Below are 121,896 nucleotides of genomic sequence, written 5' to 3'. Positions count from 1 at the left end.
GTTCCTCTGTCTTCGGCTGCTTAGGAGGATTCTACTCTTCTCAGGCAGCCTCACGAATTGATGTCCGAGCTGCAGCCAAGGTACAGCTCGCAACGATCGAGCCTCCAACTATCATGTGGATGGTGCCCCGAACTGGCCTCTCTTCCGGGGACTGCCTCTGTGACTGCTCTGTCGGCCTGTTGCTGGACTCGGGAACATCCTTACCATGCTCCCCTTGCTGACCTGCTTTATTATTATTATTATTATTATTATTATTATTTTATTTGTACAAAATTTCTTAGATATCCACGACGAATGAGTTCCTCTATCTCGTCGCGGAGATTCTTACAGTTCCTGGTACTATGATTGTGGTCTCTATGAAAGCTACAATATAAATTTTTATTCCATTCATTAGGATTCCTCCTCAGGCGAGGTGGCCACTTCACATATGGGGCATCCTTGATTGCCATTAGAATTTTGACCCGCTTAGCATTTAGTGGGGTGTAGTCAGTCCGGTCCGCTACAGGGGTTCCGAATGGCTGACTCGGCTTTGCCCCCCGAGCTAAGTCTTTCTTCTTTCGGTTGTCTCCTTGGCTGGAAGGTTCCCCTTCCCTCTTTCTCTTTTTGGGTGCACTTTTGCCCTTTTGGTTGATCTCCTCTTCCGTGGCTATAAACCTGTCTGCAAGCTTAAGGAATTCAGTTATGGTCGCTAGCTGGTTGACAATCATGTGTCGCTTGATGTAGCCCCAGATGGACTCTCCCTCTCTCTGGACTATGTTGAGAAGGCTTTCCTCAGTTCGCGGGCACCGCTTGCTGGTGACAAAGTGGGACGTGAAGGCTTGCGCAAACTGCGCCCAACTTCTTATCAATCCGGGTGCGAGGTTTCGATACCATGTGCGGGCCACTCCTCTGAAAATGGTGGAGAAAGCCACACACATGCAAGACTCACTGGCCCTTGCCAAGTGCATCTGTGACTGAAAAGCGTCTACATGATCATTCGGATCGAACGACCCATCATATTTATCAAGAGGGGGGAGCTTGAAGTCCTTGGGCATTGGAACAGTCAGGAGCTTGGGAGACAGGGGGATGGTATAGAAAGGAAGGGAGCTTTTACTTCACCCGAGCTTACCTCTTCCCTGCCTCTGAGTTCGGGCAAGTTGTGGGTAGTAGTTGGGCGAGCTCGGTGGCGGTGTCTTTGCTTCTTGGCGGGCTCCGCGTTGGTGCTGCTCACCTCCGTACTGTCAGGAATAGTATTCGCAGGAAGCAACTTGGGCTGCTGGTGATGGTTGCGAACAGAGGGGTTTTGCTTAGAGTCTGCAGCCAGGATCTCGAACCGGTTCTCTAGAAGTGGGGCTTCGAACTTTGATTGTTGGGGTGATGTAGACTTGGCAAGTTGGGGTTCTCCCAACCTAACTGCCCGCGGCAAGACCAGAGTGGTTGGTCTTTCCTTTATACCGCGGGAGGAGGCTTGGCTCTTAAGGGGGTTCTGGGGAGCCTCTTCTTGGTGAGAAGGGCGTTCATCCTGGCGGCGAGACCTGGCTTGTCGCGAGGTTGGGTGCCAAGGAGGGAGCTGAGGCTAAGGCAACTGGGGGAATTGCTGCTGATAGTGATACTGAGAGACTTGGTGCAGCACCTGCTGCTGGTAGAGCTGGAACTACTGAAACTGTTGCATCTGGGCTTGCATGGCTCGCATGGACTGCACCAGGCTGTCGAGTTGGCTTTGGCTTGTCGTCGGAGGGACAATAGTTGATTCAGCAAAGGTTGTCTCAATAGAGGGGGGAAGGGGAACACTCATAGGCGCCACTGCTCGTGGCACGTTCAGGCTAGGAACTCTGTCCACCGAAAGGGGAATAGTGAACTACCCAACGCAGACCACAGGGACCTAGAGTTGTTCCCTGACGATGTCCATCTCCATGCTACATTCGGCATTGCTTAAAGAAGCCATGAATGTTGAGTTTTCAGAAAAGAAGGAACTGTGAAAGCTTAGAAGAAGGCTTTTAGAAGCATTTCCCACAGACGGCGCCAAATGATGCGACACGATCCGGGCACTCCTAGTTGGCTGGGGACTGACTCCTTGCTGGCAACGGACGACACTTGAGAAGATGGAAAAGAAGGATTCCCAAGGGTTTACCCAATGGGAATACTCTGAGTGTAGGTCGCACTTTATCACTGTGCTCGAGAGGTTAGCTCGTGAGCAAAAGGTGTACTCAGAGTGTGAGAGTGCAAAAGTATTCAAACGTCTCAAGATCCCTTCCCCTTCTGCCTCAATGGCTTTATAGGGGTGTTCTTGTCAGATCGGGCATAACCACCATTGGGTCCCTGCCGCAACCGTTACCTGCCAGGGCTGCACAGGTGGCCGTTGCGACGTACCCCTTACTTGAATGGGTGACACATCTCCAAAGGGGCAGACACGCCTCCCCTACTGAGAGACATGGGTGCAGACTGTTGATAGGACAGAGACTGCACCGTCAGACAAGGGACGTGGTGCAGTCTGATCGGTACGGTCTATCAAATAGAAGCTTCCTGAGAAACGCTTGCACTGCTCACTTGTGAGCTATTTTGTAGCGAGCTTAGGAATACTTGAGGGTTGCCCTTCCAATGACTTATCTACTTAGGGGCTTGAGCGAGCTGGTTTCCCTAGCTCACGAGCTAAGGAAGCATCGGAATATAGCTCGGGGAACCCGAAGCTCGTGTTGTAGCGAGCTCCTTTTTTGGCGAGCTGTGATATATCAAGCTGCTTTATTGGCCTGTTACTTAGCCATTATCAAGCTATGATGCTGAGCTGCGATTAGTGCTGAGTCAAGTCCACCTGTCATCGTTTTGTAGGTCGGGCCAAATCGTCCTCCATGAGGTATAGTTCTTCCCCCTAAAGAAATGCAACTCTTTTTCCAACTAGAAAGTCTCTTAGCAAAACTCTCCACCACTAGGTCCCAAAAGTTGGCACAACTAGGGTTATGACCAAGAGGGAGACCAAAATATTTAATTGGCCACTATGCTATCTCACACCCCATCATAATTGCAAACTCCTCCAACTCCCTTTCAGCTAGACTAATTCCTCCAATGCAAATGTTGTCAAAATTGACCTTAAGATTTGACACACATTTGAAGAGTTGAACTACAATTTTCAGATTTCTAGCCAAGTTTATAACATCCCCCTCACAAAAAAGAATTATGTCATGTATGAATTGTGCATGAGTGACTGGAACTTTCTCTTTACCTATTCTTCGACCTCTTACTAGATTTCACGAATCAATCCTACTAACTATTATACTTAAAGCTTTAATAATAAGTGTGGACAAAAATGATGACAATGACCTCCTATAAAGGGGTAAAACAAATCCACCACTCTTCCATTGATTAGAATTGAATAATGACAAGTTGATAAACATCCAACCACCCACTTGCGCCCTCTGTCCCCGAAACTACAAATACTCGTAACCTCTAACAAAAATGACCAATCCACTAAACTACCCTTCTTAATCTTCCTTTTCATTTCGTTCATATATTCTTTCACAACTAAAATTTGTTCAATGATTTGTCTATTTTGCACAAAATCCCTTTCATTACGAGATATTAAATGTGGGAAACCTTTCTTAATCCTCAAATAGAGCATTTTAACAATGATCTTATATAAGTTGTGAACCAGACTAATCGGTCTAAAGTCTCTAGGGTGAAGGGGCTTCAACATTTTTGGGAATCAAGCTAAGAATGTAGCATTTAATCCTAGATTGATTACACTTCTCTCAAAAAATTCATTAAAAACTTCCAAAAGGTTTTCTTTCAGAATGTTTCAATAGTAATGATAAAAAGCCAAAGTAAATCCATCAAGCCCTGGTGCTTTGCATCCATCCATGGAAATAGATGCATCCCTAATTTCTTCCAAATCAAATTTTCTCTCCAACCAAACTTTTAGATCCTTTATCAATTTAGGTTCGTTTAACCCTTTTAGCCAAATCCTATCACCAACTTGTCTTTTGAAAATAGATTCGAAATGTTGGGCAAAAGCTTGCGATATTTCATTTTGTTAAGTGAGAGTCACACCATTGACTTCCAATTTTGAAATAAAATTCTTCATTTTTCTTTCACAAGCCAAAGCATGAAGTATTTGCATCGCCTTCTTTAATGTAATTATGCCTTGACTTTTGTCTCCAGGTAATCTCTTCATTAATTAAAATGTCTTCCAACTACGTTCTCAATGATCTCCTTTCCAATTTATCACTTTCCCTAATGATACCTTGACTTTCCTTGAGATATAGCTCTTTAGTCTTTTTCATGACCTCCTACCTTTCTAACATCTAATCTCTCAAACTGTTCAATATTCCACTCTTTGATTTTTCTCTTTCAGTAAATTCAATATCCTAGTAAAACTCAAGCCCTTCTAATTGCTCCTCAAAGGGCATCCAATTGACCAACCTTTGATTTTTATGAATAAAAGTGGGTAGGACAACTAGATGTTCTCAAACCTAAATGGTAAGGATCCCAAACCTCTCAACTCTTCATTTGAAATGGAAATCAGTGAGATGGTCAAAGGTCATTCTTGGTAAAGATTTCATGACTATTTCACTCTAATGCACTCTCCCAATCCACAAAAAAAACAAAACAAGAACCTATCCAGTTTTAGAGCACACAAGTTTGGCTTGCAAATTAGACTAAGTGAATCTGTAATGTGAAAGAGGAAGTTCTTTTAGCTCAAAAGTCTGAATTATCTTGTTAAATTTCCCCATACTCAAGGTGATTTTCTGTCTTGGATCATTGGATTCCTCAGTAAATCTGATGACATTGAAATCCCCTCTTAAGCACCACACGCCCTCCCACAAACCTCTTATGTCACTTAATTCATCATAAAACTCGTTTCTTTCTTTGTATCTATTTGATCCACGAGTATTTATTAAAACCCACTCAAATCCATCTTCAAGAGATCTAAACTTGACAAATAATGTGAATTTGCCCATTAACTTCTCAATTCCTTCCACCCTATCATTTCTCTAAAGAGCTATCAAACCCCATGAGGCATCCCAAGAAGAGTATCAAGCCCAACAGACATTTCTGGCCCTCCACATGCTTCTGGCCCACCTGACATTGAAATCTAAAAGGTTGGATTCTTGAATAATCACTATGTCCAGATCCTCCTTCCTAAAACTTTCCTTTATTAAAGCTCTTGTTCTAGCACTACCCAAATCCCTCACATTCCAACTTATTATCATAACTTTAGTTGCTTATATATAACCCACTAATAGGAGCACCTTTATTTGTATCCCTTTCTTCTATCCCTTCTCTTGTTGAACTCCTTATCACCTTCCATGCTTATTTTCAATCTTTCAACCTCACTAAGTTTCTTTTTTTTTTACCCTCCCCCTAATCTTCCTCTTGTACATCTCTAACTTCTTAGGTTGGCCCATCTTGCAACCCATTTTATCCACAAATTCAGTTAAATGCTTGTTAGGGCTAAAATGATCACTATCGTTCTGTCTTTCTACCTCTTCCCCATTCTCTATTTCAATAGCTTGCAAATCATTACTTCCATCCTCTTTTTTTGTCTCTTCATTAGGATGAAATTCTAGAACCTCTCCTTCTAACTCTAATTTTCAATTCTTCAAACATAATTTCAACCAACTCCATATCATTTCCTCCATGTTCCTTCCTCCAAATTATCAATTTAAGGATCCATCTAGTTTCCATTGTATTCCCCACCCCCATCTTCACAGACTCTCAGTACAACATTTAGATGGAAACTTGAAAAACCAGCCACAAACACACTAAGGGTTTAGTAACCCAAACTGAATCAAGGAACATACCTTTAGCCTAAAGGATGGGGGAATAATCAACACAAAGATCCAAAGCAACTTTCGAGTTGAGATTCTTCCCAATGCAACATACCTTTAGCCTAAGCATTTTCGACTCTAACAACCCTTGAACTTGGTAAAAAAAAAAAAAAACTTTAGACCTTGAAGAATTGTAAGGGCTGTTTTCACCCTTGGACCATTTCAGAAAGGCCATCCTAAGGCAAAAACAAGTGATGTTAGAGATGTTGTTGACAGATCCATTAGACAATGAATAAAATAATAAAAACATGCTTATGTGACATTGCTCATGTTTTAAAAGACCACTTTAGACCCTAAAGTTTAATAATAATTAATTTAATAGTAAATAATTAACAACAATTAAGGGCACATTATTACTTAAAAAACTAAGTTCATTAGCTTAACTAATAGAAAACTAACAATCACTTAATTTACTGAATTAACTTAGTAATTCGATTTGCTTAATTACATTAATTCATTTAATTTGTTTACTTACTTTATTTACTTAATTAACAACAACCTAATTTACTTATTTACTTAACTAGTTTTGATTATTTAGTTACTCAATTTACTTAGCTTAATTTACTTAGTCAATTAGTTAATTCACTTAATTACATGGTTTAAAATTTGTCATTGACTCGGGTGATCAAACCGTTCGATCCAAGAACCGGTTAACTGTTTGACTTGGTTAGCAAACCACTGACCCAAATGGATGACCTACTAAACACTTGGTGAATGGTTTTTTAGGTTTTTTTTTTTTATTTTTATTCTTTAAAATGCCATGGGCTGATCCGTTCGGATTGGACAATCGAATTGCTAAACTCCAAGTGAATGATTTTGGGGGCTCTATTTAATTATTTTTTATTTTACATTTTAAAACATCATGGCCTGGTCTATTTGGATTGGATGATCAAACCACTTACACAAAAGATGATGGCCTTACTTAAGCCAATTATGTAAATTAAGCAACTGAATAAGTAAATTAAATTAATTAATGATACTAAGTTAGTTAAGTAAATTAGATAAACAAAGCTAATTAATCTAAATAAGTAAATTAAGCCAATTAAGCAAGGTTTTAAAAACTAACTAAAAATGGAACCAATTTGGCCACCAATTTTTAGGTTAATGGTTTAATCAATCTAGTTCAAACAGATCAGCCCGTGACATTTTGAAAATAAAAAATATAAAAATAATAAAAAAACCTCAAAAGCCATTCATCAGGAAAGGTCAGCAGTTTGTTTGCTAACCAAGTAAACATTTTTGTTTTTGGAAAATTCTATATCAAGTATAAAACTGTATCAAACAATTGACTAATTCCTATTTTGAATGGTTTGACCGCCTACGTCAATGATGATTTTAGAACCATGTAATGAAGTGAATTAATTAACTATATAAATTAAGTAAATTAACCTAATTAAATAATCAAACTTAATTAAGGTAAATAAGTAAATTAAGTCACTATTAGTTAAGTAAATAAAGTAATTAAAGAAATTAAGTAAATAAATTTAATTAAGCAAATTGAGTTACTAAGTTAACTAAGTTATTTAAATAAATTAAGTGATTGTTAGTTAGTCTTAGTTAAGCTAATTAAGTTAGTGTTTAAGTTATAATTTACCCTTAATTATTGTTAATTATTTATTGTTAAATTAATTATTGATAATTTAATGATTCTAATTAAAAAAAAAAAAACCCTTGAAGTAAGTTACTTCTAAGGTTAATAATATTTATTTTTAACTAATAGAATTTTTATTATCTAAAGTGGCATTTTCAAACTTGATCAGTGCCACATAAGATGCTCTTTTTTATTATTATTTTATCCATTGTTTAAAGGATTTGTCAATGACGTTTTTAATGTTGTCCATTTTTGCTTTATGGTGGCCTTTCCGAAACAGCTGAAAAACCTGTCTTATCTTGATTTCCAATGTTTAATCCAATACATATATGACTATTTTTCATCAATGCCATTGGAATAAGGACATGTTACCAAAGGAGGGTTTGATGCGTTGTTTTGGCTAGAGCTGCTCATATACTCGGCTGTGAATAAGTATAGTTGTAGCCCCACCTTGCAAGGTGCCAACCGGCGGATTGGTAAAGTCTCCTGCGATTTGGTGGGTTGGGGGATGGGCTACCCCTTCAAAAATAAATAAATAAAAACGTCACGAGGAGCCACATCACTAAGTCAAGGGCCATTATTCACATCTTTAGCAATTAGGCTACTGGAAGGGAGAAGCTGATTTTTTAGTGGATCAATCTAGATAGCTTTAGGGGTGCAACTTTGCCCGTTGGTGGGGTCGAAGGTCAATCTAGGTCCAACCCTAAAAGTGCAAACCTTAGGCTCGGGCTCGGCCCAACTTGAGGTTAAGCCTAAGTTTATCAACCTAGGCCCAACTTGAGCTTACCCACCACAACTTGGGCGGTTGAGTTAATTGGGCTTGGGTGGGTAATTTTACATATTCATCTTTTATTGGGTTTTATGACCCAATTTAAAAGTATAATTAATTGAAAATATGTATAATTTTCATTTACAAACATGGTTTTCATTGACTCAAACGGCCAGACATTTCGGCTTGCAAACTAGCTTGAGTACCATTTCCGTTTTAGTGCTAAACCATCATTTTTGGCAAAAACCATTGAATTGGTTAGTGAACTATTGACTTGGGCAATTTGAGCGTTGAACTATTCAACCCAAACAATAGTTTGCAGTTTAATAAAACTTATTTAAAATTTTTAAAAAATAAAATAAATGACAAAAAAAGAGAGGAAAAGAGAGGGAAAAGAAATCGATTTGAGATGTGTGTGTGTGTGAGAGAGAGAGAGAGAGAAAGATCTTATATCCATTGTCATTGTTGCCGTTGCCATCACCACTGTAGGTCACTGTCACCTTTGCCATTGTAGGCAAGGTTGAAAGTATCGACATGTATCAGGAGCACCCCCGAGACACCCCTATAGAGGATGTATCGGGGTTCTGACTGGTTCAGGGGGTGGAGGAGCCTTAACCCGCCCAATGAAATACATGTGCTTTAACTATTGAAATGTTTGAACCATTTGACTTGGGTGTTTAAACTACTTACCCAAAAACTGATGGCCAATGAGGTTCCATTTTTTGGTCGGTTTTTAAAATATTATTTATAAACATACATGTACATGTACATACTTTATACATATACATATCTATATATATATATATATATATATAATTAGAAAAAAGTTATTTTTATATAAATAAAATACATGTATATATTTCTTTTGGGCGGGCCCAGTCGATAGCTTGAAATCATGTTGGATCGGGTCGACTCGGGTTGGATCTGCACATGTTGCACCCTTAAACACTAACAGATTTTGACAGAAAAACTTGGTTGTTGTAAAAACAGTATGGACTGTTTGGGGAGCCTATTATGAATGACATCTCGATCTCATAACGAGTATAGGTAAAATAGTATTTACACTCGATACTTTTTAGGTGAAAAGACAAACGAGTACCTGAATTAGTTAAATGTGATGTGTAGAGTAGAGGCTCTCAAAACTGCCACGACGTTTTTTCCAAACAGCCAAAGTGATGTCGCCATGTCGGTTTTGACCGATGCAACCCGGATGAAAATGACCCTCGGTTGATCTAGACAGGTTTTTTATCCGGTTCGAACCGGATCAGGCGATTCCCGGTCCGGATCACGAAGAACCGGGTGATCCACAGTTCTCACACATTCTTTATATAACACCACCTCCAGGACTGCAACTTCTACCTCTCTTCCCGCCATTTTTTGCCTTCTCTACTTTTTCTACTGTCTTTCCTCAAGAACCCCTCCCTTTTTGTCTCTCAACAGTCAAAGCCCCGACGAGTCTGTTAAGCTTTGAAAATGTTGTGGGTAGACAAATACAGGCCGAAATCCCTCGACAAGATGCTAGTTCACGAAGAGGTTGCCAAGAATCTCAAGAAACTGGTATTTTTTTATTCCCTTTTTGGTCTTTCTTATTCTTCTTCTTCTTTGACATTCTTCTGCTGCGATTTTTCCCCTCATTCTACTGCTTTTCTCTGCTTAATTTTCGTTAATAGGTCACAGAGCAGGACTGCCCTCACCTGCTGTTCTACGGGCCTTCAGGTTCCGGCAAGAAAACCCTAATCATGGCCGTTCTTAGACAGATGTTTGGCGCTGGTGCCGAGAAGGTAACTATCCTTCTTTTTCCTCATAGAGTTTCGGGTGTTGTATGATAACCCAGTCTAGTTCTTTTCTTGTTGATTGATGTTGGTAATATTGATTGATTGCAGGTGAAATTAGAAAACAAGACATGGAAAATCAATGTAAGCCACTACTTCACTTTCCCTCCTGGTTTTAAGGAGAGAGACTTATTGAGTTTTGTCATTTGGTTGACAACCTTTAAGATTTTCATTGAATAATGTGAGTGGGTAGAGTCAGTATACATTGCAATCTAAGACTAGTAAAATGAGAGACTTTCTGAAATCACTCAAATTTTTCATGAGAATCCAGGAAATCATTCAAATATCACAGAAGATTTCACTTAAATTTGAGAAAGCCTATGAAAGTTTATTTCTTTAAACTTATTTTTTATATGATAGCTTGCAGTTAATAGCACCAAAATTGCATTGTTTGAGCAAGGTGACATACATTCAAATGGTTCTTTATAACCTATGTTGCATCTTCTCAAGTATATTGTAATTCTCTTCATTTCAGTAGAATGTAGTTCTTTTCTCTACCTTGTCCATAAACGAAAAAAAGAAAAAAATGGAGTTACTTTTTGACGATTTTTTTTTTTAATTGCAGTCTGGGAGTAGAACTATTGATCTGGAATTGACCATGTTATCAAGCACCCACCACGTGGAACTGAATCCCAGTGATGCAGGTTTCCAGGATAGATATATTGTTCAAGAGATAATCAAGGAAATAGCAAAAAATAGGCCAATTGACACAAAAGGAAAGAAAGGGTACAAAGGTAACCAACTTTTTCTTAAATTCTTTGGTTAGTTTGCATCAGGTTTTCAAATATTTTTGTGTTCATTGATTGGTTTTCAAATATTTATCCTTTGTCAGGCCATGGCATCGGCCAAACAGTTGGTTGATATACGAAGTCAACTGAAAATATTTTCAGTTTGATATCCATAAAAGACCTAAAAACAGTTTGATTCAGGAAAATACCCCTGTTTCTGAAGCCAACAAAAAGATTTCAAAAAAGAAAAAGGCTGACCTTGGCTACTATTTGGTGTTTTGCACATAAATTGAAAATTCATATAGACTATCATACAACTGTTGCTTTAAAGCTCCTATGGATTACACCTATTTGATAATTTTTTATCCAAATAGTGTATACTTCATGAAACATAATATCAGACTACCATAGGAAAACATACTTTTGAAACCAGAAGTTCAAGATGTTTGTGGTTTCATTTTGAAAGACAGAAGAACACTACAATTGAAACGATGTTTTCTGTGGTATTGTTTCTAAGTTATGTTTTCTCCATGGGGCTCAGTTCTCTTGAAAATTGAAATCACAACAAAGGAAACAATTTATGTTGGGGAGCATCCTCTAAACCTTAATTGGCATTATTTCATACTTTGGCGAAAATCATTTTTATACAATGGGTGTAGTATTTTGATCGGAACTATAAAATTACTGAAAAATTGACTGAAAGTTGTGGACGTTTAACCTAAATGATGTGTGGGTAATATTTGCTTTGATTGCCATGGGAAAGGAAGCATGTTGGTGGAATTACTTAAGTTTCAGTGGATGTTTAAAACCTTGGCAACCCCACTGGGTCTGATAGCAAAACTTGCATGCAATTTTAATTAATATGTAATATATAGACTTAGTTTAGTACGGGGACCTTAGGCTGCTTTGAGAGAGTGACATGGGCATAGGTGCTATTGTGGGAAGAGGAAAAAATAACAGAAGGCTATCAAGGCATACATATGAGAGGTATGAAAAAGTGGACTAATCTGCATCAATTAGGAAAGTGAGATTAACCAAATGTCACTTTTGTATTTCCAAGGGGAAGCCAAAGTGATTCTAACATACAGATCGATGTCCCAGCCATTGACCTTTATAACCTTGTGCCACAACCTGTTCTGCTTGTATGATTTTGGCCCTGTTTAATCATATACACATTGTAAATAATACCCTTGAGTGTACGTATAATGTAAATATGTAGTACACATCTTATACACAAATATACAATTTTTCATATACAATAGTTAAATATATTATATTATTATAGAAGGTTGGATGGGCTTGTGTTGGAACAGGTTCAGTTTAAGTTTGGGCCACCAAGCCCTCAACTTAAGTTCAAGCTTAGTTTAGTCAAGTCCTTGTTTTTGAGATCAGGCCCAAATCAGAGTCCTAGAATCTAAACCCAGCCTGTGTAAAAGGTTGAGTGTGGTCAAATTGGGCTTGGCTTGGGCCTGCCCAAGTTGCAGCCTGGTTAGGGTGGTAACCTGGTTAATGGTTTGTACCTGTACTAAGGGCTTGTCAACCAAAACCAATCTTGACTTGGTCCTGAAGAGGTTCATTTCTTATTGGAGTTCTCAAAATTTGGGGGATAAAGGAGGATTTTAGTTGTATTGGGAACAGAAGTAGGAAATAATGGATAGCTTTAGAAATTTATTTTTAGGTTGCAGATTTAGTTTCCATTTTGCCACTCCAAATTCATAAAGTATAACAGTAATATCAATACCTGTTTTTAAAAGTTGAAACTTGACGGTAGATATATATCTAACAATTTCTGCTGTTTCTTTTTTCTATACTGTGTTTTTTTTTTTCTTTTTTCCTTCTTTATTATTATTATATTGTTATTGTCAGCAGTGCATGTTCCTCTGCTGCACACATCAGAGATGTAACTTACATTCATTCCATCATATTAACTGAAGCCAATTTTTCTGTTGAGTATCAAGTGTGAAAAGGTTCTTGTTTAATTATACAAATTTACTTAAAAACTTGTTGGTGGATGAAATGTTGTGTGGGTGTGTTTTTGTTTTGATGTAATGACAGTCCTAGTGCTAAATGAGGTTGACAAGCTCTCAAGAGAAGCACAACACTCACTTCGGAGAACAATGGAGAAATATAGTGCATCGTGTCGGTTAATTCTATGCTGCAATAGTTCCTCAAAAGTTACAGAAGCAGTTCGTTCTCGCTGTTTGAATGTGAGAATAAATGCACCAAAAGAAGATGAGGTTGGTAAAAACTTTTTGCTTAGAATTCTTATGTAATTCTTAGTTTACCATTTTTGATAAATGACTTCAATTTATTATTAAATCATTATAAACAGAATATATACAATGTGGTTGCATCATTTAAGAGAAACAAAGGGTTTCTATACCCATGAAAACTCATTACAATTCAGCCCAGTATAATTGATTTCTAGCCACTAGTCTTGCTAAAGCATGAGCCATAGAGTTAACCATTTGTTGTGTCCATTCATTGCACCTTCACCTGCATCCCTGCCTTTAGCCATTTGAACTTTTTTAATTCTTTCCTATAGATTTACATAGCATCCTCTTTCTGCAGTCATCCCACCACACCTTAGAATCATTTTCAACTACAAGCTTCTTAGTATTCATTTCCTTTGCCTTCTGTATTTCTTGAATCATTGCTATAATTTCAGCTCTTAGTAAACCACCTTCCCCTATTGGCCTAGACAACAAGGCTATTATATTACCTTTCTTATCCCTAAAACCTCCCCCATCCCTGAAGGTCCCAGGTTCTACATGCTACTGTCAAAGTTCAACTTTATAAATTCTTCCTCTGGTGGTGCTCACATTCTATGAAACTTATCTTTCTTTTGTTTTGTACTTGCCACTATTTTCCATTTTCTGACAATATCCTCGGCTTAATAAGGTTGGAAGAGATCTAAGGACTCTAGCCAATGCGCTAACCTAATAGTAGTGTATTCAATGACTGCCTCCTTGGATCTTTCTTTTTCCTTGAAAATTCTAGCATTTCTTTCCTCTCAAATGTTTGCAGGGTTTCTGCTTTTGTCACCCTTCCTCCTTTCTTTTTCCCCTTTGCTTCGCCTTCTCTCTTCCCATCTAATTATTGTTTCTCATTGGTAATGTATTTCCATATATAATATTTGTGTGAGTAATTGACTATTATAGTGTATATCATTGGATTGTCAAAGTTCAACTTTATAAATTCTTCCTCTGGTGGTGCTCACATTCTATGAAACTTATCTTTCTTTTGTTTTGTACTTGCCACTACTTTCCATTTTCTGACAATATCCTCAGCTGAATAAGGTTGGAAGAGATCTAAGGACTCTAGCCAATGCGCTAACCTAATAGTAGTGTATTCAATGACTGCCTCCTTGGATCTTTCTTTTTCCTTGAAAATTCTAGCATTTCTTTCCTCTCAAATGTTTGCAGGGTTTCTGCTTTTGTCACCCTTCCTCCTTTCTTTTTCCCCTTTGCTTCGCCTTCTCTCTTCCCATCTAATTATTGTTTCTCATTGGTAATGTATTTCCATATATAATATTTGTGTGAGTAATTGACTATTATAGTGTATATCATTGGATTTATTTGAAAATGCTTGGTTGTGTTTTTTTTTTTTTTTTTATATGGATAACTTAGGAATTTTATTAAAATTAATAAAAGAATCTGTTTTTACAATGTGCCCAGCTACAAGTATGCCAAAGCTAATCTACACATGATCCTTGGTTGTTACAACCATTCAGCATTTACAAGTCCCCAAAATAATTGCTCCCTTTATACTCCATGTTTAGCTAAAGTATCAGCCAAATCATTGGCTGACCTTCATACCCAAGTGAAGTTAAAGTTCTCTCCCCTGGTTAGGCTCTTGATTTCCTTTTAGAATCTGCTGATACTACCAGTGTTCTTGTCCTTTGTTTCTTAGCCATCTCACCACGACTCTAGAATCACCTTCCACGTGCATGTTGGTGCAGTTTAGTGTTCTTTGCCAGTCTAAAACCTTGTAATGTTGCGGTTAGTTCAGCTGTAACGGAGGTTGTAGCACTATAGGACTAGAAAACATTGCTAGAATGGCTACATATTCATCCCTGGAAACTTCCTTAATTCCTTAAGAGCTTGGATTACCCAAGATACATTCATCAAAATTCAGCTTTATTTGTTTTTTTTTCTTTTTTATCCTGGTGGGTGACACAAGGTTACCCTTCTCTAGTGATGTCATCCACTAGATGTAGATGAGGAAGCTACCTGCTTCCATCCTCTAATGATGTCATCCACTAAAAAGTGAGTATACATATCCAATGTCTTTACCCAACGTGCCACCCTCCACATCATGTTCCCTCTCTTCAAAGGTGGGTTGAACCATGCAGTTTGACATAGGCTTTTAACATTTGACCAGGGGATAGGGATGGCAACAGGGTGGGTTCACAGAGAGTTTTGTAAATTCTAGATCCTCCTAATGTAGGAGCTGAAGAATCAAAATTGGAAATTTCTAAAAGTTTCTGTATTTCTGTATATTTGGACAGTATGGGTATTTTCGTCATTTTAACCAGTCCCATGTGGGCTTGGGCTATAGCATTTTGTTCCTCTAGCTTAGTAGTGTTTCTCTTTCAATTTTTAGTTTATTTGCATTAATAGGTAGAAAGTTATTATGTTTCTTGATGCACAAGACAAGGAGTGGTTTTTTTGTAAATATGATGAACAGTATTCCGGGCCACACAAGTCACTTTATAAATAGATGTATTCTTTTCCTTTTGAAGAAATGAATGAATGAAGATTTTTTTTATCAGCATTAATTAATTACTATTAGTCCACTTCTTAACTTGTGAATGAATGAAAATTTCTTTAGAGCTCTCTTGCAAGTTTGTTGTACGGAGTGATTCTTACAAACCCTAGAGTGATTCTAGGACCCTTGGAATGATTCCTTGGGATTTCTATCTTTTCTCTTTCTCTACTCTTTCTCCTCTTTCTCCTCTTTCTCTCTCTCTCTCTCTTTGTGATGGTTTTTTCCAGCCCTACTGCATCACCTTCCCACCTCCTCAAACCTCCCAACCCGTACCCTACCCAAGACCTGCAGCGGGTTTCCTGCACACAATGCAAAACGCTCCTTGACCCTACCCTCCTCGCATTTGAGGGTGGGGCAGGTCGGGTTGGTAGGTTGGGTCCAGAACCCGCAAAATAACCTGAACAAGCAAAATAATCTAATTTCCTGTTACATATATGCTATAAACAAGCAAAATAACCTGAACAAACATCAAAATTTCCAATTATTTGATTGAAACATGTTGAAAACATGGATTCTTAATTATCCTTCACATAAGATTCAAAGCATTATCAAATTCAAGACATAAATACATAAGTTTATATACCTTACAACAATAATCTAATGGGTATTTTAGTAAATTCAATGTGTCGGTCAAGTTCCATACCCTACTACACTATATGGGTTGTAAAATCCTAAAATCAGTTCCTGCCCCAAACTCTGTTCTTCGAACCAAAAATCCCATTCCATCAGGAAGGGTAGGGGTGGGGTGGGGGCTCCACCTGCAACTAAAGAGAGAGAAAACCCAATCCCAAATACTAGTGACAAATGGATAGGAGATTAGCAAATGATAAGCAGTCTCTCCACTTGCCATACAAAGAGAACAAGTGTGTGGGAATAAGCACCAATAAGTTCTTTTTAGAAAAGCATCGTAGGTATTGATTTTCATATAATATACCTCCCAAGTGAATGCCCTAATCTTGTCACTGTGCTGAGGTGAAAAGTAATCCTGGGATATACCCTACTAACATTGTTATGCCCATGATATTACTGTTACCGATACTCCCAAGTTTCTTTTGCTGTATCCAAAAATATAAGATTGATGCTGATTTTAGGGTCCATGCTGTTCCATAGCCATGTCTTAATCTAAGCATTCACTTAGACCCACTAAGTGAATCTACTAGAATCAACCAACAGCCTAGGATCAATAAGATATTGAAGTTTTCCCTTTGCTGTTAGGAAAATCTCTACGAACTTGGTCCATCACAGTAATGATCATTCAATTTGATTGAAGTCATTTGAAGAGGCAAGCTTGTGGATCTATAATAATGAGAGGAAGGCATTTAAATGTTTGATGCAGAACATGGAGGTGAGAGTACAATGAGTAAAAGGAAGTGTCAACTCCTTTGCTGAAACTCTTGCTAGAGCGGGGGGGAGGGGTAATTGGTTATGTATTTGGGGAGAGATAAGAGGGTTTATTTCTCACAACGTCTTTTTTGTTGTACTTATTTAATTAATTTACAATTTAATGAAAAGTTCCAGTTATTGATAAAAAAAAATTGTGGAAATAAGATGAAAATCCTAGGCAATCACACCAAATTCTGTAGAGAAACTTTATTGTTCATTAACCAAAACTGTTCTTCAAAAGAGCCTTACAAGCTTGCACAACAAGCCACTTACAAAAAAGAAGCTAGATTAGACTAAACCTGCCCCAAACAATTACAAACATAAATCCAAACAAAGAGTAATTACTAGACTAAGACTTGTCTCCAAATATAACCCCTAAACATGCAAAATTACAAAAATAAGTCCTGTCCAACTGAAAACTCAACCACACAGAGCATCTTAAGGTGGATTGAACACTCTAGGGTCTTCCCAAGTTGATCCACTGCAAATCCAGCTCCCATGTGGGCCCCACATCATCATAGTGATGCCAAAGAAGCATAGGAGCAGCTTTGGTTCTCTTTCGATATCTCTTAATTTGATCCTCATCACCAAAACAAGGGCTATACTTGATATGAGGCATAAAAGAAGGCAAAATAGCATGAATGACCTTCCATAGTGCAGCTCTTGTTGCCCTAATCAGCACTACAGTGTCCCAACCATCAGCCGCAAGCCCATGAATACTAATGATTACTTTTGCCAACAACTTATCTCTATCAATTGCAACCTCCAGAGCCACTTAGCAAGCAAACAAACATTCGTTTCCCCTAGTTCACATGAAAAATTCCTCATCATCTTTTCTAGCCCCTTGCTAACCTTTTATGGAATTGGAATTCTAAACATTGACAACAAATAAACTGGTAAGTTGGCTAGAGTAGACCTAATAAGGGTGATCGTCCCTCCCAAAGATAAATAAATTTTTTTCCCAGGAAGCCCAACTTTTTAGTAAACCTCTCTATTACCGGATTCCAAAAGTTGCTACCTCTAGGATAATCCCCCAAAGGCATCCCCAAATAAATTCATCGGCCATTGAGAATCCGTACATCCCAAGATCTCTGTTGCATCTAAAATTCCTCTGTTCTCCATATTCAGCCACACAATACGATTCTCCCAATTGATATTTAGATTCGACATTTCTCTCAAAAATAGATACAATCATCTTCATGTTTTGCACCCATCTAGGATCACCACCATCATAGAACAGAATTGTATCATTAGAAAACTACAGGTGAGTGATAGGAATCTCCTCTCTGCCTACTCTCTAACCCTTTATCAGAGATTTCTAGCATCAGCCCTAGAGATGAGCTTGTCAAGAATGACAGCTATTATTTTAGATTCAACATTCTCTAAAAAATAGATAAATCATCTCCATGTTTTCCATCTATCTAGGATCACCACCATCACAAAACAGAATTGTATCATTAGTGTTAGTGTCGAGTATGTAGGGGTATTTCTGTCTTTATACTTATGTTGAGGTTGCTGATGTGTAATATTATGTTAGAACTAGTGTCCCTCACTTAAGTAGGGGCACATGTATCTTTTCCATTATGTTAGTAATATAAAACATATCTGGCCGAATGGGAGAGGTAACTTTTCTCTCATTCGAACCAGACTTTTCTTCTCTCCTTTTCTCCTCCTTTCTCTCTCTCTCTCTCTCTCTCTCTCTCTCTCTCTCCCTCTCTCTTTCTTCTTTCTTCTTCTCTCTTCTTGGTTGTTATCAGGCTAATAGAACTCAAGGGCAGGCCGAATCATAATATGGTATCAGAGCTCAACTAAGCAATTCGGATCTGCCCAGATTTCTGTTTTCTGTGCACCCAGTCTAGGGTTTTCTCTTGGTTTCTTTGCCATCGGTTGGAGATAAGGGAAAGGGCTGAAAAGGAGTGGTCCCCCTCTTCCCTTGGAGGTCTCTATGCCTCCAGTTGTGCTGTTCGTGGTCGGTTGCTGTGGTTTCTAAGAAGCCCTCCCCTAATCGATGAAGAGGAAATGACTGATTTGTGTGGTGCAGTGGGTGTCTTGTGTAGTTTGAATTTTGGGTGATGAGGTAAGAGATTTCTATGCCTTTTTTTTGTTATGAATCAAATAAGAAGTATGTTTCAGATCATATGGTGGGATTTCAGACTGTAGTGTGCTAGGGTTTATGTTGTTTTCAGTGTGTTTCGAAGGGGGAGTGGTCCTCATGTAGTGTGGTGAGATTTCAGTTAGTTGTGGGCTAGGGTTTGTGGTGTAAAGAGTGCAATCTTCAGCAATAACAAGTGCTGAAACTAGTGTGATCAGTGTGTGGTGTGGTCTAGTGTGCAGTTTGCCGAATTCAGCAATGGGAGATAGCAGTTATAGCAAGTCTAATGTGATGATACCTACTGATTACCTGAATGTTCAAATGACCTCCATTAAACTGAATGGAGAGAATTATGCACCTTGGGCCAAATCTGTAGAAGTTTTTCTAAAAGCAAAGAAGAAGGTGAAACACATAAGGGGGAAAAACCCTCCACTGATTCTCATGAGTATGATGACTGGGAACAAGAGGATGCACAGATTATCACGTGGTTATGGAACAATATGGAACTCAAGATTAGTGTAAATTTCATGTTTCTTGACACTGCTAAAGATGTGTGGGACCATGCTAAGAAGTTGTATTCTGGCCAAGACAATACAACCAGAGTATATCAGTTGTATCATGAATACTTTAATCTGCAACAGGGCAATCAGAGTCTTGAGGAGTACTATGCTAGTATGAGAAACATTCGTAATGAGTTGAATGTTTATCACCCTCTCACTTTTGATGTCAAAATTCAGCAACGACAAAGAAAACAACTTGATGTGACTCGAATTTTAGTGGGGCTGAAATTACCAATGTCAAAATTCGTAATGTTTATCACCCTCTCACTTCTCTGACACCGGACTCACCAAACCCATCCCCACATTGAGCTTAAGAAGCCTCGCCAAAATTACCAATATCCTTCGCCTCATCAATGTTCCCTTTCTCTAATTCTTTGTTCTTCAACTCCTCAAGGAATCTTTCTATCAACTCCGAAATTCCCCTCCCCTTTGTCTCCTTTTCAACAGACAGTACCCTTCCATTATTAACCACCTTCTCTCCATCTAAATTCAACTTGGCTTGCGGCAAGATAGTTTCTTGGGTACCAAGAGAGAGACCTTTAGGCATAGAGCAATGGTTAGTAGGCAAAAATAACTTGAGAATAGTACTTGGATTCAGAGGAGAATGAGGGTTTGGCAACTCTGGATTGGTCAAATTCTTTTCTAGTTCAAGGATTTGAGGTTTACTATTCTATCTAGCTGGTATTTCTTCCGGAGATCTCTCCGAAATGGAATTAACATTATGTGTACTCCCCAAAATCCGTTGCTTATCCCTGCTCGATGTCTCTTTGCTTGGCTTAGAATGACTCTCTACCAATCCCTTATAGACACTCTGCCTAAGTTGAAAATTTGGTTCTAGTAACCCCTTATATGGGCTTTGATTTCCCACTTTAGCCACCTCAACATACAAAACACCTAGTTAGGGCCCCTTCCATCTGCCTCTGGAATTGAAGATGGGATCTCTTTGTAGCCTCAACATCTTTAACAGAGTGTTCATGTTCAAATTGTCTAGAGTTTTCCACAATAGTTTCCCCCTGATAGACACTGTCAACCAATGAACCAATGTCTTGTCCAGATTCAGAATCAGAGTCATCGATATCAACATCTGGTTGATCATAGTGGATTTATTCATTATCAATGGCTTCCATCTCGTCGGACCTGTTCCTAACATGCCTGGGGTTTGGACGATCTAGCTTTACTTCAGAAGGAATATTAGAAGACCCTTCCTTGAAATTGATTGCATCAAACTCTTCAGATGAGAAATAGATTCTAGATGCCTCTTACCATTGATTTGGGATGAAGGCATACGGGAACTAGACCTGATCATGTGTCGGGCGGGCTTAGCTTTTGCCAAAATTTGAATGGGCCTGGCCAGAAGTCCGGCCTGTGAACAGGTCTAACGGGAGTTATTGTCCTTGGTCGAGCTCAGGTTGCGCCTCATGTGACCACTTAACAACAAGGCCCATTCTGTAAGGACTTGCAGGGAATTTTAGTTGAGTCCACAACTCAACCTGATAAACCTCCCAAAGGATCTGAAGTGAATGGGCCCAAGTTTCTGTTACCTTGCAATTTCAAATGGGCTGCCCCCAGGGTCTGTGATAGACTTCCTTTTGACCATTTCAGCGAACGAAGTAGGATCAACACATCCAATGTTTCTTTCAAAAAAAATTTGAGTGACAATTCAACTAAGATATCAATTGATTGGGGGACAATTTCAATCTTCACCCCTGTGATTTTAATCCTCACCGCATGGAGGTTATCAAATTTGATCTCTAATGGAACACCCTCCTAAAGCTGTATCAATTCTCTCAATAGAATCTTTTTTCCCACAATATAAATGGGAGCCCAATCAGTTTCAGATCAAAAGGTCCAGTATTGAGATCCTTACTATTGCAAGATAAAGACCAGTTTTAATCAAAACCACCCCAACTCCATTTCTACCATTCTGAAGTTCACAGTCCTCTCTCTGGTATCCAAATGGCTTTTCTATCATCAAAAGGGAAAACAGAGACCCCAGCACTAGGAGTTTTTTCATGACTGCGTCCAAGATTCCAATCAGATGCCTTCCTACCAGCCTTTTCATTAGTTTACGTTCCCAATCTCCTCTGTCTTTGTACAGAACCAACCTCTGAACTTTGCTAATTCTAACAATCAGGTATCACTCCTCATCTTTTTTCTCGCATACTTATTTCAGCATCATCTTGGGGCTCGACACTGTCAAACAACTTTTCTAGGGATTCTTTTTGATTGTTCTTGTTTGCCTTTGGTCAGATCAACAGCTTTCACCGACAGAAATTCTTGAAGCTTCTAAGCTAACAATCTCCAACCCAATCCCTGTTTTCCTTCTGGAAGACAAACCATTTGTTTTCTATTGTAGCCAAAAGCCTCAGTCACAGCCACAAACCATCCCTTCTGATTGGATTTCAATACCACCTGATATCGTCTTGGAAGTTCCAAAGAACTCTTCCATCCATCATTGTTCACTGAAAATAGTGCTCCATCGACGAACCCTTTTAACCACTGAGTAGCTTCTCCTATTAAGAAAATAGTTGCTCTTTTCTCTTCTCTTAGTTTCAGAACTAATTGGCTTTTGCTTTTTCCTAATTCTAAAACTAGCTTCTTCACCTCAATTGTGGTCTCATTTCTCCATCTTCTCACTGAAACGAAGGACCCCTTTCCATCTTGCTTCTTTGCCTCCATCTTCCTTCTTGCATCCTAATCCTCCTTAATAACAGCTGGTTTAATGGTAAAATCTCCGGATTAATTAAATTGTTTTCATCATGTAATTAAAAATAATGCTGTGTTCAGGCACCTATTGACAGATGGACATATTCTGTAACATTTTGTAACTTTCTCTAGGGAACAACTGATGTTTCACTTTGTGCCAGGTTATTAGTGTATTGGAGTTTATTGGCAAAAAGGAAGGGCTACAACTTCCACCTGGTTTTGCAGCCCGCATAGCTGCTCAATCAAACCGGAGTTTGAGGAGGGCGATCCTGTCGTTTGAGACTTGTCGAGTCCAACAGTGAGCTTTGTAGCACTGCTCTTCTATTATTAGAAGCTTCATACTGTTTTCTTTTTCTTTTGCATCCCAGGTTTCTTGATAACTAAATTCTTTTTGGTTACTTTTAATTTGGCTATAGGTACCCTTTCACAAATAATCAAGTAATACTGCCCATGGATTGGGAACAGTATATTTCTGAAATAGCATCTGACATAATGCAGGAGCAGAGCCCCAAAAGGTTTGAACTGAAAACCTTTTATTATATCTTGTAACTTGTTTCTATTTTGTTTGATTTGATAAGCATTTACTGTCAACTGTTCCAGTACCTGTAAATCTTGAAGTTCAAAAGGAACTTGGTAAATGCTATTAGGATAATTGAATCTTATTTCTTTGATACATGGAGAATACCTTAGGATCTGTTTGTTTGTAGTGCAATTCCATTTGCACTCGTACAAATGCATGATAGTTCAAATGAGAAGAATGCAAGTTCTTGCTTACTTTTGCTTAATGTTTTATTCTACTTTGCTTCAGGTTATGTTTCACGTAATCTACACTACAAACAAACAAAATAAATTAAAAGCCGAAACGAAAGCAAATAAGAATTTCTTGCATAAATTGGCTTGCTATGTTACTTTATTTTTATCTTTTGTTGGTAGGCTGTTAGAATGTTTTCTGTTGAGGTTTTAGTAGTTTATGTTTTATTTTTTAAATTAATGTTATTGGGTCCAAGGCCCATTAGTTTAATGTTTCTTTAAGTGCAGCTTTATGTTATTGACAGCAGCCGCCCTATTAAGGGCATATTAGACATTGTATCTCTTTTTAATTAGTGAATATAAAAGCTAATGAGTGGGACGGCCAGACTGATCACTGGCTTCTCCCAGTCCTTCTCATTCTTTTCTTCTCTTTTCTCCAAGAAACCTTTCTTCTTTTTCCTTTAATTATGTTACAAATCTTTTTCTGAGTTTTCTACTTGGTATCAAAGCCTTTTTCCAAGGATTCTAGGAATTCTCCCATGCAGCCCTAGATCAGCTGATTGCATGGTGAGATAGAGAGCTGATTGTAGACATCAAAAGGGCCCATTTCTTGGATTTTTGGTGGGTCTAGAACCCTATGTATTTGATCTTGGGTTGATCATTGAAATCAAGAAGAATTGGAGAAGGAGAAATAATCTAGATTGTAGTAGGATTCTTTGTTTTTGATTTAGTAAGAAGCATTTAGATTTTTTCTTTCTTTGGATTTCTTGAAGTTTTCTATAGGGGGCGATTCAATTTTCAGGACTTTCTGGGGTCTTTGGAGAGATCGGTAGCTTCTTCTTTTGGTTCTCTCAGTTCTTGGGAAGATAAAAATCTCTCCGAGTAAGGGTTTTTTGTTGTCACTTGTCAGAAGCTTTTGTGAGGTTTCCAAAGGGGATCAATCAGTTTCTAGAGGTGTTTTATTGTTTACAATTGGAGTTTTAAGTTGTTTTGGAAACTTTGGAAGGTAGTGGAGAACACAAATCTACCGATGATTTGGGACTAGGTGTAGATAGTGCTAGTGATTCTTTTGGGGCCAATACCATCACTACTGTTAAATTGGATGGTAAAGATTATTTGGTGGGCCTCACTAACATTCTTGGGTATAGACATAGAATTAAGAGAAGAAAGGAAGGACAATATGAGGGAGATAAGCCACTATAGGAAAGATGATGTGAAATATAATGGGTTGTGCACTTTCTCTTCCTCTTTCAGAGTGCAATAGAATGGTCTAGGTCATATGCATTAGTGTTAGGCATAGGTGTAACATCAATTGGAACAGAAACATTAGTGGGAGCAGGGGGCATACTTGAGTCTATGTCAAATGAACTTGGGATTTCAGATGAGCTGATGGTAAGTGGTGTGGAGTTGCAGAAACCTACTCATAGAGTGAGAATATTGCTATAGCTTATTAGTTAAGAGATCACGTAATTGGCACAAGGTGGGGAAATATTGTAGTTTATTTTTCAGTCCTTAAAATCTTGTGGTAGGAGATCCGACCATTTGGAGACTATGGCTTGGGAGAGTACTAAGGATGTTGCAACTTACTAGAAGCTAGTAGAAAAGAACAAGGTGTTTGAGTTCTTAGTAAGAGTTAATCCTGAATATGAATTGCACGCCAACATATTCCTTCTTGTGATAGTGTAAGTCTCTTTAGGTATATGCTTTTGTGTTTGGAGAGGAGAATGTTATGGTGAAGAATGTTTTGGAGAATGTTATGGTGAAGAATCTAAGCATTGAACAGTCGACTATTATTAGCACTATAAAACCTAAGCCTGGTGGGGATAAGGGTGGTAGTGAAAATAAAGAGGACAAGGACTTGATCTGTGACTATTGTAAGAAGCCTAAGCATACTAGAGGCACTTGTTAGAAGCTTCATCCACTTCTTATACAGTTCAACTTAGAAATAAGAAGGGGAATGCTAATATGCCAGTGGCTGGTGACTCATGTAGATCTCTTACACCAGCCTCCTTAGAGTCCATTGTAGTAGTAGTCAAGGATGAATTGGAGAGATACGGGTATTATGTGAATCAGGGAGATACAACTAGCTCCAGTTCTTCACTGGGTGGACAACAAGGTGCAAGTAGCTTAGCTGGTCATACTTCTTCACTTGCTCATACAGTAGTTCATATGCTATTGCAAATTATGTCTCCACTACAGGTAAGGGGGACCTCCCTAGATTATAGAGTCAGGAGCCTCTGAACATATAACAAACATTTCCACCATTTTTTCTTCATATCGTGTTTTGGTAGAGATAGTTGTTAGTGTGTGGTCCCACACTTAATTTTTGTTTATTTCCTTATGTTATTTCATGACAGTTATGGTAGTTAGGTCATTATTTATTTGTTTTGTTTTCTTATGAAGTTAGTAAGGGTATTAGAGGAATTCTACCCTTGTTTAAATTACAAGTATAAATAAGAATTAGTGGGGTGGCCAGACTGATCTAACCACACCCTTTCTCTCTCTCTCTCTCTCTCTCTCTCTCTCTTCTTCTCTTCAGTTCTGGACTGATCTTACTTTTCTTTTCTCTCTGAAATAATATCAGAAAACAAATCTTTTTGTTTCTTTTTATTCAAGTTTCCCCTTACTAAGAAGGGGTCGGTCAAAGTAATTGGTACCATCACCTTGCCTTTTGTACTACATGTTCCTAGACTGCATATTAATCTTTTATCTGTGAACAGTTTGACTAAAAATTTGAAATGTTTAGTAATATTTCTTCCTAGTCATTGTGTTTTTGTAAGATTTGGAGTCAAAAAGGATGATTGGGAGTGGTTGTGAGGTGAGTGGAGTCTACTTTCTCGATGTGCTTCCTAGTTACCAAAGTCATCGTGTCAACAATAAGAGTAATGGGTTAGAGTCAGTGGATCAGATTATGCTTTGACATAATTTGTTAGGGCATCTCTCTTTTGGTTATTTACATTTTTGTTTCAAAAGTAATTTGAGTTTATTAAGTTGTCTAGTTTAGAGTGTTAAGGTTGTCAACTTGGAAAGCATTGTAAACATTCTTTTTAGACAAGTAATAAAAGAAGTTCTTTAGCTTTTGGTATTGTTCATATTGATATTTGGGGACCATTTCATGTTTCTTCTATAGGTGGATAATGTTATTTTCTCTTATTTGTAGATGATCATTCTCGATATTCATGGGTATACTTGATGAGATCTTGTGATAAGGTGTCAAATTTGGTACGATGATTTCATTAGATTATGCAGTTTGGAGTGCAAATCAAGGTTTTCAAAATCAAATAATGCTAGGGAATACTTTGAAAAAGATATAGCATCTTATTTATTAGAGCATGGAATGATTCATCAAAGTAGTTGTTCGTATACTCCACAACAAAATAGTGTAGTGGAAAGAATGAACATACATATTGTGGAAGTGGCAAGAAGTATTATGGTGAACTATTCAATTCCAATATGTTTTTAGGTTGATGCAATTCTCACAACAACCTTCTTGATTAATTGGATACCTTCTCATGTTCTTAGGTATATAGTACCATATAGCCTCCTTTTTCCTAAGGGGGAGATGTTTCATATTCCTTTAAGGGTTTTTGGGTGTGTATGTTTTCTCCATATTCTTGGTCCTCACCATTCAAAATTGGATCATAAAGTAAAGAAGTGCATATTCCTTGGGTATGCACAAAATCAAAAGGGGTATTGTTGCTATGATCAGGTGTTAAGGACTTGGTGTTTTACTATGGATGTCACTTTCTTTAAGTTTACACCTTTCTTTTTAGGTAGTTCTCCTTAGGGAGAGCATTTTTAGGGAGAGAGTGAGCAATCCAGACCACTTCTTGTTCCAACCCTTTTACCTACTCCAATTGTTCTAACTTCTTTGCTTGCTCCGTTATGTCTTGCCTTTCAGTTTTTTGTACGTCAGCGTATAGATTAACACAAGGGGGTTGGTTCCACACCAAAGAAACCCACACCACTTCCCATTAGCTAATCTAAGATTCCAGGTTCGATACAGGCTCATGTATGCCCCTTGCTCTCACTAATGTTTTTGTTCTTGTTGATGCTACACCTATGCCTAACACTATTGTAGATGACCTAGACCTTCCTATTGCACTTCGGAAGGGGAAGAGAAAGTGCAAACCCATTGTGTTTCATATCATCTTTCCTATAGTGGCTTATCTCCTTCCTCTTGTGTCTTCCTTTCTTCTCTTGATTCTATGTTGTATACTCAGGAATGTTAGTGAGGCTCTCTCCAAACCTGAGTGGAGAGCAACTATGCAGGAGAAAATGGAAGCCTTGACAAAAAATTTAGATATGAGAAATTGTTGATCTACTTGTTGATAAGGAGACATTTGGATGTGGGTGGGTGTATACTATGAAGTACAAGGTTGATGGTAGCATAGAAAGGTACAAGGCAAGGCTGGTTGTAAAGGGGTATACTTAGACTTATGGGATAGATTACCTGGAGACTTTTGCACTAGTGGCCGAAATGAGTTCATTTCAGATTCTCTTTTCTTTAGGAGCCACCTATTCTTGGTCCCTTTTTCAACTTGATGTGAAGAATGCTTTCCTCAATGGAGATTTGTAGGAAGAGGTGTACATGAACCTTCCATCTGGATTCTATGATGATATAGGCAAAGGAAAGGTATGCAAATTAAAGAAGTCCTTATAAAGATTAAAACAATTACCCACATGTTGGTTTGGTCGTTTTAGGGGAGCATTGACTCGCTTTGGATACACTCAAACCCAATTAGATCATACCTTGTTTGTGAAGAGAAAGGGATCACTGGTGTCAATGCTAATAGTATATGTTGATGACACTGTAGTCACAGGGAATGACATGAATGATATTTGATGCCTTGGAGAAGAACCTACACTAGGAGTTTGAGATTAAGGACCTTAGGGAAATAGAGTATTTTCTGGTATTGAAGTGGCAAGGTCTAAACATGGGATATTCATTTCCCAAAGAAAGTATGTGTTGGATCTTCTACTTGAGATTGGAAAATGTTGAGGTTTTAGACAAATTGTGTAGTCTATAGTGGTAGTTTTTATTATTTATTGTTTAGATAGGAAGTGGGGACCACAACACTCTTGTTGGGTCCTTTTTGAGTAGTTATTTTAATTGTTTTATACTGTTTTATGTGTTAGCCACTCTTAGGGTGGGCATATTGGTCTTTGTACCCTTTATTATTTTAGACTATAAATAATAGTGAAGAGGGTGGCCAGCATTATTGCTTTCTTTTCTCTCTCAAATCTCTTCTCTTCCTTTTCTCCTTTCTTCTCTTCTTCAAGAAATATTCTTTTCTTTTACAGATTTTTTATTTCAGCACATTTCTACTGAAAACTTGGAGTCAAACTAGCTGATACATCTATTGACCATAACCACATGATTAATGCTTCAGATGGTTAGTAAAGGATGTTGGGAGGTATCAATGATTAGTGGACTGACTGTTATATCTGTACATGACACGTTCAGATATCTCCTATACGGTCAATGTTGTGATCCAATACATGCATGCTCCATGGACTCAACACTAAGCAACCATTGATAGGATACTTGCCTATTTGAAATGGCATCCAAATAGAGGGATATTGTTTGTTGATCATGGACACATGAAGTTGGGGCTTATACAGATATAGATTGGGTGTGGTGCCTAGATGACATGAGATTTACATCAGGAGTTCGTGCTCTTGTTGGGGGTAATTTGGTTTCATGGAAGAGTAAGAAACAACCAGTTGTAGCCAAGTCGAATGTAGAAGCAGTGTATAGAGCTATGGCACATGGTGTTTCGCAACTTCTTTATGTTTGGTCCTTTATTGGGAGAGCTTGGAATTGATGCAAAGGAACCAATGGTGCTGTACTGTGATAATCAAGCATTAATTAACATTGCTCACAGCCCAATTCAGCATGATCTGACAATGCATGTAGAGGTAGATGTGCATTTTATAAGAGAAAGGGTGAAATTTGGGGAAGTATGTCTGCATATGTTTCATTTGACTTACGACTTGCGTTTTACTCACCAAGGGGGTTGCAAAGAACAAGCTCGAACATGATATACGCAAGTTGAGGGAGTGTTGAGGTTTTAGTAGTTTGTGTTTTATTTTTTAAATTAGTATTATTGGGCCCAAGACCCATTAGTTGAATGTTTCCTTTAGTTCAGTTTTATCTTATTCACAGCAGCTGCCCTATTAAGGGCATATTGGACATTGTATCTCTTTTAATTAGTTAATATAAAAGCTAATGAGTGGAGCGGCCAGACTGATTATTGGCTTCTCCTGTCTCTTCTTCTCATTCTTCTCTTCTCTTTTCTCCAAGAACCTTTCTTCTTCTTTTTCCTCTAATTCTGTTACAAATCTTTTTATTTTTCCAAGTTTTCTACTTTTTCTATTGGGCCCATGGGCCATGTTCCTTAGTTATTTTATTTCTTCCACCCTATTAGGGGGCATTGTGTAATTTTATCTTTTATTACATAGTTAATATGAAAGATAGTGGGACTCCCTTTAGCCTCATGGCTTAGAGTAATTTCTTTCCAGTCTCTTCTTCTTTCTGTCTCCTATCTTGCCACAACTTTCTCTTCTTTCATTATTTATTTTTATAGATAACCTGGAATCATTTCATTAATATAAACAATAATGTACAGTGAGGATTAAAAGGGGTAAAGATACCCCCAAAAGTACAGATATTACACTTGAGCCCAATATAGTTGTTTCCTTGCCCATCCCTTGCCTAGCTAATGAATCAGCTAGTCCATTGGCCTTCATTGAGACCCATTGATAAATTACTGTCAATCCCCTTAGAAGCCATTTGATTTTCTTAACCCCATATTGGTAGATCCAAGCTGCCTTCTTAACTCAATTTCAGTAGATCCTGTAACCAGCTAACCACCACATTAGAGTCCCCATCAACAACCAGCTTTTCTAGGTTTAACTCTTTTGCTATTTGAGCCCCATATAGGACAGCTATTAGTTCAGCTCTAATGGAATCCCCAACACCAATAGGGCCCGAGACTAAAGCTACTCATATATTCACTTCTTTATCCCTGAAAATCCCCCAATGCCTAAAGAGCTTGGATTGCCGAGGCTGCTCCCATCAAAATTAAGCTTGATAGAGTTTTCCAAGGGTGGAGCCTAAGGTTTGAAGATTTTGTCTTCCCTTGTAGATTTCTTTTTATATCATCAATTGTGTAGGGTGAGAAAAGGTCCAATGATTTAATTCAGTGTATCACCCTTAATTCTATGCAATCCTTAAAACACCTCCACATTGCTCCCTCTTTTCCTTGGCCATTTGAAAGTTGCCCTATCCAATCTTTAATTGAAGGAGCTAGCCCAATCAACATTAGTATAAAGTTAAAATGTCCATGATTGGAGTACAACACCCCCTTCTCAAGACAACCTTTTTGGTAGCACATAATTCTCTCTACAGCTTGCATATGAGATGTTCTTGGATTGTGCATAAATTTGCTTATAAAACTAACTACATGTGAAAAAATGCTTGGCCTCATTAAACCAATGTTTAAAATGTCAATGTCACTCATCCAAATATAGGAAACATGTCGGAAATGTCCAATAATATTGTATGGAAATATTGTAAAAGTTATAGACATGGTGTAAACATTGTGAAATATGCAAAAATATAGAATGGCATTGTAAAATCATAAAAGAATCATAGGTACACGTTTTTAAATTATTATCTTGTTTCAAATCATTAAACAAATCTAAGAAACTAAGGTTATAGACAATATCTTTTTTTAATAAATAACTTCAAATTTTATTAAGACTTAAGATAATAAACATTATAAGCACATCTCTTAGAGAGGCACAAGATGCTACCTCTCTATATTATATCAGAAAACATTACAAATGAGCCCAAAATAAATGGGTCCTATTCACCCCTTGCTTGGCTAAAGCATCCGCTATCCCATTAATCCATTTGAATTTTTTCACCTCACTCCTGTAGCACCATATTATAGACTCTGGATTCTTTAGCCAACCCACCACCTATTTTGAGTCCCCTTCAATCCACCACATTGACTATGTTCAATTCATTAGCAATTTGTACTCCTTGTAATGCTGCAAGTTCTGCTTTGAGAGAATCCCCCAACCCCATAGGGCTAGAAAACAAAGCTATAAGTTTACCTTCTAGATCTCGCAAGACCCACTCCTACTACTCCCATCAAACTTTAACTTCACAAAGCCTTCAGGTGGAGGTAGCCACGCAACACTTGCTCTTTTCTTTATAGAAGAACTTCTTGCAACTACTTCCTAGTTCCTCCAAATATCATCAAACAAGAACTAAGAAACAGTTCTAGAGACTTGATCCAATGGATCACCCTAACCAACACTATGTCTTCCTTGCTTCTTTCCTTCTTTGAGAATATTCCCATATTCCTCTCTTCCTAGATGATCCAAACCAAGGCTGCTCTAACACGCCTCCACATTATTCTTCCCCTCTTTTTTGGCCAAGTAAACATAGAAGGATCAAATAGCATATTAACGTCCATTGGTAAAGTCCACCTACACCCAAACAGGGAAAAAACCAATTCTAGACAAAATAATACATTATGAAGTTGTCCTTCAAACCTTAAGAGTCCAAACTACATCATAGGATGGGTTCAAGCAAAATTTAAACTCATAGAAAATGCAAACGATTCTAATAAATTAACCAAATAATGTATTACACAAACAAAACTAATATTTATCTTCATGTTTGAAAAGAATACTGAGCTAGCTCAAAGCAGTAATTATGTCTATTAAGTGGGCAATGACATTGTTACTCCATATATCTACAATATTGTTACGAACTTATGTTATAATACTATATCTTGCACTCAACATAGTGTCAATTGTGTTTATGGGGGAATATGCCAATTCTAGTAAAATTTTGTGTTGGTACCCATGGAAATGGAAATATGTAGTGGAAATATTAGGAAATTTATGGACATTTTTAACCATTCATTAAACAAAGACTAACTGATTAGGAAGGATATCACCATCATCAACCCCCAACTTTGATTAGGGTGTGTAGGAGTCTCAGTAGGATTGGCCCCTAACTTCCTCTATGAGATAAATTACCTTTCTTTGATCTTGCTACCTCAATTCAAAGAAAACATTTGGTGTCCCAAAGGCCTTTTGATTTCAAATTTTGATGCAAGGAAATCCTTTAACTTACTAATTCCTATAGGATCATCACCAATAACAACAATGTCATCAACATAGTCACCAAACCACCTTCTTTCTTTACATAGAGAGTATGATCAACCTGAACTGCTCGAAGCTAATCTTTTGAATGGCTCCCAAAACATTGGCATTTATATGGAGAGTACATAATTGCAATACTGCCCTTAGTTGAGTACCTCTTAATCAACTCAATTGCAATGAATAAACTGACCCTTAGGCAGACCTGACCAACATAACAAGGCCCATCAGCAAAATTCCATGCCCTTGGGTCCATCCCCTGTGGACAGGAAAACATTGGGAGAGTATCTCTAATTTCATTCAGGTAATGAGCTAGATCCCCTAATTCCTGCCTGCATCCACTTTACCTAAATTACATTAGATGAACCCCTCCAAGTAGCAAGTGACAAAGACCAAACTCTATTGGCAATGCAAGGTTAGTAGAAGTGCAAGCACCTCTTTCAGCAGTGTTAGCATCTCCTATTTTGGTTATTAAGGGCTCACATAGTTCTCCTGTCAGAATTAATTGGGATTCCACCCCCACCATGCCTGGGAAGGTGGCATCCCAGCTATTGCGGAGGCTTCAATGAAACTGGATTAACTCAAATGCCTATAATTTATGGTGTCTCCACCTTATTCCTAATCATGGAATCATAAAAAGATCTTTGATAAACCTGAAACATTTTGAATGTCTTGATCAAAATCTGAATTCAATGTATGACAGCTTTTGTTGTAAATAATAAATGGACAAAGTAATCAATTGAAAAAGGGAAAAGATAAGTAGAATGTAAATAGTGAAGGAAGAAATTCCATGAAGGAATTGGAGCATTTAGGGATTTTAATGTATGGGTAGTAGATACATCTTTACATATCTGTACTGTGATCTACTTGTCTAACTTTAATTTTCATTATTTCTTCAGGCTGTTTTTAGTTCGTGGGAAGTTGTATGAGCTACTTATTAATTGTATTCCTCCAGTGATCATTTTGAAGGTAAGTATTCCTGTTTCGATATTTTCTGTATATTTCACAATGTTTACTTGAAATGCCTTCTTTGATTTGTAGAGGTTGCTTTCTGAATTGTTGAAGAAGTTGGATGCTGAACTTAAGCATGAGGTGTGCCATTGGGCAGCCTATTATGTAAGTTCCTTGTCATTTCCCATTTTCAGGTGTCTCTTCATATTGTATTGCTCTCTTTGTTGTATTATACTAACATGGGATGTCTTAAAATAGAATTAACTACTTTGAGTAATTATATACTAGTACATCCATTTATTTGTCATCTATCCTTTATTTTGCACATTGTGCATCAGACCTATCAACTCTGTCAAGTGGATCTGATATTCTGACCTTTGATTTTTTTTTTTTTTTCATTTTTCTTCTTTCTTTCTTAAAGATCTAAGGGAGTACCAAATGCACAGGTGCAAAGAGAAAGGAAACAAGAATACAAAGGAGATGCAAAAGAAAAGGAACAGGAATGAGAGGAGAAAATTGAGAAGTGAACTACCAACTACAGCCTCACATATCACCCATATACCAAATGGGTAAATATATAATGCCAGAAAGACATGATACCAGAAAGGCATTGACCAATCACAACCCCCCATGAATCTTGATGAAAATCCACCTGATTGGTTAGTACTTTTATGATGCCAGTTGATTGGTTGTAAGTTTTTCCAGTATCAAGTCTTTCTGGCATCATAGTTGAACCCATACCAAATTCATAATTCTCATGGTCAAATCAACCCTACAATGCTCCCTTCATGTACTCTAGAATGAATAAAACAGAAACATACATCATTAATCAAATGGCCCACCTATTAAGAGAATGACACCTTCAACCCCTGCTTGCAGAAACAGATTCACCTAAGCTACTCTTCCTCTCTTTCCCTGCCTTTGCCTTCTACTTCCTTTTCAACCCTTCTCTTGACCTCCTTTTATGTTTGCAGTATTACATACATTTCCTAATATGAACTTTGATGTATTTCAATCATCCAACAAACCTATTCTGGACCATCTTTAAATGTAAATAGAGAACGTTATATATCTAAATACTGGATCTTGAGCCTCCTATTTGTGGAAAAAAATGTTGTGTAGGTTTGATTTGCAAATATGCTGACTAATTTCTTAGCTTTTCATTAGTATCTCCACAAAACCAGTCATATAATGTTATCTCTGACTCTGACTAAGGAATTTGGAATATCTCTAACTATACAACTGTCTGTTGTATCCAGGAACACAGAATGCGACTGGGTCAGAAGGCAATATTTCACATTGAAGGTACCGTTAAGCACCTTTATGTCAATTAATTCAAATGTGCTATTTTATTTTGGTTACACAACAATAACCATTTTTTAATTGAAGAAAACTATGTACTGTTATGTTTGGGAAGTTTGCTCTGGTCATCTATAGACATAATGTACTTGTTGCTCTGAACTATTTGCTGTTGTGAAGATACATGAAAACTTCCATACCATATGCAGCCATCTATTTTTCCCAAACTGAATTATGGAAAGAACTTTTAGAATGCAACTTGAGCTAGCTTGTACTAAATCCTTTTGTACAACCTGAAAGTCAGGGTTGGGCTTGGATTGGGAAATGTATCTGAAAAAAATATGGAGTAATAAATTTAACAGAAAATCATAAATAAAAGCTTTGCAGATAGGAATGTTTTCTTTTTGGTCAGCAAGTCAGATTTATTAACCTTCTGACTATGGTATCTAGATGCTTGTGCACACGTAGTGGATATGATAGCCTCAAAGAAACTATGAAGCTGAGGTTTTTTTTATAACATTTTGCAATCACAACCTCTAGCATCCTCCAAGTAGCTATTTGAAAATTTCTGGTGGGAACTTGCATTATTTTGGATAAATTTCAATGCTAGAAGATTAGCAGTTCTTTTATTGGTTTCATTGATCACATGAATGGATGTATATTGAAGGATTAGTTATCAATATCTTTGTTGCACAAACTTCAAGGAATTGAAAGAAATCCCTGAATATAATGGAAAAATTATTCATACACCTCCCCATTTGTATCCCTCTCAATTCCATCTGTAAAAACTAAAAACATTTTGATCTCCAATAAACCTATTCTTGTTCAGTTTATCTGGTTATTAAATATGGCAGGCATGGACGCTACATTCTTCAGATAATGAAGACTACTCAAGTTGTCTTTCTTTATTATTATTATTTTATTTTATCAGTAGCAAAGAACGGTTTTTATCAAATAAAGAAAAGAGAAAGAGGTGGTATAAAGTATAGCCCAAATAATAGTCCTATCCCGGGTCTTGGAAGAAGGCAACCCAAAAATAAAGTATTAATTGTTAGTCTTGGTCTGAGTCTGATATGGTAAAACAAGAGAAAGCTCATTTTGTTCTGGCCTGATGTAGTGCACCGTTGTTAGTCCTGAAGGTTAAGTGGCTTGGCTTGACACGTTCCAACAGTCTTAAGGCTTTGGGCATATTGGTCACGTAACAAATGGTATCAGAGCTTACCACCATGTCTCAAGTTTAAATCACAGAGAGGGCTACCTATAGCAGAGTGAAAGCTGTCACGGAAAGGGTTATCTAAACCAGAGTGAAAGCTGTCATGGAAAGGGTTATCTAAACCAGAGTGAAAGCTGCTAAAGGGAAAGAGCTACCTGCTATGAAGAGTGAAGCCACCAAGACATTGGTTGTGGAAGTATGGTTACAACCCTAAAGGTTAAACGGCTTGGCATGACAAGCATGACGCTCAAGGCTTTTGGTGTGGTCAAGTACGTAATAACAGTGTTACTTCAAGCTTTTACTAAATAGTTTATGGTAACCCAGTGGCAGTGCTCACCTGTTTGGCACCAGAATCATATGCTCCCATGAACTTATGTACTTCAAGTAACAGACTAACAGGTGTTCCCATAACATGTTGACTGCGTGACAAGATTTCAGTGACAGTGGTGTCAAAATATTATAAGGGAAGGTGGAAAAATTAGGAATCCATCTATCTTCTTTATCATCATTTTCATTATTATAATTGCATCTCTCGTCTGAGATTTTAGAGTTAATGGATTGTACTCTTCCGGAAATAAATCCTATTATTAGTGCATGAATCGGCGAGCAAATTCTTGAAATGTCTTCTTTCACCATCTTGGCTGCTTGTTGACTGTATTTGTTCATTCTGTGCAGCATTTGTTGCAAAATTCATGAGCATCTATAAAGCATTCCTCATTGCAACATTCGGATGAAGGCCAATTGGACCAATCACTAAGCTTATATGTTGAGAGGAGTTTTTTTTTCTCAAGTATTCCAGCATCTATATTAATCTCATGGTCATGGGTTAGGTCTATGTCCTGGTACAAAGCAACAGCTAAGAGTCAATCTTTGCATTTGGAGATTTTTGGATGTTGAAATGTACGCCATGTTCCACCTGTTATATATGCGTTATAATATTTGATAAATGGATATTTGGTGATTCTTTCCTCTTCCATCCTCTCCCTCTCAATAGATCTCTTATGTCCAACTTTTGAAGTACTGATACATGTTGGACGATATTGATTTTGAAGAAGTGGGCATGTGGTGGAGTGCAATGTTATTTGCACTAGTACAAATGCATGGGAATGCAAATGAAAAGAATGCAATCTGTTTTAATTTTGTTTTGGGTTTCACTTTATTCTGCTTCAGGTCTTATCTTACTTCATTTCTACTGCAATCATACAAAATAAGGTGAAGTTTAAAACAAAAAATATATCAAAATTTGCACCCAAGTCATTTACACTACCATAGTTTGCATCTTGCATTGCAACCAAATGCAGCCTAGTGTTGGTTGATGCTCGAGTATTGTTTTGTGTGTATATAGATAAATACATTTATCTTTATTATTATTATTATTTGATAGGAAAAAAGCTAATAGATTAAACAGAAACTAGAAAATTACAACTATTTAAGTCCAAAAAAGATGGAGCCAACCATATCCTCTCTTCCTAAATATTGTCTTAGAAGCTTAAACCTTGTGTCAACTTATTAAAGGATCTATTAACATAACAAAAAACAAGTCCAACTTAACAAAAATTTACTCTACATCATCCAACACGAAACTATAAGCCAAGGAAGTGAAGGAACAAATTAAGAATCTTCATTTTAAGTTGAAATAACCACTAGAGAGTTGGGCTTCACTACTATAGAATGCTATCATTTATCCACAACCAATTAAAAAGCATGCTTAATAGTAGCAAACAAAAAATGAGCATTAACATTAATAAAAGTAAAAAGATCAAATGAAGTAAAGGAATCATTAATAACTTTTTTTATCACAAAAAATAACTATAGAATCAGATGCCAGTATACTGGGAGAATAAGAAACATGATGATTTCCAAAGGAAGAGAAGAAACAATTTATTGCAGGGTCAGTACTAAAGGCACATTCAAACATGAAAATCCACAGGTTCCTTCCTCTCTAAAGATAACAATATTCCTTAAAAGCCAAATATGGTAACTAATAACAACCAACCAAGTAAGAAACATCTCTCTTTCCTCCATAGAATATAAAGAGGACATAAAAAATAAAATAATATCTATACTTAAGCCAGAACTCATAGATACACATTTTTTATCTATCATGAACCCTCTATTAGACATAACCAAGGACATAGAACCAAAATCTCTAACAACTCTCCAGAGAAACAATTTAAATCTGAGTAGCACTTTTAACTTCCACACATTCTGAATCAGACTTATAACTTTAGAAGATAAATAATTGGCATGATTGGCCCAAATACTATTAATAGCATCGTTCACTGAAAAAGAAATTAATTTAGTCCAAATAAAGGGAACATGAGGTTCAATACTAAACACGTGAGTATTCAAAATAAGTTCAACCTAAGAACCATCAAAACAATTGATCCCTTTTGTCATCTAATTGGACATTGGATTTTCATGTGTATTGCACAAGGAAATTTTGTAAGAGGAATACATGTAGTTTAGCAAATTTATAACTCAAACGAGCCTAATAAAAACTTCTTTGGTGGTTCAACCTCTACGCACCCAAGCATGGAAAAATATATTCATTAAAAAGCATAAAATATCAGTCTCTCAAATATCTTGGGAGTTTTGGATGGGGTCGGGAGGAGCTAGATCAATAATTCATATCAGTGGTTCACATCACAACCCTTGTTGGATTCCTTGTTATTTCTCTTCTTCTTCTTCTTCTTCTCATGTTTCAGCATATATTGTAATCAAATCATTATACACTACCAGACAAAGCCAAAGCGCATATATATCCGATTAATTTGTCTAATTAAGAAGATTGTCTAAGGCTGTGTTTGAAATCGGTGTAAATCGAGAACAACGTAAAAGTTTACGCTGGTTCAATTTTGTCGGCGTTTGGAAGGGGTGTATAACCATGATTGACGTAAAATTCCACTCCACTTCAATTTTGCGTTTGGATGGAGTGGAGTTTTATATCATGAATCGATATAAAACCTCATCAAATATAAAGTTTTACATCAATTATCGATGTAAATATTATATCGATAAAATCAACGTAAAATTTTACACCGATCACATCACACTTTTACACCAATGATGTTTTACACCGATTCCAAACGCAGCCTAATGAAATCTGTATATTCCTTTTTTAGCAAATTTATGTGCATGCCTCCCTTTTTGAGAAAGCTGATCCACAGTTCTTCCCACCTGAAAAAAGAAGAAATATATAATTGTTAAAGGCATGTCTATTATTGATGAAATCTCCTAAGGCCAATCAAATGATTCATTTCCAACTTCTAATTCGATCTCAAAGTATTCACTTCCGTTAGAGTAGGCCACCATTCTGTCCTCACTATGAGATCCCCGTGTCTCACTAGAACTCCATGATTTTGGAATATTGCAGCAAGCTTTGTTTTTCTCGTTTCTTTCTATTTATTTTTTAGGGTGTGTTTGGGCTTGTTATTTGGTTTGTCCTTTTGGGAGGTCACAATAAAACTCCATATTGAGTCCCTTTGGGAGTGCTTAAAAAAAAGTGTTTATTCAAATAAGCACTTATTTTTGGTCGGGAATTGGGATCATACCAATAGCACTTATTTGTGTTTGGGAAGTAAATGCGTATTTCCTTTCTGACCTATCTTGGCCCACCACATCATTTTTAAAATACCTATGCTACCCCTGTTTAAAATAAATGCTTTTGGGAGTGCTTAAAAACAAGTGTTTATTCACTTATTTTGGGCTAGGACCACACTAATAAACACTTGTTTTTAAGCACTTATTCAATAAACACTCAATTTTCAAATAAGAACTTATCCAAAACTTGGCCTACTTCACAATTGTTCAAAAAAATGGGGCTCCATATAGGAGAACAAAACAATGGGCCTAGGCTCCGTTTTATAATTTCAAAGGCCCACAACAGAAATCTATACTATATATGAAAGTGAGAATGGAATGTGAAACTTTTTTTGGACTAAAAGTACCCTCTACTTATTTGTTTGAGAAAGGGTATAAAAGCCATTTTATTACAACTTTAATGGCTATTAAAATGCCCATAATTGTGTATTTAGTCTATATCTAATGGTAAGGGTTGAAGATGTAACTTTATTTATTACTTCACACCTCATTTAATCCCTTCTCATTGAGTCTTATACTTAAATTATTAACTTTCATTTTCTATTATTAAATTATATCTGTGTTAATGTTTTTTAACAATATAAACCATATAAAACTAACTCAAAAACAAAACAATTTTTAATTCAAGTGGTGGCTAAGCAATTCAACCATCTAATTAAATCGATCAACATAAGAAGTCATAGTTATGTAATAAAAATTTTAAATTAGAAATAAATATAGAACCTTACAAAATGTAGAAAAATTTAAACACATTTATGATATTTTTATTAATCAAATTAAAAAAGTGTAATAAACAAGAATTATTTTTATTGGTAATAAAATTGAAATACATAATTTACAACATACAAAAAATGAAATAATTTTACTGTTTGGCAAAGATCACTAGTTCAAATTTTGGGTCAAACATGTTAACATTTAATGTCATAAATAAATAATAAAAGTTAATAAAATATAAAAATACAAAAAGAAAAAAAACATAAATTTTGCAAAAAAAAATTAAGCACATGTATAATATCATATATTTATCATATTAAACAAAAAGTAAGTGTGACATATTAAAATTATTTTCACACTGAAATACAAAAAAAGTTATAGAAAAATTAAACACATCTATAATTCTATATTTACACTATTATTAAAAATATGAATAAAATTGTGGAACTTTTTTTTTTACTAAAATACTCATTTTTGAATTTAATCCATTTTTTTTATGATGTTTAAATCGTAAATTGAACTATTACTTTTCACCCCATTCAAATCCCTCTATTTAAATCTTACATTTTTTTTATAAATGAACAAAAAAAAAAAAACACACCAAAAAGATTAAACTATTACTTTTAACCCCATTTGATCCGATTATTACATATTTGGATGGGGTGTTTATGTAATCAGATGCAGAATATCCGATTAATAATAAAAAAAAATAAAATATAAAAACAAAAAAAATACATAAAATTTATAGAAAATTTTGGATACATTATTGTTATCATTATCATCATCTAGAATTACTACATGCAAAGCACGTGCACACTTACTAGTACTTCAAAAAGGACGAATTCAAATTAAGAGAGCGGTAATTGAGAAGATTGAAGGATCTACAGATGATTTGCTTTATACCGAAAAGTCTGGAATTGTAGGACATGTCATCATACTCAAGGTTCAAAATATCGATACAGGCTGATACATTTGGTACTATTTTTTATGTGTATTTTTTTTCAAAACTGGCTAAGAGGGGCCAATTTAAAGCCGGTCTACCCTTTGAACCACTTGTCAACCCGAAACACCCCTGGGCATATTAGAAAGGCTCCGATACGATACGTATCGGCCGTCTTGACTAAATTTTGATCCTTGAGCATATTGCGTATGGGGGGGGGGGACAGACTCGTGCGAGGCTAACGGAGGTCGGAGGCCACTCTCCTTGTTTTTTTTTTTTTTTTTTTTTGAAAAAAACAAAAAGAAGAGAAGCAACGCAGAGAAGCCCTAATCGAAAAAAACTGCCAAAGCCCCACCGCCGCCCCTTTTCTTCCGACGACAGTCCTTGCCGTCGCCGCCTCTTCTCCACCGGCGATACTCCAGTACCGACGAACTCCGTGGTTTGCCACATGTTATAGGGAAGTTGACAAATCTCGAGGTCCCAAAATCTGAGTAGCAATTGTAATGATCTGATAGAGCTTCCCTGTCGCCGACGAGGATTAGGAAGAAGACTTCTCTGCCGCCGGTATTATTTATTCTTTTTCTTATTAACACCATATCTGAAATGTTTTCATCAAGGACCAGTTTCCGGCCTCCCTTAGTAGTTTATTACTACGATCACATGTGCACAACTGCACATGGATAACTTCCACATTAATCACACCATGAGGGCACTTTAGCAGATTGATTAGTAAGAAGTAATTAACGTTCCTCCAAGGCATCATTCCAGGTATTTCATTTGTCACAAGCATAAGTGTAAGCAGGTGTGGAAAGTGGAAATCTCTTGATGGATAGAACGTCCTGCGGTATAGCTGAGTGTTTCATAGAAAACCCTTCTTCCATGTACTCAATTTTGACAAAATTTATTTAAAACTCTGAGCTTTAAACAGAGTTATTGTTCTTTCAACCCACTTGCTAATCCGTTAAAACTTTTTTGCTATGTATTTGAACGGTGTTGTGCTCACATTGCACAATTTGATGAATATTTGGGTCAGTTTCAGGTTGTAACGGTGAACAGGTTGGTAGACGAATCACTAACCAACTCAGTTAACTCTCCAATTTTTTTTTTTTTTTTTTTTTTTTGGGGGGGGGTACTCCTCTAAGGAAAGGTCAGCCATCAGCCATATGAAAAGAGAAACCTACCAGCTTTTGGTTGAGACTTGCTTCTGTGATAGCTTATCATGTTTAAGGGATGAATATTTCATTCGACATTGCTAATGAATATTTATAAAAGTATTTAGTCAAATATGTCTTCTTTTATGCTGACATGCTTCCATAGGTCTTTGATGAAATAAGGATGATTCTTTTTTTTTTCTGTTTGGTTTTAGTCTAGGTATATTCAATAGGATGTTTTTTCCCTTTTTTGTTTATGTTATTAAGATAGTGATTTGTAGATGGATTTTCTTTGTTCTCTTTTATGGCATTGATTTTTGTTGCGTTATAGCGTGTGGGTACTCTACTTAGGCCCATGTTCTTTGATTTTTAGCTACACCTTTGGTTTTACTGTTCTTTCTTACCTACCTGTGTTTGGAATTAGGAAGAGTCATAAACAGATTCAGGAATGGCATTTTTACTTTCCTATGTTTTGGGCATCAAAGGCAGAGTATTCTGTCCTACAGAGTCATTTTTATATGTCCATCTGTGATTGGATTGATAAATAGGAGATCGAATATTCAAATCTGAACTGGGATGTTATTTCCTTCAGGGTCTGGTGTGATCTTTTATTTCGGTTCTAGTTATTTATTTTTATTTTTTTGGGCATGTGGCTCAATGGGGATGAATATTCAAATTGGCATTTTTTATTTGTGAGTACTTCCAGATGGTACTCCAGAAGTATTACAATCTGAACTAAAACATGGTTCTTGAATCCTGATATAGCAAATTGGTTGGATAGGATTTATGTAGCTAAGCTCACATTGTTGGAATCAAGGTTGAGTTGAGTTAATGTGAGTTAAATAGGGTATCTTGCAAATGAAAAATGATATTATTCTTGTACCTAGTAAGAAAAGCTACTATCTACGGGCATTCAAGTAAATCAAACCATGGTGGATCTAGTAAATACTAAGACCATAATCCTCTAAACCAGAAGTCCTATTTATTGCTTCCAGAAGCATATCTTGCATCTTGGGGGTCTAAAGGATGGAAATTTCCAACAAGTAAAAGTGATAATGTTATTGTTGTTTATTATTGTCACTTTGTTGTTTATTGTTGTCAAATTGCATTTACCTTTCTTTCTGTGTTCTATCCATTTAACAATTATTTAAACTTTATGTTGTATATAACAGAATAATCAAAAAGAGTATGGAAGTTGGGCCTCACTCTATGCCAGATGGTGACAAACATTGTATTGCCAATAATTTACCCAAGGAAAACGAACCAGCCGAGCCTATTGAGCTAGATAAAGGAAAATGTATTGCTGATGATTTGTCTAGAATTGAAGATCCACAAAGCTTAGATACAATTATAAAAGAGAAGCTCAAAGAAAGATGTGCTCTTATTCCTGAAGAGTTGACCCCAAAAGTTGGCATGGTTTTCAAAACAGAAGAGGAAGCATATGACTTTTATAATGTATATGCTGGAAAGGTGGGATTCAGCACTCGAAAGTCTAATAGAAATCTATGCCCTATAACTGGTGTAGTGAAATTTAGAAGGTTTTGTTGTTCTAAAGAGGGGAAGCGTACTGAAGATAAACGTAGAATCAATGCCAAGCATCGTCGGCCAGAGACAAGATGTGGTTGTATGGCAGAGTTGAAGATAAGTCTTCGTGAAGATGGTTTCTTTCATGTGGTTAGTTTTAACGAGACTCATAACCATATTATTGCAACTCCTGATAAAGTACACATGTTAAGATCACAAAGAAAGCTCTTTGAGGCACAAGCTACTCAAACTAAAATGACAAATAAGTCGGGGATAACTTCAAAAGCATCAAGAGAATTGATGTCTGAGAATGTTTGTGGGCATGAAAATGTTGAATTTATTTCTTCAGATCTAAAGAACTACTTGCATTCGTATCGGAGTGGGAATATGGAGAAAGGAGAGGCAGGTGGTTTTTTACAATATTTTCAAGACATGCAATCAAAGGACCCATCTTTTGTTTATGCAATACAATTGGACCAAGCTGAGCTAATCACAAATTTATTTTGGGCAGATGCACAAATGATAATAGACTATGGTCATTTTGGTGATGTTGTGCTTTTTGATACAACTTATAGAACAAACAATGAACATCGACCATTTGCACTATTTGTGGGGGTAAATAGTTATAAGCAATCAATCGTTTTTGGTGTCGCAATGTTGTATGATGAAACTCCAAATACATTTGAGTGGTTGTTTAAGACTTTTGTCAAAACAATGGGTGGGAAAAAACCAAAGACAATTCTAATTGATGATGATGCAGCTATGGTGAATGCAATCAATTTAGTGTTGCCAGAATCACATCATCAACTATGTGTTTGGCATATTTTTCAGAATGCCAGAAAACACCTTAGTGATGTATTTGAAAAATTTAAGACATTTTCTAAGGATTTTGGTAGCTGCTTGTATGATTATGAAGATGTCAGTGAATTTGAAAATGCATGGGAAAATATGATTAACAAGTACAATATTCAAGATAATGATTGGTTGCAAAAGTTGTATAGCAAAAGGCATAAGTGGGATCTAGTGTTTGGCCGGGAAACATTTTGTGCTGACATAAGCACTACACAAAGAAATGAGAGCATGAGCAATCGTCTTAAGAAATATCTTCACATTAAGTATGATTTGTCAGAATTCCTTCAGCATTTTGAGAGAGTAATTGCTGAAAAGCGGTATGAAGAGTTAAAGGCTGAATTTGCAACAACACAAAACATCCCAACCTTGATAATGCAAGTGGATATATTGAATTTTGCTTCTCAAATATATACTCCGCCTATTTTTTCCATGTTTTATAATGAAGTATGGCAGCAACTAAATTGCAGCATTGAAGAAGATCATGTTGTGACTGGAACAATGACCGAGTATGTGGTTAGTGTGTCTGGAAAAAATCACCAACACAAAGTTGCTTTTGACTCGGTAGATGATTCAGTCAGTTGTAGTTGCAAAAAGTTTGAACATGTTGGGATCTTATGTGGACATGCATTGAAAGTACTTGATTATAGACGTATCAAGACAATCCCCTCATGCTATATATTGAAAAGATGGACCATTGATGCAAAGGTGACGGCTGTTGAAGCATTTTGTGGCTCTACCATACTTTCTGACCGAAGCTTAATGGCAACATTACGTTACAAAGAAATGTATCGGTTATTTATTCAAATAGCCAACAAAGCTGCACTTGCTGAGGATACTTACAAAGTTGTTATGGAGATTGCAGAAAAGCTTTTGAAAGAGGTTACAGGATGTTTAAAACACATGACATTTGATCAGTTATTTGTTGCATCAGAGGGTATGGAAGTAGAAACTAATGATACCACTAGCTTGCCTTGCAAAGATCTTGATCACATAAATGATGCTAGTAGCAATAATGTTATCTCTGCTGAAGGGGGGACATCAAATGTACATTCTTTAAAGAGGCCAAGCAGAAATTAATGATATCATTTTCCTTTATTGGACTTGTTCCCACCAGAGAAGTTATTTCCTTGATAGGGAGGTACTGTGTTGCTTTTTTCTTCATTCAGACCATGGACTGAAAGAAGGGCAGAAAGGCCTAGTGAGAACTTGGGATGTAATTTTGATTTGAAAGAAGCTTGATAGGAAAGAGATAGCAGCTCTACTTCTGGCATAGGTGGTCCCAATCCATGAATCCATCCTTTAAACAGGGAAATGCCATTATGGTGTCAGCACTCAGTAGGACTGTGTAATTCTGTTTATATGAAAAATTGATGTTCAAGAAAATTATATTTGACAAAAATGACATTGATAAATGAAGTGAGAGAATACTTTCTGTGAAGCTCTGTGGGCAGTTTGGAATTGGACTAAACTAAAGTCAGGTATATATCTTATTGCTAATAGTGGAGTAACAAGAAGTAGCAAACTCGCTCTATGTTGGTATGTATTAGACCCTGAATTAGTGCACTGCTTCCGTTCTTGGTGAGGCTTGATTTATATTTCGAAATTTCTTCGCCTCTTCCCATTCTCTAAGCAACATATGGCAGTCTCAGTGGTGTATGATAGCAATTGGTCCCAAAATACTATACAAGGAAAGTGTATTTATTTGTTAATATCCAATACTTAAAATGATCCAGAAATGTTGTTGATCTCCTTTCAGCTTTTTAATACAGGAATGATGGCAAATTAGCTTGTAGTTCATATTGTGACTTTGCCAACAGTTTGGGTCACTTTGTCCTAGTAGCAAGATTAGTACTGAAGCAACTAGTCTTAGTATGAGAGACATTTATTTGTGACACTCCATGAAAACAATTATCACATTTCATAGCATAGAGAATGAAGTATCCTTTTTAATTATCTCTCTAGTAACCCATCTACCAACTTCTCAACAGGTTTATCTTATTGCTGAACATGTTATTAAGATCCATCATCCATGTTGAAGGAGGGTTGAAATCTTCTCTTCATGGTTCAGGAACTGAGGTATTTTTTTTTGCAATTTACATTAGGTCTTCTTGTGATAGAGTTAAGCTTTGTCTTATGCATTTAATGAATTCTCAACCACATGATTACAGTTTGAGTTCCACAGCCTACATAATAAAGTCAGTTATCCTCTGAAAGGTCACATTCCTGATGTTTTGGTGAATGAGATTCTCTTCAATTGAAATGAGTCCTATAAAATTGTGCCACTGGATAGAAAAGGAGTTCAACATGTGATTCCAAAGTGCAATACGACTTCAGGAAATGGTTCAGCAGATGGCTTCTCTTCTGGTGTATGGAACAAGGTAAATTTGAGTTTTTGAAGCTGACATTCCCAATAAATGGATAAGTTTAGTTCTGCTAAGCATACAAGGGTATGACCATACATGATAAGTAAACCATGCATGCAAAGGTGAGATATTTTCTTGTTTTTTTGATAGTTAAGCATATATTGTTTTATTAATATAAAGAAAAATGTATAGAGATGAACAAGCGGGGTATGACTAGCCCTAACAACCCCTTGTCTAGCTAACGAATCAGCCATCCCATTAGCATCCCTAGGAACTCAATGAAAACACAGTCATACTCATACCCCTTAATAACCACTTGATCTTCTTCACCACTTCTAGGTAGGTACAGGCTGCCTTCTTCATTCTCTAACCTGCTTATCACCACTTGAGAGTCTCTTCAACCACCGATCTTCCAAGATTTAGTCTTTCTGCTAACTGTGCCACATACAGAACTGTGATAGAACAAGAATTGGAAGAAATTGATATCTTTCAATTGAGAAAATAGTACATATATATACAGCCTTGTAGATACTAAAAAGGAAGAAAATCATACAACCTTGCAGATACAAAAAAGGAAGAAAATCATACAACTTTGTAGATACAAAAAAGGAAGAAAATCATACAGCCTTGTAGATATTAAAATAGGAAGAAAATCAAAGAAAGAATAATTCCTATAATCAAACTATTCCTAATTGGGCTAATACTACATATTTACAGCCTATAATTTCGTAACACTCCCCCTCAAGATGGAGCATAAATGTCAATCATGCCCAGCTTGTTACAAATATAAGAAATCTGAGCTCTATTAAGAGCTTTTGTAAAGATATCTCCTAACTGCTCTCCAGACTTCACATATGCTGTAGAGATCAAGTTTTGTTGAATTTTCTCACGAATGAAATGACAGTCTATCTCAATATGTTTAGTTCGTTCATGAAAAACTGGATTCGAAGCAATATGAATCGCAACTTGATTATTGCACCATAGCTTCACTGGAACTGAAACTTTAAGACCGACCTCAGTTAAGAGTTGAGAAATCTACATAACCTCACACGAAGCTTGTGCCATTGCTCTATACTCAGATTCTGCATTAAATCGCGGCACCACATTTTGCTTCTTACTCTTCCACGAAACCAGATTACCACCAACAAAAACACAATAGCCAGTAATGGACCTTCGATCAATCTTGGAACTTGCCCAGTCCGCATCAGAAAAACACTCAATATTACTGTGACCATGATTCCGATACAGCATCCCCCGTCCAGGAGCTCCTTTCAAGTAACACAAGATTTGTTCTAAGGCTGCCCAATGATGCACTGTAGGAGAGGACATAAATTGACTTACAATACTAACTGAGTAAGCAATGTCAGGACGAGTCACTGTGAGATAGTTCAACTTTCCAACTAGTCTTTTATATCGTTCAGAATCATCAAAAGCATCTCCATCCTTTGTGAATTGTAAGTTAGGAAGCATTGGAGTATTGCATGGTTTGACTCTCAATTTCCCAGTTTCTGTTAACAGGTCCAAAACATATTTCATTTGAGACAGGAAAATGCCTCTTTTACTCCTTGTCACCTCAATCCCCAAGAAGTATTTTAGGTGCCCCAAATCTTTAGTATTGAACTGGCTCTGCAAGAAGGATTTCAAGGATGAGATTCCCTTCGTGTCACTCCTAGTGATAACAATATCGTTTACATATACAACAAGTAGAATGATGCCAAATGTGGACTGCTTATAGAAAGCAGTATGGTCAGATTTGCACTTCCTCATCCCAAACCTCTCTACTACCTGATTGAATTTTTCAAACCAAGCTCGAGGACTCTGTTTTAGTCCATACAACGATTTTCAAAGACGACAAACTTTCCCATACTCCCCCTAAGCAACAAATCCATGTGGTTTCTCCATATAAACCTCCTCCTGAAGAACTCCATTGCAGGAAAGCATTTTTAATATCAAACTGGTAAAGTGGCAAATCATATGTAGCTGTTAGAGAAATAAATAATCGAACTGAAGTCAATTTTGCCACAGGGGAGAAAGTATCAGAATAGTCCACTCCATATGTCTGTGCATAGCCTTTGGCCACCAGGCGAGCCACTGATCCATCAGAATTAAATTTGACTGCAAAGACCCACTTGCATCCAACCGCTTTCTTACCAGTAGGTAAATCGACTAGATCTCAAGTACCATTCTCAGTTAAGGCATTCATTTCCTCAAGCATGGCATCACGCCACTCAGGATGGGATAAAGCCTGGTGACCAGTTTTGGGAATCCCTACAGAATCAAGAGAGGCAATAAACGAACAAGAAGTAGAGGACAAATGATCATACGTAACATAAGAGGAAATTGGATAAGTACACTGACGTTTACCTTTCTGAAGAGCAATAGGTAGATCAATATCACTGGTCATTGGATCCAATGACGAAGAAGAGACCGGTGTCGGACTTGTCACAGGAGGATTAGGTCGTCGAGAATAGACTTGAGTAATAGGTAGTTTTGGTTGAGAAGGTGGTGGTGGGGGTATTGGAACAACACTAGCGTCTGGATCGGTGATATGATACACTAGTAGATCATCATCCTCTTGTGGACACACAGGTGTAGATGGAGCAGTAAAGAAAGGAAGATGTTCATGGAATGTAACATCAGTTGACACAAGATACCTGTTCAAGAGGAAAAAAACACCTGTACCCTTTTTGGAGACGAGAGTATCACAGGAAGACACATTTTAATGACTTGGGGTCCAATTTGGAAACATGCGGACGAACGAACAAAACAAGAACATCCAAAGATATGAGGTTCAACAGGAAACAAATTTATTAGGAAGCAAAATCTTATAAGGGATTTGATCATTTAGAACAGTGGAAGGCATGCGATTAATCAAAAAACACGTTGTAGAAATAGCATCAGCCCAAAACTGTTTAGGAACATGTGTTTGAAATAAAAGAGCCTTGGTAGTTTCAAGAAGATGTCTATTTTTTCTCTCAGCCACTCCATTTTGAGATGGAGTATCAACACAAGATGATTCATGGAGAATTCCATTCTGAGTGATGTAAGTCTAGAAGGAATCAGAGAAATATTCTTTGGCATTATCACTTCGCAATGTTTGTATAGACACATCAAACTAGGTTTTTATTTCAGCACAAAAGGAATTAAAATGTGAAAGCAACTCAGAATGAGATTTCATTAAATAAAACCAAGTCATACGAGAAAAATCATCCACAAAGGTAACAAAATATCGAAATCCAGTTTTAGACATAATAGGACAAGGTCCCCAAACATCTGAATGTATTAACTCAAAAGCATGACTAGCCCTTTTATTAATTCGAGAAACAGACGATAGACGATGATGTTTTGCAAACTGACAAGACTCAATCTAAAGAAGATACATCATGAAACTGAGGAGAACTTCTTTAACAAATGTAAAGATAGATGCTCCAATCGACAATGAGCTTCAAAAGGAGATAAAGTACTTGAACAGGCAATGGTCTGAGGTTCCTGGGTATCCAAAATGTACAGACCTCCTGATTCTCGTCCTTTACCAATGATCCTCTTCGTCATAAGATCCTGAAACAGACAATGATCAGGAAAGAATGAGATACAACAGTTAAGAGTACGGGTGAGTTTGTTAACAGATACCAAATTAAAAGAAAATTTTGGTAAACTCAATACGGATGACAAAGAAAGTGTTGGTGTGGGATTGATAGTGCCAGAACCAAGGACAGAAGAAATAGAGCCATCTGCTAAGGTGACCGAAGAAGGAAAAGTGTGTGATTGGAAAGTGGAAAAAAGACTAGGATTACTTGTCATATGATCTGTTGCACCAGAATCAATGACCCACTGAGAGGAAGAAGAAACAAGACATGTATTGGTTTTACCTGACTCAGCAAGGGCAGTGATGGACTGAGAGGAGTTCTTTAATGCCTCTTGATACTAGGTAAATTTCGCATACTCATCTGCAGAAATTGTAATGGTCTGATCTGACGATGGATGAGGAGCATCACTCGTAGTTACAACATGAGCTGACTGAGACCCAAAAGACTTCTGGTTTTTCTTTAGCAATTTCTAGCAAGTCCTTTTAGTGTGTCCTGGTTCATGACAATAGTAGCAAACTACTACCCCTGTGGCCTGAGTTCCAGCATTCCGACCACTATTACTGCCACCTCTGCTACTATTCTAAGAACGAGACTGGCCAGTTGATCCACTATTCTGACTGACAAGTGCACTAGGTTGTTGTATAGGTGAGGTATGGGAACCAGTATCTGTACGAAGGGCCCTAGTAAAGACCTCTTTTAAAGAGGTAATCTTAGGATTAAACAGAATCTGTGACTTAGCACCATCAAATTGAGGATTAAGGCCAGCCAGAAAACTCATAATAGCCATATGTTCTCGTTGAGTCTACTGAACTTTGATATCAGTACTGAAAGTTAACAAGCCATTCAATTCCTCATAAGTGCGTTTGAAATTCATGAAATAGGTCTGAAAAGACTGATCCTATTGTTCAGCCCGATAAAATGTCTTGCAAACATAAAAAATGCGGGAAATATTTTCTTTACCAGAGAACAGAAAAGCCAAATATTCCATTAGTTCTTTTACAAACTCATAGTGAGAGACATGACCGACGTACTCATTCTCAATAGAATTGTGGATTTGCAAAAACAATTGAGCGTCAATCCTTAGCCATTCAGTGCGGGTCTCATCAGTAGGAGGGTCCTTAGTCAGATGGTTGTCCTTAGAGATACTTTGTAAATACAAACGAACAATCTTACTCCAGTCTAAATAATTAGTTCCGTTTAGTTTTTGTTTAGTGATTTTAGACAGAATGGGGATAACACTAGGCATAGCCAAGTTCTTTTGTTCAACCGCCACCATAAACACAGGAAAATAAACTTTTAACAACCAGCAAAGCCAATAAAACACACTTAAACTGAATCGGCAGCAAATGCAACACCCAAACAACAAGAGACCGGTGAAGGTGGGTAGACAAATTTGGGATTCCGCTTCCACTGGTAGGGGTGGTGAGATGCAGATGTCACTCAGAATGGGTGACCTAGAGATCGCAGCTGCTGCTCACTTGGGCAACGTAAAGAATTCAAAGCTGCTCATTTGGGCGGTAGAGGGAAGAAAACTAGAAATTAGTTTCAGACTGGAATTGGTGTCTCCAGCTCTGATACCATGTGATTAGACCTGTTCATGGGCCGGGCCGGGCCGGGCTCGGGCCGGGCTTTCACTTGTCACTAATGAAAATATACTAGGCCCGAGCCTGAGCCCGGCCCGACCAACGGGCCTATAACTTGGGCCCGAGCCCGACCCTGGTAAAAAGCCCGAAACCCGAGCCCGAGCCCGAACCCCGACCTAATTGAAAAAAAAAAACAAATTTCCCTATTCAAATTGGAATTAAAAATTTAGATAGTATTTTTTTTTTCTATTTAAATGAACAATGGGCCTACAAGATGGTATTTTTCCCTTTCTTTTATATTTTAAAACACAATTTTACATTCTTAAATCAAAAAATTTATTCAAATGGACATAATCATATAACTAATTTTAAGTTTAATATTAGGTCGGGTCGGGTCGGGCTCGGGCCAAGCTATTTTGACAAAACCTGAGCCCGGCTTGAATTTATTGCGGGCTGGGCTTTTTGGCCCAAATTTAAGCCCGCGGGCCTATAAGCATGTTCAAGCCCGTCCGGGGGTCGGGCCAGCCCGTCCGGGGGTCGGGCCAGCCCGTCGGGCCACCCGGCCCATGAATAGGTCTACATGTGATAGAACAAGAATTGGAAGAAATTGATATCTTTCAATTGAGAAAATAGTACATATATATACATACAACCTTGTAGATACAAAAAAGGAAGAAAATCATACAGCCTTGCAGATACAAAAAAGGAAGAAAATCATACAGCCTTGTAGATATTAAAATAGGAAGAAAATCAAAGAAAGAATAATTCCTATAATCAAGCTATTCCTAATTGGGCTAATACTACATATTTACAGCCTATAATTTCGTAACAAGAACAATTGATAGTTTAGCTCTAATGGAGTCTCCTTGAGCACTAGGACACAAGAATAAAACTAAAATGGTTCCATCTTTATCTCTAAAAGCCCCTCCTATATCTGATGAGCCTGGGTTACCAAGACAACTCCCATCAAAATTTAGTTTTATGAAGCTTCCTGGAGGAGGTTCTCAACTCTTAACTATCCTAAATTTACTTGTAGATGAAGAAGCCACTTATTGATAAAAAAAGAGAAGCCACTTCCCTCCAATTCCTTCTTATGTCAAAGGAAAAAGGTGAGAACAAATCCAAGGACTTGACCCAATGAATCACCCTTAAGAGGATACATTCTAGGATTGCTTCCACAAATCTCTCCTCTTCCTTGAAAAGTCTTGCATTTTTTTTGAAGATAAAAGTAAAATTCATTAAAATAAAAAAAAAAAGGATTACAACCTAGCAGGTGATAAGGCATTACCTGCACTTCAAGGGAATCAAAAAGAAAAATAAAGATCTGCTAGGGAGCAGGGATACAGAAATACATAAAACTATCATAGATTACACAGCTGGAATTCCAAAATGTTTCCCAAATCCTCCCTAGAGACATGATTAAATTCTGGAGTTGCAAGAACCCAATCTGCTAGTGCTGACAGCTGCCACGATCTTGTCCAAGTTTCAGTATTTTTCTTCGAAGATTCTTCTATTTCTTTCTCTCCAAATGTTCCAACAAATTGCAAACGGAAAACAACTCCAAATCATTTTTGCTTTTTTACTTCCTCGTAGTTTTGGCCATGAAGAGAAGATTCCTGCTGTAGTTGCTGGTTGGAAGTTTGAGACTCCAAATCTCCAAACATAGTAGTGAAAATCCTCCACAAGAGCTCAGCAATCTTGCAAGAGGAAAAATGATGACTGACTGATTCCTCCTGTTCTTTGCAGAGGATGCATCTATTAGCCGAATGAAGCCCCTGGATTTCAGATGATCCACAGTCAGAATACCATCCATTGCCACCAGCCATGCAAATGCTTCAATCCTTGGGGGAACCGGATTTCCCCAAACAGCAACTACCTGATCTGAATCTGAAATATTTCTGATGAGAGCCATATAACAAGATTTAACAGTAAACCTCCAATTTGAACATTCTTTCCACCAGAATTCGTCCCTTGATCGATATGAGATTTTTACTTTCTCTAACCTCTCCACAAGGGAAAATGGGAAATGCATTCCTCAAATTCTCTATCCAGTGAAGGCCTTCTGAAAATTGGACACCAAACCAACTGTCCTCCCCTTCTCTCATAATACTGACTTATGGTTATTTCATCTTCAGATAATCTATACAAACTTGGACAAAGCTCACATAGCTTACCTGTTCACACCAATCTTCCTCCCAAAATCTGATTCTTGCTCCATCTCCAACTGAAAAACTTGTTAGACCCCTGAAATCTTGGCTAAATTTCATGATTCTCTTCTATAAACTCATCCCATATGAAGACCTCACCTCCCTAGATTCCCACCCAAATCTCACCATCACATACTTGCCCACTACCATTCTTCTCCACAAAGAATTGTCCTCCCTTCCTGAGCCAAATCTCCACAACCATTTCCCAACCAAAGCCTTGTTAATGAGCTTGACCCTCCTAAAACCCAATCCATCCTTCTCCTTTGGCCTACAAACTTTCCCCCAACTTATCAAATGAAACTTCTTACTCCTGCCCTCCCCAGATAATCCTTACCAAGGAAAAACCCCTCTGATTTTTTTTCAATTCTCTCAGCTATTTGTGATGGAATCCTAAGTAAGGATAGATAATAAGTCGGTATTTTCCCTTCCACCCATCCAGCCTTTTCTCCACTCTTTCCACTATTGGTCTCCAAAGTGTACCTGATTTTGAGGAACCTCCAATCGGCATCCTAAATGTGTAAAGGGGAGTTCTCCTGTTTAAGATTCAAAAGCTTCAGCGCATTCCATTAGAACCTCCCTATCCACCCTCCCAACTCCAATCAGAACGCTTTTTGATAGGTTCACCTTCAGCTCTGTCAACATCTCAAAGTTTGCCAACACTGCTCTCAGATTTAAAATCTGTTGAAGAGAAGCGTCCAGAAAGATCAAGGTATCATCTGCGTATTGCAGATGAGAGATGCATGGACCATCTCTACCCACTTTGAAGCATTCAACTAGACCCAGCTGTTAACTTCTTTCCAGTAGCAGATTTAGAATTTCCGAAACCAAAACAAAGAGGATAGGAGAGAGAGGGTCTCCTTTCCTTAAGCCCCTTGAAGCTTGGAAAAATTCCGTAGAAATTCCATTAATGAGAATAGAATATGACACTGTAGAGATGCAAGCAAACATCCAGCTCCTCCACTTCTCTCCAAATCCCATTAATCTTTGAATCTCTTCTAGAAATCCCCACTCCACATGGTCATAGGCTTTCTCAATGTCGATCTTGCACGCAAAAGCAGCTCTTCTGCTCCTTATTCTGGAATCTATACATTCACTTGCTACCAAAACTCCATCTAAAATCTGCCTACCTTCCACAAAGGCCATCTGAGCTTCCCCACCACTTTGTGTAGCACTGTTCTCAACCTCTTTGACAAAACCTTGGCTAATAATTTGTAAGTGCTGCTGATTAGACTGATTGGCCTAAAACCCTTCAGATTTATCGCTCCATTCTTCTTTGGGATTAAAGATATAAATGCAGCATTAGTCATTTTCTCCAGAGACTTTTTTTTTTTTTTTTGTGAAACTCTTTCAACATCTGATCAAACTCCTTTTCTAGCAGATTCCAACATGCCTTTCTGAACGTGAAATTAAGTCCATCTGGACCCGGGGACTTATCCCCATTTGTTCCTTTCAGAGCCTCCTTAATTTTCCCAAATCAAAATCCCTCTCAAGCCAAGTTACTGAAATGTCACTCAACTTTCTTGGAACCAAGTCCCGAAGGGACATCCAGTTTTGAATTATTGAAGTATATAGATTCTTGTAGAAATCTGTTACTTTGTTTTGAATTTCAATCCAATCCTCTTCCATCCTCCCTCCCCAACCTGAATTCTAGAGATAAAACTAGAAACTAGGCATGAAAGAAAGCAGTATTTTTGTCACATGCTTTCAGCCACATTACCCTTGATTTCTGTCTCCATTTCTCCTCTTCTCTAAAAAATATTCTTTTTAATTCACAGTGCAATCTTTCCCTCTCAACCTCCTCCTCTCTAGAAACATTTCCTTCCTCCTCCAACCTGTCCAAAAGTGCCATTTTTTCTAGTATTTCCTTCTTCTTCTTGTATCCCCAAATACTGTTGAACTCCAATCCTTGATTTCTCCTTTCAGTAATTGTAGCCTCCTAGTCAATTTGAAACCTATAGTTCCTGCTACTTGAAACTTCCCCCACTTCTCCTCTACTTGTTCTAGAAAATTTGGGTGATCAAGCCCAATGTTTTAAAATGCAGAGGCGTGATGTGAGGTGTTCCACTACCTAGATGTGTGAGGCGTAGTTCAGAACGTAAGATGTGTAAGCCTCCCGAACACAGGAGGCATAAGCTTCCTTAAGATGAGGGGGATGAGGAGGAAGGAGAGGAAGAAAAAGAGGAAGGAGGATCTTGTTTTTCTTTATTTTTAATAAAAATATTTTATATTAAGAAGATGAATAGCACTAGTTGAAAGGGGGTGTCTTGTCGAAGCGGAGGCCCACTTTACTTCCCTTTATCTTTTCTTCCCTTCCCTTTTCTTTTCTTTCTTTTTATCTTTTTATCTTCTCTTTCTTTTTCTTTCCCTTCCCTTTCTTTTCCTTTCCATTCCTTTCCTTTTTTTTTTCTTTTTATATGAAATGTGCAATTTAGATGAATGTCTCTCTGCATTCTTTATCTATTGTAACTGAATTTCTCTGTTATGAAAATTTCTTGCTGACCAAAAAAAAGAAGTGCATGAGGCATACATCTCTAGCACGCCTCATGAAAAGGGCATATAAGGCACATATGCCTCAGAGGTATCAGCACCTCTGGCATACACCTCAGGGCGTTTTGGGGGCGCCTCGCCTGGAAGTGCGCCTCCAGGCTTATGCTTCCCACGCCTTTTAAAACACTGATTAAGCCAAATTTTGGAAACAGTCTCATCTATTCAAATAAAAGAGTGAATATTTCTAGAGGAGCAGACCAAGAGAAAAATACAGGGATTATAGACAGAGAAGAATCGGTCTGGGTGGTTACAAAATATGAGTGGGAGAAGAAGAATGTCATTCAGAAAATTGGAAGGCCAAAAAGGAATTTTGATGGTGGAGATCGAAGAGAGGCAGCTACTTATGTAGAGGTGCCGGTGGGGAATGAGGGCCTGTTAAATTCTCAGAAGATTCACAGAGTTTCAGTTCCTGCACTTTCTTCCCCTTCCCAAGGAGTAACTAATGTTGTGGATAGGCAAGGAACAAGTGGTGAGGTGGATAGAAATGAGGATACAAGGTTATCTGTCTCCAACGTTGCAAGAACTCCATAGGAGGATGCCAGGGGTATTGGCAATACAGAGGTAGCAAAAAATAAGTCTTCTACTAAGATCCATTGCGAGGAAGTAAGTTCCAGTTCTCCATTTCCTCCATCTCTCATTTCTCTGGTCTTTCATTCTTCTCCTCTAGAAGTGGGAAGTTCAGAGGGTAAATGGTGGTGTGATAGGGGAAGTTCACGAAGATGTGGTTGGGGACGAAGTTAGCCTGAAAAGGAAAAGGTCTGAGAGGGGAACAGACAAAACTTATAATAGGAGGAAAAAGAAAGGAAAACGAGAGAAGACAGAGGTGAAGAAGGGATCTGGGGGAGAAAGAGAAAGAAAAAACTTGAAAGAAGTGGGAAAAGAAAAAGAAAAAGGGGAAACAAACATAGGGAAAGGGAGGGTGGACATCAGTAACCTGGTGTAGAGACAGGTAGAGATAGGCAAAAATCTAGAACGTTATGGTTAAAAGGAGATAAAAACACGCGTATTTCATGCCTTTGCAAATGGAAGGGGGAAAAACATGATTACTAGGGTTGAAGTGGATGAGATGATAGATGCATGGGGAAAGATTCAAGAAAAATTAGTTACTAATTACAAAAAGTTGTATGTGGGGAGAAATTGGAGTTGGGTTTCACTAGGAGATTTAGATCCAAGTTGGTTGAGTGACAGTTCAGCAGGTTGGCTAGAAAGGGTTTTTGAAGTAGCAGAGGTGAAGGAGGCTTTGAAGAAGATTAATGGTGATAAAGCACCAGGCCCAGATGGTTTTCAACTTCAACCTCATTAAAAGCTGCTGGTATTCCTTACAAGAGGATTTCATGCAGATGTATAAGGAGTTTTGGGAAACTAAAGCTCTAGATAGAAGGGTAAATGCTACATTCATCTCCCTAATACAGAAAAAGAGTGAGGCAGTGAACATTAAGGATTTCAGGCCAATAAGCCTAATAAGCGGTCCCTATAAGCTATTGGCAAAGGTGTTGGCAAGTAGGCTGAAGAGGGTGATTCATGAGGTGGTAGGGGAATCTCAGATGGCATTTGTAGAAGGAAGGCAAATTCTAGATGGGGTATTGGTGGCTAGTGAGTGTATAGACTCAAAAATAAGAAGTGGAAGACCAGGCTTGGTATGTAAGCTAGACATAGAGAAGGCATATGACCATATAGAATGGGGATTCTTGGAGGAGATGCAAAGGTTGAATCGATGGAATATCATATGAATTCTTTGGAGGGGTTGGATGTATGGGTGCATTTCATCAGCTTCCTTCTCCTTAATTAATGGAGTATTATATGAATTCTTCCAAGCATCTAGATGAATTCTACGCAGACCTCCAGTTCCCACTTTAAAACCTTCTACCCATCCCCTCTGCAGTGGGCAACCTGATTTCAGACTGGGCTCTTAGACTTCCAGACTTTGATCAAGTAACCAAAGCTGATCTGTTGGAGAGATTCTGGAGCACCCTTGATTTACAGCCTTGTAATAATGATTCATTTTCAGTCTTAAGTTCTAGTGTGTATTTGGTTTGTCAACTTGACAACCATTGGATTTGAGATGTACTTTTTTTCAGTTTTATTAAACATTCTTTTTATCCTTCAAAAAAAAAGAGATTAAGAGATTAAAGGCAGTCGCACCATTTAACTTTACCCATTAGCGGATCTTTCCTTAAATAATTGAAGGTGGAAAGAAGATTCAATAAAGGTAAAACACTTATGGTGGGAAAAAAGCAACAAGATAGAAATAATTTTGTTGAAAAAGATGGTAACTAACAAGATAGAAATAATTCAGTGCATAATTGTCAAAGTGTCTAGTTGCTTAGGTGATGGAGTTTTATAAAGTAAAAACACTAACTGAAGCCTGCTGAGGATAGATGTGATTTGGGTCTTCCAACCTCTCTGAGTTCGAAAGATCTAGACTCTGTTGAATTTGAGAATCTGGAAGAGAGGGAGATGGCAATTCTGGAAAAGGAGGTTAACGTTGGTGCTGAGCCAGAAGACGAAGACAATGATGGAGGTAAGGTCAGAGGAAAGAAAGACGTAGGTGATGGTGAATCCTCTGATGGACAGGCTTGAAATCAGGTCGAAGATGGCTTGATTTTTGAGGAGGTTGAGATTGGAAGACTAGGTGTTGATTTGGGTGGAGGGGGCAAAACAGAAGAGAAGGAGAAGGAGCAGTCTAGTGAGTTCAACAGCAACAAATCACGGAATGTGAGAATTCACAATATAGTGCATGTGACAAAGATCTTTTCAAGACTTAAACTCGGCTTGGCAGGGACAGGGCCTACAAAAAATATAGATGGGAATACAGAAGGAAAAGGGTAAGAGGTAACGGGATAAGTGGTAATGAGCACAGGGAGGTAACAGTGCAAGCTAAGCCACTGGACTCCCTTTCGTATAAGGAACAACAGGAAAACAAGGTGAATGATATCGACCCTGAATCTGGTTCAATACAGTTGAGGCAGGAAAATGATGTCGTTGACAAAGTTTCAGGTAAGGTAGACATACAAAAATTGGTGGATAGAGAGGTCACAGTTGGGAAAAGCTTGAGTCTGATGTTCTGGGGTGGTGAGGAATTTGCTAGGAGGGCCTTCGAAGAATTTGAAAGAAAAAAGGAGGTAGAGAAAATGAAGAAAAAAGCTCAGCTGGAAAGGAACAAGGAATGGGATGAGGAATTCTCGAATCAAGAGGATGAGTTCACAGACGAAGACTGATGTGGGCATCTGGAAGGGCTCTTGTGCTTGATTTGATTGGGGGGCAGCTTCTTTTTTTTTTTTTGGGTTCTTTGTATTGGGTCTATCTCATGATCTTTATCAGAGTTATTTGGGTAATCTTGTGTTCAAGGTGTGGTTTTTGTAGGATCTTTTTTGGGTTTTCTGTGGGTGCTCCTTGCTTATGGTGATGTCTTATCACCTCCTGCTGTACTTTATATTTTTTTATTTAAGTTTTATTTGATTCTTCAAAAAAAAAGCACTAATTTCTAGGTTGGTTCCCAAATTTTGCATACCAATTATTATGCATAAAAATCGAATAGTAGCTACTCTTTATTAATAATATTAATTTTGCACTCAAAGCATTGCAAAACATCATACTTAAAACGATAATACTATGACGTAATAAGTATTCAATCTCTCTCTCTCACTCCCTTTTCTTCCTAAAACCCTTGTGTCTTTCATGTAATTGTATAATCCTTAGACAAAGTATGAATTATATACATAATATATGAAGGATGTATTAGCACAAATTATATTAATGTATAGCTGTAGTGATAATATTAAAATAAGGTAGGTGCCTTATTATTTTTGTCACCTGGTTGATGACTCATGACATAGGTTGGTAGGTGGGTGCCTAGTGTCCTAGATGGGTGTTTTTTTAATATAAGCCATGTGTTTAGAAGAGGTTGCAACTGAGGGTTGCCAGCAATGCCTTGACAATTATGCTTCAGTGTATCTTACCCCATCCTGTTGCAAGGACTATGTTTGCTTGTTTGATTTACACAGAAGAGTTACATAGTTTCTGTTTTGTCTCATTTCTTCTTTGTAGATGACTTTTTTTTTATCAGCATTCAGCAATGACTATTTGGGATCTGCATAGTATCTCAGGTCTGTGTGCAGAATTTGAATAGATTATCTATATATTTATTTGATATTCCAAACTGGCTGTCCAAGTATGTGACAAAGACCTTTAATAATCAAACCATCAGATAATGTGAGATCCATTTAGTTTCTTGACAGAAAAAGCTAGAACTAGAATCCATGGTTGGCAACAAAAAATTTTAAACTTTGCAGGTAAGGTGGTGCTCATAAGACCAATTCTACCAGCTCTCCCTAGTAATGCAATACAGGTGGTTAAATTACCAATTGTGGTGGTTGAGCATTAGATTTTATTATAGGGGAACCACATAGGAAAAAGCAGACCTCACATGGTTATTAGTCAACCTAGGGAGGTGGGGGCTTTGGTCTTGAAACAGATAAAATTCCAAAATGTAGCTTTTCTGACAAAGCTAGCCTAGAGAATATTTTCTCAGCCATAGTTGGTAGGGTAAGTTATTTTTTGATAGTCTCTAGGCGACAAGGTTCCCTTGGAGGCTCGCCTCCCCCAGTCACCTAGCAGTTTTGTATACTGTATTACTGTCTTATAAAATACTTTTATATTATTTTTTTGAGATTATAATTATAAAATACTTTTATAAGCTATTTTTTTTTATTATTTTCTTATTCGTTAGAGTTAAATCAACACAAACATTGCTAACTGCTGTATTGAACACTCAAAGACTTCAAAATCTGAACCAATAAGATGGGAGGAGTCCATGAAGGTTCTGAAGACAAAAATCAGCAACCAGAAAAAGTTGAGGACGAAGAGGTTTTACAAGAAGACCCTACTGGCGAGGAAGATGCTTTGGAAAATTTTACAAGTAAGTACTGAAAAAAAATTACAAGTAAGAAATTGGAAAAGCAAAAACAGGAAATGAATGAAGAGAAAAATGGAGGGATGATTAGGGATGAGAGCGAAGGAGGTAGAGCTACAATCGGGGAAGAGAGGGAGAGCAGTCAAGGAGTTGAGATGATCTGGTTTGTAGGGGCGGAGGAAACACGAGAAAATGAAGAGGGGAGGGAAAGAGGAAGGGAAGGAGACGATGGTTTAGTGGAGGAGAAGGAAGGGGAGAAAGGAGCAGGGAATGAGGGGAGGGGGCAGGAAACAATAGAAGGGGTGGTGTCAGAATGTATAAAAGGAAAAGATATAGAACTTTTCCCTTGGAAGATAAAAGAGAAAAGGGACTGAAATTGGATTCTGGGGAGGACTCAGGGGAGGAAAGTGAGGGTGAGCCGATGATAGATGAGACACAGAAGGTGGTCACATGTGACATTGAAAAAGTAGTGAATAAGGAAGTGGAAATTAGTACAATTCTGGGTCCATTTTTCTTAGGAGGGGAGGAGTTCACAAAGGAAGCCTTCAGGTCTGCGGAGGAAAGAACTGGGGAGATCGAAATTCAAGAAGGCATAGTGGTTGAATGTAAGTCAAGCAATTTAATAAATCAAGTGGTGGAAAATTATGAGGTAGGTGATGAGAATAACATCAAGGAGAAGGTAGAGGAGGTAGAGAGGGAGGGTATTACAGCTAGGGATCAGAATTTTAAGGGGAAGATAGAAGAAGCCGTTGGAAGAAGATTCAAAACTCAGAAGAGCAAAAGAAGCCAACAACAGATACCAGTTTCAAAGGTTTTTGCAAGGATAAAAGGAGGAATGTTTGGCCTTGGACCTAACAAGAAAGTTAGGAAATCCAGAAGTGCAGTCAGAAGACAACAGGAAGATGGTAATCAAAAAATTAACAAATAGTTTTGCTGCTTCTGCTATAAGCAGCTCTCCACAGAGCTTTCTGAGCAAAATATTCCAAACTGCTTGCCAAGGAAGCTTTGTTAGAGTTACTGTTACAAGCTGGATACCGAAGAAATACGAAAACTTCAGTATTCCGAAAAACAAAGACAAGCTGATTGCTGGCAGTCTACAGCCTAGTCGCTGGTAAGGTTTTGAGAAACTTCTCCTGGAAGCACAACAGTCATTGGCACCGGGGATGGAGGAGGAGGTGAGGGTTCAGGCAGGGTTACACGAACAGGGCAGGTTGAGAGATGAGAGGGAATGCAGGGGGGGAGGGCATTTGAGTTTTGGTATTTTGGAGCTAATGGACATCCTGGTAGCTCAGCACAAGTTCAAAGGGGGATGTGTGTTGGAGGACACGCGGTAAGGCCCTATTGTGTGGGACATTTTTGGGGTGCCAGCCCGTGGAGCGCAGATTCGAACTCAAAGAGGAGAGGTGTGAAATGAAGAAGGAGATGGGCAGGAAGAAGTGTTTGAAGGAGATGATTAACATTGCTGTTGGGTAGGGGAGGGACTTCTTGTTCTTTTTCTGATAGGACATCCTGGTAGCTCAGCACGAGTTCAAAGGGAGATGCGTGTGGGAGGACACCCGGTGAAGCCCTATTGTGTGGGACATTTTTGGGGTGCCAGCCCGTGGAGCGCAGGTTCGAACTCAAAGAGGAGAGGTGTGAAATGAAGAATGAGATGGGCAGGAAGAAGTGTTTGAAGGAGATGATTAACATTGCTGTTGGGTAGGGAAGGGACTTCTTCTTTTTCTGAGTTTTTAGAACCGAGAGAATTCTGGGAAGGAGTTTAAATATCAATAGGATTGTCTTTGTAGTGTTCGTCTTTCATCTTTTTTATCTTGGTGTACTATGAGGTAGTGGGTGGTGTTGTCGTAACACCTTGATGATTGTATCCAGCTACTCTACTTTTATTTTAATAAATTTCTTTCTTTATACTATCAAAAAAATTTATACTTAATTTGGTGATCAAGATCTGTAGAGATTTCGGGAAATACTGGTTAGTTGTCCAGTGGGGTCCACAGAACTTGGTTTAATTTGTTAGAGAATTTGAGAATGAAATAAAGAATAAAGTGTGTTTTAGGTAAAACCCTAAAGGTGCAATCTCTCCCCTTCCTCTTCTATGCTGTTTCCCATCCAATGTCATTCTTGCCACACAAAAGACAAAAAGAGGAGAATTTTTTTTTTTTTTGGAAAAAAGTGTTTGGTTCACTAACTTTTTTTTCTGCACATTCTTGATTTAGAATCATCTTGTGTCCAACAATGTTCTGAAAATCGTAATTGTATCAGAAATTGTAGAGGAAGTTGAATCGAATTGAATCATGAATCATAAGATTATTTCTATTTTTTACAAGTTGTAAAAAATTAAATATAGGTATGCTAAAAGGCTAAATATATATAGAAAAGTATTATTTTAAGTCATAACTAGTACCTAAAACAATAGAGTTTATACAATAGAAGTCTAAGATGATATAATTGAGTTTAACTTGAAAGTCAAATAATCCACATACAATGGCTCTTTATCCAACACATGATAGAAAATAAACTCAATAATATATAGTCTTAAATAACGTAAATAAATCAGCTTCTAGTTCTAGTAAGGTCTTTAGAACAAGTTACCCTTGACAAAAACTAAATATAAACAGAGCAAAATGAACTGATTCTTAATTGAATTTATTTGGGTCACAATGAATCTCATGAATCGTATAAATCGTAATGTTTATGAATCAAATTTTAGGAGCAGAAAAGGATTTAGACATAAGACTCGAATCGAAACCCTTGGGGTTCACGATTCAAATCGTGAATCGTAAGATTTTAATAACATTGGTGTCTAATGAAACACTGATGAAGAAATCCAGTAACACTTGTATATGCATGTTTAAAATATTTGGTTTTAGGTCAATAATGAGTTATGATGTCAGCAAATCATATGGAGTATTATTCTCAAGTGTTAATGGATGTCGAATTCTTTTGCAGGGGTTTGAAGTTCATCTTTTGTGGATATGGCTGGCACAGAATAACAAATGCTTCAACTGATATGTTCAAACTCATGAAATGGTGCATATAGCTTGGCTGAGAACCTCAGAATTCTGTTTGGCTACTGGCATTTAAATGAGATTTGAAATAGTCCAAGCAGTTAGTTACAGTGAAATGGGTTCATCATCGGGCTGGTCAGGTTAAATACTTACAGTTCTGTTGATATATAGGTGACACTGGCATTGGAGGAATTCGTGGGCAAGTGCTAAGGCCTTGGGACCTTGGCCTTGCCTTGATTAGAGGGATAAAAAAATTTAGTAGTTGAACGTGAACCTAGAGCCATAGTTCTAGTTTGTAAGAAGAAAAACACCCTCTATGGCATACCTAGGTTTGTAATGGACTGTATCAGTCTTTTCGCTAAGTTCCAACTTATTCATTTCTCGTCAATTTTTAGAGGGTAATTCTGTAGCTCATTTATTTAGCAAAAATGACCTTGATAAAAGATGTAAATTTTAAAATCGACTCTGGTTGCCAATGAAGACACTCGTTTGGAAGTTGGAACCAGTGTTTTAAAAGTGCAAGGGCCAATTTGCGCCTGAGGCGCGAGGTGTGCATCTTTTCAAGAATGGCACAAAATTACAAAAAAAAAGTTAAAAATACAAAAAAAAAGTCAAAAAATCCCTAAAAGTTAAAAAAAATATTAAACATAATGTTAATAAAAATATAAACTTAAATTTTAAAATAAATGATTTAAAAAACCTATTATCTAAAATTAAAATACATAAACATAACATGTAAAGTGTATTCAAATGAAAATTTAAAAATAAAAGCAAACATATAAAGCATTTTCAAGCATGTAAAACCCACAATCTCTTTTTTTTTTTTTCTTAATTGCATTGTTTCAAGTAGTTAATATGATGTAAAATATATTGCATTCTTGATTCTCTGAGTCGCCTTTATACCATGCCCCTCGAGGAAAGCCCGAATAAATCTATGTTAGGATTTGAAATTTTTATTTCTCACATAAAAAATAATGATTTTACAACTTTCATTGCCTTCTAATAAGATATTTTATTGCAATGAATGAATGAACAATAGTAGCAAATAGGGGGTTTGTTCGCTTCGCTCGCTCACCAAAGCTCTGAGAACCCCCTATTTGCTTATGTTGTTCATTCATTCATTGCAATAAAATATCTTCTTAGAAGGCAGTGAAAGTTGTAAAATTATTTTTTATGTGATAAATAAGAATTTCAAACCCTAACATAGACTTGTTCGGATTTGCCTCGAGGGGCGTGGTCGGGGGTTTAGGGACGGAGCCCTTGACCTAGCCATTAGACTAAAAAAAAAAAAAGCAAAAAGAGCAAAATTTTAAAAAGGCGCATGCCTGAGCTGAGGCGCAAGGCGCACCAAGTGCGTGCCTTTTGAAAGAGGTGCACCTAGGACCTAGGCGAGGCACATGCCCCAAAATGCGCCTAGGGCACCTTTTAGATCACTGGTTGGAACGCTAGAGGCCTAGCTCTTAGAAGAAATGTGAAGGAGTTGGTCTACTCACCACATTTCTAGTATTTTGGTTCTTGAAACTAGAGTGTCACCTATATTAAGAATGAGCATATAGTGTATATAAATAAAATTATTACGAAGATAATAAAATGACATAATCATTTAATAACATATCTAGCACTATTACCATATGGAATTATGTGGAGGTTGATAATTAGGATTGAGGTGGTTATATAGGGTTTAATTCATGAAATTGCAATAATAATCTTTGAACTCATTTAAGAGTTGATATCTCTTTTGAGTAACATATTGTATTCCGAAGTCATAAAGATGCATCACTACTATCACTATATCCTTTAGAAGGACTAGAATCAAAGAACCAAGACTCAATTGCATTGGTAAGAAGTGTAAGATGGTTTAAGGTTATTGAGACCAAATAGGTAACTAGTTTACTTCAACCATCAATGCAAGTAAGTTTACTTGTACCTATTGTCGATGGAAATGTCGGTATAATTGTAGATTTTAATTAATTTACAATGCATATTTCCATCTCAAACAAACATTTGCGAAGTTGAATTGAGATACATTTATTACCTTGCTTTAATGTTTTTATCACAAACAAATGCAACATATGGCTCAATTTGGAATGACTACAAATACAAATATGTAGAGTGCAAAACTTTATATTTTGTATTATTTTGTATGCTTTTGCATACAAAATAATAGCCTTAGAGATTAAGAGTTTAATTTCTTATGTTTTTACGAGGCTTGGGAATGGTCTTTTTTTTTTAATTGTAAAGGAAAAATAAAAAATTACAAGTGCCTCCTAATTTTCTTCCAATCTATCCAGAAGAAAAAAGGGATATCATCTAAAGTCACTATGACTTATAGGCATTCCTCTTAAATGGACCATCACTTTTCAAAACCTCTAAAGAGTCACTTGTTAATGAGTTTTTATTGTCCTAAAAGCACTCACCTTTTGTAGATCATTGTTAATGACCGTTAATAGAAATTGTCACAAGCATTTTAGTAATTTACATAACTAGACTATCACTAAATGGCCAACCAACCTTATTAAGGCCTTGTTTGATTTTACTTCTTTTAAGTACTTACTTCAATAAGTACTTAAAAAAAGTGTTGGGATCACACATTAAGTGGAAAATAAGCACTTATTCCTGTTTGGAAAATAAACATTTATGGGACAATCTAGTCCCTGAATATTTTTTATAATACCCAAAATGCCCCCACAATGGAGAAAATCCTTCTCCTTCACTTACACAAACACATATCAACAACGACATCACTTGGCTTGAGCGTGATCGACAACCACTGAAATGGTAGAAACCAGCCACACTATGTTGGCTTGGCGTTTTTTTCTTAGATTTGGTTTTAGGGATCGAGAATTCATTGTGTTCGCAACCAAAGGTAGGTCATCCCAATCGTATACCTTCCACGATTTTTGGTTTATTTAGATATTTTTGTGCAATATATTGCTGAAAATCGTTTTTTTTTATTTTATTTTCAGAGATAAAAATCGAAAATGATATGATTATTTTGTGTATTTGGTTGTGTAATGGTGTGTATGAATAACTACTACTTTTTTTATTGTTTTTTGTTGAACATTATACAAATAATATGTACTTGCTGAAATTTTGATATTTATTTTGCATAATTTGATTTTTTTTATTATACATATGAATAATTGGTGATATCATATATATATATATATATATATATATATATATATATATATATATATATTTTATTGCACATTTGTGATGCTCTTCCATTTTATTGTATACTTGTATGATGTTAGTACATTTTTTTCCTTAATCCAAAATTTGATTCATTTTTTGTTATTAACATGAACAATTGGTGTTATCTTTTTTTTTTTTATAATTCTTATTGCATATTTGTGATGCTCTTCCATTTCCTTATTGTCTTAATTCGAATTTTGATTCATATTTTTTATTATTAACATGAATAATTGGTGCTATCATATTTTTTTATAATTATTATTGCATACTTGTGATGTTCTTCCAATTTTTTATTGCCTAATCTGAATTTTGATTCATATTTTTTTTATTATTAATAAGAATAATTGGTTCTATCATATTGTTTTACAATTCTTATTGCCTATTTGTGATGTCCTTCCATTTCATTGCATACTCGTGATGTTCTTCCATTATTTTTTGCCTATTGCATAATGCATGTATATAAATTGAAGTCATCATCATCATCATCATCATCATTACTATTACTACTACTACTACTACTACTATTACTACTACTACTACTATAATTATAATTTGTAGGTTATGTATCGTAGTCAAGGGAAAAATGGGGGGAGCTCCTAGGCTACGTGGACTCCCAAACTACACAAAATTTGGGTGGACTTATGTTTGCAACAATTCATGGCCGACCACCAAACCAATACTACCATGGATAGGCAAGGATGGCTAATTGTAATTCAGGAATTCAATAGGATAATAGAAAAAAAAACTATATCCAGAAACAAATGAAGAATCACTGAGATGCAGTAAATAATGAATGGAAGATATTCCATAAATTGTCTACTTATACCGGTTCAGGTTGGGGTCCAGTAAACAAAATAACCATTGCTGGGGATGACTTTTTGAAGATTATTTGAAGGTATGGTGTGTTTTTGCATTTTTATAAAATAAAGTTGTAGGCTAGTCTTTTTGTTAGGCAAAATTGCACATAGTTACGTCCTTGTGTGATAGACATATCCCGATGCAGTATAGTTTAGGCACAAGGGTTTTCTCCATGCGGCGGACGTGGATATCATATTCGGTGGCACAATTGTCCATGGTTATGATAGTTGGGCACCAAATGAGGGTATACTACTAGAGGTGGTGCTTTTAACACAACCGGTTTTGAAAGATGACCAGATGGATGATGAACCATGAATCATACACACCAATTGAGGCATCCGAAACAATGCAAGAAGCTAAAGTACAACCAATTAAAACTCACCCACATAGGACAATTCCTAGAGGCATGGGAAAGAGTAGCACCTCTTCTAGGAAAAAGAAGACAATAGGGGTTGTATGGATTAGTAGAAACTTAGAAAGAATTGCCTCTACATTTAAGCTAATAGCTGCTCATAGGGCTGCAAAGGTACAAGGCTAATCTCTATGAAACGATGCATGAAACTCCTTAATAAGATCCATGAGATTTAGGAGGGTAGTCATTTGTTCATGTTTCGAGTCTCCAATTCATAAAAGGCAAATTCCATGACTTGTTTATTGCAATTTGGTCTTTGACCTTGTGCGCCTGAAGATGATTAGAGAGTCGTATGAGTTTTTCGAGAGAGAGTGATTCATGTTTTTCTTTTTGTGTTTCTTTTTGTCATTATGCTTTGTGAACTTGATTGCTCTTTATTTTGTTAGCTATGTTTTAGAAGTATTATAATTAGAATTGATTTATTTTACATTTTAATGGTAGGTTGGACTTGCTTTTTTGGCATTATGCTTTCCTTTTTATGTTTGTTGTTTTTGGCTTTTTAAATTGCATAATAATGTAAGAGATGGATACTAATAGGAAAACCGAAATGGAGACTGAGGTAGTATCGTATATGGAGTGAATATCCGATACTAACTTGTATTACAATGGGGTAATGGACACCGACGAGGAGATGGAGTGTATTATGGATGTTGCATCTGTTGTGGGTGAGTATTACTATGATACTTGAGTTCACAAAGAACCTAAACACACCATGGATTGCACAGATGTGGTGTATATGAAATCTCTCCTCAGAAGGCATGATGACTAGCTATACGAACTTTGTCATATGGACAAGCATGTGTTTATACGGTTATGCAGTGCATTGAAAGAGAGTGGCCTCATTGAAAATAGCTGGGGTGTTTTAGTAGATGAACAATTAACTATTTTCCTTCATGTTGTTGGACATAATGAGAGGAATCAGATGATGCAAGAACGACTCTAACACCCCCACGAGACGGTTAGTTGGTTTTTCAATAACATGTTGATGGTAGTGGTTAAAATGTCATTGTCAATAATATGCCCCCAACTTCAACATTATTGATCCGCACATCAAGCAATATCCAAAATATTTGCCATATTTTAAGGTAACACTCACACTATGAGCCCCTTTCAGAATCCAAAATATTGGCCATATTTGTATGGGTCCTTACTGATATGAAGACACCGTACTGATATAGAAAATGGCATTGCATACAAAATGTAATGGCTGATGTGTGGCTCATTGTGACACTAGCAAGTGCACTAACCATTCAAGTAATAAAGTAGTGAGTGAAGTATCGTTCTCACGAGGATTTAGGAAACAAGTATCAATACTAAATTGAGTACTTCTTATCTGATTAACAAATAAATCAAAACTTTAATGAAAGCTAAAAATCTTAAATTAAAATCTATCTAAATCATTGGTCCAATTGCCTTCAAATCAGGTTAGAAGAGTAAGCATTAAATTTCAATCTCAGAATTCAGCAACCTATCAATTTGGATCATTCGAATAAATCATAATTGAGCCTTGGTTTGGTGAAACCCCAAGGTCATGAACAACATCTTTCAAGCGCATGTTCATCCTATGCATGAGTGACAATTCTTCTATCTCTAACAAGAATCTAATCCCCATGCATGCATTTCTTCAAACACTTCTAAGGCATCAATTCAAAACTGAATTGATCACCAATTGAATTGTGCAAGTTATCTCTAATCTTGCATCCAATTCAGTTCTTGAATAGTAGATCTGAATTCCTAGAGTCTCTCTCAAGCACTCTAGGAATTCCAAGCTTTAGATCCATTCGACCAATCTGAAAATTGCAGATCTGAATTCTCTTTCAAGCAATTCATATCTGAGTTTTGAAGGTTAGTTGGCCAAATTAATCTACAATAACACCCTTATTCAAGAAACTCAAAGTACAATTCATGACCATTTGAATGAATAAAAAAGAATTAGATTGCTGAACTGAAATTTTACAAGCTGAAATACATCAAGGAAGAATGGAAGAAGGAGAAAAAAGAAAGAAAATATAACAAAGAAACAAAATTCAAATTAAAGGAGAATGAAACTACAATTGAGTTATTACAAAGGATCTTTGAATCACAAACCCCCAATTTCGAACTCACCTTCTCTTCTAGCTTGCTTGTCTTGAACTTCCTTCAGCCCTTCTTTTTCTTCTTCCTTGCGCCTAACCTTCTTCTCTTCTCTTCTCTTCTCTCAAGGTGGTCGAACCTCTAAGAGTGGGAGAGCCTTCCTCTCAAGCAATTGAACATCTCTCCCCCCTCCTAGAGGTCTCTTTATATAGTTTTTCAAGGGGGCTCTTGCCCCTTCTTGAAGCCTCTAGAATGGGGTGTATTACACCCCTTTCTTGAGCTTTCTAGATTTCTCTTGAAAACCTCCTAAGGGCTGCTATTTGGGCTACACTTAGTCTCTCTCTTAGCACATGATAGCTATACATTGAGCTGCTCTTTTGGGCTGAGAATGGGCATTCCTTGTTGGGCCAAATTCTACTCTTAGATAGGCTTTCTTTTCTTGGGTTTTTTCAAGGAATCCACTTGCTCTTCTTGGGCCGAAGTGCTCTCTCTTGCTTCCACAACCGGGCTGGGCTGAATTTGATCTTTTTGAACATTCTTTTCTTGCCTTTTTCCTTCATTTTCTTGGATTAATTACCCCTGAAACTTATTCTTAGCATTATGCTAAATTAAGGCAAAAATTAATAAAACCGACATAAAAATCCATGCTAAAGTCCTCAAAAATTATAGATAAATTGTAGGTTCATCAATGGCCACATGTGATTTCAATATACGGTTTACATTTGTCCTTTACAGATGGAAGGGGATTGCACATGATTATCGCACATTTGTAGAGGCCATACGTAATTCAAAATATAATTTCCCACATTTACCCCAAGGTATGTATGTATACATTAAAAATTTGTTTAGATTATCTAGATATGTATATAAAGTTTTATTCCCATTCCCATGATTAGGTAAGTATTATGTTGTTGATTCTACAACCCCAACATAACTGGCTATATGGCACCATACCATAATACACCATGCCATTTGCTTGATTTTCAAAGGGGTGGACGACCTATAATAAAGGAAGAGTACTTCAACAATGGTCATGTATCATTGAGAAGTGTCATCGAGTAGAGTTTCGATGTGCTGAAGGCTTGATTCTCTATTCTGAAGTGTATGCCTTACTATCCACTAAAAAGTCAACGGTTGATAGTTGTGGCTTGCATGCCAATACACAATTTCATCAGTGACAACCGACAGACAGACACATTGTTTAATGAATTTTAAAATGATGAGTTCAAAATACAACCTCCATCTGAGACAAATGCAATCTATGCTAACAATGCTCGATCATCATTAAGGAGGCATATGTCAACATAATCTATGTTGTTAGACATGGTCTTTGTCTTCCTTTGATTTTATACATTATGCATTGACTAATGATGTTTTTGACTTTAACATATGTAGGTGCTTTATGTTTTGTTGATACTTAAGTCATTAATGGCTAATAGGAAATATTGTGTAGTGTTCATTAGTCGCCGCTTAGGTATATACGATACCTATGCTGAACGCAATTTACAATTCCATCGATACAATGGTATAGTATTTTGCTCATATAAAACATATGAGGAAGCAGGTTACCAATTCCATCATTTTATGGCTTCAAATGATTTGTTGACCAATTTGCCATTTGATAGGAGTAATACATCCAGATTAACCAATGTGTACTGGGCATCCACATGTGTTTTGCTAGTTGGTGTGGTTACATTGGGTGTGATGTACATGTCTAAGTGAGATGTAATTTTACAAACATTCACACTTTTATGTTACTAGAGTGTACATTACTTAGGCATGAAGTTTTAGATATTTTCTACTTATTTTGTTAACTATAGTTAAAGACAAATTTGGGAGCACTTTATAAAATTAGGTTTAAAAGTACTTTATAGAAACATCTCTTTGCAAGTATTCCATGGAAACTACCCTTTAAAAGTACTTTTGGAAAGTATTTTATGAAAAGTACACTTTTGAAAGAAATTCCCAAAAGTAATTTATGGAAACTACTCTTTAAAAGCACTTTCTAAAAGTATTTTATGAAAATTACTTTTTAAAAGCACTTTTGAAGGTATTTTGTGAAAACTGCTCTTTGAAAGTACTTTATGAAAGTGTTCTATGAAAATTAATCCATGAAACTACTTTGAAAGTATTTTGTTAAAAATACTTTTTAAAAGCATTTTCTGAAAGTATTTTGTGAAACATTGCTTTTAGAAAACATTTTCCGAAAGTACTCTTCAATAAGCGTCTTTAATTAGTGTTTTGACACATCTTATTTCATTTTTCTAACAATATTTATTATTTATTGATGTTATTATTCATCATATTTGGTATACTATGAATATTATTATTTTCTATTAATGCTACATATGGGCCCACATTGATTCTCATGTGTCTTGACGTGGTGGTGTGGAAAGTTTAGTTGAATGTATAATATAATATATGAAAATCATTGTTTATATGTGTGCATGAAATAGGGGTTAAAAATGTTATTTATGCTAAAATAAGTTCTTGTTGGGAAATGACTATGCAAATGGGTCACTAAACAACATTAAGTGGTTGTTCAAATAAGTATTTGTGCAACAAGTGCTTATTTCTCAAATCACTTAATCACCAAAGATAACCTAAATGTTCACAATGTTATATAGATACTCAATACCTATCAACTAAGAAGTGATGTCATCAAGTGTTTCACGTCTCCACCATCAACTATACAAGATGCAACTTCTTGTCACCTTTGTGACCTGACCTTCAAAGAAAGAATCATGTCCCATATTATCACTCGACCATCTCACTTATGTAATCCAATAAGATGACAATACCAAATAAACACATCAGCACTCAAAACACTTATGACAAACAAGATTAATTCATTATCGACTCAATTACAACTAATGATGTTTATGAGATGAGGAACATTGTTGACATATGGTAAAGCACTGGTGATCGAACGTTTCTGTGGCCTTCAATTGGAAGCTTGGTCTGAAAACTAATAAAGAAAAAAAAACATAGTCACTATTAGTTAGAAAATATTGTCATAGATAGCCCTTTGGCCGGAATGACAAGCGAAGAAAGACGACTTTCATTAGTAATCCTTCTGCATCCATCGTTTTCACCAAAATGGCAACCACTATTTGCAACACCACTGCAAAAATAATAACGACAATATTTCACTCGATGCTTGATCAATTTCATGGTTGAGACCAAGGTTCTAAATATCGACACCATCGGTGTATTAGTCTGTGCCGATGCTTTTTTATGTTTTATTTATTTATTTTGTCAAAATCGGTTCAGAGGGGTCGGTTTAAATTCTGGCTACCCTTTGAGCAATGGTATGACCCGATACAATCCCTGTAGGAACGTATCAAAAAGCCATAGGTACGATACGTATCGATCGATATGTATCAATACTTTGAACGTTGGTTGAGACTTAGAAAATAACAAATTGCTATTGCAACAAAGATGACAAGTGAAGTTTCACATGCATGAAAAGTTTATGAGAACAATTAGAAAGAAATAACAATCATAATTATATGAGCCTCTTTACAAAATAACACCACCTAAATTTGAAGAAGAAAAACCAAAAAGCTAGGCATAGTCAGTTGAATTTCCTGAAGAAATAACAATTAATAAGTATTTAATTTTTATGAAATAGGGGATATTTGGGATAATATGAAAAATTTTATATTTTGAAAAGTCATGGTGAATTTAAAAGAAATGCATGTCAATAAGAGTTTAAATAATATAAATAAATAAAATGGGAAAATCTATGATATGAACCAATCAACATCTAACTTGTCTGTTTCTGTGATACGGGTTATCCCAGGTAATCTATTGCAAAAACAACCATTTAAAAAATAAAGTCATTTGAAAATAAGAAAGACGTTAGCGTCTTCACCTTTAAACATCATCATTCCCCTTCCCCTTCCCTCCTTGTTGATTGAAAGAACATTACAACACCATGGGCAAAAATTATTAGAAGGAAAAAAAAGGTACCTAGTCTTTGATTAAGAGATGATGATTGAGCCCTTGTGCGAGTGCACAAATCTTTCCACATCATCCCAAAAGAAATCCCTTGAGAATAGTTCCTGATTTGCATATCGGATGTTTATCTGGTGTGGTTTGTTACTGCAATGCCCATTTGGACTATCAGGATTCGAGCTAGTTCTCCAAAATTTAAACCAACTCACAAATTGGTTAAAGATGCCTGTGCTTGGTATGGATTTATCATGATTTTCTTCAGAAATCTTAGCAATTTTCTCTTCCAAATCTAATTCTTTTGCATTTGACAAAGAAAATGAACTAGTAGTTGATTCTGAGGTTTTCTCCTCAAATTCAGACTCAGAGCTACCAACCATATTAGAAAAATTTTCTGAAATACTATTACTTTTCCCATTAGAACCATCATTTCTAAGTCTGGACCACTTTCTCCAGTTTCTTTTGAAAAATCCCAACTCAGGCAAAGAATCTTGACCCTTCACAGTAGTTGGCTAATGAACAGTTGAATGTGCATCAATATCTCTATGAACAGCTTAAAGAAGCTCTTCCAGTTTTATTGAAGGAGATATTGGTATGGAAATTTCTCATTCAAATCTGCAGCAACAACATTAGCTTCAACACTAGACTCTGTAATAGCAGTATAGTCATGAATTCCATTACCAGTCTCTACATTAGATTTAATTGATTCAACAACTTTTGGACGAGTTCCATCACCAATTGATTCTGCAATAGTTGTGCAATCCTGGAGGAAACTGGGAAGAAAAGAACAAATCTACACAACTATCAGGTTGTGGTAAGAGAAATACCAAACTTGATTTTGTTAACCGTATTATCACAACTTCACAATGACATGTTATATTGTTTTTTTCTTTCTTTCTATTATTAAACATAAAAATTAAAATTGAAAACAGTCATGTAATCAATTTTGCATAGAGGTTGATGAATGCATTTGGTACAAATGCATAAATGTGAAGTAGTTTTGAGTATCTTCCTTCTTAATCTAACAATATAAGATATAATAGTTGCTCTAGTGTAATACTGAAATCACAATTGTCCACTTTGCAATGCTAATTCAAAAACTCCATACTATCTTTTTTTTTTTTTGCATTGCTCTTTAAGTAGGCTCATTGGATTCATATATAGTTGAAAAAATAGTTTGCAATCCTTTTCTATTGAAACTGTAAAGAGGTTTTGTGGTACTTTATTATTTTATGTTTCAGTCGATTCCATATATACTATGATTAGACCTGTTCATGGGTCGGGTAGCCTGTCAAGCTAGCCCGGATTGGCCTGATCTAAACCGGGCTTAGACCTAAAACATTGGGCCTACCCTTTTTTTCTAGGCTGAGCTTGGGCTTTCTTAAAAAAGCCTGGCCCGAGCCCAAGCCCAAGCCCGACTTGATAATGTATATATATAACAAAAATGTATCTTTTTCTTTATTATTCTTATCTTCTTTTTCAAGTAATAGTGAGATCTTTCATTATTTTTTAGGTTTTAAGGTCTTTTAATATAAAGAGTACAGTTTTTTATTGAATAAAAAAGAAAAAAAAATCTTTTTCCAATTTTCAGCCGGAGCTTGGGCCTCAGCTTTGGGCTTTATATAAGGGTTGGGATCAGGCTCCAGACATAGGCTCGCTGGTCAGGCCGGGCTTGGGCTCGTGCTCGGGCCTAGGTATATTCTATTAATATAGAGACATGCTCGGCCTGAACCCGGTCTGGACTGGCCCGACCCATGAACAGGTCTAACTATGAAATTTGCGTCTTTGGGAATTTTTCATATCATTCTTGGTTATGACTTAGAAATATTTGCACATTCCTTATAGATGATATTGATTGCTTTTATGCTAAGTAATTAGATATCAGACAATATGACTTTGGTTGATTGAAAGGAGAAAATATAAGTTATGAGTGCTCGTTGAAGTCTCACAAAACATAAGAGTTCATAAAACATATGTTTCATTACCATGCATGCCATGCAAATACGAGAAGCACCATCAGGAAAGACAAAATAGATAACTAGAATGTTACTGTAAGAGAGGAATCTGAGCCACATGGTAGCCTCAAATGATGAATATTTTCTTCTATCCTCTTATCATTAAATTTTGTCATGGATTTGACAATTCCATTTAGAACTTGCTTCCCCATAGTCAAGAACCAGGATATGACAATTCACTGTTGGTACAAGTGCTTTTTTTGTCCATTCAATTACAGTATTGAAGAGGGTACAAACTCCTAATTAATAGGATATCAGATTAGATTATTTTTCTCAAAGGAAATTTGTTTTGTTTAAACTCTAACAGAAGAAACTTCTGAAATTATGATTGTGTATAAGGATATTTCTTTTGAAAGTCATAATGAACAGTTAATTGAACAATCTCTTGGGCTATTAAAAGGACTGACCTAAGCTAATGAAACATTCTGAGGATTTCTGAATCAAGGCAATACATGGGTATTTTTGTAGACCTCAAGGCCAAGCTTAGTTGAATCCAAAGATGGTGATACCGAATTCCTTATGCATGTATTTTGAAGGGCTCCTACTATATTCAGGAAGCATCAAATTTACACACCCTTGATTATTTAATTGATATAGTAATTAGAATCAAATTCCTTATGCATGTATTAGTAAGCTTGTAGACTTCTAGATTATATTAAAACACAGCTCATGGTTAAGATCCAAACCATTAAGCAATCCAGTCAATTGAAATAAATTAGTAAATCATTAAAACATACTGTCAACAACATAGAGGGTGGACTTGGCTCATGTTGTACCCTTTTTCTCTTTTCTTGGCTCATGTTAAATTCTAGACTCTAGAATATAAGAAAAGTCAAAATTACTGACACTAATAAATTTCAGTGAATCCAACCTACTTTAGTATATATACCAAACCTACTAAATGAAGTGGTTCAGCCAAAAAAATGAATGAGGTAATATACCATGTGAAGTTTCTGCATATGTCACAAATTTCACAAGATTTCTGTTTTGTTCCTGTAATTTAGGTACTATTTGATAAGCTTTGGCTATGAAAAACAAAATTGAACCAAAATGATTGCCATTTTAACAAAAAACAATATTTAGTGGAAAAAAAACAATATGAATTTGCTGATGTAGCAGTTGTTTCTCATTTTGAAAAGTTGGGAAAATCTATACTGCTAGAAAGAGGGGGTCTTATTTGCACCAATCCAGTTGGAAAAATTGTCCGACCAGATCTCATTTGATCATTGTTAACTTATGCTTTATCGCCATTTGATCATTTGAGGACCCACGTACTCTTTCTTCTTTGTTGGACATGGACCCCCGATTCAGTTCAAAGCAGGATTGGCTTATATGACAAAGGAAGAAACTTATTAGAGATCCATTATTCCTCCTTCGGTGGCTTTCCTAGAAGAGCTGTCTTTCCTCCCATTTTCTTTTTTTTTTTTTTGAAAAAGGTAAGGTAAATATTATTAATAGAGAGCCACAAATACAAAATACAATCGGCCCCTCAACCAACAAGACTAGGGCCCAAACCACAAATACATTACAAGATAGCACTGACAGTCAGCTTGGCTCCTAAGACCCTTGGATGAACCCCTTTCACCATAGTAGTTCAGGAGACTAACTTCCCAACAATAAAGAAAATAAGTTGCTCCACTTCACTGTGCTTGTTCTTGAATATTCTGTTGTTTCTCTCGGCCCAAATGGTACTGATTACAACAATAGGGATGGAGGACCACACACTTTTTGCAACCTTGGATAGACCTTTGTGTTCCCAGCACCACAATAGATCACACACAGTCGCAGGCATAGCCCAGCGAAGGTGCCAGAGGGACAAGAAGTGGTTCCAGATTGTAGTGGAAATAGAACAGTGTAGAAATAGGTGGTTACTATATTCTTCCACTTGATTACAAAACACACATGACAAATCCTGAAGCAGAATTCCTCACCTCACCAAATTCTTCTTAGTGAGACACTTGTTCAATGGCATAGCCCAGAGCAAAGCACTTATCTTGGAAGGGACAACCCGATTCCATACTTTTTCTGCTAGAAATTCAGCTTGAAGACCACTTGCAAGTTTCCTGGAAAAAGGAGTTTAGCAAGAATGCAACATCATTACTCCAATCCCAGATCCAAGAGTCATCTTCCAACAAGTTTAGGTACTGTCTGGACTACAATTCCAGCAAATTTGAAACCTGGTCCAGCTCCCAATCCTAAAAATTTCTTCTGAGAGAAGGGCACCGAACCTGGATGTTATCTTTATCTCACAACAATCAGCCACCAAGCTATCTTGATTCTTTGCAATTTGGTACAATTGAGGAAATAAATCTGCTAAAGATCTACTATTGCACCATACATCCTTCCAGAATTTAACCCTTTGGCCATTTCCCAACTTAATCAAAATACCCCTATTCATTAGAGGGAAAACTTCCATAATTACCTTCCAGATGGAGCATCCTATAGAATTCATAGAAGCTGTTGTCACCCAGTCCCCATTGTTTGTGTTATATTTGGCTGCGACCAAACTTCTTCACCTACTACCTCTTTTTGTACCAAATCTCCATATCCATTTACCCCAAAGAGCCTTATTAAAGACCTTCATTTTCCTTTTCCCAAGACCACCTTTTCTTTTAGGGGCACAAACCTGATCCCAGCCAACTAAATGAATCTTTTTCTCCTCTTCCGCCCTTTCCAAAGGAAGTATCTCTGTAGCTTTTCCACCTTTTAGGCCACTTTCCCTGGCATTGGGAAAAGAGACAGGAAGGAGGGCAGATTTGATAATGACCTCTTTAGAAGAGTAATCCTACCACCTAATGAAAGATATTTTTATTTCCATGAAGCCAACTTCTTTTCTAACCTCTCTAGTACAGGCTCTCACACTAGGGATGATGTGCATTTAGCTCCCATGGGGAGCCCCGGATAAATAGTAGGTAGGTAGCCTACTTTGTAGGCCTAAGACCTCAGCTAACTCTTGAATATTTTCTACTTTTCCCATTGGGATTATCCTGCTTTTTTCCCAATTAACTTTCAGGCCTGATACTACCTCAAACCAGCAGAGAACCCTAAAGAGCATTCCCAACTGCTCCATACTAGCATCAATGAAGCAAAGGGTATCATCAGCAAATTGGAGTCATTGAACTTCCTCTCCCCCCAGTGCGGTTTCAAAACCTTTCCACAAGCCCTCATTACCTATCCGATTCACAAAGGCTGTTAATATATCCATCACACAAATAAGAGGAAAGAGGGGGTCTCCTTGTCGGAGACCTCTAGAGCTTTTAAAGAAACCAGTTGGATGACCATTCAATAGAACTGAAAATTTAGGAGAAGTAATGCAGACCTTTATCCAATCCCTCCATCTTTGCCCAAAATTTAAACTTTTTTCAACAAAAAGTCCAAGCATCTCCAATTTAATGTGGTCATAGGCTTTTTCCAAGTCAAGCTTACAGATCAGCCTTGGTTTTCCTTCTCTTTGCCTTGAATCAATCAGTTCATTTGCCACCAAGGCACTATCCAACATCTGTTTCCCCGGCACAAAAGCAAACTGGATTTTACAAATCACTGAACTCAAGACCTTCTTCATCCTTTCAGCTAGAACCTTGGCTAAAATTTTGTAGAACTTGTTTAATAGACTTATAGGTCTAAAGTCCTTTAAATTTGTAGCTCCCTCTACCTTTGGAATTAAGAGATAAAAGTAGCATTCAAACTTCTTTCAAGAGTATCCGTAGAATGGAATTCCTGAAAAACTTTCAAAAGATCAACTTTTATCACTTCCTAGCACTTTTTATAGAAAATTTTTGTAAGTCCATCCGACCTTGGAGATTTATCAACTTCCAAGCTTTTTTTATCTCTTGCCAAACCAATTCCTCTAAGAATAGGGCTTCTAGCTCTCTTTGTTGAGCATCCAAGATCCTATTCAATTCAAGATCAAGGGGGAGGGGTCTCCTTTTCCATCTTTCCTTGAACAGATTTGAAATGTAGTAAGTTGCTACACTTTTCAACTCAGTCCAAGATTCAGCCTCTTGGTCATCTAGCTCTAGCCTTTCAATTTGATTGACTCTTCTTCTTGCATTTGCCATCCTGTGAAAGAAACCATACTTTTTATCCCTTACTTTTAGCCAGTTAACTTTTGCTCTTTGCCTCCACTTTAGCTCATCCCTATGAGCTAACTTATCCATGATCATCTTTACTTCAAGCCTTTTTTCCTATCTTCTTCTAACAAAGGACCAATCTCTTTAGCCAAATCAAATTCCTTAATCAAATTTAGGCATTTGCTTTTCTGATTTTGATTGCTCCTTATAATCTTGCTTCCAAGACTTTAGAAAAACTTTGACTGAATTGAGCTTCTTTGCAAGAATATGCGAGCTAGAACCCGAAAAATCTGAATCTGATGGGGAAATTTTCTCACCCTTTGAAAGACGCTTTATTTGGGAGCTATGCCCTATTGGTATTTTGAAGGGGCCTTTTACATGTCTTCATGGCAGTTACTTTTGGACTTCTAGTGGCTTTATTGGGGATCTAGAATTCCAAATCAGAAGCAGAGATGAGGGGGCTTGCATTGCCAAGCAGGCCCATAGTGATGTAGAGTTGTTGGGTCCCTAAAGGACTGAAGCTTAACTCTACAGAAAATTGTGTTGCTAATCTATGATTAATAGGGATCCTACATGATGGTGCGTGATCCGATCACTCCTATCTGGCGCTTACGTGGCTCTTGGAAGGAACCCGAGATGGAGAAGAAGAAGAATCCCCGGGGGGTTACCCGGCAGGAACACTTCGATGCTTAAGTTAGTAATCTGTAGGAGAAGCAAGGAGAAGATGAAGGCTAAGAGTGCAGATAGCACGTGAGTAGAAGATCGTACCTCTCTCCCTTGATAATAAGCTCCTTATAATAGAAATCCATTGCATCAGGCCCACTGGCCTCTGACAGGGCAGGTATAACCGCCACTGCCGGCCTGCCGCAGTCGTTACTAGCAGGGGCTAAGGTGGCACGCGCGGGCCATCATCGCATGGTACGTGCCTATCAGGTGTGAGGCACCCTCTAAAGGTAGCAGGCACGACGCTGTCTGACGAGGGATATGGCTGTTGTCCCCAGATTTGTCGGGTACGGTGGTCGGGCAGGAGGTCTTCCTGCGATATGCCGAACTACCCTTCCGCGAGTTACCCTGTGCTGGGCTATCTCGTAAGCGGCGAGCTGCCTGTGGCAAGCTAAGCCGAGTTATCTGGCCCAAGGTGTCTTTACCTCGAGGTATCTATAGGCGGATCGGTGTGTTCCTATCTGGTAGAAGCTTCCTGAGGAGTGCCCATGCGGCCCATTCCCGAGCTACTTTGTAGCGAGCTCGTAATACTTCAGTATTACCTTTAACAGAATTGGTCCTTGGGATGACTTGTCTGCTTGGGAGCTTGGGCGAGCTAGTTCCCCTAGCTCGCGAGCTAAAGTTGCTTCGCAATATCCCTTCAAAGGTAGCTCGGGGAACCCGGAGCTCGCGTTGTGGCGAGCCTCTCTTTTTGTGAGCTACGATGTAGCGAGTTGCTTTATGGGCCCATTACTTGGTTACACTAGACTACAATGCTGAGTTGTTGCTCGTGCCGAGTCAGTGTCCACGTGTCAACGTTTAATAAGTCAGGTCAAATCGTCCTCCATCAATTGCCCCCACTCCTTGAGCTGAGAGCATTGCCTTAGCGCGAGGAGTCCATGAAGCGTGATGGACTGATTTGACCGAAATTCAAACTTGATTGACTACTCACATTAAATGCATCCGTGGGAATCAAGAGATTTCCTAACTTTTTTGACTTTCCGGATTTCCAAAATGTGCTGAAGTAGCTCTTAATTTCGAGCGTTGTGCAACCGTCATTGCCTTAATCGTGGAAGACGTGCCACCAATCACCTTCAGTTTTCAGAAGGCATGCGGCCAGTGCGCCTGTGAGCCGTTGGATTTGCTTTGATCTGGGCCGTCAATTCGGAAACGTGGGGGCTATAAATAGGAGGGCCCTCTGGGCCTCGTTTCCCTTCACACCATCTTGCTGTCTTCGGATTCTGAGGTCGCGCACCTATCAAGTCTACTCGAGTTCCTCAACTTATTTCATCTCGTCCCCTTTCGGTGAGTCACTTATTGTCAGTCATGTCGGGATACCCATACCATGTCCGTTACCAGGGCGGTGACCAGGACAATGATACTCCCTCGAGCTCGGGGCAAGCTTGGGAGCAGGTTTCGAGGGCCAGGGAGGTCTCCGACGAAGGAGCTTCTACTTCGCGGGGAAGGGAGCCCAATACTTTCGGCCCTTCCTCCATGACAGAGGGGAGACTTAGGTCTCTGATTAGCTATTTCCACCTCCCTAAGGACCTTCTCTACTGCATCCCCACTGGTAACTTTTCGTGGGAGCATGGCCCCAACGATTTAGTCATTTTTACCAGGAGTAGCTCGAGGCTGGCCTGCGTCTCCCCCTGCACCCCTTGATAGTGGAGGTGCTAAACCACTTCAATGTCACTATTGACCAGCTCCATCCCAATGCCATCAAGAACTTGGTTGGGACGATATCCTTGTGTTGGGAATACTGTCTTCTCTGAAGTCTGGACGTCTTCTCCGCTATCCTCTGTATAAAGAATGCCACTCCCAGGGCCCCGCCGGAGAGGCGTCTCTACTACTTCTCTCCCCGTCGTGGCTACAAGCTCTTAAATGAGCTCCTGAAGAAAATCCCCGCCTGGAAGTGGGATTATTTTTTGGTCCGCAACCCCGAAGGGTGGCCCTTCCCTACTTCTTGGAGGGACGCCATCCAGGACTCCGGGGTTGAGCTGGACCCCGAAACTCAGAAAACGATGTTGTCCAGGGCATCAGTAGGCTTCCTTTGCTCAGACTACTTGGCCGAGGAGAAGCTTGTGCAGGCCGGCCTGAGCTCGGGTAGGTTGTCCTTTAAGGTCGTGCAGTTTTTGTCACGACATTGTGTTCATAATCATATATATCTCGTTCTTACCAAACTAATACTGTGATTTCTCCTTGGCAGCCATCATGTCTGGTATCGACTCACGCCAGCTTCTTTCAAGCAACCAAGGGCGCAAAGTGAAGAGGTCGCGCCCCGACCGAACTCCCACCTCGGGGGGTACTGAGTTCGGGTCTGCCGAGCCGACTTTTTCCTCCCCTATGCCTGAGATCCCACCGCCTAAAATCCCGCCACCTCCATCCGAGGGAACCAGTGGGGCTGGCCTCGGAGGGGGCAAGCTCCCACAGTAGGGGTGACTCCCCATAACCCTCTCCAGCCATTCCCTTACCCTTCGTTCCTCGTGGGGAACTAGGAATGGGTGAACTACTACACCGTGGCTCACTAATGTGTGGCTCATTGTGACACTAGCAAGTGCACTAGCCGTTCAAGTAATAAAGTAGTGAGTGAAGTATCGTTCCCACGAGGATTTAGGAAACAAGTATCAATACTAAATTGAGTACTTCTTATCTGATTAACAAATAAATCAAAACTTTAATGAAAGCTAAAAATCCTAAATTAAAATCTATCTAAATCATTGGTTCAATTGCCTTCAAATCAGGTTAGAAGAGTAAGCAGTTAATTTCAATCTCAGAATTCAGCAATCTATCAATTTGGATCATTCGAATAAATCATAATTGAGCCTTGGTTTGGTGAAACCCCAAGGTCATGAACAGCCTCTCTCAAGCGCATGTTCATCCTATGCATGAGTGACAATTCTTCTATCTCTAACAAGAATCTAATCCCCATGCATGCATTTCTTCAAACACTTCTAAGGCATCAATTCAAAACTGAATTGATCACCAACTGAATTGTGCAAGTTATCTCTAATCTTGCATCCAATTCAATTCTTGAATAGTAGATCTGAATTCCTAGAGTCTCTCTCAAGCACTCTAGGAATTCAAAGCTTTAGATCCATTCGGCCAATCTGAAAATTGCAGATCTGAATTCTCTTTCAAGCAATTCAGATCTTGCAATCTCAGATCTGAGTTTTGAAGGTTAGTTGGTCGAATTAATCTACAAAAACACCCTTATTCAAGAAACTCCAAGTACAATTCATGACCATTCGAATGAATAAAAAAGAATTAGATTGCTGAACTGAAATTTTACAAGCTGAAATACATCAAGGAAGAATGGAAGAAGGAGAAAGAAGAAAGAAAATATAACAAAGAAACAGAATTCAAATTAAAGGAGAATGAAACTACAATTGAGTTATTACAAATGATCTTTGAATCACAAATCCCCAATTTCGAACTCACCTTCTTTTCTAGCTTGCTTGTCTTGAACTTCCTTCAGCCCTTCTTCTTCTTCTTCCTTGCGCCTAACCTTCTTCTCTTCTCTTCTCTCAAAGTGGCCGAACCTCTAAGAGTGGGAGAGCCTTCCTCTCAAGCAATTGAACACCTCTCCCCCCTCATAGAGGCCTCCTTATATAGTTTTTCAAGGGGGCTCTTGCCCCTTCTTGAAGTCTCTAGAATTGGGTGTATTACATCCCTCATGAACCTTCTAGAGTGCTCCCTCCTTCTCTTCAAGAAACTTCTAGGAGTTGCCGCCCCTAGCTCCCTTTGGGCTGCTATTTGGGCTGCAACTTAGCTTGCTTTTGAGCTCATGTAGGCTACATTCTAGGCTGTTCTTTGGGCTAAAAATGGTCTGGGCCGAAATTTCCTTCTTGCTAGGTTTCTTCCCTAGGGTTTTCCAAAGAGTTAGCTTGCACTACTTGGGCCAAATGAAACTCCCTTGCTCTCATGGCTGGGCTGGGCTGAACTTGATAAATTTTGGGCTTTCTTTTCTTGCTTTTGCCTTCTTTTTCTTGATTTGGCTGCCCATGAAATCTTTCTTGCAATCAAGCTAAAATAGGGCAAAATCTAATTAAACCGGCATAAAATTTCATACAAAAACCTCATAAAATATAGATAAATTGTAGGTTCATCACTCGCCGGAGGAGCCGGAAGGCAATTAACAACGATGAGGTTGCCTAATGGGGGAATATGGAGCCCGGGGACCTCGCCGCGTTCGCCTCCTCCCACTGCATGGTGGTAAGTGATTCTTTCATTTCTTCTCTAATTTTTCTTCCTTTTGTTGTCCTTTGATCTTCTCTTTGTTGGCAGGTGAATACCGCCATCCATGCTATGGCTCTCCAGACGTGCATCCACCACGTCGACACCCTCGACCAGCGGGCTACTAATAAGAAGCTCCAGGGCGAGCTCGACCAGATTCGTGGCGAGCTCCATCACACTCACAAGGGGAGTGAATCTCAGGAGCTGCTCGTCAGCGACCAGGAGGCTCAAATTGCCCGGCTTTCTGAAGAGAGCACACGTTTCCGGGAGGAGTCGTCAAGGGTGGCGGCGGAGAGGGAGCTCCTTCGGCAGCAGGTACGGAACCTGGAGTCCACTCTTCTTGATCGGACTCGAAATTTTGACCAAATGGTGGAGGCCAAACGAGAGAAGGCGGTCTTGGATTTCAAAGACTCCCAGGAATACCATGACCTCTAGGTAGAATATGGCTCGAGTTCGTACTGCTCTGGGTTTAAGCTCTGCCGGTGGTTGGTTCGAAAGAAGTTCTCCGGGCTCAACCTCGATGGCATCACTATTCTCTCGAGACGGCGGATCAAGCAGAGGAAGAGGAGCCTAACTCCCTGGAGGATGAGGATGAGGCGGATCCCTGAGGCGGTGTTTTTCCTGGACTTCTGGTGGCTCCCGGGTGCCATAAACCCGGTCTTTCAAAGATCTTTTGTTGGGCGGTTGTGCCCTGTGACTGTTAAACTTCCCCGAGCTGCTTAGCTCGGTTATTGCCTTGTCATTTTTCTCTTTCTCTTTTTTTTTTTTTAATGGTAATGAAAGTTCTTTTTCTTCTAAGTATGGTGTGCACTCTTTATCTTTGCTAAGGCGATCTCAACACCCGAGCTATTAGAGCTACATACCCAAAGTAGGACTTTTCGATAACTGTTATTTCAAACTGTTCCTTAAATCATTCAAGGCATCTCTATGGTACACAACGAAGTGATTACCATGCATGCCTAAACCATATACTCGTCGGTTATTCTTTAGTTCGATCAACGTACCGGAACGAGCTATGCTTGTCGGTGTTTAAACCCAAGCTGCTCACGCTTTTCATACTTTTCCCCCATCGTCGAACTGGCTAAGTCCTTCTTGATGCCCAGGTGTTGGTTAGCTCGGTGCCTTAGGCCGTAAGCCGGGGGGCGACTTGTGGTCTACCCTTGAAGTTCGCCCATATCATGGAGACGACTGGTTCTTGTTGCGCTGAGGTCATGTTAGCTCGGTATTTTGGCCCTTAGGCTCGGGGAGTGGCTCGTGGCCTACTCAGTTGTTACAGATAGTATTGTCTTAAGTTGACAATATTGCATGTCCGAGGTACTTGTTTTCCTTCGAGGGTTTCGAGCTCGTACGTTACTTCCCCGAGCACTCGTTTCACTCAGTAAGGTCCTTCCCAGTTGAGCCCGAGCTTGCCAGCACAAGGCTCAGGTACCATAACTTTACGAAGGGCCAGGTCGCCAACGCGGAGGTTCCGCTTCTTGACCCTGGCGTTATAGTACCGAGCTACTCTCTACTAGTAGGTTGCGGTCCTGATGTACGCGAGGTCCCTTACTTTGTCGAGTAGATCGAGGTTGGTACGCAACTCATCTTTGTTCGTCTGATCACTGTATGCTTCTAGTCGCAGCGTAGGTACTTTCGATCTCTACGGGGATAACTGTTTCGGTGTTGTAGGTGAGGTTGAAGGGTGTTTCTCCCGTGGCGGTCTTCTCTGTGGTCCGGTAGGCCCATAGAACACTGGGTAGCTCATCTGCCCACAACCATTTAGCTCGGTCTAATCGTACCTTCAGTCCGCGGAGGATGGCTCTGTTTGTGACTTCTGCCTGACCATTTGCTTGAGGGTGTGCAACTGAAGTAAAGTTTTGTCGGATACCCATGTCTTGGCACCAGTCTTGGAATTTGATGTTCTCGAACTACTTGTTGTTGTCAGAAATCAATACCCGAGGTAACCCGAAGCGGCACAAGATGTTCTTCCAAAAGAAGTTTTGGACGTTCCTGGCTGTGATTGTTACAAGGGGTTCAGCCTCTACCCACTTGGTGAAGTAATCCACTGCTACTACTAAGAACTTCCTCCCACCCGTTGCTGGCGGGAATGGCCCGAGTAGATCGATGCCCCATTGTGCGAAGGGCCACGGGCTGGTGAGATACTTGAGATCGACAGCAGATTGGTGGTGGATATTGGCGTGCTTTTGGCATTTGTCACATTTTTTAACGAGTTCAATGGCATCTGCCTTCATTGTTGGCCAATAATACCCCTATCAAAGTGCCTTTTGGGCGAGGGCCCTACCCCCCAAGTGTCCACCGCACATACCATCATGAGTGTCGCGGAGTATGAGCTCGACTTCGGTAGGTCGCAAGCAACGCAGGTAGGGGAGCGTGTAGGATCTCCGGTATAGTCGTTCGTCTATCATGACGTATTTGGCTGCCTGGCGCTGCACCCTTCTGCAGGGAGGGTCCCGTGTAGCAAGAAGCTCACGAGCGGGTCAATCCAGCTCGACTCTGCTTGAACGATGGGAGCGACCTCCTCTGCCCCCCAAGAATGCTAGGCCGATCCTCTATGTACACGGTTCTCATGGTGATGTCGCTGGTGCTGGCTAACCTGGGCAGGGCGTTGGCCTCAGCGTTCTCCAACCTAGGGATTTGTCTGATGATGTGTGACTGGAAGTTGAGCAAGGCCTCTCTGACTTTGGCTAAGTAGGCGACCATAATTGGCTCGCGAGCTTCGTACTCGCCAGTGACCTGGTTGACCACGAGCTAGGAGTCGCTGCAAATAACGATGTGTCTGGCCTTTACTTCTCTGGCTAAGGCTAGTTCAGCTATCAACACCTCATATTCCACTTCATTGTTAGATGCTACGAACTCGAAGTGTAGCGAGTACTCCAATTTCATGCCACTTGGGCCGTGCAGGACAATTTCGGCTCCGCTACCCTGTTGGTTCGAGGAGCCATCTACGTGAAGGATCCAAGGCTCCTCATCCCAGCTCGTGCTTGGCCGAACTAGGAGAGATGCTACACTGGCTGCTACCTCATGGAGCTTGGACTCAACCGGCCTGGGAGCTTTTGAACTGAATGTGCATTCGGCGATGAAATCTGCTAAGGCTTGAGCCTTAATGGCAGTTCGTGGCTTGTACTGGAGGTCGTACTCGCTGAGCTCAATGACCCACTTCATCAACCGACCAGAGACCTCGGGCTTAAGTAAGACTTGCCTCTGAGGTTTGTCGGTGAGGATGATAACAGTGTGAGCCTTGAAGTACGGGTGGAGCCTCCGAGCTGCAATTACCAGTGCGTATGCTAGCTTCTCTATCTCTGAATATCTCGTCTCTGCTCCCTGCAATACTTTACTAACATAATAGATGGGTCGCTGGACCCGATCTACTTCCTTTATTAACCGAACTGACCACTTTGTCGCTCACCGAGAGGTACAATTCTAAAACATCTTCCTCCTCGGGCCGGGTTAAGATCGGCATGCTAGCGAGGTATTTCTTGAGCTCGTCAAACGCGAGCTGGCAGTCTTGAGTCCATTCGAACCCTTTGCTCTTTATTGCCTTAAAGAATGGCAGACAGCGGTCCACCGACTTGGACATGAAGCGGCTCAGGGCGGCTATGTGGCCATTCAACCTCTGAACCTCCTTCAACTTCTGGGGTGGTCTCATATCTAAGATGGCCTTAATCTTATCCGGGTTGGCCTCAATGTCGCACCGGTTAACGATGTACCCTAGGAATTTACCCGAGGTAACACCGAAGACACACTTATTTGGATTCAACTTCATATTAAACTTATGCAAAATTTCAAAAACAGAATGCAAGTCTTGTATTAATTCATGCGAAAATTAGGTTTTGACGACCATGTCGTCTACATAGCATTCTACTTTTCTGCCAATTAATGGCTCAAACAATTTATTTACAAGCCTTTGAAAGGTTACCCCTACGTTTTTCAACCCGAAGGGCATAACCTTGTAACAGTATAGACCGAACTCCGTGGTGAAGGCTGTCTTTTCTTCATCTGTCGGGTCCATCTTGATTTGGTTATAGCCCGAATAGGCATCTAAGAAACTCATCAACTCGTGCCCTGAGGTCGCGCCCACCAAGCGATCAATTCTAGGGAGCAGGAAGCAGTCTTTCGGGCAAGCTCGGTTTAGGTCGATACGCACATGCGCCACTTGCCATTAGCCTTCTTTACCAGAACGAGGTTGGCTACCCAGCTCGGGTAATGGACTTCTCTTATGAAGTCAGCTGCAAGGAGCTTCGCAACCTCCTTGTCGACCGTTTTCCACCTCTCCGGGGGCTAGGTTGCGTTTCTTCTGTCTAACGGGCCTAACTACAGGATCGGTATTGAGCTTGTGAGTTATAAGGTCAGGGTCTATACTGGGCATCTTTACCGCGGACCATGCAAAAATATCTAAATTTTGAAGTAAGAAACTTACTAGTTCGGATCGTAGAGGTTCCTGGACGGAAGCACCGATCTGAAGCATCCGAGCTGGGTCTGCGGCTGAGGTTGGAACAACGACTGTTTCTTCCGTGGGTGCAGCTCGTTCTACGCCTTGATCTGTAGGCCGCTCCAGTTCGAGGTCATCAGCCACCTTGGTCTTTCCCTTTAGGGCGGCGACATAGCACTTGCGGGACTCGAGCTGGTCGCCCCGCGCTACCCCCACATCAAAGTCTGTAGGGAACTTCATTGCAAATGATAAGTAGAGACCACCACCCGTAGGACATGGGTGATAGGCCGACCTATTATGGCATTGTATGGGGAGGGGGTCGCAACCACCAGGAAGTCGTGGTTGAGTCTGACTACGCAGGGCCATGTGCCGACTTCCACAGGTACTGTTAGTTTCCCAAGGGACCGGATTTCTTCTCCGCTGAAGCCCACCAAAGGAGTGTTCGCGGGCTTCAAGTCACTTCCCTGCAACTGAAGTTGGTCGAACACGGCTTTGAAGAGAATATCTGCCGAGCTGCCCGGGTCAACGAGTACGCGTCTGACCTCGAAGTCGTCGATCCTCAGCTTTATCACAAGTGCGTCGTCGTGAAGGTAGTGGACCCCTCGTGCATCTTCTGTGAAGAAAATTGGCTCTTCTGTCTTCGGCTGCTCCGGAGGATTCTGTTCTTCCCGAGCAGCTTCACGAACTGACGTCCGAGCTGCCGCTGAAGTACAACCCACGATGATCGAGCCTCCCACTATCACGTGGATGGTGCCCCAAACTGGCCTCTCTTCCGGAGGCTGCTTCTGCGACTATTCGGTCGGCCTGCTGTTTGACTCGGGAGCGTCCTTACTGTGCTCCCCTCGCCGACCTGTTTTATTATTATCCTTATTATTATTTTGTACAAAGTTCTTTAAATATTCGTGACGGATGAGCTCCTCTATCTCGTCGCGGAGGTTCTTGCAACTTTCGGTATTGTGACCATGATCTCTGTGAAAACTACAGTACAAGTTCTTATTTCTCTCGTTGGGAATTCCCCTCAGACGGGATGGTCACTTCACATACGGAGCATCCTTGATCGCCATCAGGATTTCGGCCCGCTTCGCGTTCAGTGGGGTGTAATTAGTTCGATATGCTACAGGAGCTCGGAACGACTGACCCGGCTTTGCCCCCCGAGCTGCATCTTTTTTCTTTCGGCTGTCACCTTGGCTAGAAGGCTCTCCTTCCCTTTTCCTCTTCTCAGGCGCGCCCTCGCCCTTCTGGTTGATCTCTTCCTTCGTGGCTATAAACCTGTCCGCGAGCTTAAGAAATTCGGTTATGGTCGCCGGTTGGTTGACGACCATGTGCCATTTGAACTCTTTATGCGTCATGCCTTTCTTGGCTACTGCGAGGTGCACGGCGGGGTCCAGGCACGGTATTTGCATGCACGCATCGTTGAACCGCTTGATATAGCCTCGGATGGACTCTTCCTCTCTCTGCACTATGCTGAGGAGGCTTTCTTCAGTTCGCGGGCACCGCTTGCTTGTGATGAAGTGGGACGTGAAGGCTGGCGCAAACTGTGCCCAACTTCTTATCAATCCAGGTGCCAAGTTTCGGTACGATGTATGGACTACTCCTCTGAAAGTGGTGGAGAAGGCCACGCACATGTACGACTCACTGGCTCTCACCAAGTGCATCTGCGACTGGAAGGCATCTATGTGGTCATTTGGGTCAAACGACTCGTCATACTTGTCAAGAGGGGGGAGCTTGAAGTCTTTAGGCATTGGGACTGCCAGGAGTTCAGAAGATAGGGGGGACGGAATTGAAAGGAGGGGATCCTTAGCTTCGCCCGAGCTTACCTCTTCTCTGCCTCCAAGCTCGGGCAAGTTGTGGGTAGCAGACCGGCGAGCTCGGCGGCGGCGTCTCTGATTCTTGGTGGGCTCCACATTCGTACTGCTCACCTCTATGCTGTCAGGAATGGTTTGCGCAGGAAGTAGCTCGGGCCGCTGGTGATGGCTGTGAACAGAGGGATCCTGCTTGGAGTCTGCAGCCAGGGTCTCGAACCGGTTCTCCAGGAGTAGGGCTTCAAACTTTGACTACTGAGGTGATGTAGACTTGGCGAGCTGGGGTCCTCCCGACCTGACCACCCGCGGCGATACCGGGGTGGCTGGTCTTTCTTGTCTGTCGCGGGAGGAGGCCTGGCTCTTAGGAGGGTTTTGGGAGGCTTCTCCTTGACGAGAGGGGCATTCGTCCTGGCGGCGAGACCTAGCTCGCTGTGAGGCTGGGTGCCGAGGAGGGAGTTGCGGCTGCTGAAGCTGAGGTTGAGGTAGCTGGAGGAATTGCTGCTGGTAGTGGTACTGGGAGACGTGGTGCAACACTTACTGCTGGTAAATCTGGTGTTGCTAGAGCTGCTGCACTTGGGCTTGCGTGGCCCGCATGCACTGCATCAGATCATCGAGCTGGCGCTGGCTGGTCGCCAGAGGGATGACAGTTGGTTCAGAAAAGGTTGTTTCGATCGAGGAAGGCAGGAGAACACCCATAGGTGTCGTTGCTCGCGGCATGTTCAGGCTGGGGACTCCGTCCACCAAGAGGGGAATGGTGAACTGCCCAATGCAGACCGTGGGAACCTGGGGTTGTTCCCTGGAGTTACCCATCTCCATGCTTCATCCAACGTTGCTTGAGGAAGCAATGAGTGTTGAGTTTTCAGAGAAGAAAGAACTGTGAAGGTTTAGAGGAAGGCTTTTAGAAGCGTTTCCCATAGACGACGCCAAATGATGGTGCGCGATCCGATCACTCCTAGCTGGCACTTACGTGGCTCTTGGAAGGTACCTGAGATGGAGAAGAAGAAGAATCCCCAGGGGATTACCCGGTGGGAACACTCTGATGCTTAAGTTAGTATTCTATAGGAGAATCAAGGAGAAGATGAAGGCTAAGAGTGCAGATAGCGCATGAGTAGAAGATCATACCTCTCTCCCTTGATAATAAGCTCCTTATAACAGAAATCTGTTGCATCAAGCCCACTGGCCTCTGACAGGGCAGGTATAACCGCCATTGTCCGCCTGCCGCAGCCGTTACTGGCAGGGGCTGAGGTGGCACGCGCGGGGCCGTCATCGCATGGTACGTGCCTATCAGGTGTGAGGCACCCTCTAAAGGTGGCAGGCACGACGCTGTCTGACGAGGGATATGGCTGTTGTCCCCAGATTTGTCGGGTACGGTGGTCGGGCAGGAGGTCTTCCTGCGATATGCTGAACTACCCTTCCACGAGTTACCCTGTGCCGGGCTATCTCGTAAGCGGCGAGCTACCTGTGGGAAGCTAAGCTGAGCTATCTGGCCCGAGGTGTCTTTACCTCGGGGTATCTATAGGCAGATCGGTGTGTTCCTGTCTGGTGGAAGCTTCCTGAGGAGTGCCCATGCGGCCCATTCCTGAGCTACTTTGTAGCGAGCTCGGAATACTTCAGGATTACCTTTAACAGAATTGGTCCTTGGGATGACTTGTCTGCTTGGGAGCTTGGGCGAGCTAGTTCCCCTAGCTCGCAAGCTAAAGTTGCCTCGGAGTATCCCTTCAAAGGTAGCTCGGGGAACCCGGAGCTCGCATTGTGGTGAGCTTCTCCTTTTGTGAGCTACGATGTAGCGAGCTACTTTATGGGCCTGTCACTTGGTTGCACTAGGCTACAATGTTGAGCTGTTGCTCGTGCCGAGTCAGTGTCCACGTGTCACCGTTTCATAGGTCGGGCCAAATCGTCCTCCATCACTACACATAGTGATGGCTTCCTGAGTAATTCTTCATTGTGCAGCTTTGTGTATCTCCTCATTATAATAAACTGAATGCTTTTGTATGTCGTGATTTTGAACTACTAAGAAATCATGTATGCCATGATTTTTACCTTATTTCAGGAACTGTACCTATACTGCTAAATGAAATTAAATGCATACAAAAGCCAAAAACATTATGGCATACAATTGGGTTTTCTTTTCTACCTTATTTCAAATAACCTTGTTGGTACTCACTCAACCAAAGGATATCTTCACTAAATGACCAAGACTGATGAGTAACAAAAAAGCCAAACCTTTTGGATCATTATCCCTTCTGTAGTTTGATGGGGCATTTAGAGAGAATAAAATAGGCATATTTTTTAAGACAAGGCTAGAGATAGAATGAAAACCAAGGCTCTAATTAGGTCTTTATGTGGACTGGGTTCTTGTACACATAGAGTTTAAAGATATGAATAGAGAGGATTTGATAGATAGGTTGTGGGACACATTAGAATTTGACAGGTTACTTTGGAGGTTCTTGTTCTAATTTTCTATGTTTGAACTAAGAGTGATAAGCTAATATGTGGATATCTAGTGAAAACTCTTCACCTATGGGATAGGAACATCAATGATTGAACCATCAACTTCCTACTAACCATCAGGAAAAGGCTAATTGGATCACTTACTATTTATTTTGAAATTTAAAAATACTTTCATAGCTTCTTAGTTTTCAGTTATTTAATTGATTACAGAAACTTGTCTATAGTGGAGCCAAATTTAAAAAAAGTAACCTTCTAGCGAAAAAAAAAACCTTTTTTGATCCAAACTCAAACTTACAAAGAATTTAAGTACTTTCTATTTGGAGAGAAATGCAATAAAAAAATAACAGCCACAAGTTTGCCTTTTAACTAGAAAATTCCACTATAGTGTTGCAGTTTTGGTTGGGCAATAGGAGATTAAAGATTTTCTTTCGGATCAGGAATTAGTTTAGGAAAGTAATAAAAAACAGTTTTATGGGTATTAATGATTGATGCAAATCAATCTTGGAGCCGTGCATAAACTAAGCAGGTTTAATCAGTTATAGATTCAATTGGCGAATGAAAAAGTTGAGTCAGGAAGAAGTAAAATTTGTTCACAAACATGTATGATTCAAAACACACTAATAATCTTAAATGTATAAGGAAACACAAAAATACAATTTCAGTCACCTATGACTATATGCACAAACCAAAAGAACAGCTATAGATTTAAATCAAAAGTAGGGAAGGTACTTACCTTCTTTATATCAATCACCTCGGGAACTACCGACGGTAATTGGTCGATTGGGAGGTAGAAAAGATGAGAAGCAAGATGAAATCAGCAACAGTTGGTCGGTGGTAGAAAATATGAGATGGGAGAGGAAATAACTACAAGCTTAAGAAGAAGAAGAAGAAGAAGAAGAAGAAGAAATACCTGTGGAGTAAGAGAGATGATTCAATCCGATACTGATCCAACGCATTGTTGATTGACTATGAGAAGTTTGGCCAAAAGAGGAGACTGAAGAATATGAGTGCGAGTAACAGATGAATCGGTTTTTTTTTTTTTTGAATATTTTAAATTTTAATTTATAATACAAAATAATTAGTTACCGATTACTAATTGCTGTGATGAAAGAGGTATGAATGTATGATTTCTGGTTGCTCCCAAACTCGGTGGAAGGAGGTTCTGTGCTAAAGCTTGAATTAGCAAATTTTGGCCGGAGAAACGAATGGGTCAAGTAGAGAGATGGATCCACAACAAAATTTGGAGAGCAACCGTGGGGGATTTGAAGAAGCTACATTGTGATGGAAGGTGACAGACGAACAATGTTGTGTTTGTAATGAACAGGGAGTATCTTATCCTTTATTTTAATTGTTGTTTCTTCTTTCTCCTTGGTTTCTCCTTTCCAGTCGGTCTTCCCTGTCCAGTCCTCTGCTATTTTCTTTTTTGTTAAATGTTTGCTTTTATCGCTTCTCTGTTGGTCGTACATATTTAGATAGATTTTGTGCATATTTTCATTAGAGTTTTAGGCAATTAGAATATTTGCTACGTATTTTCCTCCATTGATTGGGATGTTGCTATTTTTAGCGTTGACGTAATTGCGTATATATTCGCCATTTTCGTCAATGAAGGGTCAATGTTTTGGGCATTGATCTTTACAATTGTTCATTATGGTATCAAAGCCTTCATAGTACAGTTTATGGCACGATTAGATCAAATATTCCGAGTACAGATCATTTACCTTCATTGAACCGAATACATGCAATGATAGTGCAAGAAGAACGGCACAAAACGGTGGCTCGAGCACGTGAAGAACGAGCAGAGGCTTTGGGATTTGCTATGCAAACTGGAAATAGAGCCAAAGCACCAAACAAGGATGAGAAGATGTGCTCTCATTGTGGAAAAACTGGACATGAGGTGGTCAAATGCTTTCAACTTGTGGGCTACCTAGATTGGTGGTTTGTAGGCAAAGGAGGTCCTTCTGGTGGTCATGGGGGGCGAGGAGGTCGAGGCGCAAGAACAAGAAGGGGTTGAGGAGGGTCTGGTACAGCGACTGCCAATGCTGTCCAGATACTTGGAAGTTGTGGCGCCAATGCCACTACTGCTGTTGTCTGAATTAGTGACAAAGCTGGTTTTCTCGGGCTTAATGACGAACAGTGAGCAATGCTAATGGCGGTGATCAATTCACACAAGGAATCCACTTCAGAAAAATTGATGGGTAAGAAAATATGGTTGATAGATTCGGGATGTTCTCACAACATGACCGGGAATTTGGAATTATTGAAGAATATGTGTGAAATCCCTCCTTGTGCCATTGGACTCCCTGACGGAAAGAATATGATGGTGTTACAAGAAGGAGAAGTGCAGCTTGGGAAATGATTGATCTTAAAACATGATTTATATGTTCCCAACTTAAATTGCAATTTGATATCTATGTCTCAATTTATCGATGAATTAAAATGTACAGTCACGTTTTCTGACAATGTGTGTAATGTAGGACCCCACTCCGAGGACAGTGATTGGTGTGGGTGAGAAGCGTGATGGGGTCTATCTTTGGCGCTGTGTGGCAAGGGCTAGTGCATGCAATTTGACAAAGGTGGACTCATATGAGCTATGGCACAGACGAATGGGACACCCCTCAAAACGAGTTGTTAGTTTGCTTCCTAATATTAAAAATAAAATTGCTAGTCAAGAAACACACAGTGAGTTATGTGATTTTGTTTAAGAACTAAACAAACCCATGATGTGTTTCCTTTAAGCAATAATAAAGCTTTTGTACCTTTGGTCTTGATTCATTGCGATGTTTGGGGACCATATCATACTCCTGCTTCATGTGGTGCTGTATAGTTTTTGACCATTGTTGATGATTACTCATGGGTAGTGTGGATTTATTTGATGGCAGAAAAGAATGAAGTTAGTGCTAACATTGTGAAATTTTGTGCAATGGTGATTACTCAATTTGACAGTAAAGTACGGGTGATAAGGAGTGATAATGGGTCATAATTCATAGCCTTGAGTAATTATTGTGATACTCATGGCATCATTCACCAAACATCGTGTGTTGGGACACCTCAGCAAAATGGTAGGGTGGAATGCAAGCATCGCCATATTCTGAATGTTGCGCGTGCTCTGCGTTTTCAAGCAAATTTACTTGTAAGTTTTTGGAGTGAATGTGTGTTGATTGCATGATATCTGATTAACCGTACTCCAAGTCCTCTACTTGATGGAAAGAGTCCATATGAATTGTTGTTTGGGAAAGAACCAACTTACAAACATATTCGTGTTTTTTTGTGTTTATGTCATGCTCATTATCAAGGGTGTGACAAAAATAAGTTTGGTTCTCGAAGTCGAAAGTGCATTTTTGTTGGGTACCCTTTCGGTAAGAAATGATGGAGACTTTATGACTTAGATACAAATGAGTTCTTTGTATCCCGTGATGTTGTATTCTCTGAACATATTTTTCCTTATAAGGTTGTTGTCTCTGAATTTCTTAACATCGGTGTGATCGAGCAACCACCTGTCTGTAATGATGATGTGCATTTTTTAGATGATCATGAACTGGATAGTGCAGATACTTCGAATGGTGAGCCAACTCCTGAAGAAGATTTGACTCCAGAAGCAAGGGGGAGTGGTGAGGTTCTTAATGAACACAGAGGGGACGATGTGAATTTGGAAAGAAGAGTGAAGGTGAAAACCTTGGTCGAGGATGTAGGGAAAGGCGTCCTCCTGAGAAGCTAAAGGACTATATATGCCACATAGTGCAATACATCAACGACCCCCTCGCTGATCATGCCACATCATGTCACTCCTCAGGTGTGTCTTATCCTATTGCACGCTACGTGACTTGTAGTAACTTTTCATCGAGACATAGACAGTTCTTGGCAGCTATAACTGTAGGGAAAGATCCCACATATTTTTCAGAAGCGATTCGTGAGCCACATTGGAGACAAGCCATGAAGGAGGAGATTGAAGCTCTTGAGCATAATGGCACTTGGACCCTTGAAACGTTGCCCCCCGGGAAGCAAGCAATCGGGTGCAAATGGATGTACAAGACTAAGTACAACTTAGATGGAGCGATCGAAAGACACAAGGCTAGATTGGTGATTTTAGGGAATAATCAGGAGGGTGGGATAGATTATAATGAGACTTTCGCTCCAGTAGCAAAGATGGTGACTGTTCTGTTGTTTTTGGCTATAGCGGCAGCACAAAAGTGGGAGCTTCATCAAATGGATGTGCATAATGCCTTTTTGCATGGTGACCTAGCAGAATAGGTGTACATGAGACTGCCGCCTGGTTTTTCATCTACACATTCAGGAAAGGTATGTCGCTTATGAAAATCTTTGTACGGATTACGACAGGCACCCAGAAACTAGTTTGCCAAATTGGGCACGACCTTGAAGATGTATGAATTTACTCAATCACACTCAGATTATTCTTTATTCACTTACCATAAGGAATAAGTTACACTCTGTGTTTTGGTATATGTGGATGATTTTGTTGTGAGAGGAAATAATGGGGAGATGATACATCAATTCAAGCAGTATCTGAGTCGGTGCTTTCACATGAAGGATCTTGGGTTGTTGAAGTATTTTTCTTGGCATTGAAATCGCCAGAGGAGATGAGGGCATCTATCTCTGTCAACGAAAGTATGCACTAGATATTATTTCTAAAATAGGATTGCTAGGAGCTAAACCGGTTCATCTGCCTATGGAACAAAATCATCGACTCACACTAGCCGATGGGAAGATGCTTGATGACCTAGAAAAATATTGACGTCTAGTAGGAAGATTGATCTATCTTACCATAACACGACCTGAGCTTTGCTATTATGTGCACATATTGGCTCAATTTATGCAACAACCACGACAAGAACATTGGGATGCAGCTCTACGGGTGGTCTGATACCTCAAAGGGAATCCATGGCAGGGAATCATCTTGAGTGCCAACAGTGATCTCCGATGGTATGCTTATTGTGACTCCGATTGGGCTAGTTGTCATTTGATACGACGCTTTTTGACTGCGTACTTTGTGATGCTTTGACGGTTTCCTGTTTCCTGGAAAACCAAAAAGCATCATACCGTCTCACATTCATCTGCAGAAGCAAAGTATAGGTCCTTGGCTACCGTGACGTGTGAACTGAAATGATTTTGAAGTGTCCTACATGACCTTGGCGTGGAACATCCCAGACCTATGAAATTGCATTGTGGTAGTTGTGCCGTTATTTATATTACAGTTAGTCTGGTGTTTCATGAGCGCACAAAACATATAGAGGTTGATTGTCACTTTGTTCGTGATGTCTTGCAAGCCCGGACTATTGAGACTGTTCATGTGTGAACTTATAATCAGTTGGCAGACATTTTGACAAAGGCACTTGGCCAACATCAGTTTGATTTTCTTCTTCACAAATTGGGCATACGTGACCTACATGCTCCAACTTGAGGGGGAGTAATAGAGATATTGTACATATTTAGATAGATTTTGCGCTAGGAGAGTTTTAGGAAGTTAGAATATTTGCTACTGATTAGGATGTTGCTATTTTTAGCCTTGATGTAATTGTGTATATATTCGCTGTCTCCGTCAATGAAGGGTCAATTTTTTGGCATCGATCTTTGCAATTGTTCATTAGTTCAATGTTTGCTTTTACCGCTTGTCTGTTGGTTATTGAGTAAGTAGTGTCTTTTGGCTATATTTCCTTTCCAGCTTCCAACTCCTGGATGATCATTTTATTCCAACCATAACATGGGAATTAAGGGAACCAGGAATAAAAGTTACGTGGGGTTTTCTAAGGACTTTTCTAGAGAACCAACCTGTTAAGATGAATCAGATTCAGAAGTTGACTGAAGTTAACTACGGGAATATAGCCTGTGAACTCCCATGCCCCTCTGTAACTCTGTTTTGGAGAGGGTGGAGGTGTCCATATTAACAATAGAGAAAAGTCTGAGAACAAATCTTTTAAAGCCGAAAACAAGATGGGCTTCATTGTGATTCGAATCACAAAAAGCAAAGATTCGAACATTTTCGAGGAGCTACTAAACCCAGAGTTTACAACTCAGGTATATATATATATATATATTTCGCTTTGATCGAACCACAAGGAAAATCTCAACAAAGCAAGAGTGGATTCCAAGGCTCCTATGATCCGGAAATGTGGGCAAATTGGTTGCAGTAAATTAGTCAAAGACAGTATGGTTAACGGTGGAGATGACATAGAAAATGAGGATAACCAAGGATTAAACGTTGAAGAGGATGAGCTTATGGACGAGGAATGGGGTGATCAAAACGACCAGATGGTAGGTGAAATCCTAAAAATGGAAGAGAGCAACGAAGGCTGTGAACTCACCAAGTCTAACAAGAAAAAGCTCCATATGAAGAAAAGGACAACATGGGTCCTTCAAATCTAAATCTTATTAGTACTCATAGGCCATCTGGAAACAAGGGTTAATTCTACTCATGCAAATAAAACAGAACAAATGACCATTTGGAACAACCGGATTAGAGGCATTGCTAATAACATCAATGGTCCTTGGTGTCTTTCAGGGGATTTCAACAGTTATCTATCAATTGAAGATAAAAGAGGGGGTAGGGACTCTCAGCCTAGTCAAATGAGAAAATTTAACAACTTTATTAATGATTGTAACCTAATGAAGGTTTTACTGTTTACATGGAAGAATAAAAATATTATTGGGTGTTTGGCAATGAGGACTGGAGACTCCAATTCCCAAATGTTGTTCTCTCCAATCTCCCATTTATGGCATCGGATCATTCCCCGTTCTTGCTGCTCCAAACCGATATACAAAGTTATAGGGGGCCAAAACCTTTAACCAATGCGGTGCAATGACCCTAGAATTATTGATGTTATTAATAAGGGATGGAGTATGGAAGCTAATGGCTCCAAAGCTATGCAATTCATTGAAAAAATAAATAACCTTGTAAAGGACCCAAGGGAGTGGAGTAAGAAAAATTTTGGTGATTTATTTAAAAGAAAAAAAAAATCTTTTTAGAAAGACTAAAGAATATCTAGAAGGATATTAGTGAAGATTTGAATAACTCTAGCCTCATAAATCTTGAAAATGCCTTCCAAAAGCAATTAAATAAAATTCTAGAACGTGATGTGCTAGAATATGAGTGTGGATAAACGACCAAGAAAATATGAAAGGAATTTAGTGGAAAATTTTAGTCGAAGATTTAAGTTTGAAGGAATCAGTGGAGTAGATGAATTTTTAAATGTCTTAAATAATTGCATCACGAATGATCAAAATAATTTAATTACTAAGAATGTCACAAATGAGGAAATTCGTGATGCTCTCGAAACTATGGGAGATCTTAAGGCTCCAGGTCCAGATGGACTAAATGCCCTATTTTTTTTAAGAAATATTTGGAGAAACTATCTGTGGTGTTATTAAAGCCTTCTTCCATAATGGAAAAATGTGTAGAATCTTGAACCAAACCTTTATTACTATGATTCCAAAGAAAAGAACCCAAATAATGCAAATGATTATAGGCCAATCAGCCTATGTAATGTCATTTACAAAATTATTGCAAAGATTATGGTCAATAGAATCAAACCCCTTCTTGACAACATTATTTCCCCATATCAAAGTGCTTTTATTCCTAATAGATAGATTAATGACAATGATCTTATTGCTCATGAGATGATTCATTCTATGCAAAAAGAGAAGGATAAGACAAGAATTATGGCTTGCAAAATTGATATGAAGAAAGCCTATGACAAGTTGGAATGTGAATTCATTGAAAAGGTTCTTCAAAAGTTTGAATTCCATGAAAAATGAATTGCTGGGTTATGGAATGTATCAAATCGGTCTCTTATAGAATTTTAATAAATGGGACTCCTTCAGTTGAATTCGTTCCAAGTAGGGGTATTAGGCAAGGGGATCCTCTATCTCCTTACATTTTTGTTCTCAGTACTAAGGCTCTTGCAAAGAATTTGGAAAAAGAAGCAGATTCTAGTACCAATAAAATTGGGTGCAGAATTTCTAGAGGGGGTCCAAAGATCCCCATTTTGCAATTTGCTGACAACTGTATTACATTTGCAAATACTATGGTTCCTACATGCATGAAAATTAAAGAAATCCTCTCAAATTATGAGAAAGCATTGGGACAAACCCCAAATTTAAACAAATCCTAAGGAATTGAATCCAAAGCTTCAAATTATATCAAGGAATATTCACCCAAAGCTTCAAAAAATGATTTCAAGGATGCTAAGAATTCCAAAGGAATTGAATCCAAAGAACTATTTAGGTGCTCCTTTAATAAACAAAAGAGTTACAAAGAATACGTTTTCCTTCATCAAGGAGAAAATGATCCAAGAGTTAGCAAATTGGAAAAAAATTCTCTTTCCCTTAGTGGGAAGACTAAAACTTATAAACTCCACTACAAACAAGATGCCCCAATATATCATGAGGTCATTTAAAATTCCAAATAATGCTTTAACAAATCTAGAAAGAGTTCAAAGATGATTTTTATGAACAAAGAATGAAGGGAAGAAACCCCTTCACTTAATGAAATGGAGATGCATTTGTACTCCCAAAAGATGGGGAGGTTTAGGAGTTAGAAATCTCCAATGGGTAAATGAAGCAAACCTTGCAAAATTAGGATGAAAAATATTAAATAAAGAAAATAATCTTTGGGTTAAACTCATTAAAAGCAAATATATAAAAGAAAATTCTTTTTGCGGTATTGATCCAAAAAATGGTTCCTCGTGGGCATGGAGAAGTATCCTCTATTCCAAAGATCTTTTGAAAAAAGGTATTAGATGCCAAGTTGATAATGGCCAAACAATTAGTTTTTGGCATGACAAATGGGTTATCAATAAACCTTTATCAGAAATAATTTCTATTGAAAATGAGGAGAATGACAATATTATGGTATTAGATTTGATTAACTTTGAAGGGGAGTGCTGGGATGAACCCAGAATTCTAGCAATTGTTCCTAATGATTTATTGGAAAAAATCAAATCCATTTTTATCTCTCCACACTTTGAAGATGGAGTTATATGGGAGGGGAACTCTTTAGAAGATTTTACTATTAAATCAGCCTATTTGCTGAAATGTTCATCAATCCTTGGAGCAAATAACTCTACAAATTGGCTTGATATCATTTGGAACATCAAGTGCCCTCCAAAGATCAAAACCTTTATTTTCCTTCTCTTTCAAAATAAGCTCATTTCTAAGATGCATTTGAGGAAAAGAGACTTTGATATTGATGGATCTTGTAGCTTCTACAGAGAGGAGGAAGACTTAGATCATATTTTCAAGTATTGTCCTTTCTCTTATCAAATTTGGTCTATCCTCTGTGACCGTTAGTGGGTCCTTTGGATAGTGACCAAACCCTTATTGACTGGTGGGTCAGACTGTTAAAAAAAAAAAAATAACAAAATGCTCCTAGTTAAAGAAAAAATCGCTTTCATTTTGTGGGCTATTTGGAAAAATGGAAATCACAAAATTTTTACTAACATTGTAATCCCCCCTCAAACAATTCTTGATCGAGCCTTTCATTCCTTCATGGAATTCTTGGAAATAGAAAAAGGTGCAGCCATAGATTCCTTTTATAAGAATTGGAAGCCCATGGTCTGCTTCGTCTCAAAATAGCATAAAAATCAATTTTGATACTTCTCGTATCTTAGATGGTCCTTGTACCATTGTTTGTATTGCTCGTAACCATCTTGGTCGTGTCTTGGACGCCAAACCTGTCAAGATTGGATTCTGTACAATTAATCAAGCTCAAGCATAGATTGCCTGGAAAGCCATTAAGATGGCATTGAAATTTCATAAATTTCCGATCATTATCGAAAGCGACTCAAAGTTAGTGATTTCATATCTCAACCAGAAGACAAAGCCCCCTTTAGAAGATGAAGAACACTAAGGATGAAAAACACCTTCTCAGCATGTGTACGGAGAAATGAACCAGGCCACAGATTAGATAGCTCGTGAAGCCCAAATTGCTGCTTTCAGAGTTTGTAACTTATATTCCCTTTCCCCTCCTCTTTTTTTTTCTATTTATTTAACTAGGGGCGCACTACTCTTATAGTGCTCTAATTATTAATTACTGTAAACGTGGCATTGTTAGAGATTTTAGATACTATATGGGTTTTCATATCATAGTCGAAGAGTAAAAGTCAACCAAGAGCAAAAGGAGATCTCAAAACCAGTTCAGGAAGCGCATGTTGACGTTACTCCCATAAGAGTCTCCAGAGTTTCAAAGAACAAAACGACTTCCGCAGACAGCCGATTTTTCTCTGGTGTTACAACCATAATTCTTCCGACCGAGCAACCAAAAGAATCTCTCCGAGCCTCTACATGGCCCAAGAGGAAATCGAGAAGATCATTGTACCACCTCTATGCCGACCTCCTCCAGTACTCTCTCTCTCTCTCTCTCTCTCTCTCTCTCTCTCCTCGTTGTATTTGAGTCTTTGATATTGCGGATTCGTTTCATCCGTTTGATACAAAATTACAAATACAACTATTGATTGTTAGCTTGGTTGCCACTTGGATAACAATTTCGAAATCTACTCTTTTTTCCTTTCAATTTCTCAAGAAAGAAAAGTAAAAGATTAGGCTTCAAAATTTTTTGGGTCCAATTTGAATTTAGCATTCTTTTGGTGAAGTTCATTTAAAATCCTTGATTAATGGGTTTCCACTTCAAATCTTGTATGGCATGCTTTGGGAGGACAAGTCTTTTGGATCTATTGTTTTTTTTTTTTTTTTGCCTTTTTGATAATTCTTTTGGGTTTCCGTGCCTTTGATTGGTCTGTGAACGCTCATAATTATCCCTAGCATCACAAGAAAAAGAGAAAGTTACGCTAATTTGTTTCTGGGTTTCTGAATATTTGACGAGTGGTTGTATTTCTTAGTTGATTTTGATTTCTTTTCTTGTGTGGAGTAGTTTCTAGAGGTTCTGTGCAAAAGCTCCGGCATTGTAAGGCGATTTGCTGCTGGTACAGAGGCTGTATTTGCGTTGTCTTTGATCAATCGGAAGTTGGGTCCTGGTGTTCCACTCGCTTTGCATATTGAGGCCATTAAAGAAGGGGAGGAACCTGTCGGTTTTGGTCCTAATTCCCTCCTTGTGGACTATGGCGAAGGCTGGAGGTTGCAGACCTTTACAGAAGCAGAAGAAGGTTTCTATGATGGATTTCACCAGCAACGATTTAAAATTAATTACTTTCACCAGTTGTAGTAATTTTTTAGTACTGGAAATTTCTCGGTATAGTTGTTAGAAATTTATGATGATTTGGTTTTCTTTCTAAATGCAGGTCCTGAGATGGGAAGAGGTTCCCTGCCAGCTCTGAAACAGATTCCTACTGTAATTGTATGCATTCCCCATTCTCTTCTACTTTTGGCTATTTTAATAAGGGTCTGGAACAAACTTTAAACCTATGATGATTATGAGCAGCTGATGGGCCTAAGTTTACCCTATCATGCAAATTCTACCTGAAAGTAGGATTTCTTTTGAGTTCATCTATTTTAAGCTAATTACCATCAAAGTCTTAAATTCCAGCCTTGAACTAGTTTTTAACATAGTTTGGAACATAAATTACAACCAAGCTTCCATTAAAACATTGTCAGAAGACTCGGAACAAGGAAACTGCTCTAAATATGGAAAATCAATGTCTTTTTTCCTCAAATTCACCATGAAACTTCGATATTTCTACCTGACAAAGGGGAAAATCTCAAAAAAAAAAAAAAGGAAAATGAATGTTTTTTATCTCCTCAATTCACCTTAAAACTTCAATGTTTCTGCCCGATAAAAGGTAAAATATTAAAAAAATGGAAAACCAATGTTTCTTTTATCCCTTTTCCAGGTTCACCCTCTAGCTGGAATCAGATCTTATAACCTTGTACTAACCAGTTTAAAAGTAATCTGAGCCCAGTACTAAATTCATACTTACAGATCTTTTTTGGGGCCCACAGTGTCTATTCACAGAATCTGACTTATAGAATTATAAGAAAACAAGAAAATAATTTCTTTAGTTAATATTCTACTTAATGCAGGTTCTATTGTTTCTTTCATGTAGAAGATAGCTCATCTAGGTTGACATTAATGAATTAGAATTGATATTCCAATGTATGAAGGGGAATACCATTGTCATGGGGTACCAAGTCTACAAGCCTTTGAATCTCAATCAACATAAGTAACCAGGGATGTTTTAATAAAAGGACCCCTAAACCATATTAATATAATGCATCTTATCTAACTTTAAACAATTAATCTTACATGCTATGTATCTGGTGCTATAAACTCCTGTTGTTTAAATTTGTTTGTTATTAGGTGGTTGAGTTATGGTATAAGCTTCATCATATATGATTTGTTTCCTGTGCTGACTTTGCAGAGATCAGAAAGATTAGATACTGCAAAGAGATCCACTTCGGTGTCAACGCCTCCGATTACTCCTCTATATATTGGGAAGATATTTCTTGCTTTCATTTTTATTTTCATTCTAGGTGCAATTTTTACTTTGTTTCTTGAAAGTCTTCCCAGGTTAATTCTTATCATTACCTCATTTATGTAGCACTTAATTCTTATTTCATGAACTTTTTAGTTCCAATTTTTTAGTGGATTTTTTTTTCCTTTTTTTTTGGGGGGGGTTTCAAATTTCCATCGACAATTGTGATTACAGTCAGAACAATTCATCTAGAGCTTGTGAGTTTGTTCAGTGTATCTTTTCTGTAGAAATGTACATCAAACTATCAATGCAAAAGCTGTTCTTCTAAAAGTCAAAGGTGGAATAGTTTTCTTCCAATCTTCATATACTCTTTTTGTAGATGGCATATTGTATATTTAAAATTCATGGCAATGAGCATAGATGTGGTGTCTTTCTCTTGGAGGCTCTGTTTACAAGGCTTAGGTGTGAATCCTGTGGTTATTAGGGCCTCTATATTCATGTTTTGGGTTGGTAATTCCTCCTTTTATTGATTTATTGAAGTATTATCAATCAAAGAAAAGGAAAAGAAAAAAAGAAGAGGTCTGGATGGCCATTACATGTTCTGTTCATCAGAGCCATCTAATACTTTGGATCATCCAATGGGTCCAGTGTACCTCTAGAATCACTTCAACAGATTATCAAATTATCATTGCCATAAAATTAATTTAGATGGTATAAGGGCTATAGAAAAAAAAATTCACCAATAAAAGTTGTCTTTTCAGATAGGAAGCTTTGTAGTTTTCAAAGAACACTTCTATTGATGGCCCACATATATTGACTGGTTACCAAAGTGGATAAGCTTTGGTCTACCACTTCCAATTGTTACTATACTTTTTAGCCACATGGGTAGCTATATCTTGTAGCTTATTTTGTAAAATTAAAAATTCAAAGCAAGTTGGCTGAAGTGGAGATATGTACTTGATGCATATGTCACTGATGTATACTGATTAGACATGTGAAGAATTTTATAAGATGGCATTAAGATTAATTATGATACATGGAGCAGGATGTTATCTGAGCATTAAGTACAGATTATGTGGGAGAAATTTTATAAGGCAGTAAAAACACTGGGTATGCTTGATCAATCAGAACATTAAGCAACTAGTAAAAGATCATTTACAGACCACAGATACGGCTCAAATGAGGATGTTGAATTGGACAAACAACACTATGAAATATGAACAGTCAATCTATCGAAGAATGAGTGCAATGACTGATAAAATTAATAAAGAAGTTTCTCTAGATGGTTTGGTATGTTCCATGGAGATCATTAACTGTATTCAAGGCAGGATTCTGGTGTGAATTGAAGGCTCAAGGAAAAGGAGTGAGACTGTTATTTGAACTGTGCAAACAAATGGAAGGATTATGATGGGAAAGTTGCATTGAAAGATTCACTCTTTCTCTCATGTACTTGCTAAGGGCTGTTTTGAACAGGTAAGCCTATCTGGGGTAGCCATGACTGATTTTAGCTCTACTGGTTTTTGAACATGTAGAGGATGGATTCTTCTTGAAGAGATGTCTGACAGTATTGAAAAATTACTTAGATAATAGTTAAAAGAAGAATCTAGTATCAAAGTTTCATTTAGAATTTGCTTCACATGCTACACTGAGTTCAAGCTGGCTCAAAGTGGTAATTTTGATCTGAGTTCAATTTAGCTTACAGGTTTTATCATTGTTTGCAAGCTATTGCTGATCTCTTCAACAAATCAGTTTTGAGAATGTTTCAAAGACTTTCAATAGCCTTGTTAAAATTATTTCTTAAGGTATCTTGATAAGAATTTCTGAAGAACATTAATGATGAAGTTAAATCTGGTAAAGAGATAGAAGGATTAGTTAAGGGAGAAGGATGAGTCTTTTCTCTACAAGTGTGTCAAAAAAGGAGGGGAGGAAAACATCTAAAGGTTATCCTAGTTTCATTTTCCCATCAAATATGACCTAACAATCGATCTATTTCTCCTCTTTATCTGATTCCGATTTTTAAATACAACACTGTAAATCTGGAATGGCTTATTTAGGTTATCTTTTAAATACTAAGTACTCTTCCTTACTCCCACATTTGTAGAAAACTAGTTGATTTCTGTCATCACCATTTTGTTAAAAGCCATAAGTTCCCATTGAAGACTAAGCAAGACCTGTTTTGGACACCTGATTCAATATGGAATTGTTTCTTTTAGTTATCCTTAGATGCAAATGCTCTCACACAATCACTGTAGAAAGCTGGTTGATTTCTCTCATCATTTCTATGTTCAAACTTGAAGTGGCAATTAAAGGCAACTGGCTAAGTAGGTCCTGCTTTATATTGTTGTTGAACTGTTAAATGGTGCTTAGAGTAGTAAGCAGATTCTTCCTTTGTTTTTTAATTGTATCGAATGAAGATTGTTACCTGGATATGGCAAGAAGACAGCTGGATAAGGTATTAGACATGAAATTTACACTAAAATGAAGTGTCTGACACAATATATGACACCCTTGTACGGGTATACAGGTATTTAGTGACTAACACAATGTAGGTAACCTTAAATCTGTTAATCTTGTTACTATCACTCCCATCTAGTTTTTGATAATAGTCTGAGGATCTCCCCATGTTCTTTGATGTAATCTTAGTTATGTGCCGCAAGGTCACTTTTGTCTTTTCAGCCTTTTTTATTTCTTATGTGGTCGCCCTATCATTTAAAATAAGAAAGACTGGCGCTGCCAGTATAGCAGCTTCAATCTCCATCTTCTCTTCTCTTCCTTCTCTTCTCCCCTCTTCTTCTTCTCCTCTTCTCTTCTCTTCTTCACTCTTGAATGAAATCATGGTATCAGAGCAGGACTGCACTCTGTAAAAAGTTTTTTTTTTTTTTTGATCGAAGATCTTTCAAATGATATACCTGGACTGAGAATGAGAGAACTGGTTCGACCTGCACTGAGAACTGTTGCTGGACTTTATTCTATTAACTTTTAAACAGAAACTGAGAAGAAAAATCAAACTCAGAGATTGGTGGATGATTGACTGGGTTTTTCTAGAGGTTGGTGGCTGTGTTTCTTCTTTTCTCCCATTCTTCTCTTGACTGTAACTTGCAAAACCAGTCGAACTGATCAGGAACCTTGACTGAAGTTCTCTTTTATCACTGGCTCTTGGTATTGTTACCAAGAACATCCTAAAATCTACCCTAGCCGAATGGTGTAGGCGAGTTCAATGACCTCTGTAGGTCGGTGATCCAAAACTGTGTGGGTAAAGAACCTGTGCAGGTCATATGTGACCTGGTTCAGATGAACAAATACACCAGCAGAAGTGTAGATGTTATGTGTGGCTTAAACTAGCCCTTGTGAGGTCGGAGAGACCTGTAAATTCTTGACAGCAGGTGCTGTGTTACTGTGACTGCAACCCTTGTGAGGTCAGTTAGACCTGCAAATCCGTGACAACAGGTGCTGAATTACCGTGGCTTTTTTTTTTCACCTTAAATCTTACAGTGGAGGTTGTGTGTTTGTGAGTGTGTGAGGAGGGTTGTAAATCTGAAACTTCTGCTTGCAGCCCCTGTTACGGCCTCCGAAGACTCTGCAACTTCTGGAACATCCTTTAACCAGGGAGGAATGAACAGCAGTCTTGATTCTATGAACTTTCCAACGACCATTTCTCCCTTAGATGGTAGAAATTATTTGACATGGTCTAAGGAGATGCGGTTGTACATCATAGCCTGGGGTAAGGCAGGGTATATCAATGGAAAAGTGAAGGAACCTAGGACCGGTACTGCTGAATATGATAAGTGGGACCAGGAAAATTGCATGATTATGTCATGGCTTTTGACTACTATGCTACCTTCGGTTAAGCAGAATTTATGTGGGCTGAGACAACCAAGGAAATTTGGGAACAAGCAAGGTCAACTTACGCCGAGCAGAGACACTATGACAGAATCTATGAAAGTCAGCAACATGCAAACAAGGGGAAAGAAGCTTATCCACCTACTACTCTACCCTTACATTTATCTGGAAAAAGCTAGATTACTATCAAAACATTGACTGGGAGAGTGAAAAGGAAGCCAAATCTTACAAACAGTTAGTGTCATAGCAGCGGGTGTTTGCCTTTTTGTTAGGACTTAATCCTATGTATGAACCAATTCGAGTTCAAATTTTGGGCAGTAAGGACCTTCCTTCTATCCAGGGGGTGTATGCTCTAGTCCAGTTCGAGGTAAGTAGAAAATCTGCCATGAATCCCCCCGAAGGGGAGACCATTGCTTTAGTTGCAAGAAGTAATACTAATTCAGCCAAAAGGGGAGATGGTCAGAAAAGGGTTGATGATAAAGATAAACCGTGGCACACTCATTGTCAGAAACCCTGTCATACACAGGAGACGTGTTGGGAATTAAATGGAAAGTCGAAGTGGGGACAAGACCTAAATAAGAAATCAGCTCCATAACAGAACAAGAAACCAAATCAGAAAAGGTTCACTTCGGCTAACTTGGCTTCTCATGAGTCGCAGAGTGGAGGAATTTCTTTGAACTCTCAGGATGGCCCCCCAGGTCTAATCTCAAGGAAAATATTATCTCTAACTTCCATGACCAGTTGGAACAATATGGTAGGACTCTCACACAAGCAGATTCTGGACCCACTCCTTCAACTTCCTTCGCTTCTACCTCAGGTAACTTAGCTTTTGCATTCCATGTGTCTACTGATACTTCTAAATTTCCATGGATTATTGATTCTGGTGCTTCCAATCACATGACTGGTAAGTCAACATTTTTTCAATCATACACCCTTCTTTCTGGCAAAGATAAAGTGAGACTAGCCGATGGATCCTTCTCCTCTATTGCTGGTCGAGGATCTATATCTTTTCCATTCAGCTTACCTCTATCCAATGTTTTACATGTTCCAAAATTACCTATTAATTTGCTCTCTATTAGCAGCGTTACACACTCTTTGAATTGCTTAGTGACCTTTTCTCATCAATCTTGTGTCTTTCAGGATTTGGCCTTCGAGAGGACGATTGGTAAAGGGAACATGGTGAATGGTCTCTATGTGCTGGAGAATAAAGTTGGTCTTGCGGCCTCAGAGTCTTTGAGTCAGTCAAATAAAAGTCAGATTGCCTTGTAGCACAATCGTTTGGGTCATATGTCTTTTGAGTCTTTAAAATACTTATTTCCAGAATTGTTTAAGTTTGTGTCAGTTAATGATTTTTAATGTCAAGTGTGTCAGCTGAGTAAACATTGTAGAACTTCATTTCCTTTACGTAATAAAAGATCAGATGTTTCTTTTTCCATTGTGTATTCTGATGTTTGGGACCTGCAAATATTCCAATGGAGAATGGCTACAGATACTTCATATCTTTCATTGATGACTTCTCTCGATACACATGGGTGTACCCTATGCACGCTCGAGAAGTTCCTAAACTTGTGAAAGCCTTCCAACGTATGGTGTACACACAATTTCAGAGAGAGATTAAAATTTTCTAATCAGACAATGCCAAAGAGTATTTTCATGGTGACCTCACAGAATTTTTTGAAACTTGTGGCTCTCTTCACTGTAGCTCTTGTGCTCAACAGAATGGGGTTGTAGAGAGAAAGAACCGTCATCTTCTAGAGGTTGCTCGGGGGTTGCTAATACACATGAATGTTCCCAAAAGATTTTGGGTGGATGTTGTTATGACTGCGACTTATCTTATCAATTGGATGCCATCTCATCTCTTGGAATACTCATCAGCTTATCTTCCCCACTGCTCCATTGTTTCTTATCCCATGTGTGTCTTTGGTTGTAAATGCTTTGTCCATGATTCGTCTCCTACCCTCGGGAAGCTAGATCCCAAAGCAATTGTTTGTGTTTTCCTTGGCTCCCCCTTTCCCAAAAGGGTTATCATTGCTTTGACCCTATCTCCAAAAAGTACTTTGTATCCATGGATGTTTCTTTCTTTAAAGATGTGTCTTTCTTCCCTGCTTCTCCTCAGGGGGAGAGTCCAAGTGAGGAGAAATAGAGTCAGGTTTTGTTACCTTCTCCTCCTGACCCTCCTCCATTCCGGGTCTTTTGTAGACAACGGTACAAAAGTCAAGGCCGAGTCAACAAAGTTCAATAGACATAGAGCATCTTGAAGCTGTGCAACCTATGCCATCGAACTCTCAGGGGTTGAATCCATTACCACATCCAGGTACTATTATTCCAGTTGATGTCCTTGAACCTATTGATATTGATACTTCTAATTATGGTTTGGACCTTCCTATTGCTAAGAGGAAGGGTGTTAGATCATGCACTGCACACCACCTAATGGCTCACTCCTTATCTTATGAGAATGTTTCACCATCTTTTCGTGCTTTCCTCTTTGCTATTGATAGTGTTTCCCTTCCCAAAAGTGTTGTAGAAGTTTTACTTGTTCCTGAGTGGACAGATGCAATGAAGGAGGAGATCAATGCCCTTCACAAAAATGGCACGTGGGAGTTGGTAGATCTTCCTGAGGGAAAAGAGCATGTGGGGTGCAAATGGGTAATCTTTGTGAAACATAAGGCAGATGGCACAGTGGAAAGGTACAAGGCCTGGCTGGTTGTAAAATGTTTTTCATAGGTATATGGAGTTGATTATGCGGAAACTTTTGCACCTATAGCAAAAATGAATTCTATTCGAGTCCTTCTTTCTTGAGCTTCATCAACTGGACATTAAAAATGCCTTTTTGAATGGTGACTTAGAAGAAGAAGTGTACATGACCCATCCTCCAGGTTTTTGTGCTAAGGGAAATGAGCAGAAAGTTTGCAGACTGAAGAAATCTCTCTATATGTCTTAAAATAGTCTCCAAGGGCCTGGCTCAGTAGGTTCCACAAGGCAGTTCAACAAATGGGCTTTAAGTAGTGCAGTCTGATCACACGCTCTTTGTGAAGAGAGAACAAGGAAGAATGGCAACTTTAATTGTGTATGTCGATGACATTATTATCACCAGTGGTTGGGACTCAAAGATACAAGGATTGAAGAGATTCTTGTCTACTCAATTTGAAGTGAGGGATTTGGGGCCTTTACATTATTTCCTTGGAATTGAAGTTGCCCGCTCAAACCAGGGTATCTTCATCTCCCAGAGGAAATATATTCTAGATCTCTTGAAAGATACAGGGAAGCTTGGAGCAAAACTTGTTGACACTCCTATAGATGTTAACCATAGACTTGGGGATTGCAGTGATGAGCCCATAGCAAACACAAAGCAATATCAAAGATTGGTGGGCAGACTTCTCTACCTATCTATGACAAGACCTGACATTGCGTATGCAGTGGGAGTCCTTAGTCAGTTTATGCATGCTCCCAGGACCACACACTTGGATGCAGCATACAGAGTTCTTAGATATTTAAAATAATTCCTTGGGGCTGGACTCCTATTTGAAAAACATGGACATATGAAAGTAGAGGTTTACACTGATGCAGATGAATGACAGAAAATCCATTAGTGGCTATTGTGCTTTTGTTTGGGGAAATCTTGTTACTCGGAGGAGTAAAAAACAAAGTGTTGTGGCCAAATCGAGTGCAGAAGCTGAATACAGGGCTATGTCTCATGGTGTGGCAGAACTTCTATGGATAAAGAATCTCTTGGGTGAATTGGGCTTTCCTTTCAGTGACCCTATGTCAATCTACTGTGACAATAAGGCAGCCATCAACATTGTAGCCAATCCAGTTCTCCATGATAGAACTAAACATATAGAGGTTGATAAACACTTCAATTAGGGAAAAATTGGAAAAAGGAAAAGTTTGCATTCCCTACATCAGCTTTGAGGAACAACTTGCAGACATTCTTACCAAAGGATTACACTCCATGCGACACTATAATCTTTGTGACAAGTTGGGATGATTGATATCTACGCCCCAACTTGAGAGGGAGTGATGTAATCTTAGTTATGTGCCGCAAGGGCACTTTTGTCTTTTCATCCTTTTTCATTTCTTATGTGGTCGCCCTATTATTTAAAATAAGAAAGACTGGCGCCGCCAGTATAGCAGCTTCGATCTCCATCTTCTCTTCTCTTCTCTTCCTTCTCTTCTCCTCTTCTCCTCTTCTCTTCTCTTCTTCACTCTTGAATGAAATCATTCTTTATTTTGTTGGAGCTTTTGGTAGAACCTGTGTTTGAAAATTCTCTGATGTTCAATGCTTGCTATACTCTAGGTTTCAGTTGACAGTGATGAATCCTCACAGGAAACCAGATGACTTATGAGTCTCCACATGCCTTGTGACATTTGAATTGGATTGACTTTGATCTTTTGTTTCTTTGTAGACTAAATTTCTTATATGGTGGTGAACTTTCTAAGCGCCTAACTATTTTTTTTTTATCATAACCACATATTTAATTAAATAGTAGTAAACTTACAAACCAAGAGGAGTTGAGGTATCTTAACTCCCCAGAAGTTGGGAATGCATCCAAACTGATAAAAACAACAATTACAACTGGGCCCAGAACCCAGAAACCCTATTAACCCCTTGCCTAGCTAATCCATTAGCAAAGGAGTTAGCATTTCTCTTTACCCAAGTACATTGAACTTCCATATTCTTGATTAACCATTTGAACTTTCTCTTTTCATTACTGTAGCTCCACATCTTAGAGGTGTCTTCTTTTAGCCAGCTCACTACAATCACAGAATCTCCCTCTATAATCAATTTCTTGACATTTAGGTCTTTGGCCCTTTGTACCCCTTCCAAAGCTGCTAACACCTCAGCCCTCAAAGAGTCTCCCACTCCAATTGGGCCAGAGAACATAGCTATTACATTACCTTTCTCGTCTCTTAGCACCCTCCAGTACTCGAAGGCCCTGGATTCCCCATGCTACTGCCATCAAAATTTAGTTTGATAAAACCAAGAGGTGGAGGGTTCCATGTGAGATTCAAGGTCTTCTTACTTGAGACTAACCTAGCACTTTCTTTCCATTTTCTTAACATATCATCTATTGAAAAATCAGTGAACTCATCCATTGTGTTCAACTAGTGTATTACCCTTATATGAATCACCTATAGCATAATTTCCAGATATCTCTCCTTTTCTGAAAAGATCATTGAATTTCTTTCTTCTCATATTGTCCAACAAACAGAAGCTCTCACACATCTCCACATGATTCTTTATCTTTGTTGAGCAAGAGCAAGAGAAGAGAGGAGAGGAGAAGGGAGAAGAAAGGTGAGTCGAGTGGACTGAAAGCCCTCCAGAATGCAGGGAGCGAGTGAAAGAATTATTATTTATACTGGCCCAATCGTACAATATAAATAGGAGAGAAATTACAACAGTACCCTTGTGGTACTAAACCTGAGTGCACAAACAACTGTCAACACTCCCCTTCAAGTTGGAGCATAGATATCAATCATGCCCGACTTGTCACAAAGATCATGATGTCTGGAAAGGTTTAAACCCTTTGTAAAGATGTCTACAAGCTGGTTCTCAGAAGTGACATAGGGGGTACACACTTCGCCTGTGATAACTTTCTCTCTAATAATGCTTGTCAACTTCGATGTGCTTTGTTCTATCATGTAGCACCGGATTGGCAGCAATGCTTATAGCTTCTTTGTTACCACAAAATAGAGTTATAGGTTTGGCCACTAGGAAACCCAACTCCCCCAACAAATTCTTTATCCACATGCCTTCAACAACCCTGTGGGCCATAGCACGATATTCAGCTTCAACACTGGATGTAGCCACCACATTTTGCTTTTTACTCCTCCATGTAACAAGGTTCCCTCCTATAAAGTTGCAGTAGCCACTGGTAAACTTTCTGTCACTTTGGGATCCAGTCCAATTTGCATCTATATAAACTTCAACTTTCAAATGTCCGTGCTTTTGAAATAACAAGCCAGTACCCGGATACTTCTTTAGATATCGGAGGATTCTCTCTACTGCTTCAAGATGGGAAGACCTAGGAGCATGCATGAACTGACTGAGGACACCAACAACATATGCAATGTCTAGGCGAGTCATAGAAAGGTATAACAATCTCCCTACAAGCCTCTGAAACTGTTTCACATCCTTGAGAAGTTCACCATGGCTGTCACCTAATTTATGGTTGGGGTCAATGGGAGAGTCAACTGGCTTCACCCCCATCTTCCCAGTGTCCTGAAGTAAATCTAGGACATATTTCATTTGAGAAGTGAAGATACCCTTTTTTGATCGGGCGACTTCAATTCCAATGAAGTATCTGGCAAGTCCTAGATCCTTCACTTCAAACTGAGTGGCAAGAAAAAGTTTCAATCTCTGAATTTCATCCTCCCAGTCACCAGTAACAATTATGTCATCCACATATACAATTAGAGCAGCAATTTTACCCTCTCCTCTTTTCACAAACAGTGTGTGATCTGATTGACATTGCTTGTATCCTTTCTGCTGAACTACCACATGGAATCTGTTGAACCAAGCTCTTGGTGATTATTTCAGCCCGTATAAGGACTTCTTCAACTTGCACACTTTCTGTTCATTGCCTTGAGCTAGAAAACCAGGAGGTTGAATCATGTACACTTCCTCTTCAAGGTCACCATTCAAGAATGCATTCTTGATGTCAAGCTGGTGTAAAACCCAATCCAGATTAGCCGCAAAAGAGAAAATGACTCTAATGGAGTTCATCTTGGCAACGGGGGCAAAAGTTTCTGCATAATCAACTCCATACACTTGAGTAAATCCCTTTGCCACTAAGCGAGCTTTATACCTTTCCACTGTTCCATCAGCCTTATGCTTGACTGTGAACACCCATTTACATCCAATTGGAACCTTTCCCTTAGGAAGATCATCAAGTTCCCATGTGCCATTTTTGTGAAGGGCATTAATTTTTTTCCTTCATGGCATTTGTCCATTCAGGAACTGAAAGAGCTTCTGCCACATTCTTAGGGATAGAAACACTGTTAATAGAGGTAAGGAAAGCACGGAATGAGGACGAAATGTTCTCATAGGAGACAAAATTGGAAATGGGATGTTTAGTGGTGCACAATCTAACACCCTTCTTGTGAGCAATAGGACGGTCAAGATCATTAGCAGTAGAGGAATCATTTTCAATAGATTCAAGGACATCATTGGGAGCCAAAATACCTTAGTGAGTATGATCCTCCCCCGAGGAGTCTGGTGGCACTGGAGGTATAGCTTCTGGATTCTCTACAGCTCTTGAATTTGGTTGGACTTTGCGACGACAAGAAAAAACACGAAAAGGCGGAGGGTCAGGAAGAGAAGGAAGCTGAACCAGTTTCTCCTCATGCCTACACTCCCCTTGAGGAGAAACAGGAAAGAAAGGCTCATCTTCAAAGAAAGAAACATCCATGGAGACATAGAATTTCCGAGAAACAGGATCAAAACAATGGTATCCCTTTTGAGTGAAGGAGTAACCAAGAAATATTCAAGAGATAGCACGAGAATCCAATTTCCCACGGGTGGGAGACAGATTTTGTACAAAACACCGGCAACCAAAGACACGTGGAGGAATAGAAAGAAAATGAGCTTTAGGAAAGAGAAGTTGATGTGGGGCTTTGTACTCTAACCGACGAGAGGGCATACGGTTTATAAGGTAGGTGGAACAAAGAACAACTTCAAGCCAAAAACGTTTGGGAACATTCATATGAAGTAGTAAACCCTGAGCCACTTCAAGGAGATGTTGGTTCTTCTGTTTGGTCACACCTTTTTGTTGTGCCATGCGGGCATAAGAGCTATGGTGAAAGGAACTACGCGAAGCAAAAAACTCCGTGAGGTCACTATGAAAAAATTCTTTTGCATTATCTGATTGAAAAATTTGGATTTCAGTTTGAAATTGAGTGAAGACCATCCGCTGGAAATCTTGAATGATTTTTAGTACTTATTCCCTGGTTCGCATCGGGTAGACCCAAGTATATCTGGAATAGTCATCAATGAGGGTAATGAAATACTTGTAGCCACACTCAGATGGTAAGGTAACAGGGCCCCATACATCAGAATTGAGTGAAGACCATCCGCTAGAAATCTTGAATTATTTTTGGTACTTGTTCCCTGGTTCGCATTGGGTAGACCCAAGTATATCTAGAATAATCATCAATGAGGGTAATGAAATACTTGTAGCCACTCTCAGATGGTAAGGTAACAGGGCCCCATACATCAGAATTGAGTGAAGACCATCCGCTAGAAATCTTGAATTATTTTTGGTACTTGTTCCTTGGTTCGCATCGGGTAGACCCAAGTATATCTAGAATAATCATCAATGAGGGTAATGAAATACTTGTAGCCACTCTCAGATGGCAAGGTAACATGGCCCCATACATCAGAATGAACAATGTGAAAAGGAGATTGAGATTTACCATTTCTTTGAAGAAAATGAGTTCTACAATGTTTACTTAACTGACACGTTTGACAAGAAAAATCAGAAATAGACATTGACTTAAACAGTTCTGAGAATACAACTTTCAAATACTCAAAAGACAAATGACCAAGACGACAATGCCATAAATAGACTTTTTTCTTACAGGACTGACTCATAGACTCTGTAACATGAAGACCTGCCTTATTCTCCAGCATGTAAAGTCCATCAGCCATACGACCCCTACCAATCGTCCTCCCCGAGGCCAGATCCTGAATCACACAATGAGAAGGGAAAAAAGTCACTGAGCAATACAAGGAATTAGTAACACTACTAACAGAGAACAAATTAATGGAAAATTTTGGAACATGAAGGACATCAGAAAGGGTAAGACCAAGAGGAAGAGAGAGAGTTCATTGACCAGCTATGGAAGTGTATGATCCATCGGCTAGTCTCACATTGTCTCTTCCAGAAAGAGGGTGATAGGTTTGAAAGTAAGAGAACGTACCAGTCATATGTTTTGACGCTCCAGAATCAATGATCCATGGAGAGTCAGGGGTGTGAGAAGCAACATGGAAAGTAGTGGCAGGGTTACCTGACGTAGATGTAAATGAGGTTGAGGGAGGAGCATCCATCTGACGAGTTGCTCTACCATAGAACTCTAAATGGTCACGGAAGGAATTCATAATGTCCTCCCTCGGGTCAGGTCCAGTGAGATGTGTCTGAGTCACAGTAGAAATGGGGGGCTGATTCTTCCGAGTAGCCATGTTGGCCATGTGATGTTTCTTTGTACCTTGCTGTCCGGACTTCTTATTCACCTCTGAACCTTGCTTCTTAGTCAGATCTTGAGCCCATTTTGGTTTCCCATGAAGATCTCAACAGGTATCTTTGGTGTGTCGGGGTTTCTAGCAATGAGTGCACCACAATTTTTCCTTATCTTCTGTTTTTTTCTGGAGATCTCCTTTCCGGGATGAAGATCCCGCACCAGTAGAGACACCCCCTTTTGCAACTAACACAACAGCATCCCCACCAGGGCTGTTCATCAAATTTCTCCTGCTTTCTTCTGACTGTACAAGAGCATAGACTTCCTGAACAGATGGGAGATCCTTAGAGCTGAGAATCTGAACCCTGATAGATTCATACATAGGATTCAGACCATGTAAGAATGCAAACACCCTTTGCTGGGAGACAAGCTGCTTGTACTTCTTAGCATCCTCATCACACTTCCAATCCACACTCTGGTAGTGATCCAACTCCTTCCAGACAGATGTTAGGTCAGAGTAATAAACCGATAAACACCTCTCCCCTTGTCTACAAGTAGAAGATGCTGCCTGCAGTTGATAAATTTTGGCATAGTGTCGCAATTCTGAATATGTAGACTTTGCTTGTTCCCAGATTTCATTTGCAGTTTCAGCCCACATGAAATTCTTCCTTATTTGAGGTTGCATGGAAACCAAGAGCCAGGACAACAATACTGTTCTCCTGATTCCATCTATCATATTCAGCACTCCTAGAGGATGGTTCTTTTATCCTCCCATTAATATAGCCTATCTTCCTCCTTGCAGTGATGTATAATTTGATCCCTCTTGACCACTCCAGGTAATTTAAACCATCAAGAGGGACAACAGCCATGGGAAAGGATAGGTCACCCCCACCCATTCCATTCAGCATTGAAGAAACTCTAGATGTGGCTGAATCTTCACTGCCCATGATATCAAAATAAAACGAAACAGCAACCAAAAGAGTACAGCTGTACAAGGCTATTGTAGAAATAGGTCCTTTTGACCTCTAGTTTCACTGAGAGCAAAAAACAGAACACTGCTGTTGTAGTACAAGAACATGTCCTTCTGACCTACAGTTTCACTGAGAACAAACAAAAAACTGAACATTGCAGTACTGAAACAGGTCCTTCTGACCTACGGTTTCACTGAAACAAGTCTGAACACTGTTGTTGCAGTACAAGAACAGGTCTGTATGACCTACGATTTTTTTAGGAATCAAAACAAAAAAAAAACACTGCAGTTGTAGTACATCACTAGGTCTGAATGACCTAATCAGTAGGCCCGATAGCCAACTAGTCGAGGAGATCAACAGGGTAGTCGAACAGTCAATCAATAAGATTAATATTGAGTAGACAATAAATCGGTTGAACAGACAATCAACAGTCCACAATACCAAGAAAACGGTTACTTTGTTAAGGATACAAGCACTCAACAGTAGGGCAGCCAAACAGTTCATCAAACAATAGGCAGCCGAACAGACAAGGATGATAGTACCTCTTTTAGTTTCAGATGATAGTCTCCCTGTAAACCAGAACTCCTACGAACCTCAAAGAATAGGCAGCCGAACAGAAGATGACCAGTACCTCTTTTAGTTTCAGATGATAGTCTCTCTGAAAAAACAGAACTCCCTCTACAAACCTCAAACAATAGTCTCTCTACAGTCG

General features: G+C 38.7%; 3 protein-coding genes and 2 long non-coding RNA genes across 12 annotated transcripts; 4 read left to right on the top strand and 1 right to left on the bottom strand.

Annotated features, from left to right (window-relative positions):
- Positions 1–9,512: 9,512 nt before the first annotated feature.
- Positions 9,513–36,771, top strand: EMB2775 (ATPase family associated with various cellular activities (AAA)). 2 transcript variants are annotated; one of them, XM_088967482.1, is made up of 11 exons: positions 9,513–9,718; positions 9,832–9,942; positions 10,045–10,077; positions 10,559–10,727; positions 12,777–12,958; positions 22,394–22,530; positions 22,649–22,747; positions 33,068–33,137; positions 33,210–33,284; positions 34,379–34,424; positions 36,307–36,771. In XM_088967482.1, the coding sequence occupies exons 1-11, from the start codon at positions 9,635–9,637 to the stop codon at positions 36,363–36,365; spliced, it is 1,065 nt and encodes a 354-aa protein (XP_088823608.1). In that variant the 5' UTR covers positions 9,513–9,634; the 3' UTR covers positions 36,366–36,771. The 2 variants fall into 2 exon arrangements, with proteins under 2 accessions (XP_088823608.1, XP_088823609.1); XM_088967483.1 differs by lacking the exons at positions 34,379–34,424; positions 36,307–36,771 and adding an exon at positions 33,541–33,778 and having other exon boundaries at positions 9,517–9,718.
- Positions 36,772–41,098: 4,327 nt separating this feature from the next.
- On the top strand, positions 41,099–65,007 carry LOC148871535 (protein FAR1-RELATED SEQUENCE 5-like). The gene is made up of 5 exons (XM_088967914.1): positions 41,099–41,452; positions 43,212–45,893; positions 46,404–46,491; positions 46,584–46,793; positions 64,561–65,007. Exon 2 carries the CDS (start codon positions 43,228–43,230, stop codon positions 45,490–45,492), a length of 2,265 nt encoding a protein of 754 aa, XP_088824040.1. The 5' UTR covers positions 41,099–41,452; positions 43,212–43,227; the 3' UTR covers positions 45,493–45,893; positions 46,404–46,491; positions 46,584–46,793; positions 64,561–65,007.
- A 10,139-nt stretch (positions 65,008–75,146) lies between these two features.
- Positions 75,147–96,231, bottom strand: LOC148871534 (uncharacterized). Of its 4 annotated transcripts, none has more exons than XR_016108214.1 (5): positions 95,906–96,231; positions 95,730–95,785; positions 95,553–95,578; positions 75,799–75,890; positions 75,147–75,267 (listed from the first exon to the last, which is right to left on the bottom strand). It is a non-coding gene; the product is annotated as an uncharacterized LOC148871534 (long non-coding RNA). The 4 variants fall into 4 exon arrangements; XR_016108213.1 differs by lacking the exon at positions 75,147–75,267 and adding an exon at positions 75,508–75,732; XR_016108212.1 differs by lacking the exon at positions 75,147–75,267 and having other exon boundaries at positions 75,660–75,890.
- A 7,997-nt stretch (positions 96,232–104,228) lies between these two features.
- Positions 104,229–107,526, top strand: LOC148871533 (maltase-glucoamylase, intestinal protein). 4 transcript variants are annotated; one of them, XM_088967317.1, is made up of 5 exons: positions 104,229–104,768; positions 104,883–105,169; positions 105,699–105,930; positions 106,066–106,121; positions 107,143–107,526. In XM_088967317.1, exons 2-5 carry the CDS (start codon positions 105,113–105,115, stop codon positions 107,320–107,322), a joined length of 525 nt encoding a protein of 174 aa, XP_088823443.1. In that variant the 5' UTR covers positions 104,229–104,768; positions 104,883–105,112; the 3' UTR covers positions 107,323–107,526. The 4 variants fall into 4 exon arrangements, with proteins under 4 accessions (XP_088823443.1, XP_088823445.1, XP_088823446.1 ...); XM_088967319.1 differs by having other exon boundaries at positions 104,234–104,768; positions 104,892–105,169; XM_088967320.1 differs by having other exon boundaries at positions 104,297–104,772; positions 104,892–105,169.
- A 2,192-nt stretch (positions 107,527–109,718) lies between these two features.
- LOC148871532 (uncharacterized) lies at positions 109,719–112,469 on the top strand. Its single transcript, XR_016106483.1, has 2 exons — positions 109,719–111,853; positions 112,177–112,469. It is a non-coding gene; the product is annotated as an uncharacterized LOC148871532 (long non-coding RNA).
- The last annotated feature ends 9,427 nt before the right edge of the window (positions 112,470–121,896 follow it).

This window comes from Nelumbo lutea, chromosome 2 (assembly GCF_056320005.1).
Source record: "Nelumbo lutea isolate HS-2025 chromosome 2, American lotus-T2T, whole genome shotgun sequence".
Taxonomy (NCBI): domain Eukaryota; kingdom Viridiplantae; phylum Streptophyta; class Magnoliopsida; order Proteales; family Nelumbonaceae; genus Nelumbo; species Nelumbo lutea.
The sequence above is the reverse complement of the archived record's forward strand: the minus strand, read 5'-3'. Positions and strand labels throughout refer to the sequence as shown.

Bases quoted from the DNA above. Each gene is read 5' to 3' on its own strand.
- EMB2775 (XM_088967482.1), top strand. From the start codon at position 9,635: ATGTTGTGGGTAGACAAATACAGGCCGAAATCCCTCGACAAGATGCTA. The intron at 9,943-10,044 runs GTAACTATCCTT...GATTGATTGCAG, and splicing joins TTGGCGCTGGTGCCGAGAAG to GTGAAATTAGAAAACAAGAC. The intron at 10,728-12,776 runs GTAACCAACTTT...ATGTAATGACAG, and splicing joins AGGAAAGAAAGGGTACAAAG to TCCTAGTGCTAAATGAGGTT.
- LOC148871535 (XM_088967914.1), top strand. From the start codon at position 43,228: ATGGAAGTTGGGCCTCACTCTATGCCAGATGGTGACAAACATTGTATT.
- LOC148871533 (XM_088967317.1), top strand. From the start codon at position 105,113: ATGGCCCAAGAGGAAATCGAGAAGATCATTGTACCACCTCTATGCCGA. The intron at 105,931-106,065 runs GTTTCTATGATG...TTCTAAATGCAG, and splicing joins CTTTACAGAAGCAGAAGAAG to GTCCTGAGATGGGAAGAGGT. The intron at 106,122-107,142 runs GTATGCATTCCC...CTGACTTTGCAG, and splicing joins AACAGATTCCTACTGTAATT to AGATCAGAAAGATTAGATAC.